Consider the following 121,896-nt stretch of genomic DNA (forward strand, 5'->3'; position numbering starts at 1 on the left):
TTCAGCAGGACAGTGATCCCAAGCACAAGGCCAAAGCAACATTGGAGTGGCTCAAGAACAAAAAGGTGAATGTCCTACAGTGGCCCAGTCAAAGTCCTGATCTCAATCCCATTGAGAATCTGTGGCACTATTTGAAAATTGTGGTTCACAAGTGTCGTCCAACCAACCTGAACAACCTGGAGCAAATCTGCCAAGAAGAATGGTTCAAAATCACTCCGACACTGTGTGCAAAGCTGGTACATACTTACCCCAAATGACTTAAAGCTGTTATTGCAGCGAAAGGTGGCTCTACCAAATATTAATGTGTGGGGGTTGAATACTTATGCAAGCAAGATATTTCAGTTTTTTTTTTTCTTAAAAATATTTCCCAACATAAAACCAATGTCACCTTACAATAATTGATTTTGAGTTTCAGTGTTTTAAAATAAAATATCAAACAGAACGAAATTTCAATGTACCATTTGTAATTCAGTAATATGAGAGAATTGGTCAGGGGTCTGAATACTTTTGCAAGGCACTGTATATATATACTGTGTATATATATATATATATATATATATATATATATATATATATATATATATATATATATATATATATATATAGGTAGTGGACAAAAAAATGGAAACACCAATGTAAAGTCACTTAATAGGGTGTTGGGCCACTATGGTATCCCGCTCTGTGGAGTTCTCGGCAGACCGTTTTTGATGAAACTGGCTGCTCACGCCCCAGGTTGAAATTTGCAGTCAATTGCTCTGCAGTTGCTCGCCTGTTTTACCTTGCACTTCGAATTAATGCACGGATCCTGGAGTATGCGCTTCCGCCCACTGTTGCCCTTTGCTGATGATGTCTTTCCCTTGGAGTTCCACGCCGTCACCTTAGACACCATTGCTCGTGAAACATCAGCAAGTTGAGCTGTCTTGGTCACTGAAGCTCCTGCCAAATGCACCCCAACAATCACCCTTCTTTCAAAGTCACTGAGGTCTCCTCTTGCAGCCATGCTAGCCATAATTATAGGCAACCAGGCCTGTCCAGCATTATTATACATGACCCTAAGCAAGCTGGGATATTATCTGCTTAATTAACGCATGAGCCACACCTGTGTGGAAGTCCTTGCTTTCAATATACTTGGTGTCCCCCATTTACCCAGGTGTTTCCATTTTTTTGTCCACTACCTTTAAAGATGTATTTTAATTTTGGAACATGACGTTACTACTGGTACTACATTAGCTTGACTTGCCTTCCTGGAGACACTGCTTTACATCCTGGGTTATTTCACCCCAGCAATGTGTTTGGAGTCAAAGCATGTCATTCATTTAGGAAAGCAAATGATTAGCCACAGGAAAGAAGGTATTGAAGCGATGGGGACAATTTCACTCTCCAGGTGCAAGACCATCTAAAAGCATGGTTTGTAAACAGAAATGTGTTTTACCTTGTGTTGCATCTGATAGCATTTCATTTGAAAATAAATGTTTTTACTAGAATTTTCTTTCAAAATTGCACATTTGAGAACAATATAGTGAAATGATGTGCATGTATGGAATCATTTTGTTAGCTACAATCACTTTAATATAGAACAATTGAAACACAAGTTTAATAGGAAAACACAGTAGAACTAGAATACAAGTACACGCAGACAAACACTTTGACGAGCTGTCTTGAAAGACATTTTAGGGCCACTGTAAATCTTGTGATAGAGTTTTTAATGTCGTGGATTAGTTACGTTTGATGGAGAAAACAACACAAGATAAACCCTCGCAGCATGGGCCTTTTTACATAATTATAATTTGATTTGATATTGTGTGTGATAATGTAATGTTCTTGTTAGGTTGTGGAGAGCTACTCCAGAGGCAGTATCACCTTATCTTCCTTTTCCTGTCAGTGATGGTGGACACTGGGGATGAGGTAGTGACCCCGTTGTCCTTTAAGACCTGTCTAAGGCATATACTTTTAATAAATGTCACTCATTAAGCCCTGCTCCACTAGATTGTTCAGATTGTTCTAGATTGTTGCTGGTACAGTTGGGCTCAGTCTATGAGTGAGAGCTTGATGAAGCATCACAATGATACTGCTCCCCATTAAGGATGGAGAAGACCTTCATTTATCTATTATTACATGCTTTTTTCCACTCTCCCTGAGACCTCCAGGTGTTTGGGGATGTAAGGAGCCTGCAGTTCAGACCTGGGTGGCTGGACAGACACCCTGATGCTGAATAACATGTCATCACCCTTATAACAGTTTACCATAGCAAAAGCATAGCAAAATGTAATAAAGGAAAGCATTGTAAAGAACAGCGAGGTATAGTAAATGCATAGTACAACCATGGGAAAACTTCAGATATACCATTCAGAAATACTGTCATGAACTTTCCCCAGCACTGGTAAAAACAAATCCTGTCTTACATTGCATTCAAAACTCTGGACTTCTAAAGAGTCAGCAGCTTCTGATGTCATTTTAATTGATTCTTTATTTTTCCTTTACTTTGTTTCTGGATTGTGCAGTTATTCTGAACAGTTCTGTCGCTCTCATACTAAGATATCTTCATGTTTCTCTATGAAGACCCATATTCAGAAACAGGATGGTAACTCAGTATTAGAGCAGAAGTCAGATGCACTCAGAATGACTGCATTCATCATAAAAAAGAAAGAGAAATGTAAAAAATGAATTAAAATGACATTTCTAAACTGCACCACTTGAGCAAATCTTTCTTCGACTGACTGTGCGCCAGAGTACTGCAAGTGAAGCCAATCTGCATAGCTGGAAGGTCGGAGAGGTGAAAATCCATCTTAATAATTAATGACAAATAAAGCATTGACCCTCTGGAGGACAACTGCTTCCCATGACCTGACTGCATATCATTGTGGTCAGCATTTGCAGGAGGAACACCACTCTAATTAATAGAGGCTTTGAAATTAATATGACTAGATGCAGTAGTTTTTATTCACACACAAGAACTACCAAAGTTTTGAAAGTGTTACCACCCAAAAAGAAAACAGGATTTGAACTTGTTGTACTCAGCTTAGGCCACCTACTTAATAAACACGCTGGTATCGCTGAATAGATAATCGTCCACACTTACATTATAATTAGTGAACCGTCTCACAAGAGAATGGTACCCCAAAATGTAAACCATTTTCAAGGAATGATGAAAAGCTAGGGGTAGGGTGCCCTTTAACCCCAATCAGACCCTTGTTTACCAAACGTCTTGGTACTGCTGACAATAACAGTCCTTCTTCAACAAAAGGCAAAGGATTTTAATATGCAACACATCCCACAAGCCAGCAATAACTCTAAACACTACGGTATGTATCTATGTATGTATGTTTGTTAGTTTTCGTTGGTAGTTAGTTGCAGACACAGTTGCCTCTCTCTCTTCTTTGGTATTAGTGAGGGGTTGGGAGTCAGGTCACTCTTTCTTGAGTGGCTGCTGCAGTCCCAGCAGAGGCAGGGGCAGTGCCTTTGCTTTCACATTATTGTTGCACCAGACCCGTTCCTGTTGATTTGAAAGTCTTTCTTTCTTTGATTTTTTTTTTCTACCAGTTTACAGTATTTTCATTTTTTTGTTGCTGTTTTTATTTATTTATTTATTTATTTTTGCAAACTGGTATCCTGAAACGTGTAGAGAAATATCCAACGTGTTTTTGGTGTTTGAGATTCATCTTTCTGTGCTGTCATGTTCATGCTCTTTGCACATTCTTTCTAGTCTAAATAGATTTTGGGAAAAGGAGAGACTGAGGGGATTGGAAACAGTGTCTGAACCCACATGAAGATATATACACTGTGCTGCCTGCCAAACTTGGGAACCGATCCCCTGCTAATTGGACCATAAAAAAACAACATTTCCAACCAGCAGGAACTGACTTGGGCTTGACCTGCAGTGCTGTTTAAAAAATTTGACCTGAAATTATTATTATTATTATTTATTTCTTAGCAAACACCCTTATCCAGGGCGACTTACAATTGTTACAAGATATCACATTATTTTTACATACAATTACATTATTTTTTTACATACAATTCCATTTATACAGTTGGGTTTTTACTGGAGCAATCTAGGTAAAGTACCTTGCTTAAGGGTACAGCAGCAGTGTCCCCCACTGGGGATTGAACCCACAACCCTCTGGTCAAGAGACCAGAGCCCTAACCACTACTCCACACTGCTGCCCTGAAATGAATCAATGCTTTTGTTTTAAAAACAAATTAACAAACGGTTTTCCCAGAGATGTCCCTGCTGCATTGAGTGCATTAGCTGAGCAGATGGGGCACGTTTTAGAGTGACTTAATGGACCCATTGGCCACACGACTACAACATTTAGCATTTTAAAGCTAACTTTCTCCACAGAAAGTGGTACAGTTTTTGTAAAAATTGGTTTAAACAATAAAATTGCACATGGAAAACATGAAAATTGTGGAAATTACAAAAAACCTCTGAATTTGCCCTTGATCATCCTATTCTCACCAAAATGTGTATGGTGGGTTGTTCAAACATGATGATTTTAATTTGATACAATTTAACCCTTTGAAGGCCTTACTCATGAGAATATTTACCCTTTTCACCCCCAAAAAGACGTAATTTTGACTATAAAATTAGCAATATGTGGCAATTGTTAGTCTTGTATTGAAGACTGTTGAAAAAAATGCTTAATTCAATGTATAAAACTAAATACACAAGTCTTTCTGATCATATGAAAGGCAAGCTGGGCATGCCACAGGCTCCAGTTAACAGCAGTGTCCCCTTTAATGTTTTATGTAACTTTTCCATTTTGTTCCCCAACATTCCACCCTTTTGAACAACAAAAATGATCTTCAAAGTTAAAGCTTTCTAACCCTGTGTTTTATATTACCATGTTATGCTTTTTACAGAAACTAAATTTAAAACTGTTAATATTGATATTAAATTATGTTTTATAATATTATGCTTATTCCTAAACCACAGAAATAGTACAAACTAAGCCTGAATACAGCAGTGAACTATTTTAACTTTTTTTCCCACCTCGATCAACATTTCTTCTGACAGGTAATATGCAATTTTATTCGGAAATACATTTTAAACAACTGAACAACTGCCATAAAAATTGGTTTAATTCAACAATATCTGTGACTCGCTACTCCTACACTGTAAGCTTCATTCAATCTCAGCAATCTGAAGTGGGATGCTCAAATGTTGCAGTGTATTATTAAAATAGTGAGGTATCTATTAATTCCTTTTAATAATTATATATTATTTTTTAAGAGACTACAGGTGAAACTATGTAATTAAGCATTGTATTTAAAAATATAAATAATACATTTTAAAAATAAGTCAATACATGTATTTAACAAAATAATAGGATGATAACACAGCAGTCTTGCTCAGAAGTATTAGGACCCCATGTTCAGTATTTGGTATGTCCACCTTTAATGGGCACGCAGTAGATAGTGAATATAGTATTATCAATATTCCATAGTAATTAATGGCATTTATTTTTTCAGTCATCCCATTAGGATCACAATGGATGTTCCTGATATATAAATGAGCCCTATAAAGCTAGCCCCCAAGACAAAAAGAAATACACTGTACTGACTTTGAGAAATGTATCATTTTTCAGAAAACTACATCAGATAAACTTACAAGAGCTACAAAACTTGGAATCAATAGCCTTCTGTGTGCTGCAAAAATCAGACAGGACAATGTTTACATGTGTCTTTATGAGGAGTTTAAGGACTTGGACACCCTAATGTCAAATGAATCTGTCTTCATTCACTACCACAGAAAGTGCATGCAGTTTTACAGTACCAAAAGAAACGTAAGTCTTTTAAATCTTTAAATCTTGTCAGTCTAGTTGAAGACACTGTCCAGTGTGCGCACCTACAGCGAAAACTACCAGGTCAACAAAACCAAACACAGATAGGACAAGCTGTGGTAACAGAAGACCCAGAAAGAAAGATACAAATCATCATGTTATACAGTCTACAGAACGAGCATCTAGCTTTCTTAAAGCAGTACAAGATTAGAATGATGAAACCATGCTTCTCCGAACTGCAGGTAAAGACCTGTTAGTACAAGAAGCTATGTACCACTCTGCTTGTATAGAAACTTACCTGAAAATCAAATCAAATCAAAGCAATAGTGGTGATACTGTGATGTGTACACAATCATACTACAAGGACACATTCCACCAACTAATACGAGAAATCCACACTGAGCTCATTGAAGGAAGTATTCTTGTTAAGCAGTCTGCAGAGCAGATCTCAAGCTCTTTAATCTGACAAGGCCGAAGCAGGATGCTACACCACAAGCAAACTTCAGAGAAGGCTTGATAATTATTATTGCACCAAAATAGTTATTGAGGCTCAGCATGGCCAGGGAAAATCCAACTTAGTCATGAGTAGCAAAAAATGTCAAAGGCATATCCTAGAGCAACAGAAGTTAGTCAAATGCCATCAGAGGAAATAGTGCCACCACTGCTCACACAATTTCTTCTGTGGCTATTAAACAAAGATGCACATAACGCAGCAAATAAAGAATGTAAGCCATCAATCAATATGAATCGGAAATTTTTTCACTGGCTGAATGCATAATATTTAACAGTCAGAAAGTCAACACACCGTTACATCTGGGACTAGCTGTACAATTACATCATGAATATGGCTCCCATTCTCTCATAGATACGCTTCATGCCTATGGATTCTGTGTCAGCTACAATGAGTTGCATCTCTTTATGACTAGTACAGCCCAAAACGAACTTGACAATATCAGGAATGGTGTGTATGTTCCCAGGGTCAGTGTTCTGTATTTACCCAGAAGCTGATTCATCTCAAAACTTTCAAGTTGGGTCTTAATGGATCCGTGGTTCAGCATCAGCAACATTACTAGTAACACATTCTAAACCCTCACCACTCCCTGTGTGAAGAAGTCTCCTACATTCTGTTTTAAGTATGTCTCCACTTATTTTCCATCTGTGTCCTGATCTCTGTGCTCACTTTAAATAATGACTTGGAATAAGTTTGGAGACAAATAGTTTTTGGTTTTTTTTGTTTAACTTTGATGAAGTCCCCTAAGACTGGAATATATTCAGTTCTCCAAGCCTATTTCAAGACATATCTTTCAGCCCTGGGATTGGTCTAGTTGCCTATTCGCTGAATTCTCTTCAGAGTCTCAACGGTGTATTATACAAACAGAGAAATTAATAACATTCAATCAGTTTACACTGTTAGAAAATGTCAACTTCTCTGTAAAGAGAAACTAGATATGCTGCTCCCATGTATTGTAACCACATAAATACACACAACCGAATCTAGATTCATTCTAAAGGATGACTTTGAAACACTCAAAATACCCTTGATGGAATTACCTACTTACTGTCTACAATTGGGCGTGCATTATTCCTAATACTATTAACTGATGCTGTACCCCCATGCTAACAAACACTCGTTACTGTCATGATAATCTGTGTATAATGTTACTTTTCATCGATGCAGGTTTTCTTTTGTTAGGAACTGAAAATATCACATTACCACAAACAGTCATTTTTGCATTGACCAAATGTCAGCACTGTGATATCTTCTGTCAATAGTGATACCAATAGCATAAATACATTATAACTGAAATATTCGTATTCCCCAACTACAGCAACAACACACTGTTGTTCCACATTCTCAAAGCCCTAGACTCTCCATTGTATGAAACAATTCAAACCTAACCTAATAATAAGCCACTATACATCACCCTCAGTTACTGAAGACAGTAACTGAATGCATTGACTCAATAAAACTCAATCTTTATAGAAGTTGAGGTCCATTCAGCATCAAATCACAATACAATCAAGTCTGGCTCTGTTGCAAAGTTTTGTTCATTTTGAATTTAAGTTTGGCAGGGAAGGGGTTAAAATCCCATCCCTGAAAAATAAGTGTGGAATGTGGCCATTCCTAAATTGGTTAATTGATTACCAATTTGGGGATGGCCACCTGTACATAAGAGGAGCTAGCCCTGTGCTTCTGGGGACCAGTTAGTTTAAAGAGAGGACAGAGAGCAGTAGGGTGTCCTTAGCTTGGGTGCATCTTGTTTTGTATTTTATTTTTTATTTGGTTGTTTAAATCTTTTATTTGTTTTTGTTGTAAAATAAAATGTGTGCAGCAAGCTCTGAACTTCTGCTATGGATATATTATTATATATTACTATTCCTGCTACTAGCCATCCTTGACCGCAACGCTGACCTATAGCAGGCTCTGTTAATCACATAAGAACATTTCCAAACGAGGGGAGGCTATTCTGCCATCTGTGTTCTTAGTTGTTTTAAATTATCCCAATGATGAGCATCATCAACATGCGCTCACAACGGAGTTGTGCCACATGATTTGAATGGAACGAGGAAGGCTGTTCGTCCCAGCAGTTAGGATTCTCCAAAAAAGCTGAAAAACAGAGTTAGAGAAAGATGATAATAACTATACAGAATTCAGAACCTCTCAAAAGGATTGCAAACACGATAAAATAGTAAGTAGCAATTAAAGTGACATTTGAAGCTACTTGCTCCAAGCTCTACGTAGCGCATCTGAAGACATTGCCCTTTGCTGTGGGTGAGATCAGTGTAAATGATGCTGCTGCTTGTTAAGTGCATGTCTTTAAAAGACCAAATTAAGAAAACCATTAAGTGTTCCATTAGCGTATTAAGAGCTTCACTGTTTGTTTAGTTGGCAAGGGGGCAAAGAGATAGTGTTCTTGAAATACAAAGCTGGTAATAATGTATTTCTCATTGATTTAAATATTGGTTATTCTATTGTGTTTGGTAATTGAATTAGTTCAATGTACCCCTTTGTAAATGATCATGTAAATTACTAGTCAAGTAAAACAATGTGAAACCTTTCCACTATTGAAACCATACCAGTATTGCAATTGCTGTGCAAGTTATGTATAAATGGATTACATTAGTTAATAGAGATATCATTTTACATTTAGTTTTTTTGTTCTGTCCTAATGAGCCATCTTAGCCAAAGCTTTTCCTAAGACTATTAGTTTAAATTCAAATTATCTTTCAATGTGTCTCTGTTTACTGTAGTTCTACTTTTTGAAATATAGATTTTTTATATTTGTATGATTATTCTGCCTTCGTACTATACTCAAACTTTACAGATGTATTTCAAAACTCTGGACACAGACTCATCGAAGAAGACACTGTATCTTTAAGTTTATTTATTTGGGGCCCTTATTTCATAAAGAAGACACGTACCAGCCTCACGCAATGTCATCGTTAGCAATGCAATGGAACAGACTGAGTGTTAACCGCCCATATTCATGAGTGGGACTAGTTAGATGGATGATAGAGCTACTGTACACCTAGCAATTCTTTGCTTAACTGTTTAGTTATAGAGCTCCTGTAATGTAATCAGATTACTCTTTGTCTAGCTGCTCAGTTGTACAGTATGATTAACTGCCTTTAGATGTCAGTTATCACTGCTATAGAATGCCTGTTTGAGTCTGAGATGTCAATAAACGGGAGCCCCATTTCCCTTTGGATTACAACTTGACTCTGTGGACTTCATTAAAAAAAAAAGTTTATCTTCAAAATAAAGGCAAGGGGGGCTCCCGAGTGGCGCATCCAGTAAAAGCACTCGCTAGAGTGCAGGATGCGCTCTATAGCCTGGACGTCGCCAGTTCGAGTCCAGGCTATTCCACAGCCGACCGTGGACAGGAGCTCCCAGGGGGCGGCGCTCAATTGGCCGAGCGTCGTCCGGGGGAGGGAGGGTTAGGTCGGCCAGGGTGTCCTCGGCTCAGTCTGGCCGGGCGCCTGCGGGCTTGCCTGTAAGCTGCCCAGAGATGCGTTGTCCTCCCACGCTGTAGCTCTGAGGCGGCTGCACGGTGAGTCTGCAGAGTTAAAAGAAGCGGGCGGCTGACGGCACACGCTTCGGAGGACAGCGTGTGTTCATCTTCGCCCCTCCCGAGTCAGCGCAGGGGTGGTAGCGGTGAGCTGAGCCTAAAAATAATTGGGCATTTCAAATTGGGGATAATAAAACTAATTGGCAATGACTAAATTTATTTTAAAAAAATAAATAAATAAATAAATAAAATGGCAAGGCTCTGACCCTTACCAAACAAACAGAACCAACAGCCAATCAGTGCCAGTGCTCCTGTCTCGCCCGGCCAGGCTCCGAGTCAAGTGTGGGCGATGCACAGCCTGTCAGCCAGTAAGTGAGTTTCCCTCAGACAGAACAACCAGCTCTCTTAATGGGAGCAGGCTATCTCCCTGCTCAGCTACACTTTCATAAAGGTACTCTGAAGAGACTTGACGGTCTTTGCAGGTGTTCCAATCTCAGTGGTGTCAAAGCAATCTGGTATATCAAATTATTATGAGGAAAAGGGACTATTTATACATTGTTTATTGTCTGTTTTTTATCCCCTGATATGTGTTCCTGATCATCATTTATTACTGGTCTGCACTAAAGGGTATTTGGCATGTGGCTCCTGACTACAATGTGGGATGTGCAGCAGTAATTTAATCTCCATTCAAATCATGTGAAGACATTTTGACAGGAAGACCCAAAGCATAACCGATGTGAAACAAAAAGAACTGGTCAAAATGGAACATGTAAATAAAAATATAAAAACAGTCTTGATTATGTTGAAAAAGACATTGCAGAAATATACATACAACAAAGCCGATAGCTAGGGAAAGTAATGTGTTAGATTTTAAACCTTACAGCTTGTTCAGTAACCCTTAAAACAATAAAGACTTGGGTGCACATTATCTCTGATTTGAAGCTAGCAATAACCTCAGTATTACAATCGCTCCATAAAGGCACTGCTTCAGAGAGAGCAGAGTGAGTCTTGTTCGATCATTGGGATCCTTTAAGACCTAAACCAAAGTTTTGAGATCAATCACCTACCAGGAACTGGATAAGCATTAATGGGCTGAATGGCTGTTATTATAAAAAGGCTTAATAAAGGAATACAGTTGCATAGTATTATCATCAAATATTAATGCTGTAGCACATCCCACAAATAACATGTTACGCATCCTGTGACATAATTCAGATTTCCTTCAGCAATCAAAGCCTCAGATGAAGTGTCTCTCCATACCCTTCCCCTTCGCTCCTTTGCCACACCGTTGTGTTTGTGTGTCTGAAGTCTGAGCTCTGGATAAACTCCTTGGAATCGGACAGCACCTCTTTTGCACTTAATGATTACCCCACACATCCCCAGGCAATATTTTCATTTTCCTGTTGAATGCCTTGCTAATTTCTTTATGGCAATGTTTAAGAAGGGCCGTGGCACTTAATGCAGTTTTGTTATCCCCTTAATTCCCATTTGATTCGCCTTTCTCAAAACCCTGAGCGGTCCTCTTGGTGTTTCATTTCATGAGGCTGTTAGGAACCGACCTACCACTCTATCAACAGCCTCTGTCATTTGTCTGTATTCAATTAGCCCCTTTTAGGCTGAGTGTCCCTTTGTTAGATGGAAAAAGCAACGTTCCCTACAGAACACAATTAATATTATTTTTATTGCCGAGCAGCCCTTAATAGCTGAGCTAAATGGTAGGGAGGTGGTATGCCTTTAAACAAGACCTTGTTGTCCAAATGAAGGTTATTTAATTGTTTCAGGAGCTGACGAGAAGGCAACCTGATCCCTCTGCCATCGGCTGGTGAGGCCATTTACAGATCTGTGATAAATCTCCAGGCGGTTGCATTGGCGGATTGCGGTCTGAGTGAGGGGGATCGTCTTTCCAGAGTTCTGTGTGCGTGCAAGATTCACAATGTCAAGCAAGAAGGGAGGGGGGTGGACTTGAATCCCAGAAAATGAAACTCTAGACTGAGGCTGCTGAGGACACCTAAGTGCTAGAGAACATTCCAAGGCCCACCAGTGCCACACCCTGTACAGATAACATAAACACGTGTTTACCAAACAAGTTATATAAATAATTTGTTATAGGTATAGAATTAAACATATAAATATTTTTTTACTTAATCTGAAACTTGCTGCAGATACTGTGCAACAATTCTGCCAAAACGTGGAGGTATCTTGGCCAAGCACACTCGCATATCATGGTCAAGGCTCATGCTAGCTCTGTACTTTGTTTCCATCAATGCCATGGCTGAGAATGTGGTTTCACATAAGTAGGTTATACTAAATGAGATTCATATTTTCAGTGCTGCAGTAGAACAGTGCAGTATTCATTAGAGCACTCATTTCACTGAACTTGGTTCTCAGGGATCTGTCTGATGAAATGTCAATGAGCTTGTCTAACAGTTTTGTTGGAATAGAAGAGGGTGTCAGTTTATCTTTGAAATTCTCACTACGGGCGGTTTAACCCACAGATGTGTTGCTGCTTGTTCTGTCGTGAGTTCAGGAAAATAAGCATTGAATTTGTTGAGTAGGCCAGACAGATGTACTGCCAAATTGATCACATCAAAGTCTATGTTGTGTTCCTGGATGAACGATTGTAAGAGCCCAAACATATTGGTAAACCCCCCACAGATACAAACTTTTCCAGAGTTTCCTTATGAATGCTTCAAGTATTTTATGCTGGGCAATGACATGACTGCTCCCACCTTGTAGAGTTTGATTCTGCAAAATCACCCTGCAGATGTACTGTTTTTAATAAGGGCCTGGCTGCTGAATATACAATGAATCTGCTTGTCTCTCTGAGGAAGATATATCACTTTCAGTGAGCACGCACATGTTCTGCCATCTCAAGAGCATATTAACCTCTTGTGAGAGCAATGGTGAAGGGTTAGACAGTCTGGTCAGCTCTTTATCAGGACAGCGGATTGCGTTTTTTCTTCTGCTAACACCTGACTGTAATAGTTAATCATCTGTTATCGACTGCTGGGTGTTATCACAGTGATGGAGTGAAACACTATGAAACTAGCCTGCTACATTGCTGTATCCAAACACCAGAAAAACAAAATCAAGGGATAGCTTACACCTCTACTGTACTGCTGTCTCTGGTGGCCTGGTCTCATGACGTGTTAAGTTTCTTTTAGTATTCCTAGAAACATTCTAGAAATTATACAAACAGAAGATGACAAGCAAATAAAATAAGCAGTCCAGGCTTGTCAATGAGGTATTCCTCAGTGTGAATGTTCGATTGCTGGCTTTCTGATTCATTTGTCATTAAATGCTTATTATGTACTTGTTGGTTTTATTTTTTTATTAGTTATTGTGGGAAACGCTTCCTGGGAGAAAGTCAAAGTCGCTCCCGCCTTGCGTAGGACAGTTTTCCCGATAAAAGATGCTATTTGTTAATTAATGAGCCAATGGCCTAATGAGTATTTGCAGATCCTGATTCGCCACAATATAAACAGCTGTTCCAGTACCTGCATCTCGGTCAAAGCCACTTTCACATTGAATTACACCTATGAAATAATGAATACTGAAATAGCAAAGCTGGCATCAAAAAGTAACATTATGTTACTGCAGGAATTACATGCCTCTGACTTCTTTCTCATGTAATATTAACAAGGTGGTAAACATCTGGGCCCTGTCAGGAAAGATTCAGCTGAACTGAGCATTTCAATATTTTTTAATGAATGCCAGGAGTGTTTAAGCCCCTCTGGGACCCTGAGGACCCTGGTGCTCGAGGTCTTTGAGCTCTTCATGTTGGCATGTCTGAGTGAATTCACCCCGGAACACAGACTGCACAGTACAGGATATTAAATGCAAATTCACTAATCCTCTTATGTTATGTTGAGAACTATTGTCCAGGCTCGCCTCAGATTGATACCCTAAAATATACAACACTTTGTTGATTACTGGTTTACATAAACCAACAAAAAACTTCAAAGAGTACACACACACGTTTATAGTGTCTATGAGGATTTTACATTGATTCCCATATTGAGCAGATTTACAATTCTAAACTCCAGAGGGGTCACAAATAATGAAAGCTAGCAATAAAGTAAATACTCCTGCAATATAAAAATATGTGTTGAAATATTATAAGGTAGATTTTGTCAGTAATAATAATGTAAGTAATATTAATTTTGTAAGTAATATTAATGGCCCACACACTAACACACATACAAAAAAAACATTCCTCAAGAACATTTTGTACAATGATTAATCTGACCTAAATTATTCAAATTATGTTTTGAATCAAAAAAAGAAGAAAAAAAAAACATTGGTTCATTTAAAATTATAGAATTTTCAACTTGAATTAAGAACTCATCAATTAATGGAGTGTACACACAATCATATGCTGATAATGACAAACTTTAGTTTTTACCTCACCCAAACAGTGATCATACATACACGTTTATTTTGCGGGTTGTACGATAACTGCCGCGGGTCTGCAGATTTTAATGTCAATTTGCGGGTCTGACCCGCTAAATGTGGGTGACTTGGGTGGTCTGAGGTACTCTAATTTAGGGTTTCACATATTTGCAAGGCCCAGTGCAGCACACCCATCTCCATAAACAGAGCTCCCCTAGTGGACAGTGACAGTGGCAGGAGACAGTGTGGTATAGTGGTTACAGCTGAGGGACTGGGATGCAAACAACACTTCCTTTCTCAGTTCAGCTATCTTGGTGATTTCTAAAAAGTAAAAACACATCTGAGAGTGTCTTTCAGGTAGTCTTGCTGATTCCAGGATTCAAATTAATTTACCTTGATGGGGAGCCAGATGAAATTGTTTAGCATTTTTTTCTCAGCAAGCATTTGTCACATTTAATAAAACTCAAAGGTAGGAAATAAATCAACCTGCAAACAGATAAAAATGTCAAGAAGATGAAATGCTGCAGTTCCTTAAAAACAAATAATCCAATAACTTATTAAAGGATGCACAAAACTCCACAATATTAATTTCCTTGCTTACTGACTGAGAGGTTCAGTCTGTGTGTCCCTTAATTCTTCTATGTTTCTGGAAAACCTCTTATCCAATTGTGATGAAACATGGTGTGGCAGGTAAATTGTGTGTGTGTGTGTGTGTGTGTGAGTGTGTGAGTGTGTGTGAGTGTGGTTTTGGTGTGACCCTTTGTTTATAGGAGGAGTTTAGAAGAAAGTGGACCATGAGTGAAGGCTAATGCCCAGCCTAATGGTAAAGCGTGTTATGTTTGGGTCTGACTGACTGGTGTCTGTTTAAACCTTTTATTTTGGCTCTTGTGCCTCTGTTTATTTGTTATTGTGTTTTATGGCGGCCATCGTGAAAGATGAGGTGGTTGGCTGAGGAATGGCTCCGCATGAAGGTCCAACCCCAGTCGCCCACCCGACAGCACGAGATGGGCCCCTCTGCCTTCCAAGCCCCTATGGGATGGTGGATTAGACACCTTCCTCGCCTGCCTCAATAACCGAGGTTGGTACCTCGCCTGTGGGGAGTTTGGGCTCTTGGTGCTATGCCCCCTCCAATATCAGGAGGAGCAGCTACCTGCCTTAACGCTCGAGAAGGAGGAACAACCTGCCCAAAAAAGGAATAAGGGGACAGGCCGGCCGTTCCCAGGCAAGCAAAGGAGGAGCTGATGCTGTCTCAAGTGCAAGCGGGAGAAGCCCCAGCAAGTCCGGTGTAGTAGGAAATAAGTTGACCAGGAATAAAGTTGATCGCGCAAGCGCAGTAAGGCAAAAATAGACAAAAGTAAGGCGGGGCTACAGTTTGATTAAAGGGGAGGTTCACTGCATGGCTTTTTATTTTTTATCTGGCCGTTCTATTTACTAGACTGTATATTGGTGCGTTTGTGTCACTGTCTTTTCGTATGAACTTTAAAATGTGTGATCGACGGTATATATTTTATACGGTAAAATGTTTTAAATCCCTGTCTTTTTATGTTTCTATAACATCGTTGTCAATCAGATGTAGTTTATGTGTGATCGCGGAGATTTATTTATATATTAAATTATTTTACACGTCAAAATGTTGTCAATCTTTAATCAAAATCAAAATGTTTCAGTAATATAATCTGATGACATGCTGCATCCACAAGGTCGTAATTTTACATTTTAATATTGGTATAGCTGTAACTTTACTACAGTTTAGACGTGGCAAAACAGCCTGTTAAAAAAAAAATGAATATACAGTACCTTGAGTTGTCTGCATGTCTTTTAAGCATTAACATTTATTGTTACACATACAATTATGTTTATTTTATAAAAGATTCTAGGTTTAGGGTTGTGGTTTTTAAATTGGGATAGGGTGAAGGAAATTAACCACAGAAATAGCCAGACGAAAGTTTTTTTTAGAAAGGAATTGTGTCGTGTACTCAGGGTGGGAATTAAAAAAAAAATATCTCGTTTTTTGCACACAATACATTAACATAAATGCCAGATTCTTCGTAAACGTGACAATTGTATTCCTTGCAGAAATATAGTATTACTAAGGGATAAGATTTGTACTATGTAAAAAAAAAGGGACCCTGTCAAATCCTCTTGATAGGACAAATACAATATGAAAAACGTATGCCATGGTAGATGATTGCTCGTTATGATTGTTGCACTACAGGAATTTATAATGAGATAGAGATATATAAAAAGACATATATAATGAGGAAGAGAGATACTATATATATACTGTATATACTGTATATATATCTACATGATTTTAAATCGTGATAATTCACTTTAATTCAATGTATCTCTTTGTCTTATTGGTTGTTGCACTAGGGATTTACCATTTTAAAATTATGCTGATGCTGATATAGAGTAGCCTACATATACTGTATGATCTCTCTCACAACACAAAATCTTGGTTGGTATTGAACTACAGGTATTTATCACGGTTTAGCAAAGACGTCAACTCTTTAGTTTTTAATTAATTATTGTTTTTAATGAATATAAAATAATAATGCTGTATAAGCAACGTTTTTCAAGTACATCGTGTGATTGATGTGCACCGTGGCCTAGTTAGTAATCGCAGCATGGAGCTTAATTTTTTCCATGACTGAAACTCATGATTTAACTTTTGGACAATCGCTCGCATACCTGCTGTCCATACTGTAGTGCTTCCCAAAACAAAAACACCTCCAGAAATGCAAAATAACGTCAATACGTAACACATTTAGCTAGTTAACGTTTGTTACACAAACAGAAATACACAATCAGAAATGTACAATCATACAATTCATTTTAAATTATTTATTTGCTGCTAATATATATTACAGCGATATTCACATACCCTTATCTAGCGTAATACTGTCGAATATAACCGATCTACATGTTAATGTAAATTATACGTACAAAAGCCATTTTAAATTATGCATTTTTGTTAGGCTAATATATCGAATCTAAAGCGATATTCACATCATCTTATCTAGCAGCATACTGCCGAATAAATCCGATCTACTAATTGATATAAATTATACATTAATTTTAAATTATTTATTGTTCATTAATATATCCGATCTACTTATTTCCTGGGCTCGATCTACATATTTCCTAGCCTAGGCTCGTTTACATTAGAAACAATGGAACCTCCCCTTTATATTCTTGAGCTTGATCAACTTTTTTCCTGGGACACCAGCACTCCGAGGAGCCCTGAGCGGAGAAGTCACTCGGGCTGAGGGGATAGAAAGGGGGTTAACGGGCAACCCCTGACAGAAGCCCAGGGGTCTTAAAAGGGGTTAAACGGGTGCCCCTGAGCGAAGACCTGGAACTAGGGGAGAAGGCAGAGGCAAGGAGACCATATATATATATATATATATATATATATATATATATATATATATATATATATATTAAAGGATGCACTATATATATATATAAAATATAAAATAGGTAATTTTCAGCATAATAGCAATTGCTTTGAAATGGTTATGCTGTTTTCCCATTATGCATTTACCATAATTTGACACTTTGGGTTGGTTCTAAACTCCAGTCAGAATCTGTGAATTAGCCTCTGTAGCTGGAGTGTAGGAAATCGTCTGTGACGTGCTGCACAGCTGTCAGATAATAGTGGGCAGTGTACAGGGGTGGAGATTGCTATCCAAAAACCCTGACTACACAAATAATAAATCTGTATCCATTTTAGAATTTAAAAAAAAGTTTCTTCCTTAAACTAGTTGATGACAAGTTTTACAACACAAATACATTCATTAAACGTCTTTAATGTCAGAGTCCTTAATGAATAACTAAAAAAAATATATAACGTGTGAGTAATACATAGATGTAAGATGTAAGACATGCAGATGGCCACGGGGATATGCACTCTCTAGTGTACTTGTAAAATTATTTACAGCAAACTTATATTCAATCATAAAAGAACATGTATTACTATTATTAGTTATTATGGCCGTGAGGGTGGTCATTATTTTGTCTGTCGGTCTGGTGCAGTGCTGGCTCACCTATCTCAGAACAAGATTTCCCCAGAGCTCCCTGGGCAAGTGCTATTAGGATCTGTGCATCGAGAGCAGCTCATCCAGCAGGCACTGTTCATTTCCACAGAGTCCCAGGGTAGGCTTATAAAGTTAGAGCTCCGAGCGAACCTGGCACAGCTGACAGGACTCAGAACAAGCTTTCTGTATATGAGCAAACTGCCTTACATTCATCATCTTCTTTACTGGGTTTCGGGGAAATTAATATTAAGTTTGAAGAAGACAAGTCTTGCTGTTTTAATATTACCAGAAACAACACTTAAAGAGTAGCGGGGCTCTGAAAAACCTACCGTTATACATCCCCATGTGTTATTACACCTGTTACATACATGTATTTTTTATTTTCATTGTTAACATCCTGACAACTTTTTACATGTATAACTTACCTATAACTCTTTTCAAAATTGACACTCTAGTGCAATGGGGTTTTACCATGGTAAATGGGAAAAGGTTAATATTTTGTTCTAAAATAAAACTGTTTGAAATGTGTATTAATTAATTCCGACAATATGTTTCTATTTAAATGTCCTCAGTACTGTGATATGTATAATGGAGAACAGACACCTCGAAACATAATGAATCATTTTACCAAGAGAAACTAAGTGATCAATACAGTGATCCTGTAAGCAAAACAATGACAAAGCCTTACAGCAATGTCAAACTAAACTGAAGAGAGAAGTTCACAATGATAATGTGCATAGGATTAACAACTTGCATCTTTGATCATTTTCATCTCATATAAGAACATAAGAACATAACAAAATTTATGAACGAAGGAGGCCATTTGGCCCATCAATACTTATTCCTAGTAGCTGATTGATCTTCAAGGACTTCAATGATTCAGCATCAAAAACATAACTAGGTAACCCATTCTATACCATAAGTGTACCTCCATGTAATTTTCAACTGTGTCCTCTGGTCCTGGTTTCTGGGTTTAAAGGATTGGTTAAAGTTAACTTTGTCAAAACCTTTAAAGATTGTAAAGACTTAAATCAAGTCCCCCAAGCAACACTAAGAAATATTCCTATAGTGTTTTTATAGGGAGTTTTACGGTAACTCTTTATGGACATGTTGAGACATCTCAGGATATCAACATTGCAAACCTTCATGTCGAGATGCAGAGATCATTTAGCTTGTGATCTTGAATTTATCTCCTGATTGAAAAAACAAATATGTATTTTTTTTTCCATATCCTCAGTTAAATGCATATTCATAAAACTTGTTAAACACACTTTTGGCTAGAGATGTGTAAAAATGAAAGATTGACATGCTTTGGTTATATTAACACCAATACAAGTGCTGTATGTATGAGTAACTCCAGCTCCACCCATGGGTGTCCGCAGGGCACTCCCCCCCCCCCCCCGGAATCCGAATTTATAAAAAAATTAGATGAATGGTAGTTGGAACCCTACTTGCACCAGGCAAGTAAATGACTCCTGAGAAGAATGTGAAGTTAATTTAACTCTCAGTTACTGACACGCAGTAGTACAGATGAGTCATCTATTCTGGTGATGAAATAACGTTTTTGAAAGCTATTGGAAAGCTGATCAAAAGAATAACAAGCTGGGGGGGCGGGGTCATATGCATCATACACATGGGAGGAGTCATACGCAAAAAACATTCATCATATAATTGACGCATCCCCCTAACTCAAAACCACACGACCATCATGACAGTAAAAATAGACATAATGAAGCGTTCTTACCTTTGTATAAGTTGGTGATCAGCAGATGTGTCTGCTGCACAAAGAGCAGAGCGTGTGGTTTTCACTAACTCTGCTGTGGAGAATGAATAATTTTATGGGTAAATATCGGGACTTTCTTCCTATGCACCGGAACTGTCCCAACCATATAGGGACTGTTGGCATGTATGCATTTTGCATCTCTTGACGTGGTCGAATTCATTCCAGTCAGATGTGCAGTTTTTGAGATTTTTTTTTTTTGGATTTATTTATTTTTTAAGAAGCCTAGTGCTGAGAAAGTTTGAGCCTGACATTTTTGGGGGTGGCCCAAAGATGGTGCTTTTTCTGGTAATACAAAACTATTAATAATGGTGTTTTAAAAAAACACTGCATTTATAGTGAATTTCTGTAAATGTAAAATGGTGAAACGTCAGGCTACTCTCAGATCTGTAGTTCTGCCGGAGTCTTAAACAATGCAAGCTCTCACAGTTCACAGCACACAGCTTTTCAGGAGGTTTGGTGTAGAAATGTCTTAGATGTCCCAGTTTATAAAGCACAGATTGTATTCTCAATGTGAAATAATTAAATGAATCTTTTAAATTTGACAGCAGATTATATATATATATAGGAACACATGTTGACCCAGACACAGAAATTGCATTTTAGCGCAGTTGGTACTTTTATTCAAACACAAATAAACAAAAACAAAAATAAACACCTAGCTCTCACGAGCACTAACTAAAACACACAGGAACACACTAAACTATAAGACAGGACAGCTAAGCTGTTTAGCTGCCAAAACAAAACAAAACACACAGTTTATAAACAAATAACACAATTCACAAACAAAAGGCTTCCACACAGTACCTTTCTCTTTATACACTTGCACACACTATCAACCAGGCTCTCCACACAGCAGCCCCAAGCAGACTGGCTGCTTCCTTTAAATACCCTGCACCTGGCTCTAATTTACATTGATCGCCAGGTGCAGGGGATAATTAATAATAAAACAATTAACAATTACATTTTAACACTCTCCCTGCCACAAACACACATTTCCCCTGCGCAGGGCTAGTTGCCCTGCCACAATATTATATACAAGAAGAATCTAGGATTTTTGTGAATACTGATGGTGTTTATCTTGAAAATCAGATTGCTCTATCTAAAGTGCATTTACAAAAACTATTATGACATCATGCATTAATAAGAGGGGCTATTTTGTACTGGTGTTAATTATACTTCTATGGGTCTGCAAGCAGCTTAAAGCATTCTTTCACAAAGGGGAACATATACAAAGGCAAATACATTTGTATTCATTTTGTACTTTCTGTACCTTTATCAAAGTTATTTTTTTATGCATTGCATTTAAATCATTTAATTTTAAATGCATTTTCTTGAAGCGGTGTATTTAATCAAATTTCTTACAATGTGAATGCCTAAATGTGATTATCTTTTTCTTCCTTTGTTTTATGTGTGATGGTGCAGACCACTTAAATGTTTTAAATTATTTTCTGTTCATAGTTATATTCTGTGGAGGCTGTGTGCTCCGGTGGTTAAAGAAAAGGTTTGGAACCAAGAGGTTCCTGGCTTTAAATCCCAGCTAAGCCACTGACTGACTGTGTGACTTACATTTGTTACAAGATATCACATGATTTTTACATACAATTACCCATTTATACAGTTGGGTTTTTTACTGGAGCAATCTAGGTAAAGTACCTTGCTTAAGGGCACAGCAGCAGTGTCCCCCACCTGGGATTGAACCCACAACCCTCTGGTCAGGAGTCCAGAGCCCTAACCATTACTCCACACTGCTACCCTTCAGTTGTGTATGTGTGTTTACGTGCTGTGTGTGTCTTGTGTCGTCCCCGTTGTTTGTGATTGTATTCCCTTCCCCAACGGTACTTCCCGAAGTTGTTTAACTCTGTTGCTGTGTGACCCTAATCTGCGCGCGGCGGCATGTTTCGTGTCTCCACTGTGATTGGCCCTTCCTGCTGTATCAGTAGTGTAGGGCGTGGTCTGTGTCTCCCCTGAGATTGGTCCCGTCTGTGATTCACTGTGTGTTCACGTGTTCAGTGTGTTCCCATTGGCCCGAACTGTGCGACTGAGGACCAATAGGGTGCGTAAGCTTTGAATAAAGGCGCGGGCTGGGGTTATAAGAGGCGCTGCGACGCCCTGTTGTTGTGTAGTGGTTGCCATGGTACTGGAGTAGGGGATGTGTGTGTGTGTGAGAGAGAGAGAGACACACACAGACACAGCCCTGCAAGCTGTATAACCTCCATCATTCCTACAGATGGGCTCCAAACAGTGCAGAAGAATACCAGAAAGCAATCAGCCATCCAAAAATCCAATCACTATTAAACACCTTTCTGGTTACACCACATACTCACAGTAAACGGGGAGTAAATCTAGCTGATCTAGCTGTAGAAAACCTGAATGAAATATTTAGACGGGCAGCTTTAAAATCCAAACTAAAAATAATTCGGAACACTCAAAAGAAAAAACTGAAAGAAGAAAATTGGTTTGATGAAGATTGTAAAAATATAAGGAAAAGACTTGGGCAATTATCAAATCAAAAACATAGACAACCAGACAACCAAGATTTACGCTTCAGCTACTGTGAAACTCTAAATTACTATAAACGCACACTAAAACAGAAAAAAAATAACCACATCAACAAGCAACTGACAGAAATCGAGGAGTCCATTAACTCAAACCGATTCTGGGAACATTGGAAAAAACTAAATAAATCAAAACCAGAAGAATTTGCCATACAAAATGGAAATATACGGAAAAACCATTTTGAAAAACTCTACCAAAACATAACATACAATGAACAACCATTAGATCAAAACAATATTTATGAAAAACTGAAAAAACTAGAATTGTCAATTAAAGACAACCAGAATCCACTGGACTCTCCAATCACTGCGCAGGAACTTAAAGAGAAACTGCAGACCCTCCAGAATAGGAAAGCCAGCGGGGTATACAGCGTCTCCAATGAGATGCTGAAGCACAGCAGCCCTAAGCTGCAGGAGGCCCTGCACAAACTGTTTAACCTGATACTAAGTGTGGGCTACTTCCCTGACATCTGGAACCAAGGGATTATATCCCGTCTTTAAGAGTGGAGACAAATTCGACCCAAATAACTACTGAGGCATCTGTGTGAGTAGTAACCTGGGGAAGGTATTCTGCAGTATCATTAACACTCGGATACTGGCCTTCCTTACCGAACACAGTGTTTTGAGTAAGAGTCAGATTGGCTTCCTTCCAAAACACCGCACTACTGATCATATTTACACCTTACACACCCTAATAGACAAACATGTAGGCCTAATAGACACAAAGGCTTTTGATTCAATCTGGCGCGAAGGATTATTTTATAAACTCCTCCAAAGTGGTGTAGGAGGTAAAACATATGACACAATTAAATCAATGTATACGGAAAATAAATGTGGTGTAAAGATTGGCAATAAAAGAACACAATTCTTCTCACGGGCGTGGAGTGAGACAGGGGTGCAGTTTGAGTCCAACACTGTTCAACATCTACATCAATGAATTGGCCACAGTGTTTGAGCAATCTGCAGCCCCTGGCCTCACTCTGCTTGATACTGAAATTAAATTCCTGCTCTACGCAGATGACCTGGTCCTGCTGTCGCCCACAGAGCAGGGGCTGCAGCAGAGCCTGTCACTGCTAGAGCAGTACTGTCAGACCTGGGCCCTGGCAGTAAACATGAAGAAAACTAAAATCATGATATTTCAGAAAAAACCCAGATATCAGGAAAGTAGATACATCTTCACACTACACAACACCACAATAGAACACTGCATGCACTACACCTACCTGGGCCTAAACATCAGCTCATCAGGTAGCTTTAACCCGGCAGTGAATGCACTAAGAGAGAAGGCCTGCAGGGCTTTCTATTCCATAAAGAAAAAGCTTTATATAAAACTCCCCATTAGAATTTGGCTCAAAATTTTTTAAAGTGTATCAAACCCATTGCCCTCTATGGCAGTGAAGTGTGGGGTCCGCTCACAGAGCAGGATTACACTAAATGGGATAAACACCCAATAGAAGCCCTGCACACAGAGTTCTGCAAAAACACCCTGCAAATACAGAGAAAAACACCAAACAACGCGTGCAGGGCAGAACTAGGTCAATATCCATTATTGATCTCAATACAAAAAAGAGCAATTAAATTTTGGCTTCATCTAAAACAAAGCAACCCAAACTCCTACCACAGTAAAGCCCTGCAGTACCAAGAACTGAGCCAAAAGAAGAGTCCCCTCAGCCAGCTGGTCCTGAAGCTCACTGCACTAACACACACTAACACCAACCAGCCTCAGGACAGCACTGCTCCAACACAGACAATTCGAGTTAACCAAATTATAACACAACACAAACAAAACTACCTCACCTATTGGGTCACACACACAAAAACACAAAGCAAATTAGAGTGCTATCGGGCCCTAAAAAGTCACTACACCCTGGCTGAATACCTGAGCAGGGTGAAAGACAACAAGCAGAGGCAGATCCTAACCAAATACAGGCTCAGTGAGCACAGCCTGGCCATAGAAACAGGCCGACACAGGCAGACCTGGCTGCCCAAAGAGGACCGGCTGTGTCTTCACTGTCAACTCCAACAAGTAGAGACAGAGATGCACTTTCTACTGCAGTGTACAAAATACACAGAAATAAGGGAAACTTTCTTCCCACAAATAAAAAATCTCTGCAAAACATTCCCAGACCTGCCAGACTCTCAAAAACTCCCAATCCTCCTCGGAGAGCAGTCCAGCTGTGTCCAACTGGCAGCCCAGTACACAGCCGCCTGTCACAGCCTGAGGGACAAACGGTGAGCACTCTACATTAGTTCAAATCTTGTTATATTTCATTGTTGTCATTGTTAAATTACTAATAACGTGGTTATTATTTATATTTGTTTACCATTATTATTATTCTCATCAGTGTTATTGTCTATTTAATGTTCAGATGATGTACTGTGTATACATTGCTTTGGCAATACTGTAAATAATGGTCATGCCAATAAAGCACCTTTGAATTTGAATTTGAATTTGAATTTGAGAGAGAGAGACTGAGACTGTGACACGGAAAATCGGTGCTGAATAAAGCTTTTGGAACGAGAAACCAACGTGTTTGTCTCTCCTGTTTTCTGGCTTCATGTGAAACGCTACAATACGTATCTGGTCCGCAGCAGGAATAAATGGAAACGGCACAGGGTGCAGTTTAAAACAGTGAAAACGGCTATTTTTATTAAAGCACTTAAATATGACCCCCCCCCCCCCCATTGGCTCACAAACAGGTAGATTTACATACACACTGTCCAATCGCTCCGTCCCGCGTAAACAGCTGGCTGGCGGAACCAAACACACATCACAGTGCAGCCAACACAGACCCCATCTACATACAGCTGCACTGTGTACGTGACACCCCAGCCAGTACTAGACACATGCTTCCACACACATTCACGCAGAGTGGGGAAGACAGGAAAGCACACACCCCCCCCACCCCCCCCCCCCCCCCGCGTCCAGTCCAAAATTGACCAGCTGTTATCGCAGGTTAAGAATTTGGAAACACAATGAAAGAGAACAGCGAAGATTCCACTTGTCATATAATTAGCGATCACATTAATTGGCTGTAATATGGTCTCGGGGAGGTTACAAGAGATTAACAGTGTTGAGAGTTTCCCCAGCTGTTACTGTATCATATTTAGTCTCACAGACATGTAAAAGGATATCAAGTGTAATAAAGCATAGTGAAAGCAAAGGGTAATACATAGCAGCAAGCTTTTAAAATACTGACAGGTATAGTATATAACGTTTTAACAAACATGGCAAACCAATAGATAGTATTACCATGGGAAAACTGCAGATTTACTGTGGTAAATTTGTACGAGGGTTGGTAATTCTAAACCACTAAACTCAGCCAACTTTCTACTAGGACCCATTTAAGCATAGGAATGACCCTGCCTTAACCTGACTGACCTCATAGTCAGCTAGCTAGGTACTGTATCTTATTTGTTGTCCAAATAGTATTCCCTCGTTCACATGACGGTCTGCTGTATGTTTTAGATCGCGAGCAGAAAGCATACAGGTGCGTTCACAGAGATCATTCTGCGCAGATCCTGTGCAGATCCTGTGCAGAACCTGACCAATTTAGCCAATGATCTTCTAAGAATGATTTACGTGAACGCACCCTAATAAGTGACCACCAGTCCAGGCCTGCGAACAAACAAAACAAATTCGGGGGGGGGGGGGGGGGGGGGTCATCATAATAATAATAAAAAAGTGTTCTTCATGAAGATTTTTATTTATAAATTAAATTAAATCTGATCAACTTTAGTTACATTATAATTACATACTAGCGACAGCAATGGTAGTTACTTGTTTATTTTAGGTTACCTGATTATGTTTTATTTAATTACGACCACCCTTTATTTACAAGAGTGCATGGTATATCCCACGCCAGCTGATATTTACGGGGTTTTTGGTATGACCCGAAAACACTTGTCCATCTGTATCTATACATTGTCAAAAACAGCGGAAACGGCTACACTCATGTAACAGGTAAGCAAATTAAATAAACAGCATGTTGGCGTGCTTTATATAGCCATGAATAATAATGATTTACTGTTTCTGTGAAGTCCCGCCCTCATGAAAGTGGACGGGTCTCACTCTAGCTGATTTTGGCAGGACTCAAAGGCCCCAAACAAGGTTTGATTATGAAATTGTTGCCATTTTGGCTCAAATACAATCAGTATATTCTATTGCACTGTAGTATACAGAGAGCCAAAATGTTGACAACATAAATGCAGTTTCATCACCTCACCACCGTAAACCATGGTCCCAAACAGACGGATCCACCTGAGCGATACCAATTTCACATAGGGGAAGTATGAATCTATGGGGCTCGAGAAAGATAAGGAACCTTCATATTTTCACACAACAAAGGCCAAATATATTACTTAGTTAATTAATTAAGGAGACATTTCAAACTTTGTTTTAACTAAGTGTGTTACTCTTTCCTGTAGTGAGTTGGACTAAATTTCTGGTTTCCCCTATTTGGTAGTTGGTGTCGCCCTCCCTCCAGCTGACCGGCCTGGATTCCCGGGTAGGATCCCCGAGCTCTCCCCGGCTGTGTTCGCCGTCGTTTAAAACTGTCTTCCCCGGCTGGGTTTACCGCGGGTGTTTGTGTCAGTGAGGCTGTCGATCCTGTTGTCTCGGTAAACGGCAGGCTTTACTGCTCAGCTGGTTTTCTTGCCTCTGTCCCACCAAGAAGCTTCCCTCAGCTGCTAGGCCGCCCCGCCATCCACGGATTTGCCTTCACAGTCTCACCGACCAGAGCCATGGGAGACACAGGCAGCGAACGCAGCAAACCGCCGGGCCTCCCGCCCCGCTGCTCTTGCGGATTCTGGGGGTAAGAAACAGTGAAATTGTTTTGGTTATTAAAATATTATTTGTAATGACACCGCTCAAAATATATCTGTGATTTTATTTATATATATATATATATATATATATATATATATATATATATATATATATATATATATATATATTTGAATGTAAACAATAACAAGTAGTTGTCATGCCGTCAAAAACCTATAAATACCTCCAATGTTTTGATTCAAACACAGGCTCCCTTGAGAAAGATATGTACAACATATCGAAACGTTGGGCAGCTGGCTCTTTTGAGCTTATATATATATATATATATATACACACAATCTCAAGCTCTCGTCTGTGTGTGTAGTTTTATTTAATTATTACCAACAATAATTGGGATCCCCTGTGAATAATACCAGCAAGTGTATCCGATAAAGCAACGCTCACAACACAGTATTATTTATACACGTGTGGTTATCTATCTATCTATCAATCATTTATATATATATATATATATATATATATATATATATATATATATATAATATATTAAAAAAAAAACTTTCATATGCCTTCAATATTGTACACTGCAGTTTATATATATTACTGAAAAAATAACCCCATTAGTTTGTTTACGAATGTTCATTGTTGAGCACTAGCCTAGCTATAACGTTATATCAATCACGATCATATTATTCGTCTGTTTCATGGACTTTCCTTAATCAAAACGTCAAACCCGAGCCAAGGCTTTCAGTTGTATAGTAATCGAACACCACAGGTTCCTAATTAAGCTACTAAAATTATCACCGATTGCATCCTATTTAACACCCGCCCACCACCTACAGTAGTTGCAGTTTACTTTTGCCTGACAGCTAGACTGAAACGTCACCTAGCTATGTTTCCATCAACAAGACGAAAACATTTCTAGCGAACTTGCAAAAGGTATCACAAAAATATACGCGAATCTTACCGTAGAAAAAACAGGTTGACATTAAACTGGATTATAGCGAACAAACAGCTTTATGTAATGACGACACGAGCTTAAAAATGGTTATCGCACAAATTATTGATTCGAAAAAAAAGTTCGATGCATTTCCATCCATTTCTTTTCTAGTCACTCTCAAGATTAGGGTATAAACTAGCGAATAACCAACCTCGCTGAGCATTCTGGTTATATAACGTGTTGCTGGACTGAAAATGGACCAATAAGGTAGGCAGGTAGATAGATAGACAGATATATAGATATCTATCTATCTATCTATCTATCTATCTATCTATCTATCTATCCTCCATATTAAAAATAATTACCATTGTGCAACTTCTCATTTTTTTTTTTAAGCTGTATTTTTTCCCTCATATGCAATCTAAGTACATAATAATAATAATAAAAATAATAATAATAATAATAATAATAATAAACAGGCAGAATGGCAGTTCAGTATCAGATACTCTCCAGAGATAGCTGCACCGAAACCTACAAGAAGATATTTCAATCCTGCTTGGGAAAATGAATATTTTGTTTTTGAACGGTCGGGTGGAATTAAAATATACAGTGGCCAAAAATCATGCCAATAAATGGTATAAAAAGATGATGCAAACATTAAACATGCCTGCAGCAGAAAATATGTTTGTAAGAGAAATGAAAGAAAACGGGAGGGTCAGGGTGTATGTCAGCATTTGTAAACTTGGACCAAAAAAATCCCCACAGAATGAGCTCTGTCTTCCCTACAGTTTGGCAAAAGATGTTACAATTTACAACAGGTAACATCTTTAAAGAAATGGCCACAAAAATGTAGTCCAATTCCTCTGTCTTCCAAGGACTGCACTGTAGTACATAAACTATTGCCAGAAACAATGAGAGATTTGGCAACTGCCTTTTCAGCTAAACCCTGAAATCAGTGGTAGGTCTACCCTGTGTGTGCAGAATGTGTGCTGAAAGCACTGTCCAAAGTGACACGAGCCAATGTATTATTTACCATCGTTTTTGAACCTAACAGAAACATCTGGAGGCTGTAATGCAGAAAATGTAACTGCAGCCATATTCATTTATTTGGAAAATTAACAAAATGATGATCCATCATAAAACCGTAAATCAGAATCCCTAAATATAATGTTATGTTAACATATTGAATTACATACTGCTTTGTAGTTTTTTTTGTTTTTTTTTTTCCTATAGGCAACTTAACTAAAATCTGACATGAAATACTACTGCTATTATGGCTTCTGGTAGACTTCTGCTATACAATTTTGTAGTTTGATTAAATGGTGTTAAATTTATATATATAATATATAATATTTTTCTTTTTTTGAATTGTCTCAATCCTAAAATGATATGCAAAACATTTGGTCATAGGTGTTGATTTGATTGACATATCAGGGTTCTCCCCAGGAATTCTGTACAGCCGGGTGGCAGAACATTATAGCCGGGAGCACTTTTAATGGAAAAATAAACTTGCCTTACCTTAAATATATAATAAGACAAATAATTTGAATAAGGTGTTGTCTTTCGTTGACTATCTGGTTGCGCTTTTTTATGTTCTACATTTTCTTTTTCATGACTGTTTTTTATTCTGGTAAATTACCGTGCTTATTTAGGCACTCTATGATTTGACTGGGGAAAGATAACATAGGGTTATTGGAGTTCACAAAAAAGGTAACTTTAACATTTTTAGTTTAATTATTGAGCTTCTTGCTTCATTTAAATTGTTTTCTTTAAGTTTTCAGGACATTTTGTTAATGCACGTCTATTTTTGTTTTGAATGCAACTGTTCATTTTAACCATTTTTTTTAACACAACAGTACTCGCACATGTTTCGTCACCATCATAACTGTTATATGAAACCGCAGTGTAATAGTCCAGCACCAGCACCTCTGCACTTAAGCGTTTGTATGACAAGTGTTCTGCTGATATCACATCATGCCTTTCTTCTTAAAGGTGTACAGCCTCTATATATGAACCCCCAATATCTCTCACAAGCACCTGGGTACATATTGTTACGATATCACAACAAAAGGAATACAATTTTTTTTTTTGGTGCATATGTATAGCTATAATGTACTACATATACAGTATAATAATACGACAAATGGACTGAATTAATACACAAATAATATTTTAATAAAGTATGCGGCGCAAATAGCATTAGGCGGTGGATTGCACCGATCGCCAGCATATTTTAACCCCCTGCATTCATTGTCACTATTTTTGCTTTGAAAATAATTGGTTATTTTTTTTAGCAGTCATTTAACATTTTAAATTCTCGAAGTGCTTGGCACTTTTCACCCAGCAACTCACAAGTGATCTAGTCTGCTAGAAGCGCATTCAATCCTTATTGTTAAAGGCACAGAGGCATCTGCAAGATGGGCAGATCGGGTTTTTTCAGTCGGGTGGCGACAGCCACTTTGCCGGCTGAAAAGGCCTGGGGAGCACCCTGCATATGATATGTGCCATTAAGTTTTAATTATGTGCCCAGACCCTGTAGAGATGTGCTGCGTTGACCATGTAAATACCACCATATGACTGAAAAAAGTATGTGCTAGCTTATAAAATTCGCTCGGAAAGTATTTCCATTGCATTTGTGCGCATCATTTATAGTACAGGATACAATTTTATCCACCCCTATCAAACATGCTTATTTTTTTTGTTCACTTGCATGAATTAACTGAATTTGTCCTGCTTCCATCACAGTGTCAAGCTTTTTTTTATACACATGAGTTTTAGTGCATAAAAAAAGTTTAATGGAAACATAGCTACTGTTTGCAGGCTCCTAAAAGCTCAGAAAGAAGCTTGGTCAGGATTCCCAATGGTTCCAAGTTTAAGAGCTTTATGTTGAATATCAAATAATGTAGCATGTTATGCATAATTTCTACAGCAGTGAAATGATAATCTTGATGGCTGTTGAAGTAAATGGGTGGAAACAAAGAAAGTAAAATGTGGCACATACATAGGTACAGATGGACTGACGGGAACCTATTTTGCTAAAGATTGTCCTAAAAGTTTAATTACACTTGGATTAGTCTCTCTTTCTATCTCTCTGTCCCCGCCACGGGATGATACTTTTTACCACTAATGCCTTATTTCCACTGCATTTTTCCAGTATAGCTGAGCTGAACGCATTGGTTGAGGTATGGTTTAAGATGGCTGTCTGCGTTGGTGTCATTTTGTCAGGTATAGCTGACCGAGGAAGTTGTAGTGAAGCTGTAATGAGGTTTCGTTATGCAATGAGAAAAGCAGTGGAAAACAGTTTGTCTCTTTAGCACACGCCTTTTGATAACGTACTATCGCCCTGCACAGTTTGCATCCGTTGGGTATGAGATACCAAACTGTGCTGTCTGAGGTGTAGCTAATGTATAGCTGAACTTCAGTTGAAACACCCTCCAGCTACACCTCAACCAGACCGTCCAGCTCGGCTATACTTGAGGAAAGGCAGTGGAAATGAGGTATTAGAGGGCATTTAAATTCATCAAATAAAAACGTATGCCTTGCTTTTATGTGTATGCGGTGGTTAGTTGTCCCAATAACTAACTACTGTAACTAGCATGATCTGTGAACTTAATTTTACTGTTTCAATCTGAATCGTATTTCTGCTACACAAGTGTTTCTGTTGCATTGTTTACTGTATTTACTGTGAAAATGGCATGGAATGAAAAAAAAAGTAATAAATAGATAAAATGCTGTAATAAAATAAATGTACCATTTATTTCAGGAATTAACAAAACAACGTTTAACTTGAACTGCTGTTTGGCATCCTTTGTTTTGTAATTAATTCACTGGGGTAAAGTAAGTCCTACACCTGGGATATTTTGAGATACATAGTGTAACGCCTTGCTGTAAAATAAAGGCACACATACAGGGGCCACACACCCCTGCCCCTGCTGCTGTGCTGTCTGCCTGTGTTCTGAGCAGTATAATGGCTTTTATTACTTTTTGAAAACGAGCAAATATCCGAACATGAAAATCCCTTGTTCATCCCAGCACTATAAGTTGTTGAATCAAACTACCCCTGATGCTCTATGGAAGGTAGCAAACCTCTTGGGGTCTGCTTTCACAATCTTATAAATATTCCCATCAACACTATTTAACCTTTTTCAACAGAATGTGTTAACTTACACCGACCTTTATTCAATATTGGATCTCATTATGTCAAATAAAGCTTCCTTAATGAATGACTTTATTGTAGATCACAACCTTGATTTTGTTGTTCATAACCAAAACCTGGCTCCGTTTTGATGATAATATTTCTCATATTGAGACCTCTCCTTCAAATGATACTTTATTTTTTTATTTTTCAGAAAGCATGACCTGTTGGGCAGGGGGATGGACTTGGTACAGTTTTTTGTGCCGATTACAATTGTAAACAAGAAAGTGTTTTTGAGTACTCTTTGAATTTTCTATGGTATCTGCTAAACACGATAAGATTATTTTACTCAGAGATTGACATACAAATACTGTGGAATTGTCAAGGCTTTTAGATTATCTTGATTTTATATTCAGCATGTTCCAGGATCTACTCAATTGTGGTTGCACCTAAGATTAAGTCATCCTTCTGGGCTTTGCTGTTCAAAATTCATCAACAGTAGATCTTGCTGTTTCTGATAATTTGTGCGTTTTTTTTGAGGCTACATTGCCTTTACCCAATAAGAGTGTGGCACGTACTATTAAAACTTGAAGAATAAATTCTTCAACCGCAATACATTTTTCTGAAATAGTGAGATGATTGCCACTCTGCTACCCACTCTGTGTCTCCTGGTGAGTTAGTTGACAGATGTAACAGCTTTTTAACAGGAATGTTTTATATTGTGGCCCCAGTTTAAAAACTTCATCATGGGTTAGCAATGCCCTCTACAACATTAAAAGGGAATGTTGCAAATTAAAGCGTAGATGGAGGGCCAATAAATTGCATGTTCACTATGATGTTTGGAAACAACATCTATTAAAGTACAATGAAGCCCTATATGAGTCTCTTTAACGTGACTTAAATGTGGTTGTTTTTGTCTTTTATTTGCTAATTTTTCTAGTTGTGTTATCCATCATTTGTAGTTTCTTGTCTTGATAATTTGTATTTATATAACTATTTTTATTTTGCCATTTTTGCTACTTGATACTGCATAGTTCTTCTTTAAGATACTGTGGTTTGAAAGGTGCTATATAAATACATAAATAAATTGATTTACCACTCATGAAGAATTTACTTTTTATAACTTCACTACACTAACTTCTATGTTTCCTCTAGGATTTGTTTTTGGTAGCCACTGTGGCTAAAGTAACTCAGTGCACCCATTTGTGACCAAAAAAGTAATTGTTGCGACCATCCATTTTGTTTTAGGCACACATGTTCACGACCTCAAAAACATCAGAAATTAAAATTCATTTGAAAAACAAAAAACAAGGTTTTCCAGATAACTTAACTCATGCAAGTGTTTTTATCACTGTGTCCCTGAGATCTGTAATCCATTGTACCATTATTTCTGTTGCTAACAAGGCACTAAAAACTGCGTATTCCACACAGCACTGCGAGCAATGGCATGTGTTTTGAACAGTGTTATGTAAGGCTAGGGCGATGACAAATTTTTCACCATAATGCATGGTTTTCCAAAAATGCTGATGCATCGACGTTCTGAAAGGGTACAAAAAAATACAGCAGTAATGCATGTGGAGTTGTGGATTAATGTGCAACATTGCTAGTAAAACCTGTAAGACTGATATAAATTGCATCAGTTTGTGCATATAGTAACAAAAAAACTGATTTGTGCCAGTTGAGGCTCAAAGCAAAACCCATTGATTTAATAATAATAATTTGTTTAAATCAAGTCGGTTTAACAACCAATCCAGAGAACAACATAACTAATTTACAGAAAGTAAACCCTGTCCACAGCAGTTCAGTACATTGTCCATGGCTTGTATTTTTATCACTGTCAGGTTTTGTTTGGAGTTTTGTAGGGTCCCATCTCATTAAATGGTCACGCAAATGAGTTGTGTTACAGGAGTATCCCAGACACTTGTCACAGGCTGCAATTTACTTTCTTGCCGTCTTCTATTTTAGAAAAGAATTGCCAAATGTCAGAAGGCATTGTATCGCAGTCAATATTTGTTAATTTGCCCCGTTGCTCGTCCTGAAGTCTCCTCCGCAAATGCGATCCCATTAGTAAAAACTCAGGGGTGGTGGATGGTAAACGGTGAGCTCCATTGCACGCACATTGAGTGAGTCAGACCTGAGGCAAGCTGGGAAACTCTGAGCTTAAATCCAATAAATGATCCTGAAAAAAAAAAAAAAAAAGCTTCCTTGCTTTAAATGATGCACAGGCTTGACTATCGATAGTGTTCAAATGATACGATGGATCGATGCATTGCCTCAGCCTCGGTGTTATGTACTCATGGTTTGCAAGACGGTTATAAAGGGTGTTAAGAACCAAATAAAAATTGTATACTACAACAAAAAATTCGATGTAGAGGTTTCTCATCCCATAGCTGGTCATGTACAGTATTGGAAGACGTAAAAATGATGATTACTAGGAATGTCTCCAGGTCACTAAATAAATGCATAATAAAAATAGTAATACGACAACATTTTCATTTATGCATTTATTCATAATACCGTAATGTATGGATGGATGAGAATACATTGCTGCACAATAATATGTCTCGAGTTGGTTTTGAGCCATAATGCATGAGTGACACAACCACCAGTGCATTACTAGTTTAAAACCAATGAGACACATTTTTGTGTGGCAGTATATTCTGACCCATATTATTATGTTATGTATTCTATGTTTCTTAAACCTGGTTGTCTTTACCTTCTTTCTTAAGCTGTTTTTGTTTGGCTGAGAGTTTCTTTTGTGAAGGGCTGCTCTGGAAAATGCTGCATTTATTATGTCTGTGCAGGTAACGGTCAACACTGCTAAGAATGCTTCGGAGAGAACTTGGTTCAAAGTTGCCCCCCCACCCCCTTTTTTTGTTGTTGTTGCTGCTGACTACAGGAATTTCAAAAAGTGTTTGTCCAATGAACGCAAATACGACATTGAGGTTTATGTCAGTAAGTGTTTTTCTTGTATTTTCATTTTCTTGCTCTGTTAGAAACTTTTGTTTAAATTCCTGTTATTGGTGTGAACCTGTTCTCTTTGTTTTGAATGTAGCCTATTGTTCTGCTTTACAGTGCATGTTGTAATTGGTAATAAATATGGTGTCTGACATTAAGCGACACATGCAGGCACTGCACACTGTAGAAGGTGATGTAGGAAGTCTAATATGAAATATTAATATTGGCCCCCCCCTGCCCTGCTGAATCCAACTAGAAACGATCAATGAGAATAGTGTGTAAAGACTGGCAGCAGTGCTACTGTAACTGGTATGAGATCCATGGTGTTCGTGGTTACGGCATCTTTTCACCATTTCAGAATTCCCTTTTGGTAGTTCAGCTGCAGGGGTGATGCTGGATCCCATGTTGAAGTTCTTCTATACAAGAGATTTTCTGAGCAAGAGGATGATGCAGTTATAAGGAGCAGGATAGTGGGTTTTTTTTTTTGTGTGTGTATTTGCAAAATGCTTACCTAAAGATCTGAGTAGGTATGAAAAATAAATGTCTTGTTTTAAAATTCTGATTTATTGTTTTAATATCTGTACACATTTATTGAGAGTGTTAGGACCTTCCAAATCCCAGCACGGCACGGGCCTGTAATAAACAAGTGTCTGAATGTCTTCAGATAATCATGATAGTAATAATAATGCTGATCAAGATGAGGCTGTGTGTTTTCATTTTTGTTGGCAGGGGTGTTTCATACCTGACACTCACTGTGACGGATGGCTTTAATCCTTCTAGGCAGCGTTGCTGTACAGCTAGCTGAAGAAACAATTTCAACTGAGCAAGACTAATATAGAGTTTAAACCGCCTGCCCGCTCACCCCAGTATCTGGGTCCTGAGGCTGGGATTTATTATAGCTGTCAGGGAGTGAGTGACGGGCTTCAGTCCTTATCCGGAAGAACGGTGGAGGTGTTTAGAGTGAAGGCAGAGCTGCAGATTAATTATCCCCACGATTTAGATGGAACCTCTTGTTACCAGGGCTGCCCTGTTTCATAGGGTGAGGAATTGAAGACCTGTGTGGTAATTAACTCAAGCAGGGCATGGACAGTTTAAACGGGCCACGGTATGACCAGGCTTTAGAAAAGTTTTAAATGAAAGATTAGTGTCAGTGTAATAACTGAGGTAAGTCAGTATAATGTTTTCAACCACTTCAGCTCCAGGGCGTGCACACTGCAGTACCATGCCGTACCTGCATACGTCAAGGTTTGTCGTCTATTCTATGGTGTTTCTTTCTGCCGGTTTGTCAGCATGAGTGCTGTAATAAGCTGTGTTGATGCCAGCCTTCTCATTTCTAGCCGACGGCCAGCTAAATTGCCATCTACTGTGCCAAATGAGCCGCCTAAAATAGTTATTTAAAAGAGAAAAAAGATGGTTTTTACAGTGCTCGTATGTTCCAGTGAATAATATTGAAAATGTTTATTTTCTTCAGGTAAAATAGCGGCAGTTACTTCTACATTACTTCTCTGAGGGCATTTTGTTTCCAGGCTTATGTTTTCCATGGACACCGTGAATCGCGATGGACCAATCAGTTCCGAGCTTACAAGCGATGTTGGTGATGATGGCCGAACTGTACAATCGTATACCATACAGCAGAGTTATGAAATTGTATAATTTTTTTTATTTTTTTAAGCAACCAACCTACGTATTCTTTGTAAGGTCGTCTTTTTTTTTTTTTTTTTTTTACTTAGTGTACGAAATACAGTGAGTATATGTTATAGCATTGTAGAATGTCTTATGCATTGACTTAGAAGATCGATCTGAAACCTAGCATATACAATTAATTCAGGAAACTATTCGCATTGTGCAATTAATGAATATAACTGTTGATTGATTATTTTATTTTTATATGCTTTGTTGTGCTGATTCAGTCTTTTATTAAACGAAAAATATCACCATGAGCTACAAGATATACCGGTCAGATCTTTTGCTGCATAATCGGTTGCTGGAAAAATGTGGTCAAGTAATAATGTTGGCAGTTTACACACAAAATGCAGATAAAAAGTACACCCAAACACACACTGATTACACCGTGTAACAAATTTTTTTTTTTTTTTTTTTTTTTGATTCCTGGGTAGTAAGTGTTATTTCCTAATTGCTTATGCCTCAAAAGTATAGAAAATGGCTATTATTCCCCACAAACTTTGCTTTTGTGACCAGGACAGTGATATTTTGAAATTTACCTATTTCCAATGAGAAAACGGGCGAATTTGTGTCTTTTCATTCACATAGTCAGAAAAAAACAACATATGAATCCAAATTAACATGTATTTATACTAAAGTAATACAAAAATGACTACAAAAGATTTAGAAGTGAGTAGTTTTTCGAGATTTACGATTATACTGTAAATCACTTTCACGAATCAGCCCCCAAATGTAGTCTCCCATCATTTCCATTTGACGTTCAAGTCAAATGGAAATGTATTTTCAAACTTATGTACAGTATGAATCTCTTCTTCCTCTTGTTCTGTTGATGTCACACTTTCCATGTCTTCCCAAAACCAGCCATATTTTCTTTATGTATAGGCAAGAGCAACAGTAGGGGGAGGGAGGGTGTTTTCATGCTAAATATAATTCTATAAAGTACTTTTTTTTTTTTTCTTTTACCTGGGAAAGGGTATAGACGCGCTGGTGTGGCACTGTCTACTGCGTGACGCGAAGCACTGGTGTTTCCAGGCCTTTAGTGTGCCAAAAGGCATGATGCAAACATAGATGCACCGTAAGAAAATGTAGGCATTAATGAATGCGTTAACTCTGCGTTTTGCTTTCACTTTAACATTTTAACTTTTTACTCCTACGCACTCCCCAGCTGTATAGTTGGCTCACTGATCTGAGCGCCTCTCTTGGCGACGCGTTCTGGCAAAATTGAGCTACAACAGTATTACATTGAAAGTCTTAAGTAGAGTGTATACAATCTATGTTAATAACTTTTACCCTTTTCCAGGGTCCTACATAAACATTAATGTGACTTCTACAGTAAGTATTCATAGTTTTAATGTAATACAAATTAAAGCTAGTTAGCCGTGTATTGCAGTGTTTTGGGGCAGACTGCAAGCACCAGCCAGAAAGGGAAGCTGCTCCAGATTTCCTATAGTAGCTCATGCTAGTCTCCTAAGAAAGTGGTATGTCGGTTTGTGCTAATCTGTATTAATAAAATGATTAAGATATATTCAAAAATTTGTGTATATAATTTGTACACCAACGTGATTTTCTGTTTCAGTATTACTCTTTTCCTTTTGAAATACTGTAGTTTCCATATTCTTCCATTTCATATACCTATCACTTGATATTTATGTACTGGACTTTTATTTTCAAGCTAGATTGTTCAAGTAAATGCCAATACATTATTTATTGTTTTGTATTTATTTATTTATCAAGCAACAGTTTATTGTTTTGTATTTATTGTATTTATCAAGCAACAGTTAACAGAATTAAAAATATATTTAAAAAACTAAGGAAAAAAAATAATACAACTTCCTGTAGAAATTGCATTAATGTTTACAGAAAATGCAACAGAAACTTCTGAAAACTGAAATCAACAGTGTTCAAAATCGCAGTTCTCGCAAGCGCATTTTTTAATGTATTTATTAATGCACTTGCGCATTGTCGGACTCTGTAGTTAATGAGAAACGTCGACATGGGAAAGTATGTATACTCAATCTTGGAAGACTAAAAATAAATGTAAGGACTGGTTGGTTCCATGAATTCCAGGAGCTGAAAGCACGTCTGGAGTTTGCCAGAAAGAGTGACCCAGCTGAAAGAAAAGTGACCCAGCTGCAATGTGGGAAAAGGTTTTGTGGTCAGATGAGACCAAGATAGAGCTTTTTGGCCAAAACTCAAAGTGCTATGTGTGGCGCAAACCTAACACTGCCCATGCCTCAAGACACACCATCCCTACAGTGAAGTATGGTGGTGGCAGCATCATGCTGTGGGGATGCTTCTCATCATCAGGGACTGGGCATCTTGTTAAAATTGAAGGAAGAATGGATGGAGCAAAATACAGGGAAATACTGCAAGAGAACCTGCTTCAGTCCGCTAAAAAACTGAAGCTTGGGAGGAAATTCACCTTTCAGCAGGACAATGATCCCAAGCACAAGGCCAAAGCAACATTGGAGTGGCTCAAGAACAAAAAGGTGAATGTCCTACAGTGGCCCAGTCAAAGTCCTGATCTCAATCCCATTGAGAATCTGTGGCACTACTTGAAAATTGCAGTCCACAAGCGTCGTCCAACCAACCTGAACAACCTGGAGCAAATCTGCCAAGAAGAATGGTTCAAAATCACTCTGACACTGTGTGCAAAGCTGGTACATACTTACCTCAAAAGACTTAAAGCTGTTATTGCAGCGAAAGGTGGCTCAACCAAATATTAATGTGTGAGGGTTGAATACTTGCGCAAGCAAGATATTTCAGTTTTTTATTTCTTAAATATTTCCCAACATACAGTGCCTTGCGAAAGTATTCGGCCCCCTTGAACTTTGCGACCTTTTGCCACATTTCAGGCTTCAAACATAAAGATATGAAACTGTAATTTTTTGTGAAGAATCAACAACAAGTGGGACACAATCATGAAGTGGAACGAAATTTATTGGATATTTCAAACTTTTTTAACAAATAAAAAACTGAAAAATTGGGCGTGCAAAATTATTCAGCCCCTTTACTTTCAGTGCAGCAAAGTCTCTCCAGAAGTTCAGTGAGGATCTCTGAATGATCCAATGTTGACCTAAATGACTAATGATGATAAATAGAATCCACCTGTGTGTAATCAAGTCTCCGTATAAATGCACCTGCACTGTGATAGTCTCAGAGGTCCGTTTAAAGCGCAGAGAGCATCATGAAGAACAAGGAACACACCAGGCAGGTCCGAGATACTGTTGTGGAGAAGTTTAAAGCCGGATTTGGATACAAAAAGATTTCCCAAGCTTTAAATATCCCAAGGAGCACTGTGCAAGCGATAATATTGAAATGGAAGGAGTATCAGACCACTGCAAATCTACCAGACCTGGCCGTCCCTCTAAACTTTCAGCTCATACAAGGAGAAGACTGATCAGAGATGCAGCCAAGAGGCCCATGATCACTCTGGATGAACTGCAGAGATCTACAGCTGAGGTGGGAGACTCTGTCCATAGGACAACAATCAGTCGTATACTGCACAAATCTGGCCTTTATGGAAGAGTGGCAAGAAGAAAGCCATTTCTTAAAGATATCCATAAAAAGTGTCGTTTACAGTTTGCCACAAGCCACCTGGGAGACACACCAAACATGTGGAAGAAGGTGCTCTGGTCAGATGAAACCAAAATCGAACTTTTTGGCAACAATGCAAAACGTTATGTTTGGCGTAAAAGCAACACAGCTCATCACCCTGAACACACCATCCCCACTGTCAAACATGGTGGTGGCAGCATCATGGTTTGGGCCTGCTTTTCTTCAGCAGGGACAGGGAAGATGGTTAAAATTGATGGGAAGATGGATGGAGCCAAATACAGGACCATTCTGGAAGAAAACCTGATGGAGTCTGCAAAAGACCTGAGACTGGGACGGAGATTTGTCTTCCAACAAGACAATGATCCAAAACATAAAGCAAAATCTACAATGGAATGGTTCACAAATAAACATATCCAGGTGTTAGAATGGCCAAGTCAAAGTCCAGACCTGAATCCAATCGAGAATCTGTGGAAAGAACTGAAAACTGCTGTTCACAAATGCTCTCCATCCAACCTCACTGAGCTCGAGCTGTTTTGCAAGGAGGAATGGGCAAAAATTTCAGTCTCTCGATGTGCAAAACTGATAGAGACATACCCCAAGCGACTTACAGCTGTAATCGCAGCAAAAGGTGGCGCTACAAAGTATTAACTTAAGGGGGCTGAATAATTTTGCACGCCCAATTTTTCCGTTTTGTATTTGTTAAAGTTTGAAATATCCAATAAATTTCGTTCCACTTCATGATTGTGTCCCACTTGTTGTTGATTCTTCACAAAAAATTACAGTTTCATATCTTTATGTTTGAAGCCTGAAATGTGGCAAAAGGTCGCAAAGTTCAAGGGGGCCGAATACTTTCGCAAGGCACTGTAAAACCAGTCACCTTACAAGAATTGATTGAGTTTCAGTGTTTTAAAATAAAATATCAAACAGAACGAAATTTCAATGTACCATTTGTAATTCAGTAATATGAGAGAATTGGTCAGGGGTCTGAATACTTTTGCAAGGCACTGTATTAAACTTGTAAAGACAGTAAGTGCCAGAAAAACTGCTGAAAAATGCGGCACTAGAAAGACGCAGAAACAGCATTTTGAAACAGAAAGAACTAAGGCTTGAAGTTTTAGGTTTTTATTTTTGTTCACGTGACCGTTTTGTAAGTCGATTCAATATCTTAATTAAACTGTTAATTATTACACAGTCACTTCTTTTTACCTTGATGTCCTGATTGACTTGCTGATTCTGTTTTACCACCTTCATTATTCTTGCAAGCAATGACATTAATCACTTCCCCCAGATGCTACTTTAACGTTCTCGCAGTAGCACTAGGTAGCTTCCAATGTGTCAGTTTCGTGTTGTGTTCTTTCCCGCTATCTTAACAGAATGTTCTCATAATTCGGATTTAGTGACTTAAGACTTAAAGGCAAAATGTTAAAAGGAAAATAAACACAGAAATATTCAAGCCATACTTAAGAGTATTAAAGCAATGTGTGCTGTAATCGAAAAAGATCTTATGCTGGCGTTGGTTTCAAGATGTAATGAATCAACACGTACCTGAAAGGCAGACACGGGCGTTGAAATTTGCAAAGGATTTAAAACATTTTGTGTCACCTGAGACGGGCAAGCATTCATTACTTTTGCAAAATAATTTGTTTTGTAAATGCATTATCTAAATGAATGTTATTAAATTATATATACTGAGCATCATAAGAAACTTATCGCTTATATTTGGATAAAATTCACTAGATGTGATCGAAAAATGACAAACTCTGTTTTAGAGCCGGTGCAGTGACTTTATATTGTGCTGATTATCAACCGACATCTGATGCTGCAAAATCTGTCAATCTTGGGCAGGTGTTGTGACTCTTGTCTCCCAGTTCGTGGCCTGCCATTGACAGAGTGTGTCTGGTTATACCGTCTCACCAGGTTTGAAATTGCTGGCTGTGAGCACCCAAGATGGCGAGCCACAGTACGCTGCCCTAGTCCAGCCTCCAACATGCCAATTTTCACGAAGGCGCTGCTGTCTTGACAGACGTGGCGTATTTGATTTTTTTCTGTGATTTTCTTTCTTGCTTTTATTCAAGCTTGCAATTCAACAGCTGAAATCACTCCATATCCAGTGTCAAATCAACTGTCTCACTAATTAGGTGATTAAGTGCATATGCTTCAGTCATAGTCACTCAAGTGTGTCATGGTCAAGGATGAATGATTGAGTGATTAAAAAGAAACCATAAACATTTTGTAAATTGTCCATTTTATATACCTTATTTTTTTCGAAAATGTGTTATAGTGATGAGTTTCTTTTGATGCTCGGTGTACTTCCTTTTGTTCATATTCCATCTTCTGGCTTTTACAGTGTATGTAAGAAATACATAATTACAGGAAAGCATGTCAGAGAAATAGAACATTCATAAGTTATGGGCCCTCTTTTAAGAGGCCACCTGTGTTAAGAGGCCAATATTAGACTGTCCCTTGAGTGTTCTCTTAATAAGGGTTTGACTCTGTGTGTGTGTGTGTATATAATTAGGGATGTCACGGTATACCAGTTTTGAAACCGCAACTAATTATTTATACCATGATTACCGAGTTCACACGGTTTTTAGTCACCGTTTGTCCATCGGTGAGCCACCGTATTCATTAGAACTAACTAATGAACACAGACATCTCAAGTTCTGAAAACTGCCATGCATGAGATTATCAGAGTAGGCTATTAAATAAGTGATGTCATATTTAATATAAACCGCCCTGCTAAACAATGATCGCTAGCAAATGTGGTTCAGTAAATCAAGCACAAATATTTGAAAATATCAGCAAGAATAAGGCACTAACTTTTCATCACTGCCTTCCTATTAATTTACCAAACCAAAGAAGTAACAGTAGCTATTATCCATCGTATCTGTCAAGAGAAACGCATTAAGCACACACCTATGCAGAATCAAAAAGTCTATATTTACTACTGTATAACTAAGTCTAAGATGCTACAGGCATTTGTATTTATTTTAAACGGTATTGTAAAGATGCTGCCGTCTCCTCGAGTTGATAGTGTTGTAGGGATTTTGGTTTTATGTATTCAGAAATTAATAGAATTGTATTCCCATTTAAAAAAAAAAAAAATGCTGCTTAACTTTGCAGCGGTGTCATACCCGCCTTTAACATTTCTTCTTTCCTTTCTTCGTTGCTGTTAACATGCAGTCAAAAAAAAACAACACAATTTGCAGGTGTCGTCTTTAAATCATTAATGTTTGCACTCTGCTGAGAGATCAGTGGGCGGGCACTGCATGTCTTAAAACGCAGTCGATTGGCTATTGCTAGGTAACACTTTGCTTCTCTTAACTCTGGGGTTTTCAACCTGTTTTTTTAAATATACCCCTTCTGTCGGGAGGTTTTAGCTAAAGTACCCTTTACAATTTTCACTCCGTGAATGGTACCACAGTTGCAATAAAAGGCAGAATAATCTGGTTAACACATTTCTTTTTTCTCCTGTTTTGTTTAATATATAATTTTACACAACAGTCTGGGACTGACAAATTGCTGAAACAGAAAACCAAACAGTAGGCTTCATTCTTAAAACTTGGATGCAAAGAATTAAAAGGTAGTATTTAGGAATATTTCGCTTTCTATTGGGAAAAGGCATTATAAATAATACAAAATAGTGTAAATGTTTGTCACGTTACTATTTACTTCCCACCTCAGTATAATTGTGTTGCGTTTTAAAATGTTTCCAATATCAAAAACATTAACCTCAAGATAAAACTATAATTACTAACTAAAATTGATCTAAAGGGACTTTTTTGTGTTTTCCTTTTGTTTTTCTATTGCAAGTAAGAAATGTATCAAACACCGAACACGCATTCAACCAGACGCTATTGCTGTTAATAAAATGCAGCCGCTTTTTTTCATTAGCCGTTCACTTTGAGCTGTTAAACAAAGATTAACTAAGTATACATCGTGGTACGACGATAACCGTGGTATATTTTTTCACAGTTACCATACCGTCAAAATTTGATACCGTGGCATTCTTAATTAATAATATATATATTGCTTGCGTTCATTTGCCCATTTTTAAAGGAGACTCAGCACACAAAACTTGGGAGTTTAGTGCTGACGAACACTTTTTTAATAATACAAAAGTAAACAAAATAAAACACCTAGCTCCTTCAGAGCACTGATTATACAGTTGAGCACCCTAACTAACACAGATAAGCTGTTTACCGGTAGACAAAAAAGCACACAGTTTTATATCCAGTACTCGCAGTTGGGATTGCTCGGAAACAGGACATACACCTTCCTGCTTCCTTCTCAGCAGTCCCGAATGATTTGGCTGTGGGGTTTATAGTCCCCACAGAAATAGATGTAGGCAGCTGACACCAATTTACAATTTGCAGAGCCAACTGCAAAAACAATTAACACAATAAGAAATTAACAATAACACACATTTGAACATGTGTTTGGCAGGGAGAACCCCTTCCTTGCCCTGTTACTATCCATCTAACTATATATATATATATATATATATATATATATATATATATAATAAAAACATTAGTGCTGTGCTTCATTCTTTTGAATGAAATATTTCCTTGGCAGAGTTTGGAAATTCTGTTTTCTCCTACTTGATAAAGAAATTCCACACAATGCTTTGCTTGGATGCCATGTTAATGTAAGACTGAAATATTTACCAGTTCGGATTTGAAGGACTGCACCTTTTTTTAAGTTTAGTTTTGGACTATTGTGTTTGCCATAGAGAGACCAGTGAACAATAAAGTTAGAACAAACGAGATGTGACAAAAAGGGATACACAGGAAAAGCACGCGAAAGAGAAGCAGCAGTAAGATTGCACTCCTTGCCTGTACTTTTTTTTTTGTGTAAACTACGCTGTGTTCCAATTGAGAAAATAAATAAAACCTCCATTAATGGAACCCTTGCATCGCCCTGAATCAATACAAGAACAACAGTAGACTATGGCCAGTAGATGTTGCAAAGAATTGAAGTGATTCCTGTAATTTCTAATTGTTCTAGTGAAAGATAAACATTTAAGTAGAGATTCAGCTTTATAATAAAACACCAAATTATTACATAACATGAGTAAAATGAAAAATAACATGCAAAAACGAATTTCATACGACAAGTATTTGGGCAATCAACATATTTCATATGAAACCCATTCTGTTGGAGGAACGTGTACTTTTAATTAGGGCTTCTGTTTTTATTTTATTTTTCGGTGCTAATTTAGCTATTTGAGTTTTATGTAAATCGTTTTTTTTTGGTTTTGTTTTTTTTGGGGGGCTTTTGTTTTTGATTATACTGTATGAAATTTAGTGTTTTTGGTTACATTCCAAAATGCTTGAGCATTTTTTTTCTGTCAAAATATGTATAGTAGTAACTCAACAGAACTTGCACACTTAAGTTGTATCTTCTTTCCTTTGCTGTCTTCCACAACTAAATCCCTATGGTCACGGGCACATTCTTCTGGGGTTTTTGTGTGTAGGCATTTTAGTACATTTTGCCACAATTTTGTTTTAAATCCTCCTTATCTTAGACTAGTCGTTCAAGCAGCCCGGTAAAATCCTCGGACTTCTGCAAAAGATTTGACACAAGAATTTAGAGAAGATGGTCAATAAATTCATGATGAACATTTCAACTATACCTTAGATTAATGTCCAAGGGCGAAAACCAAGATGCAAACCTGTGTTAAAAACAATACACAAAAGAAAGCTATTTGGAGTTTTCCATTGAATGCTTGAAGAAGCCTGATGATTTCTTCAACCAAATTTTATGTTGAGACCAATCCAAAATCTAACTTTTCACCAAGAAAGCAATAATATGTTTGGAGGAAGAGAGGAGAAGAATTTAAACAAAAATTAATCCCATTGTTAAACACAGTAGAGGTTGTGTGATGGTATGGGCTTGTTTTTCTTCCTCAGACACTGGCAAACTTTGTATTGTTGAAGGATCAATGAACCCTGCAAAATATCAAGAGATTTTGCACTTATTTGTTACCTAGTTCTAGAAGGCTTACTGGATGGAAGTTTGTATTCCAGCAGGATAATGACCCTAAGCATTCTGCGAAGTCTACAAAGGAATTTCTGAAAAAAAGGAAGATTGTTTTAGTTATGGATTGGCCATCTCAGTCCCCAGACTTGAATCCCATTGACCCTGAAGGCTACTGTTGCAAAAAGGAAAAAACAAAGTCGATCGCAGAACTCAAAGCTGTACGTGTTGAAGAATGGGGGGAAAAAGGGTGGGCACACAAAATATTAATGTAAGTGTGCCCAAATACTTTTTGTCAAAGTATGAAATTAGTTTTTTTATGTTCTGTAATAATGTTTTATTGTAAAGCTGAATCTCTACTTTTACATAATGGAATATGTTAATGTACAGCAAGTTATTTTAACAAGAAGAAAGTTTGCTAGTCAGTGTACTGTTAACAGCAACGCGACTGCATACTTATTTTATTACAGTATCTGAGTTAAACGGAACAGCAAGGTGCACATGTTGCAGATATGAAGATTTACATTTTAAATCAGCAATGTTTATTAGGCAGTCAGACACAAAACAAGTTTAAAAAAAAAAAAAAAAAAAGTGGTGAAAATGCGCTTTCTGTGTGCTAACAACCTGATTTTCAAGAGACAAAATAAAAACAAGGTTGCAAAGGGGGGTAGGGTATCTACAGTAATACAGTACAGTTTACACATGCTACGTAAAAACAGAATTTTATTTATATTTTCACAGGACATTTGGCAGCTTACTTAAATAATATACATATTAAAGTTGTGTACTTACTGTTCAGAAGCCACTTCTCTCATGCGATTTTTAAAGAATATATTCTGTGGTAGAAAGGTATAATCCTTATGTAGCTGTATTTTCTTTATGGTGCAGTAGCAATATTGTACGATCTTAGCAAACCCGAACATGCAATACAATTGTTTTGTTTAGCACTGGGACAAATTACGCAGCTTGAATTAAAACGTATTCTATACACGTCACAATTTATACATGACAGTATAGATTAGAAACTACCATGCAAATGAAAGCATTGCACTAATGAGGCATGAAATAAATAAAAACATGCATTACTATACTTTCTTCAAATTAGTGTTCACCTGCTGCTGCAGCCCTAAATGAGCTTAGCTGCGAATTATTTCATTGAAAGGTTACAAAATTAGTGAAATGGTTTCAGCCTGTGTGTACTCAAAGTGGTTTAACTTGTAGATAATTTCCCTCAGGTATATAAAGACTTTCAAGCTGCAACTCGCATAGTGATCCAACAAAGGAACCATACAAACAGACAAAGGAGGTTTCGAAACAAGTCAGGGATAAAGTGGTAGAGAGGGATGTCACTCTGAAGCCAACTGATCTGCAAAGTTCTGTGTCTGAGATGGGAGTCAGTGTTCACACATCAACAATAAGCCAGTCCCTACACAAAGTTGGCCTGTATGGAAGGGTGGCAAGAAAGAAGCCATTAGTCAAAAAGCCTCCTCTTCAAGCACCTATGGAGTTTGCGAAAAAAAGTGTGTAGATGATCCTGCAGACATGTGGAAAAAGGTTTTGTGGTCAGACGAGACAAAAATTGAACTTTTCGGTCCAAGTGTTACGTCTGGCGCAAGCCCAACACTGCACATTACCCAGTCAACACCATCCCAACTGTCAAGCATGGTGGTGGCAGCATTATGTTATGGGGATGCTTCTCTTCAGCAGGGACTGGGAAGCTTGTCAGGATAGAGGGGAGAAAGGATGGTCAAAGTACAGGCAAATCCTTGAGGAAAACCTGTTTGAGTCAGCCACAACTGGGGAGGACAGTGACCCGAAGCACAAAGCCTCACTGGAGTGGTTGAACAAGAAGAAATTTAATGTTCTTGAGTGGCCCAGTCAAAGTCCTGACTTGAATGCAATCGAAAATTTATGGTGAGACTTGAAGATTGCAGTCCATTGACGATCCCCAACAAACTTATCAGAACTGGAGCAATTTTCCTGTGAACAATGGGCAAAAATTTCACCATCCTACTGTGCAAAGCTAGTCTGTCCAAAAAGACTCCTCGCAGTAATTGCTGCAAAAGGTGCTTTTACCAAGTACTGTCTTAAGGGGCTGAATACTTCTGCAACCAATAAATTTCATTTTGTACATTTTCTTTGCAAGTTTTGCTGACATTTAACCTCCTCCTCATATAACAGTGTTCAGTTTAACCAGTACAGCTTTGAATAAAAAAAAAAAAGTGCATTTGAAAAACTGTGCATACATTATTTGTAATTCAACAAAATGTGATATTATTGGTAGGGGATGAATACTTCTGCAAACCACTATATATAGATATATGATGTTACTTAAAACGTGAGTATCGATGTTTCTTAAGAAACTGCACAGACGCCATTTCTTAATCAGTGTTAAGTTTATTACATACATGCAGGGAGTCTGGTCCCAGGTACAGGACAAACAGAATACTCGTTTTTACAATCTTTTGCATGACATTAAATACCCCTCTGTATAGATGGTCCACCTCCTCTTTCTCTGACACTCAACCAATAGAAAAGGTACAACACATTATCCTGTTAATTTAGTGTGAGTGTGTGTGTGTGTGTGTGTGTGTGTGTAGTCTAGTGTGACGACCTCTGAACTCAGTGCATTCTTCAGACCCCTGGTGCCAAAAAGGTCCATACATCTGGTTTTTGTCATCTTCCTTGTTCCTATCTCTCCGTTTTTGCCTGAGACCCTTTGATCCCAGTGGCATTATCTCTTTGGATCTCTCTGAAGTCTTAGAGCCTGGCCCCTTCTGGTCCCCCTGAAGACTAGCTTTATGACCCCCTCATAAACCAGCTGTATTTTCTAAGCAAAAACCTGTTTAACTAGTTTTATACCCCAGTGGACTCCCCGAAGGGCAAATGTCTTTCATGTCAGGGCTGGAGGTCAAAGGACTTGTTTGTACAGCCTTGTGCTGCTGGCCAGTCATTTGCTTTGACACAAAAGAATCCTTTCCAGTTGTCATAACTTCAGGGTAACTTCTCTACCATATTGCCTTCAATTTACTTCTAATGTGCGGTTGTTTAAATATAGTTAAATATACGTTAACTTGGTGTTTTTATCAGCTCTCTGCTACCATCCATTACTCAATGAAGCTGCTATTATTTCTTGCTTGCTCGGAGTCAATGCAGTGCAAGTATCTATATACCCTGAGTATATAGCCAGCCTTCATCTATTACAGCAGTGCTTGCATTTTTGGAACTAACAGTTTTTTCTATCCAATGTTAAATCACTTTTCAGAAAAATAACATGAATACAGCCGTCATTCCTCATGCGTAGCAAACTGCTATTCAATACTTGTTCCATGTTTTCCAACAATATATAAAATATATTGGTGTTTTATTTTTATTTTATATTGGTATAACTTGCTTGCTGTTGCTGCCAATGAAAAATGTTAACATATATTATAAATATATGTTTTTAGTCTGGTTTTAAAAACAGATTCCCTCACATGTGTCTCGGCTTCCCTCACATGTGTTGGTAGCTCATTCCAAAGTTTTTAACATACTTTATTTTAGGGATTACCAGCAGTCCCATATTCATGAATCTAAGGTTATGATTGGGGATATATGGGGTAAGCAGTTTTCCTAAATAGGTTGGTGCCTATTTAGGAAAGTTATTTAGGGCCTTAAAAGTTAATAACAACAGTATTTTAAAATCAACTCTTAAATTTACAGGAAGCCAATGCAAAGAAGCCAACACTGGGGTGATATTATTATTTATTTATTAGCAGATGCCCTTATCCAGGGCGACTTATAATTGTTACAAGATATCACATTATTTTTACATACAATTACCCATTTATACAGTTGGGTTTTTACTGGAGCAATCTAGGTAAAGTACCTTGCTCAAGGGTACAGCAGCAGTGTCCCCCAACTGGGATTGAACCCACGACCCTATGGTCAAGAGCCCAGAGCCCTAACCACTACTCCACACTGCTGCCCAGATATGTTCCCTTTTTCTGGTTTTAGTCAAGATTCTAGCAGCAGCATTTTGAAGCAGTTGCAATATTTCTCAAATGATAAAAAGACGAATCTTGCATATGTGTTTTCCTGTTTACAAATTGTTTATTTTATTGTTCATTGCATGTGTTGCTATTTACAATTATTTTTATTATGTTTGTGGTATTTTCAAAAACTATTTTATATATATATAAAAAAAAATGAAGTATAAAGGGTTAAAGGAAATGTAGCATTCATTTATGATTTGTTTTTTATCGTAGTATTTTATAACAATTTCTGGTAAAAACAGCTATTGAAATTATTTCTAAACCTAGTACCTGATGTGCAAATTCATTTTTACATGTGGAGTTGAAGGGGTTAAAGATTATGTACAGTACAGAGCAGGGTCTTCAGCGATGTATCATTTTGGGAGATTGTTTTTTTTTTTTGTGATTTAATTAGTTAAGTGATCAATGAACCAACAGCTTTGAAGTCATCGATACTCTACTCTGTTCCTGTGAGACAACTATTTGAGCGTGCAGAGGTCCCATTAAGAGGAGCATCAGGGCTTATTATGCATGTAAGAAATGAAATGTCACCAGATGCTGCTGTCTGCCTTTCATTATCTGGCTCATTCACTTGAAAATACTGATTGCTTAAAGTTTAATTGCGTTTTATGATGGAGCCTTTCCCATGCCACTTCTGTATTCTGGTTATCCATTGTGTATATAAGCTGGGTTACCATTGTAGAGAAGTTATAAATGAGTGTTTGACTGGTGTGTATCATTTCTGAGTCCAACAGACAATCCAAAAGCAAGCAGATAGTAGGTTCCATTGGTAGGTTTCTATCTCAGTAACACATCAAACTCTTCATTTTCTATTTTTAGGATCTGTATGCTTGTTCTGCAGCAATTCAAAACCCAGGCTTGTGGTTCCCACCTGACCAGTCAATGCATAGTTCTTCACACTTACCAGGACCTCCCTGAAAATGAGAAATTGAGGAATTTCCTGATTTTGTTAACCCACCCAGTGTTGGTAATAGTGCTCCACATTCACATACCCAGCTGAGAATCACAATATTCAATACTATCAAGATACCACCCACTATAAGCTAAATGGCTACCAAAAATGTGTTCCTGCAAGCAAGACTAAAGGCCTTTTTTTTTTTTTTTTTTCTTTTTTTCTTTTTTTCTTCCTCCATCGTTCATCCATAGTTAAAGCAAGGCGACCAGCTATCCTCACTGTCGCCTCATCGGGCAGTTTATGGTGTTGCCTGACAATCTCCCTGCTCAAAAAACTACAGTCGCTGGTAGAGTCGCTGAGAGTTCAAATACGCTGAACTTTGACCTTGTTGCTAGATGATAGAACGCTAAAAATGGATGTCGAGCTGTGCGTTGTGAAGCTGCTTCGTATAATTACTGCATATCCCTGCATATACCAGGTTATAAAGATCAGCAGAAAAAATGAGTGCTCGTAAATCCATTGCTGAACAAATACGATCAACTTGTGAGCATTAACTTCACAGCAAATGAAAGGATTCAAAAGTGTGTTTCTTGCATATCTCAATATATGTTCAAATAATAAACACCTGCAGTCCGGTACTGTTGGACAGTAAAAATGTAGCCCAATTATAAATGGAATAACGAATAAACAAGCGTTGAAATCAACCTACTACATACAGTAAATGTATTGCAAGGTTAGAAATTCTCGGTTTCTTCAACTTTTCCACCTAGAACTGTGTCGGAAGACCAGATCGGCTTTACTTGTAGCAATAGATAAGTATAGACCTTGTACACCCTAACCCAGGATACTACTTTTATTCCCCCCCCCCCCCCCCCCCACTAGAATGTCGTCAATAAAAATACCAGAATGAGAGCTACATTGCAATACACCTCAATATAGATTAAATAGGTATTCATAATGAGACGGAACACCAGAGCTCAACAAATAACAACCCCAGTCTTTTTTTTGTAATTTGTCTGGAACATGTGCATTTTATAATGCCAGAATAAATTTGCATGTAGAGCAGGGGTGGAAATAAGACACTCATTGCATAGCAGTTGTGTATTAACCTTGTATTGGCAAATTCGTTTTTTTAAGCTACATGGATGGAAATAAGACTCTTTGCATAGCAGTTTGAGCCATTTCAGGTTTTACAAGCTGTAGGCTCTTGTACAAATTGTACTGATGAAGCAGAAAATCAAATACAGTATATTTGTCTTTCTGCTATATTGGTATATTTTTACAAGAGCCTGCACCACGTAAAACCTGAAATGGCTCAAACTGCTATGCAAGGAGTCTTATTTCCATCCATGTAGCTTAGAAACATGAATTTGCCAGTACAAGGTTAATACACAAGATTCCCCCCCCCCCCCCGGATAGAAAGTAAATGTACTAGTTTTTCGGACCATAGAATACATGTTTACTTTGTGTCGATAGATAGACAGACTCCGGGCTCTCCAAAATGTTCTCCCATTGAGGGTCCAGGACTCAACAAAAAAAAACTAAAGGTCCCAGAAGTAGTAGAGTGTCTTAATGTTGTGATACACATCTCTCCTATAAATGTATTTATTATTTTCTTTCATTTCAAAGTTTTGACAATTTAACAATAACAAGCTGGTATTTTCAGTGTTCTGAAAGGTCTACTGTTCACTTTGGCCTGTGATTCAATATGGCTGGTCAATTTTTTTGTTTATTGGATAAAAGATGCATACCTCTGTTATGATACTATATACTTTTATGTAAAGAAAGTATCACGATGGATCATTACACAATGAATCATTACACCCCTACTGTGGCCGAATACAGCTGCCATTTTTTTAGGTTTCTGAATGACCGACCAGCACCACTTCCTGTTTGCTTACATTTGTTGTACAGTAAAAATGTAAATGTTTCACTACCGCATTGCTGGCCTTATGAATGACAAGCTATTCTAGCAAATTTGCCTTTGACATTGCACTGTGGCACAGAGGATGCTTTGTTTTTTTTCATCACAACACTCCCTTTGCTAGTTGTAGTTAGAAACCCTGTACAAGACGTGCATTTCTGTGCAGTTGGTTCTTCAATACCTCGCCAGTGTTAACTGCCAGACTCGTCAACCGCCAGATGGTAATCTCATTAATGCACAGCAGGCCTTATCGGTTTTGTTGCTTTGGAAACAATTCATTTGAGCGCTCTAATAATTAAGAGTTTTGAAGAAAGAGCGCAGTGTCAGTCTGCTTCTTAATTAACCACCAGAAGTTAGCTGAGTTGGTAGTTTCGGACCGTATGTTGTGTTTATGGGTATGAACTTGGATAGAATTGGTTTTGAATATAGGAAATGTGTAACTTTGTAATTGGGGACCCTGATTTGAGCTTGGGCTTTGAGCACTGCAGCCCATGGTGCTACTATGTCCTTGCTGTGTTCCAAGTAAAGGCACCCATCAGGGCAGACTCACTCTGGACAACTGATCATTTTAAAATGATGCTTTTTGAAATGCAAACTCTTTCTAATTACAGTGCTAATCAATCCCCTCCAATAATGGAAATGGTTCGGAGAGGGAGTCATTTTGTCATTAAGTTCACGGCACTGGTTTTAATGTTGCCTTCATCTAGAAAATGGGATGCCTTTGATAAAATGACATGGGCTGCTCTCATGAATCTTGTTTTTTATTTTCTTTTCTCTGTTTTTTAAACCCTCAGGTCCAGCAAGACCATGAATCTCTGTTCGAAGTGCTTTGCTGGTAAGTCACTCTTTTCTCAGTTTTGAGCCAATACATTGGAGTCCTGCAACATGCACACATTTTTCTACATTATTTCTCAAAGGTCTTGTTGCTGTGGTACTGGTTTCAATGAAGACTCAAGGAACAGTTATCAGTGGGAACTTGCTGCAGTAACCTGTGCCAAAGACAGAGGTCTGCTTTGACAACTAGATCCAACACAGGCAGTTAGCTGTGACTGCAAATGGCCTCTGACCTACTCTGCAATCCTTGCCCACTCTCCGTGTTACACCTCTAATGGCAAATCACGTCTGAGTAGAACTGCAGCTCCGTTTTCAAAATTGCAATTATTTAATCAACATGTTGGTTTCAAAGTGGCTGATTGGCAGTGTTTTTAAATAGTTTATGATGAGGAAACCCTTCTATTGTAAAATGTCACCTGGATTTATTTCAGCAAAAAAATAAAGCTAGTACGCGGGCCTACCGGCAGCTTCTCAAAAAGAACACACGCAAAGTTCTAGTTTAGTATGCTGTTTATTGTAGCCCGTTTCTATAATTCTGTGACAAAGTGGCTGAGTGGAAACAGGTGCAGGAGTGATGCAGTGCGGTAATGAACAAACCTGCTCATAATCCGGTTTGGATTTTTATTTTTGTATCCAGGTCTGGTGACCAGTAACAATAATAATAAACAATAACGGGTTTGCAGACCCAAACAATAATAATAAACCACACATATCCGCACCACAATTATACATACATGGTCACCAGTCCTGGGTGACTGCAGTAGTGCTCATGGTGGGTGATGCAGTTTATTTTTGTAACAGTAGTGCAGTGCTGTTTCCGGCTTTAGTGCTGGCCCTCGGTGATAGCTCTGGAATCGTGTTAGCCGTCTAGTGTAGTGTTACAAACAAGACGATTACACACAGGCAAACAAACAAAAAACACTCAACATACTGTTTCACAGTTCTGTACAGGGTCTTGCAGTCCTTCTCGGTTCTCTCCATACAAACCAATGCAAAGGCACAGGTTACGATTCTCCGCCCCCTTTTATGCTGTCACACATGACCCCTTGGTAAACGAGTGCAACCGCCTCTCCAATCTGCGGCTGCTGCATCGTTTCCCTTCTGGGTCAATGCGTTATTGCAACGGAGTTGTAACCCCTTCCTGACTGGCCAACTTCCCTTGAAACCTGGGAAAGAACTGTCAGAGCAGCCCATCCAAGGAACTCTGTTCTCGCTGCTTAGCACCCTCACAGGTCGGGAGGGAGATTTACAACCAAGAATCATTGTGTTTCTATCACAAATGCATATGACATAAGGCCTTAAACTTGAATTCAATCAATATGGCAGTAGAATGCAACAAAAAGTAATCGAACAAGCAAAACTAATTTCAGAATAAATGAAGTTACCAGAACTCTTCAGGACCAAGCATTTTTCAGTGGGATGCGCCCCCAGGACTAGGTGTTTTTGGCTGTAGATGACTCTTGCTATAAAGTATAATATTTTTTTTATGTATTTACATGTATAAAAACGTGTTATTCTATGACCCGATGGACCTTGCAATACTTCCTGAAAGTTTTGTTGAAAAAATACTGTTTGGGCAACTTACATGACATTGTTTCACCTGAGAGATTGCAATGACATAATACACGTTTATTCTCAGTGTCCTTATAAGCAATAATGGACACTACTGTCACTTTTTGTCCTCAAAATAAATATTTATAAATAAAATATTAGTTTATTCATTTCATTGTTATCAGTAAAAAAGAAAACATACCTTATGCATTTAGTTCATGAAATAGTATCTGCTCATATCCACTTGTTTCTTGATATTTATAAATGTTGTAAAAACATATATTAGAACACATGAGACAGAAAAAATGTTCTAATATAACTTTAGAACACGAGACATGTTCTAATATAACTATGTCATCTACATCGGATCTCAGCGTTTTTCCAAGTTTCTCTGAAGCAGGCTGTGATGTCGTTTCTTTCTGTGCTGCCAAAACTTTCTCCACCCTTTTAGACACTAAATTCCCCTCTCGGTGACGTCCACACGAGAAAAAAAAAAAATCGGGAAGTGAACGTCAGTCCCTTCCCTATCCATTGATATGTGTTTGTCATCAAAACAAAGTGCTTTTTTTTTTTTTTTTTTTTTGTATGATCGTGTTAACACAATCCCGGTCCTTAAAGGGTTAATAAATTATCACAGAGGTAGCTTTCAGGTACATGTCCGCAATATCCCTTTCGCTTGTTTTATAACTTCACCCAATTTACTACTTTTCTAGTTTCACAATGGTTTGGAACCTCGTTTTGGTCTGTTTAGCATCATTTATTTAATTCTTTCATTATTATTCATTTTTATATTCATTGTCGGTTTGGGAAAATCATAACTATAGCATCCCTACTTGAAACAGAAGAACTGGTGGGGGGGACATGCATTGGCCCTATTATCATACTTAATAAATTCCTTGGTATCGCTAATCAACTCCTCTTTTTAAATATGCAAAAGATTATGATCAAGCCATCTCGCAGGTGTAATGTTATATTGTACAATGGTGACAGCCAAGAGTGGTACAACATTCTATATGATTCTAGGCAGTCGGCATTGAGGTAAAACGAAGAACAATTGTTCCACGCAGTCATTCTGCTTTGGTAGTAAACTGATAATTGGGGTACCACTGCACATGTGGGATGGTTTTCAATTTAAATCTATTGCATGTATTTAAAGAGGAGATGATTAGCTTTTCAGGGATACCAAGATATTTAATAAGTGAGGGGAAGGAGAGGAGATAATGTCCTACCCCCAGTCATTCTGTTTCAAGGCTGGTGACTCCCATCATTTTGACTGCCAGTGTATGTCAATTTTATTTTTATTTATTAGGTTTTTTTTGTAGTGGTGATGAGTTTTCTTGCAGTTGTCTAAAAGATTACAGACCATGTAAGTAATCACATTTTGAGTTTTGTGTACCATTGCAGCTGCTGATTACACAAAACCTGGGATTATATCTGAGCAAATAGCGTGTCGGCAGATAATCTCAAGTAATTGTCAGTTTTTAGATCTGACCCTTGCTGAATAAAGTCTTTTACTGTGGCCTAACCAGTGAAAGCCTCCCAGGCTAAACCAGCTGAAGGTTAAACTGCCTGCAGAATCAGATTCAAGCATTTCCACAAAATACTGAAAAGTATAGTCGCCTTTGCTTTGACATAGAAAATGCACTATTCAGCTAGATCTGGTAGGGATGTATGTTTTTATAAATGTTTACTCTATGCAGTGTCACAGCTTTAAACCCCTTGCTCTTGCTCTCTCTGCACACACTTCATATTGCATTCTGATATATACTGACAGCCCTGCTTTATGGGAAGAAGTCCTTTGGACTTGTGCAAATAATTCAGACTTTTTTTTTTTATATATATATATATATATATATATATATATATATATATATATATATATATATATATATATAAGTAGCTTTGCTCAAATATAATAATCCATAATTAGTACAGAGGGTAAATGTTTTTAAAGGATACACAGGTTGTTATATTCAGTCAGTCACCGCATATAGGAACACCTCTAAGAGAACACTTCACCTAAGGGAACACCCTTGTGGTGAAACAGATTTTTCCCATTGTAAATGCTCCGGCTAAAGGAACAGGAACTTCACTTAAAAGAACACCTTTGTTCGCAATAAGCGACTTGTCATTGCGAGAGCGTTTTGAGGGACACTGATTTGGTTTATTAAATCTTTCCATAACTGCTGTCATATCATTCATTATTTTGTATTCTGATTTTTCACGAGTGCACCTCATCGCTACAAAATGGCATGTAAACAAATGGCAAAATGCGCTGCTGTTTCTCTTGCTAAACAAAGTTGGAAATTGTTCAAGCTCTTGAAAAAAACCTGAATCAGACAATGTCTCTGAGCAATTTGGTGTTTCCCTTTCTGGTGAGTTGCTTCACCATTCTGTTAAATAATGTGCATGTCTTGTATATTGCTGCTGCATTTTGTAACGTGTGTAGGGGTCAGGGGTGTGCAATTTTTGAAATAAATTTGTTGTCCAAGAGACAAAATGCTAGAAAAATCTACTTGTCCTTCTTAAAAATCTACTTGCCCCTTCCCCGTCGCACAAAACGCACACAACAAAGAATATAACTTGTAGAATTTTGGTTTTATTTAACAGTGAACACAATCAATCAATTAGTAACTAACAGGTTCACTAAATTCTTCACGATACACAAAAGGTTCCCTGTGACCCCACCTCACCTCAACAAATGTATAACATACTTTAAGGAAATGTTAATTTCAGTGCAGTTTGGAACACTTTTGCTGGTAAATTTAAGGAACATACTAAATATATAGCTTCTGTCTGTTTTTTCCCTATATGCTGAATTCAACTCCTGATGTAGAGGTGTTTGTTGCATCACAGATACAAAATCATTGCCAACTCTTACTGCTGCTTTGTGGAATTCTGATTTTTCTTGACGTTCTTTCAGTTTTGTAACTGCTGAACCCCAGATTTGTAAAGGACTTGTGTATAACCTCTCAAGTCTCTATAATATTTACATTAGGCTCCATCTAATTCTGCAAAGACAAAATGTTTTTCTTTTGTTTATTTCTATTATATACTTATTTTTTCTAAACAGTGTAGAACATGTTAGCTATTTTTCCAGTCCCCTAACTGGAACACTGCTGCACTCCTGCAGCGGGGTGATCCTGGTTTTATACCCTGATAGCTTTTTTTTGGGGGGGGGAGGAGGAGGTCAACATTCTTTCTCTGCACTATTCTCTCTGAAAAATACAATACAAACACATTGCCATGATATTTAAAGTCTATTTTACTTAAATATATATATATATATATATATATATATATATATATATATATATATATATATATATAATCTATTGTACATATAAGCATTTCATTTCTATCATTATAAACATGACAATCTTCATGTTTCAGTAGTTTCACAAATCGATGGATTGTGCATGTCCAATAAATAACAAGTATCGCTTCTGTACAAATCTAGTAAAAAAAAAAAAAGTCCCCTTCAACAGTAGCATTCACATTTTCAGGCAGCAATTGGTTTCCCGAGTTTATTGACAGATGCCAGCTGTAGAAAACACCTGCTCTGATGGTACTGAAGTAGCTGGTATACAGAAGCCTATTTTCTTTTTAGTTCAAGTGGTTCATAAAGATACATTGCAGTCAGTCTTTTTTGCTTTCTGTATCTGCGTTACCATATTGACCACCCAGCAGGTAAAAAAGAGCTGAAGAGGAGGCTGATAAGGGGCAGCATTATCCAATCTTGAGCGCTATCACTCAATCACGCTATCGCTTGCTCTATCACTCTCTATTGTGGAGGTAGTAGTGGATGGCAGCACCAAACAGATTTGACCCCTACAGTTTTATAATATTTAGGCAAACCTTACTGGGTTTCCTCCAGACCAAGGGTCAATTATGATTACAATCGCAGCAGAATTGTTTGCTGAAATTGAAATTACAATGTGTTTTAGTTCAATTAATTACAATTAATTGTAATTATAATCACAATTACATTAAAGTAGCATACATAGCTACACACATTAACACTAGGATTTTTTTTTTTTTTTTTTTTTCAAACAAATGGGGTCACTAAGTGGTTGAAAATATGAGAAGACTTCGCTCAATATAGAACACAACATGGAGCTGTGAAAGATTAAGCTTGGAAACATCTGCAATGGAACTATCTGATCAATTTAAGTGATGGGCTTGCTATTAGTTTACACTCCATACTGGCTATTTAATGCTAAAAAGAAAATCTCTTAAACTAGTGGGGAAAATAACAAAAGCACATCGATTAAATTAACACATTGGAGGCTAAATTAGGCGACGGCAAGAATGAAATGCGAGTTAAAAGTAGGATTGTCAATTTAGTAATTTACATTTTCAGCACTTTGAAAGGAAAATAAGAGGAAACCTCTCAAAATTCAAGGTATGAAGGTAAAAACATGTAATCATGTTTTATAATTAACAGCATTTACAGAGTTCAATTCATTAAAATACATTTGTTGAAATGTGTCCACATAACTGTTTAAATGTTAAATGTTTATCCTCTTCTTTAGAGTTAATATATCTGATATTTTCAGAACAGTATTGTGTGTTTTTATATCTTTACAGATACTTTTAGGAGTATTTCTTGATTTTGGAAAGTATTAAACAATTTAGCAGTTCTAATCCAATTATCTCAAGAATTTGATTAACCGATCAACCCCTGGTCGGAATTAGATAGTTTTATTGAAATAATAATGAGGTGAAGTCCAGGAAGATATTTACACAATATGATTCTTGCTCCCCCTTTTTTTGTATTTTAAAAAAAGTCCACAGGAGTGTTCTGAGAAAATGGTTAAGGCTTGCTCCTTTTTTGTGTTTTTTCTTTCATGGGCTCACAAAATGCTGGAACAAATCACTCCTCTTTTATAGAGTATGTATTTTACTGAGGTTCTTCACTGGAACACCATGACGCCTGTTTAAGTTGCTGTGAAATCTTTGCCTGGCCGCATTTGGTCCGCTGCAGGTCAGAAATAAAGAATAAATTGAAACTGATCCCATTGAGTAGTAAAACCCCTGCAACCCATTGCACGATTAACAGTTTTCATGATGTTTCAATAAAGAGGAGCTTTGAGGAGCATGAGAGTTATGGCCTTAAACATTTGGAAATTTATCTTTTTAGTTATTGAAATTCTGGAAAGGATACAGATGAGAAAAAGGTTGTGGTTAGGGTTAGTGGTGTGTGTGTGTTTTTTTTTTGTTTTGTTTTTTTTTAAACATTTTCTGAAGAAAAAAAACCCTTCCCATCAGCTATTGTGTACTTCTATTCAGATGGTGATTTTATTGATGTTGTGCTTCAGGGTGAAGGTTAGCCAGCAGTTTGTTCAGAAAAGTGTTCAAATGATACAGTACTGGCCATCAAATAAGCCTGTATGACGATGGTTTACTGATGTTTATGCTGAATCATTGGGATCCTTTTAGACCAAAAATGACAAAGTTTTTCATTCGTATTTAATGAGTGAATAAATGTGCTGAGCCAGTGGTCATTGTATGGAATAGTTTTGCACAGAAAACTGTTTTAGAAAATGGTCATCCTGAGATTGAGCTAATTCCACACACACACTGGTGGTAACAGAGAGCCAGCAAAACCCAATACAGTACGAACACGATGCTGTTTATTCCATGTGAGGGACCGGGATGGGTTAAAGCCTCTCACAGCAGGATAGTGTTTATTGTTGATATTCATATTAAAGGCACAGTAATGCATAGAGACAGAAATGTGATGCAAGATTAACTGCCTGTCTATTTTATCAGCATATCCTCGCCCCTCCGCAGATAACACAAACCTCCTAAAATGAATTTGAATATGCCTGTGCACATGAAGCCTGGAAGAGCTCTTTAGCCTGCAGAATAGGAAAGAGAAATTTGCTATAATGGAATGTCGGTGTTAATTTGGCAGGGTGAAGAATGGTTTAATAACAGTGGGGCGCTGGTGAGCTGCAAGCGCTGAGCTGAGCGGGGAGCCGAGGCCCCGGTGCCGATATCCTTCCTAATGTGTGCTTGGGACGAGAGGCAATCAGTTAGCATTGAGGCTATAAAGCACAACCGTGCCTCGCTCGCTAAATTAGCCAGGCAGATGACCCCAGCTGCCAAGGGGGCAGCCAAACTCGGGATTCACCATTAGGGATGACATGCCCATCTCTTCGGCACATGCACGTGTTTTCACACCGCTTTATTTCTCGTTAAGTGAGCTGCTGGCAGCAGGGAGTAAAGACTTCGCTGAAGAAAGGTAGAAAGACAGATGTCTTCCTGTGCAAATATTCAAACAAACACTTAATGTATCCTTTGTCAAAAATGACCATGGTCATATTCATTCCCATAACAAAATGTATAAATTACTGTATCAAGCAAAGGAAACCTGTGCATAAGATGTCTGAAATAAATAACACACATTCTACAGTTTCTCTGCCTTCCTTTTAATAGGTGGGGTGCTGTCAGATTTTATTTTACTTCCAATAGGTTTTTTTTACTGTGCTGTTGAATACATTATACTTTGGTTTTCAAGTTAAAACTAAAGAATATTTGAATATATTGAAAACCCATGTTTATTCCAGAAGTTTCATAGAGAGTATAGGTGAGCCAGCGTCCGGTCCCTGGTGTGAACCGTGAGTGAACGCTAACAAGATGATTTAATGGAGCGGCTCTGAGCACAGTTAGGGATTGCCGCACCTCTGTGCACGTTGGTTATTGGCACAGTGTTTCTGTTGACTCCCTAAGCTCGCAGTGCTGCCATTGCTCCCTAACTCAGTATAAATACAGTTCCCTTAATTGTCCCTGCTGCTTTCCTGCCTACCAGCCAGACTTGCGTTACATCAACAAGGCTCTTGCAGCGATGGAGGATGACATCTCGGCACAACTGACAGCTCTCCGCTGCCGCAACACGTACACTGAGCTGGCCCAGAAATAATAACCAGTCAAATCTGACACCAATACGGAACATTTCAAGATGTGTGACCCACTGACGTGAACAGTGCAAAGAATTGTATTGTTGTATAGCAGTCTACCAAATACATTTCCCATGCTGTCATTAAAGCTTATTCATTCATGTTGTATTGAAATAATATTTGTGTGTGTGTTTTTTTTTTTTTTTTATATATAGTCTCATAATGAGGTTTTATTGAATTATTGGTATGCATTGTCACCCATGCTTTGCTGGGCAATGTTGAGTATGCTGAGCAGTAGTGGGGTGGGGGTGGGGGTGGGGGGCTGTTTTGAATCAAATACTTCTACATTGAAACATATCAATATCATCATGATGCTAAAACTAAGCTGAAATGTAACAGCCTTTAAAAATAAATAAATAAATAAATGTTATATATATATATAATTATGAAATGGTTTGTAATTTTGAAAACATTAACACGATATAATTCTCTCCGTTTACAACCTTTTGCATTAAACACAGCGTATAGCACTGTACTGACTAGTTCTGTCCTCCCGTCCTCCCCCCCCCCCCAGTCACTATATATCCTCTCCCTGTATTTTTATTTTAGTTTTCTTTCCAATCTCTGCCAGCCTGCCCGCCTCACAAAATACTGTACTAAATCACTAGCCTTTTAAAGTTTGTACTGGACTAGGGTTCTTCACTGGAACACCATGAGATTTTGTCATTATACAACAGGTTTTGAGTGGGGCAGAATTAACAAGGAGAAAGCGTCCGGTATGATTGACACCTGTTTCATTTACTGTGATTTTCTTTTGCTTCAAAGTCCCTGCTCTTGCTGCATTTGGTCGGCTGCTAGTCATAAACCCAGAAATTATTGAAAATGATCAAATTAGAAGTACCAACCATTGCACAGTTTGCAGGTTTTAATAAAGGACTTGTCGGCTCAAAAATAAGTACGTTGCTCTAAAGGGTGAGTTATTCATTACGGTAATTTGTGAATCCCAGAAAAATAAACCCTGATAAAGAACCAGCCTAGTTATCAGACACAGGCTCCCACTGGGTTTTGGATTTAATTTTGGGATAATTTGATAAACTTTTTTTTTTTTTGTAATGAAAAATAAAAATTTTTCCCAAAGCAGTACAATAGATATTGTGCCTCGTTTGCTGTACAGAAGCTACCATATCTATGTATTTGTGTGTACAGTGCTTCCAGCTTCAGGATCAGCGAGCTGTGTGATGGACAGTACTGTGCATGTGTTATTACAGGCAGCCTCGCAGGAATCCTGGCCGTGAGAAGTGTGTAAATTGAGTCTAGAAGTTGAGAAAATTTGCTGAAAATTGATATCTCCTCTCTAGGGCTCTCCTATCCCAGTCCATCAGTAAGTTGTGAATGGAGATGAAATTAAGTTGTGTTAAAAGGTTGTTGGAGCGTGACACACTGGGCTCTGCCATATTACATTGATTAACTCAGCGAAGGAGCTTTCACCCTCTTACAATCTTTACAAATATTGAAGGTGAAAAAATTGAAAACAGTGATTTCAGCATGTTGCACATCCTCCTGCATTGTGAGGTTTGCTGTTGGTTTAATACTTAGTAATGAGGCAATACTGTACAGTTGTGCCTAGGACTAATTGCTGAAAGGAGGAGAAGGTAATCCAATCAATCAATCAATCAATCAATCAATCCTTTAAGCGGGTAAGTCAGTTGAGAACAAATTCTCATTTTCAATGACGACTTGACCAAGAGGATCACAAAACGTTAGCAGCTGTTACAAATATTACAAGCCTACAGGACAGATATAGGCCATTATCCAGCAATACAAACGGAGTACAGAATCGGTGCACGCTCATTTAACAATTACAAGTATCCATCAGTAATGAGTCCATGTTATGGCTAAAGTAGTTCATTTCAACCTTGATTTTTGAAGGGTATGCCAACCATTTGCGGCCAAAAAGTGAAAGTGTGTCTGACAAAATCATTTGAAACCTTTGCAGGCAGTTACTGCGTGTGACAGTTGAGCCCTGGTGTCTCGGGCCACGTCTCACCCAGTTATGTCGTTTTCATGAGTCTGGAAGTTGCGCTTTCTGGTTTATGGAAGTCTTGGATTATACCAGACTGCTAGGTATCTGCCTTTTAATTTTCCTAGAATTCCACTCGTCTTGGGAGATTTTTAATAGTCTCTAGCTTTATGTTCCCCGATGTGAATGCAGGAATACTGGTGTGACAGAAGCAGATAGAATAACCAAGTTATGACACAAGTATTTTATAAAGGTAGAGAAGCAAGCCTATTATTTTCATAGGTAAAAGGTCAGAGCCGTTGACAATCTCTGCCAATTAAATATTTGCCCTTTTGAAATGAGAGACTCCAGCTTGACTCGGTAGCGTTTGTACAGAGTGCGTTTGTAGTTTCAAGTGCTGGCAAAGGTGTGATTTTTTAAAGAGACTTGCATCGGAGCACCTGATCTGATTATGTAGTCATAATTTTTACTGTGAAACAGACAGCCTTTCCACACAAAGCCTGTGATATGTAGCACATTGTCTGCCTCTCGTCACTGGTTTTAATTTGCCATGGGAATATTTTGTGGAGGGGTGTATTAACGTTTGTCAATCATATATGTTAACTCCATTGTTAAGAAAATCAAACATCTTGCTAAGTACACGATACTAACCTTAATTGAGGGGCTGATTGGTTGCTTGGTTGGTAGGTGCTTCCAAAACTATAAAGGGGAATTTTCAAATAACTATAATTATATTTTTAGAAAGGTAACATTTTAATCTACGCTGCACAATAACTTAATACATTTAAAAAATGTTTTTGCCTTTTTTTGTACTTTCATATTTTGAATCTCATAACCGACCCCTGTCCCAGAGTTCGATTTTTAAGTTTCAGAGTGAAATGTTATACATTTAATTATTATAATGTTATGTTTTTATACAAAAATCTGAAAGTATTTAAATTGTTTAAAAAACATATGTTAAATATGAGAAAAGCTATGTCATTTTCTTTTTATACACCATTCTATGCATGTCCCAGAGTTTTGCACACAAAATCTCATAACCGACACCCACTGACTTTGTGTAGAAATGATAACATATCAATAAAGTCTTTCAAACAAGGTGAAAAGTCAAGGGTTTCTGTAGGGAAGGACTGGAGACAGAGGTAAATATGCTCTTCATTATTTTTACAATATTACCGTTTAACTCACTAGTGCAGCCTGGCACAGTTGCGTAGCTCATAACCAACACCGCTAGCAAAACATGGAAATAAAAATATTTATGAAATGTACAAGTATTTAATATAAATTCTTTATCCTCATTGTTATTACATTGAAATCGGAAAACAATGGCTGCCCTGTTTGTTGTAAATGGACAAAGAAGTGAAATTTCTCACAACCGACACCTTACAATTTTTCTCATAACTGACACTTTTCAAAAACAAGAAAAATGTTGGTTATGAGAAGTTAGTGTCTGTTATGATTTTTATATTATTTACTTGTATACTTCAAATCATTTTTTGGGGTGTCGCACATTAATAACACTAAAATCCCATTATATAGATAGTTAAGGTTATAATCAGTTTTGTATTCTCTTCCGGATCCATATTTTCTCTCAGAGCTGATAGTTAAGATATTAATAAGATGTCTTTGTATATAGCAAGGCTGAGCTGTGTATTTGTGAGAAGTTTAGAAGATACAGGAAAGAAAAAAAAATTATATTGAGAGACAAAATAAGTACCTAGGAAAGGGAAAGAAGTAAAAAGAAATACATACCAGTAAGTGAAGTGTCAGATACGGTACAGAGGTAGAAGAAAGAATTGGAAAAAGGCTTTTCATAAAAAATAGAGGACAGACCGACAACTAAAAGAACTGACCGCTGTCACTCCAAAATCAACACCACCACATCCTGTAAATCAGGGTAATAAGAGTGCAGAAAGGCCTTCTGTATCTGGAGCAGGCCAGGTCCAAACACATGAATCACCGTGCACCTCTAGAAAGTCTTGGGAAGGGAAGACAGATAGAAGAGAATACTTCCAAAGAAGAAAGACCATAAAGGCCATAGAAAAAGCAAAGTTCCTTGAGGAAAAGATAAGAAAGCTGGAAAGACAAACTGAAAAATACAAATTCTGATGTAGTCTTGCTTGTGTGTTTCGGATCATTGTCTTGCTGCATGACCCAGCTGCGCTTCAGCTCAGGGACGGATGGCCTGACATTCTCCTGTAGAATTCTCTGATACAGAGCAGAATTCATGGTTTCTTCAATAATGGCAAGGTCCTGATGCAGCCAAGCATCCCCAAACCATGTCACTACCAACACCATGCTTGACCGTTGGTATGAGGTTATTACTGTGGAATGCAGTGTTTGGTTTTCGCCAGACATAACGGGGCCCATGTCGGCCAAAAAGTTCCACTTTTGACTCATCTGTCCATAGAACATTGTTCCAGAACTTGAGGATCATCCAGGAGGTTTTTGGCAAACTTGAGATGAGCATTTATGTTCTTCTTAGTGAGCAATGGTTTCAATAACTTTTTTACACCTGAAGATTACATGTTTGAGTACCTTGCACACCAAACAAATGAAAGAAGCACCAAACTTTGGGGTCATTTTTTCTCTCAGACTCCCACTATATACTACTACAACCCACAACAAAATCTGACCAAATACAATGTGAAAAATGTGCAAAAATGCAGAAAATCAGACAGGGGGCAAATACTTTTTCACAGCACTGTATATAGTTTTTAAATGTATTTAAATAAAGGGCTCAAAGGGTACCATGTCAACTGGAATATGATATAGAAGGACTGCCTGCCTGTAACCCTTTCTTCTGATGTTTTAATGAATTGCACCCAAGGATTTAGCTATAAGATGAAGTGCTGAGAAAGAAACTCATAACCAACACAGAGCTTTCATAACCGACACCCCACACTCATAACAAACATTGTAATTAAAATTAGAATTTAAAGAAATATGAAATATACGTTTAAAAAACAAATGCTATAGCTTTCTATTTGCAAAACACTCCATCTGTCTAAGTACTGTTTGCTTAGGATTTATTTTTTCTTCAGGAAAAAAACTTGTCGGTTATGAGGTAGAAATTTTATATAATTTAAATTAAAAACAATAAGTTTTTAATTATTGGGTGAAATATACATTACAAAAAAATTACAAGTCTAGAAATACCACTTTTATAAACCTATCTAACAACAATGTTCAGTTTTAACAAGTTTTCTGTTGGGTGTAGGTTATGAGATTTTGAGGGGTTCATGACAGATAATTAAGAAAAAAATACAAAAAAATGAAAAATATTAACTGTGCCAATAGTAGGAAACAAAACTTCGAAGATTGCTGATTGAGTACAGGTTTAAAAAAACACATAACAGCAATGATTTTATATCAACTTTTTATCAGTCCAAGTTGCATAGTTATTTGAAAATTCCCCTAAAATCTCTTCATGACAGTCTAGGAACAGACAGATATTTGCTTAAACCCTGCAGGTATAAATACAGCAGTTACAAAGGTGTGCTATGAATGCATTTCGGGTATATTTTTTGTAGTAATAGAAATTGGACTTATCTGTAGCAGTTTTACTACGATATGTTTCATTTGCAATGGAAAAATGGGGGGGGGGGGGGGGACCCATAGGCATGGCTTATCTTTTGAAAGGAAAGGGTAAATAAAATGATTTGAAATCTGTGAGGGTGTCTGAACAGACAGAGGCTGGCTGGCTCACTGGCTCTGCAGTGCCAGGGCATTGCCATCGTTGGTATTCTGAGCCGCAGCCAATCGCTTGGTATTCTGGTGCTGTGAGTCGTGTTTTGTCTCTTTATTAGTGAGCCCATTGAACCGTCGCTGACAAGGTTGGTGGCATGGCCTTGCGCTGCTCTTTAGTGCAGTGTAGACCCTGCTGGAAGAGGAAGGTTGGGTTGCAGGGTGACAGCACTGGAGCTGAGCATGATGTGCTGTATTGATTTGAGGCTGCAGTGTCACTCTGTGAGCCAAATAAGTCCTGCTACAACTTGCAGCTAAGTGAGGTTATAAACAACCTCTGTTCTAGCTCAGCCAATAAAAAAAAAGAATAAAAAAGACTTTTTCACAAAACAGCCTGTTACATACAACCAAGATCCATGTTTATAATTGGAACTGCTGGTACTACTGATGCCATTACCACAGTAACTCAATTAGTTAATTTTTAGTAGAAAGTTAGATGCAACTGTTTCCCAGAATCCTATTTTAAAGAAGCTGGATCGCAGGATTTCTAAGTATTTCAGAATTACTGTAAAAATCAGTTGGCATGATAATCTGTTAGTGGCAGCTAGCACTGGCTGGTTTAAGACAAGTTTGATGAGCAACACAGAGAGGCTGGTTGTGTAGTGGTAAATGTTTTCCAAATGGCAGGATTACATCCTGGGCTGGAGTTAACACATTTCTAAAAGTATAACAAATACTTTAGTATTTGTTTATTTAGCAGACACCTTTATCCAAGGCGACTTGCAGAGACTGGGGTGTGTGAACTTTGCATCAGCTGCAGAGTCACTTACAATTACGTATCACCCGAAAGACGGAGCACAAGGAGGTTAAGTGACTTACTTAGGGTCACACAATGAGTCAGTGACTGAGGTGGGATTTGAATCGGGGACCTCCTGGTTACAAGCCCTTTTCTTTAATCACTGGACCACACAGCCTCCTTACCTCCAATACGGCATGAAATTAATTAGATGCCGTAAATGACTGTTCATTTACAAAAATGAATTTATAACTGACTATCGAATGTATCATGCCTAAAAAACAATGCAAAAATGACATATGAAATAACACCCTACTGTACAGAAGAGTTCATTATTATTATTTTATTATTATTATTTATTTCTTAGCAGACGCCCTTATCCAGGGCGACTTACAATTGTTACAAGATATCACATTATTTTTACATACAATTACCCATTTTACAGTTGGGTTTTTACTGGAGCAATCTAGGTAAAGTACCTTGCTCAAGGGTACAGCAGCAGTGACCCCTAGGTCATTTGATGGAGTACTGGGTTTATTTTACTCCAGGGAGGTTATTTCTGTTCGTTCCAGCACTAGTGGATACATAAAGAATCCTGGATGGAAATAATTATTTAAAATAAATAAATAAATAAATAATTAAAGTGTCACTGACAGTTTTTGTTTGTCACAGAGGAGCTGAGCTCAGAGTTTGTGTTGCCCATTAGACTGGCTTGGTTAGCTCTGGTCTCTGCTTCCAGAGCCTTGTTTAATAGCTTCTAGCTGTCGGCTTTCTCTCAGCACAGACGGTGGCAAAACGAGTTTTAATTGTGACAAGTCCTTGCGTGTAATCAGTGGGTTTTATCCACGGAGCTGCAGAATAGCTTTTTCATGGCAAGCAAATGGAAATGTCATCCACAATTTAGACTTGCGCTTAAAAAGAGAGCTTGGAAATTACATGTGCAGAACAGGTATGCGCGTACACACACACACAGGCGAGAGAGATTGGAACAACTCGCTGCAATACTTATGAAGATCGGTGGAAGAGACCTATGCTATATTTTCTTGACATTCAGGGCTAGTCACACTATAGCGTTTATTCGCTGCGTTTTTTCGCCCAACGTTTCGCTGCTATTTTTTGTATTCAGACTTGCTCGTCATATCACAGGCAAGATGGTGGAAAGTCTGATTTTATAGCAGTACAAAATATCTTGTTAAGCAGCACAAGAAATATCTCGATAAAGAATACAAACAGAAATTATGGGAAAATTAGGAAATCAGAAAGTAAGTACTATTGTTATGTTATAATAAACACACTGTTTTGACAACAGGCTTTCGTTAAATGTCTGGGTGTAGCTTCTAGAAAGTGCATGACATACCGCATCCCATTATTATATAAAGACTGAACAACAAAATCACGTATCTAATTATATCCAGTAGCATACGCAGGTAAGTGGTATTGTATTTACAGCAAATTAAACTGTTTAAACGGTTTTATGTCAATCATATATGTTGGTATACGTGTATTTTTTCCCCAGTAATGAAAAAACTGTCTGATGTTTGACGTTACATCTGCATTGACAGTACCATCTACCTGTGTTTATTGTGTTTTTTTTTTTAAAAAAAAATCAGGATGCATAGAAATGATTGTGTTTGGTAGTCCTGTCTGTACTTCTAATTTTGTTTAAACAATGTTTTTGTTGCCAATAATATTGTTGAGATTATTTGATGTGACTAAACATCATAGATTGATCTATCATTGCATTTTTGTATGCGGACTAGGATGCTTTTGTGTTTTTTTTTTGTGTTTTTATTTACCCCAAATTGTACATGTCTGCAAATTTTGTCCCTCCTATAGATTTTCCCTTCTGTACTTGAGAGGAAAGTCTTCTTCACTTCTACATAAAGGCAAATCCACACACGCAAATCTGTTATAGAAATGAGACTAGCTGACGTAGATAAAAGCTTTAATTAAAGCACGCAGCAGAAACCCTACTGTGTTTCACAATCAGAATGTAAATGAATCTGTGAAATATATCAGAAAATAATATCAAGTGTCTCGCTGGGGGAAGAGGGAGTTGTTCCTCAACATTTCAATTTCTTTTAAGTTTTTTCTTCTACTTTATTGTATGCACGCTACTGCTATTTATCTAGGCATACTAGTTCAATTTGGCCCCGAATCTCAAAGGACATGACTGCCAACCGGACCCGTTCCAGGGCTGGATGTTGCACATTATGAAGAGAGGCAGAGGGAACAAAACCTATTTAGCATACAACAAAGAAGGGTTAGGAAAGACTTAATCAAAGTCTTAAAATCAGCTTCAGGGAACTGGACAAGCATTGAAGGGCCCCCTTTCATTAGTAACTTATTTTATGGTGGTTTCAGGTTTTTTTGAAGATAGTCTTGTTATCTGTGTATTTTTATAGCTAGTGTAGCCTGACCTGCCGTATCTAATTTAAGATAATTTTTAATGGGGAGGGAAATTAATTCAGGCCAGTATTTTAGCCTTAAACAGCTGAATTTTGTTTAACTTTTAGAACGTAAGAAAAGTTTCGAACGAGAGGAGGCCTTTCAGACCTGCAACCTCATCTGATTCCTTGTAGCTGATTGATCTTTGTTAAGTTGGATCTTAAATATCCAAGTGATTCTGCCTCCATTAACATCACTGGATAACTCATTCCATACCCTCACAACTCTGTGTGAAGAAGTGTCTCCTTCCCTCTGTCCTAAGTTCTATCTCCACTTAATTTCCTCTAGTCTTGGTTTCTGTACTGCACTTAAAGTATTGCACCCCTAGTTGTGGATCAGAGATGCCAACAGCTACGATTTGGCTGTAGCAACTGCTATTTTGGAGGTTCTGCTACGGCGCTATGTCGAAGAGGTATAATAATACGATTTTTATTAAATAAATAAATAAATTATGAATACACCCTGAATGTTTCCCTGGGTTTTTTTTTTTTTTTTTTTTTTTAATGAATTGTTCTTAATACTGTATTTCACTGACAGTTTATTGTGGCATTTTAACTGACATACTAAAAGCGCTGAGCCAGGTTGCTTAGTAACCAGTTTAGGGGTCTGTGGCAGGATAGCCGAGTCGTGACGTCCCAGACCAGAAAGCTGACCCACACAGGTACTTCCAAGTGAAAAAGCGGTGGTGCGCCGTTTTTTTTATTGCAACAAAAATAAATGAAAAGGATATACAAAAACACTGCTTTTACTGAGAAAAATAAAAAGTTCAAATAAAAAACAAACCTTGAACACTGACCCCAAACAAATACCATGCTGGTCTGCCAGCACGAGTAGCAATTGCTTTCTTTCACTTTCATTTTTACTTTTCTTTTTCTCCTGTCTCTCTGTCTCTCCCACATACCCACCACCAAACACACACAGACATGTTTATATACACGTGGCCATCACCGAAATAACAACCAGTTAATGAATTCGGAGACGGTCACATTCTGCACAGGTTTTTTATATCTGCGTGGTCGACAGTCACTTTGTTAATCACCGACTGTGGACCACGTAGTCTCGCGAGCTGCCTGACAGAGACGAGCTGCTAACACCTCCTCTGCCAGACCACACTTAAACTAAACAACAATAACAAGCTAACACATCTTATTTTAAATAAACACAAAATACATTTCTTTTAAATAAACCCACAAACCATTCTTTTAAATTCACCCGTTCTAACAAACAATACATTTTAAATCATAACAATACATTTATTTACAAGCAGGGCTTGGCCCTGCCCCCTATTTATGTGCAGGGCTCTCTGTTGCCCTGCCACAGGATCCTTCAGAAACTTCTGCGTAAATGTTACTTTGCTATCATTATCAATTGCAGGTTTACTTGGTTGCTTATCAGTTATTAAAATAGGAATCACAAATCAAACAAAATGTCACTCCCCTCCATCTAAAAGATCGAGGTTGACTTGTCAGAAGGACAAGTGCTTCATAAATATATTTTAACATGTTGTTGTATAATGAAAGTCTTAAATATTCTGTAAGAAAGCAGACGTCTCCTGTACGTGTGTGCTGGCATCTAAGCAGTGGTAGGAGCTAAAAATTATACAGACAGAGAACGCCATTTCTGCCATGTACATAGAAACATTCCTCTTGTGTTTTACCAATCAAATTTGCGGTTTGTCAGACACGAGCAGTACTGTTTTGCTAGACAGACATCTTGGAGACCTACACCGATCCAAGAAGAGGGCATAGGAGCCTGTGTCGATTCCCTCTGATATTCCACGTACTAATCCACCAGAACACCACCAAATGGAAGACTCTACTCTTAAGTGGAAGGAGGTGGAGCAAGCCGTGAAGAAAGCAAGGGCTTCATCATCACCTGGGCCCCATGGTGTACCATACCGAGTTTACAAGAGAGCACCTGGGGTTCTAAGAAGCTTGTGGAGATTGAAGAAGGTAGTGTGGGTAAAACAGGTTGTACCATGGGCATGATGCAGAGCAGGAGAGGTCTTTATCCCCCAAAGAAAAATAATCTACCAGCAATTTCCCTGTTAAATGTGGAGGGTGATATTCTTCAGCATTTTGGCACAAAGGTTGTCAACTTATCTATTGAAGAACCATATGATCGATAATTCTTGTCCTTCGACTTTGGAGTAGAGTCTTCACATATGCCATTAAGACGGATTTGTGCTGTCTCTGAACTACCTTGTGATGTAGGTGAGCCGTCATAAAATGACAGCTCTGTGCCGGTATAGGCAATTCACACAGCCCAACATGCTGCTTTAGTGCCGGCTCTGAACTGTAATAACTAGTCTGTGTGAAAGGGGCTTTACAGTAATTAAACTTAGACTTGTAAATATGCACATTTAAATTCCCTAATTACTACTTCATAGGCATATATACTTTTAACTGCACTTTAAAATGTAACAGATTTAGAAGAACTCTGTGTTTTATTTTCTTCTTTTTCCAATGAATTTCTCAAAGAACAGTGGGCATGGGGACTGTGACATAATGCATTCATCTGCATTATTAATGGTCATTTTATAGAACAACTTTATTTGAACTTTATTTCAAAGAACTGTACAAACTTTGTCTGGCTTATGACAAAAACTGGAGCAGTTACTATGTGTGGGTCTGGAAATGGAGAGGGATGTGTTTGTTAATGCCCGCACTCTGTGGTAATGCCAATACATGAAAAATCTTTGCTTTAAACTCATTAGCTCTCAAACTGTTTAGAGTAGCTCAGAGGGGTTGTGTGAAGGACGGTAATGTATCTTTCCACTGTAATGCAGATAGTTTGAGAAACGTATTAATCAGAGTCCTAATCTGTGGACCAGTATCCCTCATCTGGGTACATGGACACAAACTAACCTCTTAACCATTGTCAAATTCATGTGAAATAGGTCAGCTGAAGTGTTCTTATGATGTCTGTCTGTACATGCATATATGCATGCATCAAAATGTAATTTTTTACATACAAACTACATCCTGGTACTGCTGGCCAGTTTTGTATTGAGAGATGCCCTTATTGGGGTTAAGGGATTGTAGTCTGTTTATCACAGTTAAAGCCAGTTATCCTGTGACCCTGAAAATCTTTCTTCTCTTTTTCAGATGTTCAGAAGAAGCAACCAGATGAAGACTCCTCCCCTGGCCATGCCCCCAGCACTAGTAGCAACCAATCGGACGGGTTCACGAGTGACATGAACAGTAGCAGCAGTTCCTCCCCTTCCTTTTCATCGCAGACTGTTAGCAACCCCCAGCCACTCCCCAGCGAAACAACAAATGTAGCTTCCTTACCCAGCCAAGAGGAATGTGAGTAATGTCTTCTTTCCAACTCCCTCCGTTAATCTCCCATGCTTGGCATCCTTTCAGTGGATTCCAGCACAATAGAATTGATTTTAAAGTTATGATTTGAACCTACAAGGCTATCAAGGTCCAAGTCCCTTCATACATTTCCGACACAATGCTACCCTACCAGTCTTCTCAATCTCTTTTGCCCCTCGAATCTGGGTTTGATCTGTGAATCTAAGACCAAGAGATGTATGCAGAGCACTAGATCTTTTAGCTGCTATGCTCCTAGACTGGAATACCTTGCCAAAACTGATTAGGTATTTGGAGACTGGGACATTCTCCTAATGTTCCCTCAAGACTTATTTGTTTTGCTTGGCTTTAATCTAATCAAATATTGTAAAGCACTATGGGATTGTCTTGGTAGCTAGCTAGCTGTCTGTCTAGCACAATAGTGCTGCTGGCGGCTGACAAACTGCTATGAAAGTGAAATGTTGCTGTTGCCTACCCTGCATCAGAGCATGTGGGCGGAGCACGGAGTGGAGTGGGACCATTTTGCTAGGAACATGGAGATGAGTGGGTAAAGTGCCTGAGCGCAAAAAGCCTGTGGCACCGCTCCTGCGCCAAAAGATGTTTTGCAAAGGAAAAATATTTAACACTGTAAACGAAGCAGCTTTTGTGATACTTCGGCAATACTATGCAGTCTATGAAATCTGCCTGTATAATTCAAGTTAACAAAATTACCTATAATATCGAATTTGCACAGTAAGAGTTTTATTACAACAGTGAAAGCCATTTGTGTGCTTGTATATGAACCATGTTAATTGCAATTAACATGGTTCATATACAATTAAAAAAAAATCTTTATCCACATGGTATATGCAAAAGGGTCAGTGTATGTTAGGATCCCAAGCCGAAATACGACCCCATCGGCTTGTGGTTAAATTACTTTTTTAGATAGCTGAAATCGTGTCGTGTTCGGCTTGGGGTTGTCTTGAGAATGATCCCATCGAGGTGCAGAAGATTCACTTTACACAGTAATAAATCTTTTGCAGACATTTTTTTTTTTTTCCCCCCCAAAGTGTGAACGTGTCAATTTTAATGTTTTGATCAGTTTTACTAAAAACATAATGGTACTCACTGGAACCGGAGCCCTGATATTTGTATCCGGTTTGTCGGTACCAAAGCAGGAGCCGGGTACCCGTTTCAAAGGAAACGATTTACAGTAGCAGTGGAGCACTGCATGAGTGGAGCGGGCTGCAGAATTAGCAGCACCGGAGCGCGAGCTGAGCGGACTGGGGAAATAAAAGCCTTAGAGCGAGCGGTTTCAAAGAGGAAGAGAGCGAGGTTGGTGTTTATTTTGTCACAGAAATCGTGAATTTGAATAAAGTCAGTGAAATCTTGGAAATGGATGTAAAAACACATTTAGTTAGGCACTTCCTTTATTTCCTTTAAAAGTGCAGCATGTCATGCACTGAAAATACAAATCTGCGAGTATCTGTAAACTGTTTGGTTGTGTATGCACACAGCATTTACGTGTAGCTATGTAGGTCAGCGAATGAGATAGCTAAGCAAGCATGTAAATGGGTGATGGCTAAAATACAAAATTGTGAGTGAGCTGTTTTCTGTAGACAGAAGAACAAATGCATTGGAAAACAGAAGTTCACCAAATTTACAGAGGCTTTCTTTACAACATGCTGTTTTAGAATCGTGGAAAACTGTAAAGCCTGGTTCATACTTCTCTCGCAGATGAATGCGATATGTCAGACGCAGACAGCTAAAAGCTGTGCCACTTCACTATTTACTGTAAGAAGTTTTTTGGCAAACAGCTTCACTGTTGAGAGGAACACAGTTGTCATCACCCGAGACCGCACAGAGAGCAATTCAGCGCTTCGGTGACGGGGTAGCCAGGGGTGGCAAGATCCCAGACCAGGAAATCAACCCCCCCACCGGCAATCCACCAATTGCAATGGCAACCAGCAGCCTAGATTTCGGCCTGTGAGGACGTTCCTCCCTGCGCTGAAGGCATTGGCTTTTACTGCTACGCATGGGACCTTTTTGTTCAATTTTAATAGCTTATATTCCACACAGTTTAATAAAAGCTAAACGCTGGTGAATTGAAAAAACAATCGTATTTTTATCATGAGATTTAAAAAAATAATAAAACACCAGTACAATATAGAAAAGTATTTCCTACCATCATTTTTCTTAAATTACAGAGTGACCAATTATTATTTTATTATTTATTTTCCCCCAATTTGAAATGTCCAATTATGTTTTTTCTCCTCACCGCAGTTAGTCCCCACACAGCACAGACGTTCTGAGGGTGTGTGAGCATCCTCCGATCTCACAAGCCTAAAGCCAGAATCACTTTTACACTGAGCAATCCAGAACAGAGGTGGATGGGCTACCGATCCCGGAAGACAGAGATCAGCCCTGCTTCTTATCCACTCTGAATGTGCTCAGTCTCTGGCCAGTAGGGTTCGCTGTTGTGCGATGAGGAGAATAAGTCCCTGCCGGTTTCCCATCTCCACCCCTGGGAGCGTCTGTGAATAGACATATTTTGATGGGCATTGCAACAATTGAGAAGGGCACCCACAGCAATTGCCACATGACCGTCGTTAATTGAGCCCTGCAGTTTGCACTGCATTCTAGCAGACTCCCTCTCGTCTGTATTGAGTTATAGAGAACACGAGTCGTGCCCAGTATTTCTGGAGATACTGAAACCTCCAAGCAGCGACAGAAACCTTTTAAATCCACAAAGTTAATATTAGATTATTGCTCCTCTGTGCCTTGCATCACAAAAGGAGGGAGCTTTGCCAGGAGGTTTTATGTGGTATTTTATAAAGAAAGATTGCAAGCACTCAGACAGTTATTTCATCTTGCTGCTGGTTCCAGAAATCCCAACCACACACTTTTAAAAGGCTTTCCATAGCTTGTTGGTTTTATTAGCTGCGGGTATTAAGTACAAAATGAGTGTATTTGTGTGTTCATTTATACAGGGGAAAGAACCCTCGAGGCTGAAACCTCTGGGATCAACAGCTGCAGGTATACATCACTGAACACACAAAGCATTGACAATCAAATGATAAAAATATTGTCGTTCATTCACTCTGGGGTCAGAAACTATTTATACTCCTTTGAATAAATGTAATCTTGGTCAGTAATAATAGTAATATTTCAGCAAATTAACGGACAGATTATTATAAATCAATGTTACATCTTCCATTGGACAACTATAAAATATAAATAAATGTTTTCATTAAGTAATATATCATATTAAATACGGTCCACACCTCTGTGTTACAGGAAGCCTTATAAATAATGTAGTACAGAGTACAAGTTAAATCATTGAATGTCATTAACTAAAAGTCAAGTTAAAACAACAGAATGTGTTGATTTAACCTTTCCCTTTAACAGTGCTAATAGGCAATGTATCTTCTGCGATCATTTCAACCATTAGGTTTGTTATTCTCTCCTTTTGTGGAGTGCATTTGGTGGGGCAAGCTGTAATGGTTTGTTGTGATTTACTGGTAATTCTGCTGCTTATGCAATGCATACGCTCAGTCTCGCAGTGAACAGAGCCCGAGGCTTGCAACTGGGCCTCTCTCTGCAGGTAGTTGGATACATGATTGTATCATGTGGTTATTACTGTCCCTATGCTGTTCATGTAGATTAGACTATATATATATATATATATATATATATTCATTTAGATCTTTTTTTTTAACATCTTTGTAATCAAAGAAACTACAAAATTATAGCACAAAAGTCTACTGGAAGCAATAATAGCAGTACAGTATTTCATGTTAGATTTCGAAATGTCACATTTTTCAATTTGTCAGTTTTTTCGTTAAGTATATGGAAAACTACAAAGCGGTATGTAATTCAATATGATAACGTTATTCAGCAGGTTTCATTTGACTTTATGAAGCAACATTAGTTAATAATTAGTATTAACTACAGCTGTTTTAAGTATAAATAATTATACCATGGCCACTGACAGTACCCCATTGTATGATATCTCTTTTTTTGTAACCTATTGTATTAAATTGAATAATTAAATATAGTTTTGCATTCCCACCACCTCCATTGTGTAATTCATTTAGAGCCATAGAAAGAAATATTGATTTATTTATACAAATACATTGTGCTGCAGCAGCAGGCTTAGCATGGGTCTGTTCAGACCATTTATATTTGTTGCAATACAAGATAGATGATACGATTTAATAATTTTCTAAAAGATTAATAATTTTCTAATCGATTACTCGAATAAATGATCACATGTGCCCATCCCAAGTTATGATAGGACGTGTCATGATTAGTGCTGCATGAAGCGATTTATTAATCTTGTCTATAAATTGATAAAAATAAATTGATTTTATTGCTTTGATTATTCCGGTAATTAAGAAAACATCACTCAACAGCAAGTTTAACAATTTTGTTTTTGGTATATTATGAAACAAAAAATATGCACACAAAACCCGCTCTGGGACTAGTTCTTTTCATCCACAAAGTTGGTTTCTTTGGAGATCTGTATTATACTGTAGAACAGGCTGCATGCAGACTTATTACATGGTGGTCAGGAGGTTAAGCCAGCCCTACTCTGTGCTAATGGAGTTACTACAACTTCTGCCTCTTAAACATGCATATCAACAGATGCTGGGGCAGACATGGTGGAGCCCACATACCCCTGTCTGCGATGTTCAGCCCCTTTTGAAACCAGGAAACCTTTTGTAGAACCAGTACAGTATAAACCTTATGGTGTTGTTTTAAAGTGCAAAGTTACTAGAAAAAGTACACTTTTTGGTTTAGTAATATTAACAAACCTTTTTCCTTTCAGAAAATACAACTATTGTAAATTGAAAAAAACAGGACAAATATTCTAAGTTTTATTTTTTTTATTTATTTATTTATTTTTTTCAAATCAGTAATATTTTTGAGAAACATTGGCATAGCACACATTGCAGGTATCAAAATAACTGCTTATTCAGTTGTGATGAAACTTGTGAAGGACAAGATATGGTGACTTTCTGTAATATATGTAAAAGCTGCACTGGTTTCAGTCGCCCCAGGGGTAAGGCAGCTTGATAAAGGGGTGTCAGTAGGGACTCGGTTGGCAGATTTCAGTTACTGATGTTCCATGAGCAGCAGTCTCGAAAGAGAGACTTGGAGAACAAGCCATGCTACAGAACCACTGCACTTGAAAATAGATGCTGAAACTTTTGTATGTGTGTAATCTTGACAATTCACATACACGATTGCGTGGAGCTTCAGTGTTATAAATGGGGTGCCTGAGAACTTGTGTTCTGCGTTACAGAAAAGGTCATGTCTATTCGGATCCGAGCATGTGGCTGTCAGTGGGCTGTCTGTAGATGATGTCTAAGATGACATAACACACGTTTCCGGAGCACCTTTTAACTGCGCTGGTGACATTGAAAAATGCCACTGTGCAGACAGGTTGTGACAGCTACAGTGCTCATGGTCTTTAAACTGAACAACTGATCTACCTCGCCAGTGTGGCTACTGCCAGTACAACAACAAACTTTTCACTACTGATGCTGCCCAGGAAAGCAGGCTTGTGTGTTTGTGCAAGCCTGCAGGAAAGAAAACACTGTCAACGTAGTTAAATGGTTCAGAGAGCAGCAGTACAACTGGAACTGCAGTTAGAATCAGATCTAAAAGGTTGTTAAGTATTATACAGGGTTCACACATGTCCTGGAAAACCTGGAAAAAGGTCTGTCTTAATTTTCAGGCCTGGAAAAAAATTAATGTCATGGAAAATGATGAGACAATTTATATTAGCAGAATGAGTAAAGTACACACCGGCTAGGGGGCTGTGTACAAGGCTGGTCTAAGCCGTCTGTCTAGTGCTACGTCACAGTTATCGTGATTGTGTTGCTGGATAATTGGCGGGCGGCCAATTGCTAGTACAGTATTGCTGTGAGGGAAATTTCGGTTCATTGGTGTGCGGAAAGATCATTCGATTGTTAAATATGGCAGATAATGTATTCATGTTCTACCAAACGTGATTTTTTTCATTAATCATAATTTGGATTATGTCTAACAACATAGTTGCATTTAATTAAAAGAGCAGATTTAACAGTGTGGTTTTCCCGCCATGGTATTAACTATTGAAAGTTATATTTAACCGTAATGAGTTATTTTGGATTATGTGCTCAATGTTTGGTTAGAAATGTGTACCGCTGTGTTAAAATTAGCAACTGATACTAAGTCTAAGGTTAATCATTTCACTTATTCGTAAACTTTAAAAAAAAATCGTTGTTGCCAAAAGCCTTGTCTTCACTCCAGCATATTTTTTTTTTTACAAAATTAAATCAAATCTAAAAAATGTAACGATTTAAACTTTTAGAAATGTATAAAGTTTGTATATTATCTACAACACAAGAAAAACTTGGTTTGACATTATGCAGTGAATTAATGTTTTTCAAGGTTTAGCATTTAGCTAATTTATGATAAGGGAGATGAAGCTACACCAAAGGCAAGTACAGGTACACTTTAGCATTGATAAAAACAAAATATGTAAAAAAAAGTTCTTCCCCTTCCGTGCCACTACACTCAGTACTTGGAACAGAAGTGAGGTGCTCCAACACGTAGCCTACATATTTGAATTTATAAACCCAATTTATATCAAGTGTTTAAGAAATTTCATTGGTGGTTTTGTGGTACAGCAAAATAAAAAGTGCATTGCTTCATATATGTTATTAAAGTGTTTGACTCGATCACATCAATAGCAGGGAATACAAAACCTGGATCTGCAGCTGTTCTGTGAGCTGCATACAGATTGGACAGAGATATGTAAATACTAGTTTATTAAATACCTTTTCAGAACAGACTGTTAAGTATGCAAGGTATAACAATATTAAAAAAATGTGTTACTTATAGAAAGAACAAAATATGTAGGGAACTATTTTTGTAAATAGATTGTTTGCAGCTAAAATGCTAACAAAGGCAGACCCATGTTCACTCAGAACATGAGGCAGACCTATGTTCACTTACATGTCTACTGTATACATTTATTTTTTTTAATGTCTAAACATCGGCAATTTTGAGGTGGGATGATGTAAATGAACGGTCCGGATAACAATGAACAAGCATATTTTGTAGTGTCTGATTTAGCTACATAACAAGAGTTGACTGTAGTGCTTGTTGTAAAATAGAGACAAAATTAAACATTTAAAAGTTTTTATTTACAGTTTAATGCTAAAGTTTTGATTTTGTATACTGTTTAAAAAAATGACACACATGGTAGTTTTTTGTTGCTGCTGCTGCAGGTGCTGTATGATATTATAGGCTCAATGTGCAGATTTATTTAATAGTATTATAACCCTTCTGCATTAGTGCTTTTTAAAGAAAATCAAAACAGACGTGCATTCTCTGTAAAATGTAGTGTTCTTTAATTTTGTAAGTAATGCATATCATTAAAGTATAGCTAAATTTATAATTTATAAATACCAAACTACTTTGTACTGTACTCTACCTTTTGGCAATTATGTGTACAAGTTTATAATGTTCTATTTTATATTTATCTATCTATCTATCTATCTATCTATCTATCTATCTATCTCTCTATCTATCTAATACATGCACACGCTTTCTGGTTTTCATTTTTATTTTCCATCTTCCCTGTAAAAATGACACCTAATTATCTGACACCTAGTAAACTAATTATCATATGTGTTGCTTTTGAAATTAGTTTAATTTATTTCCTGCTATGTGTAATTCATTAGGTTACACAAAATATGCAATTAACACTTTTTTGTATTGTGATGTGGTTAATTTAAAATAAAAAAAAAAACTGAAAAGGCGTGAGGATGGGGTAGATATAAGGGGTGATGCAAGGCTAAAGTGTCATGGAAAACAGCTGAAAAGTCCTGGAAAATTATTCTTAACCAAGGGTGGGAACCCTGACTGTAGTAGTTTTTGTGTCTCTCTTTAAAGTAGGACAACATTTGAAATGATCAATGTATTTGTGTAAAGACAGGGGATAGAAGACACTACTACACAGAGTGATGAGGCTATGGAATAGGTTACTAGCCGTATTGTTGGTGCTGCATATTTGGGATCCTTTAAGACCCGACTTGACAAAGGTTTTAAGGTTAATTCGTATAATCGCCGCCCTCGTTTAAGGGCTGCAGTCATTTTGATCAATTTAAAATAAACGCCGCGGCACCAAATTGAAGTAATACGGTATATATGACTGTATCAAAAAGACATCATGAAAAGGCAACCGAAGCATAAATGAGAGCCGAAATAAATAACATGCATTAAACTTCACAGAAGAACATTTCTCTCCCTTCTTTAGCAGGCCATATGGGTCTCCTCGCACCCCCCCTGACTCTGTCTCCACGCGCCCCCCTAACTCTGACTCTGTCTCTTCTGTGTTTCAGGTGTTCCCTGCACAGATACAGCCCACGGCACATTAGCAACACCCACAAAACGGCCATGCGAATCAGGTAGGTCTACTGCCAAATGCCCCTTCTAGTCGAGTGAGTGAGCCCTGCTTTTCCTTTTCCCATATCTTCAGAGTGCACTCCTGGTAGAGCCTATGTTAGCTGGCAGTCCTGTGTGAGCACTCCAGATTTGGTTCACCAAAGGTGTTTAACATCATAGCAGTATAAAGTGCCTGCTCTGAATCAAACAGGCAGCCATCCAGTTTCCTCAAACTATCACATTTTGTTCTTCAGGTTTGAGGCTGTTTTTTTAATCTTTCTAATTTGTGTGTTCGGTATTAAAAAAAAAAAAAAAAAAAAAAAAAATTTTAAATAAGTGTTCAACTCTTGTGACAGGTCTGCTGGCAAGCATTGTATTGAATATAGTAAAGTCTGTGCTGGTGTCCTGTATCATACTTAGTTTTACCAAGTCAAAAACTAGGCTCCCTACAGCATTCATTATATTGATGGTCTGTCTTCCCCGCCCCCCTCCCCCCCCCCCGCTACCTTTGACACTTTAAAAGCGCACTCTATTATTATTTTTTTTTTTTTTTTTACTATACTAAAAATATTTTCTGGTTTCTGTCCTAGCTGTTTATATCAGGTTTATTTATGTGATGATTTTCATTCTTGTGCCTGTTCCTCGGTGGCCTGGAAGTTTTATTATTTAATCTTCCCATCTTCACTCCTGTGCTCCCCTGTGAGGTACAGGGAGGCGTTTGCAGTATTTCTGCCGTGGAGCCCAGAGCAGGGTCTGCACTTAATTGATGTTTTTAGGGGAAATAAAACCACTGAATTCTTTAATTAGAGGGTACTTGGCTCCTGCTTTTTCCATTGCTTCTCATTTTTCATTGCTGACATCTCACCCACAGCCCTGCTGCTCTAATGGCTCGCTTTACTGCAGTACAGAGGCAGCCTGTAATGCAGGACTCCATTGCATAGCAGTTTTGATTAGGCTCACACTAAATGCTAGAGGTAGCTTTAGGTGTGCAACGATTCATCATGTATCGATATATTACATTATGTAATGAAACAAGACCAAAAGCACAACATAGCTCATTGTAGATCACCAGCTGGTTCTACAATGAAGAATAACTGTTTTATAGTTGGTATGCAGGCCGACCGAGAGGGCGGGGAGGACGGGGACATTTCCCCGGAGCCCAACGCCCCGAAGGGGGGCCCTGATGAAGGGGGAACTTTTTTTTTTTTTAATATATATAAAATATTTTAAAACAACTAGCCCTGCACAAGACCTTTTGCGTTCCCACCACCACATTAAAAAGAAAAACTCCAGTACTGCACACGAGCCAATGTGCTTCTGTTGTGTAATGATTGTGTATCCAGGCGCTGTCAAACACTTCCTTTCACACAATGATTTGAACTTTTGCATTTCATATTTTACTACATCAAAAAGCTGAAAAAAAGGCATAGCAATTTTATGTATTTTTTTTAAGACTTTTAAAAACTTTAAAAGAACCCTAAAGTTGCACAATATATACCACAGTATGAATTATTCTATTATTAAGATCTGTAATTTGCTCAAAACAACGCGGTGCAGCAGTTTGTTAGAAAAATGGTATCATAGAAAATAAATAAAGTACTTTCTTCAGCTGGTGGTAAACACAATTAGAGAATGATCGGTATTGCTTAAAATACAAATATATTTACCAATACAGACTATAAGTTAAGAGCAGAGATGAGTGGTTTATCTTTGGCACGGGATAAATAAAATAGTGTATAGCAACACCATTAAAATGTAGTTTATGCTAAAAACGTATGTTATTTGATGTTAAGTAAGTTTCCGATTTAATGACTATTACACGTGGAGTTTGTACAAAAAAATATTCATTCACTTAGCTAAAAATAAAAGTTTGAATACTGTAAATAACTTAAACATAACTACTTTGAGAGAGTAAACTATCCTGCTGCAGATTTTAATTGAGATATTGAAACTTCTAGGCGTCGTTGACAGTTTCCTTCAAACCCATTATCAAAATACTGTATCGGCTGAATGATCTTCCTCAGACACTTCTAAGATTGCAAGTATCATTGCTTGGTTTAGAAGCTTTGTTTAGACTACAGTATACTACAAAGTCTGATGAATGTAGTACCATTGGTATGGATACATACACTCCCTATCTCATTACAGTTTTTGTCTTTCATCGATCATTTAAATGACCAATTGATCTTATTATGCATGTATCGTGAGATTTAGTGTATTGTTACATCCCCAGGTAAAATATAATTGAAGTTCACAAGAAAATGGAGCTATGCAATGAAAGTTTGAAATATTTCTGTACAGGGACCAGGATACCTGGTTCTCTAAGAGTTAGAGATACAGACCATCCAACACTCACCTTTTCAGTGGAGGTGGTTTTAACTGCACCAAGGGTTGTAAGACTTTAAGTGTATAAATATAATCATATATAAGTCAAAAATCATCCCTTCATCATCCCAATAGATGTCTCAAGTTGGTTGTGGGCATTATTAGACTACAATCTACAAGGTTAACTAAGAGCAGTAGCAGGATTTGAGTTGGTGGGGATGCAGCTTGTATCAGTAAACATGGGCCGTTCGGAAAGGAGCTATGGCCCCTGTTTTCCACTGTGCTGCAATAATAAGACGTCATTTATTTTATTTAGTAAGGGGAAAAAACATGGGGCTATTATCACTTGTGCAATTGTGCTTGCTTCACACTTTTTTTTAGTGATACCAGATTAAATTACATTTGTTTTCAATATTGCACATGCCTTAAACTGGGTTATTAAACTTAAATGAATGAGCACGTTCAACACGGCTTAATAAAGTCCAGCCCTCTGTGTGTAATCAATTTTTAAAAAGTCAAGCATACGTTAAATGAAAATTATGCAGCCTGGAGCTTGGTTATGCAAACAGACAGGGGAGGCACGATAAACCAACATGAGCTCAAAACTGTGTGTGTATTAACCACTTCAACTCCAGATGTAAAAATGAAACCTCTTCCCAGGTACCAGATTTTGAAAATAATAATAATAATGTTTTCAAACCTGAAATTGCTATAAAATGTAAACATATGATAAATAAAACACAAATAAATTACCTAAACTGTGTTTTTCATTAACCCTTCATGCTCCTGTGTACTACATACCCATGTTCAATATAGAGATAAAAACACATGTTTTTGAACAATGAAAACAAAAAGGCTGCTAATAGCAATAATAATCAGTAAACAGTAATTATCAAATAAAAATCAAACAACATAAAAACGTGTGCCATTATCGACTTGCTCTGTGCTATTTATTGAAATGTTCAATACAACAGAACCCGGGGTTGCCTTCACAACCACTACACATTTTTCTTGTGTCCTTTTGTTTCCATTTTTGTAGCAGACCCTGCACCTTTTTATGGTCTCTGCTTCCCTTGTGTTGGAGGGATAGTCACAAATGTGTGTACAGGGCTGCTTTATTGCCTTGTACCCAGTACTGTATTTTGATAGTATTTCGTCACAGTACTGCCATTTCAAAACAAACAGCTTCCTGTTTGCAGCTGGCTTACCTGTAAAGTAGCTGCATGCTTTTTTGTTTGTACAGTCACAAAGGTAAGTGATTTGACAACTCCCGTTGTCGCTCTCCACGTACGTTGCCATTATTATTATTATTATTATTATTATTATTATTATTTATTTCTTAGCAGACGTCCTTATCCAGGGCGACTTAAAATTGTTACAAGATATCACATTATTTTTACATACAGTTACCCATTTATACAGTTGGGTTTTTATTGGAGCAATCTAGGTAAAGTACCTTGCTCAAGGGTACAGCAGCAGTGTCCCCCACCTGGGATTGAACCCATGACCGGTCAAGAGTCCAGAGCCCTAACCACTACTTCACACTGCTGACCATGTTTAGCTTTTGCTAGAAACTATATAAACTACAACTAAACAAGTAAAACTAATAATAAAACAAAAAATAATAATTTTGAAACACACACTGCCTTAGAGAATGAAACCTGAAACGCTACACTGAGAAACCACTCAGAATAGAATGGGAAACTTGACGTACACACCTACGGCATGGTACTGTAAGTGGGTTTTCATTTGACGTATGTGCGTACGTCATGGTGTTGAAGTGGTTAAAAATGGTGCTGCATTTTGGAATAAAGTCGTTAGTGGGTAGTACCTGTATATGTCTGTGTAGTACTCAACACCCAGATTTCAGAATAATCCAGTATATCTTATTTTGTCGTAAGCATTGCACAGTAGACTGTAGATTGCCGAACATTCAGAAGACCATGAGTATGTGTTTCCTTTTTAATAAAATAAAAATTTTAAAAAAAACATGATTTTATAATAATCATATATGAACAGCTGACCCTGTCTTGTGCATGGCTGTAACTAGCTATGCTGATGCTCATGTTAAAATTCTGATAAAGTACACGACTCCTTAATTTTCTCTGTTGGTTTGCTGTGTAACATAGATTTGGAGGTTGAACAGTAAATGTCAAGCAGTCATATACATACTGCCAGCTATAGCTTGAAACCTAAGTTTGACCTCGGTAGAATGTCAGCTCTGGTTACAACACTGGTCTCGTGGTATACAAGCGTTTCATTTTGCACTTTGCCCACCCAAAGTGCTAACGAGAAGACGCTCTTATGCCATAATATACAGGGATAGCTGTACATATTTCTAAATTTATTAAATGACTGTGCAATCTGCATCTGCTCCTGGGAAAGGATCAGGGAATAGCTGTAGTAAACTAAACCGAGGACCTGGCTACATTTTAAATAAGGCAAAGTTTAAGCTGAGAGCTTGCAGTTAGAACCCTGTATTGTGAGTTTGCTGCACTAGAAGTGAGGAATGGTAGAGGGTGAGTCGGAGAGCAAGTGTCTGTCAGCATGTGCGTGCGTGCGTGTGTGTGTGTGTGTGTGTGTGTGTGTGTGTGTGTGTGTGTACCACTCTTGCAAGGTGCTAGAACTGAGAAACACTTCCAAGATCAAACTGCTAAACTATTATTGAGCAGAGCCTTGCACACACAGATGGTGCTAACATATAAATACATGCATTAAACATGCTGCTTTTCTTTTTAGAGACTAAAAGTACATTGTTACTAAACTCCTGGAGCAGCCTTTGTCTTGTTGACACTGAGGATATTCCAGGGAAACAGCAAATTTTAATCTAGTAAGAATTCAGCGCCTTCTCATTGTCAGACTGGCACACAGCTCCTCAGCATTCACAGGGATTTTACATCATTCTGCTACACACACACACACACATACACACAATACAATTATTTCTTTGTCATTTTGATAGTATTCAGTGTTAATAAAACAAAATGAAAATCCTGCTTACAGATCTTCTTTCACTTGATGATGGGAAAGATTTGATAGCTGTGGGTTATTGTTGTCTTGAATGACATAGTGCTAGAGTAAAAAGATACCCTGTCAAATATTGTCTTGGCCTTAACTCTAACTGTAGTGCAGGTTACAGCAATCCAAGTACAGGTCCTGCTTTTAATGGAATTGATTTTTTATATCTTCTGCTTTTAATAATTCATACCTGACCTCCTGTGTAAGTTAAGGTGACCAGATGTCCCGTTTTGGACGGGACAGTCCCACTTTTGGAACACTGGTCCCAGTGTCCCCAGAACCTTTCTTGGGACGCTCATTTTGTCCCATTTTTTCCCTGGAGCAATCGTCTCGCTGGTAACAGAAATTACAGAATATTGTATTTTCATGCAGGCTACTGTGTTTCTACCATATCTAATGTATTACAGTACAACACTTGATGTGACTAAAGAAGGTTGAATGACCAGTAGCATTAAAAAGCTGCTGTACAGCGCCGTGCAAATCTAGAATTACTGAACAGTCAACGTTCATATTTGCAACCAATCACAGAGAATTGTGGGTGGGTTTATCCACTGACTGCTGCTGAAACGAACTGGTGGCTATCCTCGTCTGAATCCTCACTTTCGCTGTGTGAAGAGGTTAGACTACTGTAGTCTAACAATAACAGCTCATATAGGTACTATTGTATTGTGTTGGAATTATTCTCTTCATCCATGATATTTGTATATCTGTGTGCTTCATGTGTAGCTGTAGGCGTCAATTGCGGAAATCAGTGCTGTCATGTCACATTACCTTGATGTACAACATAGTGCACTGAAGCTTGTTGTGGTTTGAACATGTTGTGCATTAAAATAGCCCATCACAACAATAGGAGGGGCTGTAAAATGTGACAAGTATTTGGAAACATTTTCTATTGAAGTACGTCTATTTATGTTATGTTGTTTTTAGCAATAATGAAATACAATAGTTTCAGGTCTCCTGGTGCCAACTTAATTTCTTTAAAAAAATATTTACATTGATAGTTGAGTTGGAGAGACCAGGGATAGTTGTAACTTTCTTTACCTTTCTCTTCATTATGCACTGATGGTTTGAGCTAGTTTGACCAGACTTTGATAAAAACAACTTACGTCTGTCCTCTACCAATCCCCATAGTTATCCTCCTTTAAGCGCTGATATACATATGGCAAGAGGGCTTGAAGTTTAAGGTGTCCAATGTTACAATTGACCCCATGGCCAGGGTCAGTTGTAACATTCTGTGAAGAATAATTAAATAAATAACAACACATTTCATTTAACTCAAGAGTTGAATGTTTTATTGAATAAGGTCAATTTTCATTGAAGCAAATATGTTTGTTTTTATTTAACTCAAAAACGGAATATCTTTATTGAAAAATAAAAACGGTCACATAAGGGAATTTTGTCCTACTTTTAAAACTTTAACATCCCTAAAATTATAGGCCTTATCAAGCAAGAATATGTCACCGAGTCACAATTGTGATATATGAACATTTTGTTTCATTCAGTGCAAGATTCAGGTGCCCAAATGTAGTTTAGCTAATGGTGTATGGGGTCAATTGTAACACGTGTTACAACTGGCCCCAACCCAGGGAGCCATTACCAAACCTGTTCCAGCAAGAAACAATAAAGCTAAGAGCAATCAATTGTGTCAATTATAAGTACAGAGATCAGGGATGAGAATGCTAAAAGCCTAGATCCATAAACTGGATAACACAGGTATATATCACAAAAAGAAAATTAGGGAAAAAACGTACTCTACTAGGTCAAAAATCGATTATTGTAGATAAAAACTCAGGGCTTTGGCACAGACAGCTCCTCATCCACAGGCAGACAGAGACTTGAACTGAGCATGTGCGAGTGAGTGATGGCACTCTAGCTTGTTTCTGATTGGAGAAATTCAAGGTGTTGCAACCATCCTGTCCGCGGTTTCCCCTACTGTATTATTATTATTATTATTATTATTATTATTATTATTATTATTTATTTCTTAGCAGACGCCCTTATCCAGGACGACTTACAATCGTAAGCAAATACATTTCAAGTGTTACAATACAAGTAATACAATAAGAGCAAGAAAACAATAACTGTATATGATACAAATAGTTTAAAACAATTGCATAAAAAGAAGCAGCCTGAGAGGCATCACTTTTAAATTTGGTGACCCCTTATTTATATTTGTGTTAAATGTATTATAGAAGTATATTTTATAGTGCAAAGTTTAAGAAGAAAAGAGCCAATGGAGTACTCATATTTGATTAATGTTATCTGTTGCATAGGTGTGATAACTCTAAGGTATCTATCAAAGTATTTTACTTTCACAGCTTTTCGTTTTAATAGAAGAAAAACAACAAGAGAGGCAGATGTCAGGCCTTGAATTACTGGGGATCCCTTTAAGTTTCTCCAAATTTTGTTTTATTTCCAAATTTCCTTTTTAACATGTTTTATTATATCTATTGTGGGAAAACTATAAAATAAATAAATAATCATTTGCACACGCTTTATTTTTGTGACCTTTTTAGAGGTGTGTGGTTTTTTTTCTCGTTGAACTGTTGACTTAATTGAGACCGTAGGTGCCTAACCAGTGGGGCACAGGGGAGGCAAACTATTTTGCACCGCTACTTTTTTTTGCTCATTGTATAGACATTCTTATTCTATGTTTTACTATGATTTTACCTTTTAAAAGATTTAAAATGTAATAAAAAAGTCATTCAGAAGACACCAGATGTCCAACATTGATAAAAGAAAAAAAAAGCACACCCTACATGAACATTGGCTTGACCCATAGTCCGCAATGCACTATTTAAGTTCAACACCAACTCTAAATAAAATGTTGTTACTGTTATTAAGCACTAGTAATAATCTGAAGCAGTGGTATTTCAAAATACCAGAAGCCTGTTTTTACTTTAGTGAAGTAGGCTAGAATGTGTGTTTTTTTTTGGGGGGGGGGGGTTGTGTTTTTTTTTAAATTAAGTACTTTTGAAGCTTGTTGTGATGACTCATTCAATCAAACCAAGTAAGAATTTGCTTACATCGTTTAAGATGTTTTTCAAGTCAAGTAAGCTTATTTGTGTATCAAAAACAGCAATAGTCGCAGTCCTTCTTTCGCAGCCAGCGTCATCTTTAAAAGCATGTACCTGAAATTGTAAGGTAATTAAAGTATTTTTGCTTATATTACTCTCCCCGTCGTTCTGCGCACTGTCAGCCCTTGTTAAAGATAAAAAAAACAATGTACCCGATCCAAATCAAGTGCAAAACTTGTCCCAGTATTTAAAGTTAACAATAATTATTTTAAAACTAGGAAGAGATGACTAGCAGCAGTTACATTGTTGTTTTAAGTTATATTATTATGGGCAAACTTTTGTCCTAACATAATGGACCATATTTAGAAGCAAGCACAAAGGCAGAGACACAATTTCTTAGAGGAATATGACCATTTTAATGGTATAAAACAAACAACTCTTGACTGTTTGAAATTGTTTTATTCAGCAGAATGAAGTCCATTTTTTATATAGTAAACCAGTGCTTCTGACATGGCAAGTATTTTCAGCTGCCTTAATTAGGGAATACTTGCCTGCAAAACAACAGTGCTGTACTTGCTTTTCTTTGTTTGTTTAACACTTTCTTTTAATAAACTACACGTGGAAATTCTAGGTGCAGCACTGTGCAGAGATGCCATTGGTACTGGTTTTGCCATTTGGTGCAACTTGCATGCATTTGTAATTAAAACATGCTCAGTAAGTACATATTGAACATTTTATGCTGAAACACCTGCCCAATTTTGTCGGCTTTCAATTACTAAAACCGTGACTTCACAACAGCAAGGTTTGCTTGGTTTCTTAGAGCTTCTTAATTGTAAAATCATAATAATAATAATAAATGCGCCTCTCTGGATTCGGCAGTTAGTCCTTTCGTTTGCCCCCCACCTTTTAACAAAGTTTAGGCGCCTATGCTTGAGACACAAAATTATTGGACTATTGCTTCTGACATTTGATTAAAACACTGAATTGTTGTACTGCTTTTGGAATGAAAAAAGTGAGTATAATTTAGATGTATTTTATTATACAGTTAAATAAACTATTGATGCAAAAGCTTTATTTTTATTTATATTTTAAGTAGAGATTGTATATTATATTTGCAGCTGAGGTTTTATGAAATGAATACTTGAAATGGGCATACATGCGAGTAACATTTCAAAAACAGTGTTTGTTAACTAGCCTCATCTGTGATTTATCAGGTTGATACATCTGGTAAAATGACAAGTTGTAAGAAGCAATTTCTGAATTTATTTTTCTACAAAGTTAAATTCAGATTAGCTTCTGAAAGTGGTCTAAAATGGCACAGAATGCACCTGAGAGCTTGTACAACCCCAGAGCTTTGGGGGGCCTAGGTGGCCCCCATACCAGTGGCCAAATATTGGTTTTGACCCAGGAGTTTGTCAAAATGCTCATTGGTCACTTTCACCTGTGAAATCTCTCTGAATCACTAATCTGCTTTTAACAGTGTCCTGAAATATCTGATGAACAGGCAGGTTCTCTGTGCCAGATGCAATGTCACCTTATGTAACCTCATGTATTTGGATTGAATAAGTGGTTCTGAATGGATTGCACTCATCTGCTGTGTTTCCGGTGGCAGGGTCCGTGTCCGAGGGCGAGGAGTCACCAGGGAAACGGGCGCGGCTGCAGGATGACGTTGCTGAAGAAAGCCGTGGAGGCACCAAGCAGAGGAGTCGCCGACGCTGCTACCGCTGCCAAACCAAACTGGAGCTGGTGCAGCAAGAGCTGGGCTCCTGCCGCTGCGGTGAGTCCGGGGGGGAAAGAGAGAGATGACACTGACAGAGAGCTGTGTGTGTGTGTGTGTGAGATACACTGCACCAAAACTACGTGTGAGAGATGACACTGAACTGTGTGAGAGAGACACTGCACCAAAACTGCATGTGAGAGAGATGACACTGAACTGTGAGAGAGACTGCAGCAAAACTGCGTGCGAGAGAGATGACACTGAACTGTGTGAGAGATACTGCAGCAAAACTGCGTGTGCAAAGATGCCATTTTACTTTTTCTGCACTGCAAATAGTGGTGACGATCTGCAATACCATGTGCGATCTTCTGACCAGAAGGCTAGTGGGAACGACTTGGCCTCCAAATGACTGGATTAAAAATGTACTCATGTCTAAGGAGTCTTATGTGCGTCTGTCATTTACTGAAACCTTTCCGAGAGTGCCAAAACACACAGATGAGACGTTCGTTATTAGTGGAAAAACGAGTTGTGGCTGCAGTGTGGCGTCTGGGGACACACATTTGTCCCATATTGTTTTATTTAAGTTATAAAACCAAAAATACATTTTTTTTTTCTTTCTTCCAACAGAGAATATTATACAACTGTACTTTGATTAAATAAAAAAAAGTATGTTATATGTATGCACTATTTACTATTGTTATGAATTTACTATTCATCAATATTACAAAATCAACTTGGCTCATCAGGCACCTATATTTTTTTTTCACCATGTTTAACAGACGGAAATGTCTGATAAACGATGACATCATTACTTGCGCAGAAATCCACCGAGCAACTACTACGATTGTTTTAGTGCAGTTTTAATTAGTGCAGAGACAAATATCAGAATATTCGAATGAGTAGTTTTTGACATGTATTCGGATACAAAATCAGATGTTTGTGTTCGCTAGAAATGACAAAAATACCTTGCACTTATTTACCGTCTCACCAGAATTTACAGGACAGTTTCATAAAATGGCAAATGAAAAAGAGCTCTGTGTGATATGCGAGATTTAATATATATTTAAACAAAAAAAACACAGAATCAACACAGCAGCTCTCGAGCCTCTATTTAAAAGTTTTAGACAGCAAAAAGTAAACAAAACAGATTATGCGCGCGCACAAATAGTGATTTCTGTGGAATGCCATCTGGGACAAAAATGCATTGTGCTGCTTTAGTGCGAGCCAGAATCTCATGGGAAAGAAAAAAAGCAAGCATGTCATTCTGAAATGCCACGCTTAAACAGTACACAACTTTCTGAAAATGTTGTGTAGTGTTTTTTTTTTTATGTAGACTGTGTGTGTGTGTGTGTGTCTATATATATATATATATATATATATATATATATATATATATATATATATATATATAATATATATATATATATATATATAATATATATATTTAAAATTTGGAATGTAATAATCAAGAACCAAAACAGTGCGTTTTTTCACCATTTCCACACTGTTTTATTTGAAGTGTTTAAAGTTAAATTTCAGTTTTCATTTGCTTGTTCAGTTACAAAAAGGTACAAGTAAACCTCATGATATTAATTTATGAAAACATGTCGATGGCCATTGTTTACTGTGAAGAAATGTCAAGGAATGAAAAAAAAATACAAATAAAATGCATTGTCAACTTTATGTACTATTTATTCCGGGACTAAACAAAAGAATGTTTAACTTGAGCTTTTATTTGGCATCCTTTATTTTGTAGTTAATTCACTGGGGTAAAGTAAGTCCTACACAACTTATTCTTTACTCCTGGGATATTTCTCTATTTTAATGTTTTACATATTGTAAGGTCTTGCTGTAAAATAAAGGCACACACACAGGGACCACGGCCACGCCCCCTGACCCTGCTGCTATGCTGTCTCTGCCTGCATTCAGAGCAATGTAATGGCTTTTATTACTTTTTGGAAAAACGAATGAATATTTAAATTGAGTGAATATCCGATAAAAAAGTGTGAAAGTCCTGTGTTCGTCCCAGCACTAGTTTTAATACACACACACACACACACACACACACAGTTGTTGTGCATTAAGTAACCAAACTGAATTAATAACAGAACTCGCTACTTGTTCCGAACAGGATTAACTAGTGCGGTTGTCGCTGCCTTTTGCAACCAAACTGTGTGTGTACTTGAACTGTATTAAGAGCAAAAGGTGAACTCGCAACTGCATTTAGGCTGTGTGTGTGTGTATGAGGCCTGAGAGACCACAGCAAAACTGTGCATCGGAGAAGAGAATACGTGGAATGATCTCATGGCTGATTTTATGCTGTGATATTAAAACTTTTTAAATGCTCATACCTCAAAACAGATTATTTCTACTAGCTGCAAGCCAGTTATTTGACCTGTGTTAACGCTTCCTGTTGGTTTTTTGTGGTGTCTGTGTGTGACAAGCAGGCTGTAGTGGTGACGATGAAACACACAGTACTGCAAGGTGAAATGTTTATTGCGCGGTTTAATAAGAACAAATTAAAACAAAAACAGCACACGGCACTTGAGGCCAAAATAAATAGACAAGCAAAATGGATTAACACTAGACAAACAAACATGGTGAGTCAAAATAAACAAGTATCGTGCTGGTCCTACCAGCACGCAATAGCAATTGTTATGAATTATTTATAATTACTTTCTCCTTCTCCACACCCGTTCTCCACTCACCAAACACACAACCCTGAGTGAGTAAAACGTGCATCTGTTGTGCCGGGATTCAATTACTAATTAATTATTCACTTGAATCCCAGCACGTGAACTAATTTGTGCAATCCCATGCTCACATACAAATACCCCTTTTAATCTGCACGTGAAGTGATTGTGCCATCCTCGTGTATAAATACAATTATATATTTTAAATCACTCGTGTTACACAGAGCCATTTATATCCCGTGCATCAATACCTATACACCAACATTAACACACCACACGCAACATTAAACACAAAATACACACGGGCGGGGAACACTGCCACACTGTGACATGGACTGCAGGGGACCCACCTAATCGCTGTTCCAATGTGAGTGAATGAAGTGACTGAGTGGCTCAGCACGTTCGGAGGATTTATAAAACCTGTGTGCACCCAGAAGAGGGAACACAGGAACCTGTGAGGAATGTCACTGACGATGATGACAGAAAAAAAAACCTAAGGAAAGGGCATTGAACAGAGAAGTGGCAGAAACAGATTCATAGCACAGGCAGCTCAAATCGAATAACTCCAGTACACCCCATCAACCAGTTAATTACAGTAGCGACTGATCAAGCTAGAAGATTAGTTAATATAGAAGAAATTAATATAGCTGCTACATCTCTGGTCGTGATTTTTACTTTTCTTGTTGTCCGTGTATGGTTAGATGTGAGGCGCAGGGTTGACTCATGCCTGTGTTGTAAAGGGATTTTGTTACACGGTGGTAAGGGTATGGAATTATCTAGGGGTTATCTAACTAAGCTGATGTGAAACCACTGGGATGCTCAAAGACCCGACCTGACAAAGTTTTGAGCTCAATCAGCTACTGTATTAGCTCTATTGCAGTCAGTTTTAATGCATGTGGAGTTCTGTTATCATTAGACTTTCATTTTTGACAGGCAGTTAAGTGTGATCGCTTTTAATTAAACCTTGTGCGCGTGTCACTTGCAGCTTATAATCAGCGCTCATTAAAGTTGTGAATATTATCTGCATTATTTATTCAATTTGGAGGTATAATTAGTATTTATCAGTCTAATGTGTAATCAGTGTTGAGCAAGAGTTGTTAAATGTTAATTGAGCACAGAAAACATTCCGCAAGAGATCATGTTTAAAAGCTCAAAACACTGATTTATTTTTGAAAGACCGCTGTAAGAATATTTCCTCAATTAAAGTCGAGAGTGTGTTCAGTTCATAACACAATCGATCAAGAGCCCCCCCCCAAGCTGATGTCTCCTCAGTGTTTTATTTGCTTTTCTGTCTCTTTCCACATCCCCAGCCAGAGAATGACCTCCCCTGCAACACCTATTGATGTCTCTTCTTGACTGGGGTTCACTTTGGGGAAATAAACAGGTTTCAATGGGTCTGCGTGTGATTAAAAAAAAATAAAAAAAATCCTGATTTAGTTTGCAGTGCCAGTGGTATATTAATATATTTTTTTGTATTCAGAAGTTACTGTAAGCATTTTGGTGCAGTATTCTGCAGTGTCATTCCCCATTTTGCTGTGCCAAAAGGGATGCCTTGTTTTTGCTCCAGAAAGGCTAACCATCTCTCCACCTCTGCAGGATACGTGTTCTGCATGCTGCATCGTCTCCCGGAGCAGCACGACTGCCTGTTTGATCACCTGGGCCGTGGCCGAGAGGAGGCTATCCTGAAGATGGTGAAGCTGGACCGCAAGGTGGGGCGGTCGTGCCAGCGCATTGGGGAGGAGTGCTCCTGAGTTTGTTTGTTTGTTTGTTTGTTTGTTTGTTTGTTTGTTTATTTCTGTGTCTCTCTCTCTCTCTCTCTCTCTCTCGTTCTCTCTCTCTCTCTCTCTCTCTCTCTCTCGTTCTCTCTCTCTCGTTCTCTCTCGTTCTCTCTCGTTCTCTCTCTCTCTCGTTCTCTCTCTCTCTCTCTCTCTCTCTCTCTCTCTCTCTCTCTTTCTCTCTCTCTCTCTCTCTCTCTCTCTCTCCCCCCCCCAAAAACACGTGCACAAGCCTTATCCAGAAACGCCCAACCCTCGACCTCCCTCTCTCTTACCTGAGCTAGCCAATACACAGACCTTGCGCATTGGACTTTAGCCATTGATTGTATTTCAGATTAGGGGTGTAACGATATACTAATGTCACAATACATGGAATGTAAAACACACTTCTGCATTCGAGAACCATTTGGTGAACTAAAATGAGCTATGTTGTGCTTTTGGTCTTGTATCACAATACAAATGATACATACCTCCCATTACGAAGCTGTACGGTATGTCATGTAAATACAGTATCAGGATTCATCAATACACAATGAATTGTTACACCCCTACTTAAGATCCATATATTGTACTTTTTAGGATTGTGTGAAACATGATCCTGATATGCTTTTTGGCTGGTCAGTTGATTACTGAGTGTCCAGTTTTTTCTTTTCTCCCGAGAGCCTAAATCTATCCCTGCACTGCTTTCCAGTGCACAGAATACAAGTCGTCTGCAGGCAATGTCTAAAATTCAGCTCTGTGGTAAATATTCTGCTTGCTTCAGACTTCTATTTTATAGAATCTGGAGGTAATGAAAACCTGGCCTGTCCAACACAATGCTGTAGCACGCCTGTTGCTGTTCTCCAGTATTGCAGAGGGTAGCAATGCCTGTTCATGGGGGCCAATCCATTCCATGTTCATTGATGTAATATAAAGTAGTATAGGACCTGGTCAGATTTAATTGGTTGATCTTAATAATTAAGTGCATGATTGGGACAGACTAGGCAGTTTTTATCTGAGGAACTTGTAGGTAGTGTTTGGAGCTGGGGGCAGGGAGGCAGTGTGCCCTAGTATAGTACTTGGAAGCAGTGGTCAGAATTGCCAGTCTGGCAGGCCATGTAACTTTGGGGTTTAAGAGCTGACACACTGGAAGGTACGTGGATCTTACTGGTTGTAATTCATGGACAGGGAGACAGCATTTTGAAGTCCTGACTCTTACAGTTAGTATTTTAAACTGTGAAGGAAAATGAGAATGTTAACATGAAGAAGAATCCCGGTAATCTATAAAGTCAAGGTACTGCTAAGCTTTTTCTTATCACTGCACTCTGGTATATTGTACATGCAGGCCTTGCTCAATAGAAGCAGTTAAGGGGTCAGGAATCACAGGTAGTGCTGGCTGGTCTAAAAGCATCAGAATCTCATTGACAAACACACACACATACCCCTGCACATCCAGAATACCAATGATGTCTCCTATTGGCTAGTTCCAGGTACCTTGGGTTACAAATACAATGAGAACAAATAAGGCTTCTTCTGGTGACCACAGTTGAACTTGGACAGACAGACATCATACTCCAGGACTGGCAATGTCTTTATTTGTGTGTGTGTTGTGTTGGGGGGGGGGGGGCTAAGGGGACTCCAAGTGCTTCCTGGGGCTCACCCCTGCTGGTTTGTTAGAAACTGCAACATCAAACCAAACTATTAAAGTATCTTTAGTCACATATTTTAGAAGCATATATCTCCAAATCACAGAATAGTGACCTCCTCCTTTTACATTTGTGCTCTTCAATTGATTATTATTATTATTATTATTATTATTATTATTATTATTATTATTATTATTATGTCTACAATAGAGGCCAGTGTTGTGGGAAATTAAAACACGGGTAATTGTGGATTTGGAAAATCTTTTTGAAATACAATATGAATGAGAAAATAAACATACATTTCAGCTAAAAATTTTAAATAGTGATTTATGTTTGAAACATTTCCAGAAACACAGGCCCCTAGTTAGAACTCAACATGCAAAATTGCTGTGCCTCGGGGTATGCAGCCCTCACTGGTTAGATTGAGCGGAGAGCACTATGAGGGACGCTGCAGCTGCTTGCTCTCCTCCCTTGCCTGCCCTCTCCTTCCAACTCCCTCTCACCCTTTCACTCTGCACCTATCCACCCTTCTCCTTTGCCCTTGCCTGCCTTCTCCTTCCACATCTCCACCCTTTTCCCTCCCCTACCCTAGCCCTTTCACGGTTACTAAACGGTAAGGAAAAGGTATTATCATGGCTTCATATTGCTCTCTCTCGCTCTGTGTCCCGTCCGTCCACCCCCCCCCCCCTTTTTAAATCACAGCAAAAACACCCATCAGCAGTCTCTACCAGCGTGGAGGACTTGAGGTTTTGCAGATTGATGTGTATCATCGCTGTTTGATTTTGGGACATCTACTCTTATTAAAATGGCTGGAGGTTAAGGGGGGGGGGGGGGGGGGTATAAATTGTTTTATTTACCTTTACTTCTAAAGGGATTTTAACTTTATGGTACCACCTGGTGGCGAAGGCTTGTAGGTTTCTTGTTGGTTAGCTGAGATACTGTTGGCTGCTTCTCCATCCCTGTCCCAGAGCATGAACCAGTGGGGGCTAAGGGGGAGGAGAGGGTGCATTAATGTCATGGGTGCATTTATTGTAAAAGATTTGTTCTCTATCTGGTTTAAAGTGAAGAAAAAGAAAAGAAAAATCTTGTATCTTAAATAAAACCTTATTTAACTGTTTTTTGTGTTTTCAGTTTTACTTACACACCTAGCATAGAGCTTAATTTTTTGTTAAACATTGTTAAAAAAAAATAAATAAATAAAAAAATTTGAAGATATCAATAGAAATATGTAACTTCTTTTTTTCCCTACTGCTGAAAAGAATAAAACCAATTAGATGAAAATTTAATCTGACTTCTGTTTTTATTTCTGCTTGAAGTGGGTCAACTGGAAAGCATTCTATATTGGCGCTATTGGCCATCCTGTCTCTGTGTGTGTGGGGAGGGGGGAAGGAATATAAGGCAGGAAGAAGCAACACTGAATGCAGGAAATAAGATACATTTCTGGTTTTACTTTTGAGTTTTTAATAAGACACACCTGAGCTAGTTAAGCTCATATTAAAACATCGAATGGGTGACTTATTTTATATAAACCTGAAATGTTTAGATTAGTTTACCAGGCGATATATCTACTAAAACAGGACATACCGAGTTTAATAATATAGACCAGTTTGACCATTGTTAGTAATTGTCAAATTGTATTATAATATACATGTATTGGCACGTTTGGATTGCCTGTATGTAATTGTTAATTGTATAGCTGTTCTAATTGTTCGTTCTGTATTTGGTTGTGCATTTCAAATGTGTGAGTGATCTGCTGCCCTGGCTGTAAATTGTATTAGAACTTTATGGTAGCGCTTTGCTTTGTGATGGCTGTGGTGCTGCTATAAATTGGATTTCATCCAGGCCCCTCTCTGCCTTTTGATCTGTCCGGGACTCGCCTCTATATAATTAGGTGATGTGGGCAGCAGTGTGGAGTACTGGTTAGGGCTCTGGGCTCTTAACCGGAGGGTTGTGGGTTCATTCCCAGGTGGAGGACACTACTGCTGTACCCTTGAGCAAGTTACTTTACATAGATTGCTCCAGTTAAAACCCAATTGTATAAATGGGTAATTGTATGTAAAAATAATGTGATATCTTGTAACAATTGTAAGTTGCCCTGGATAAGGGCGTCTGCTAAGAAATTAATAATAATAATAGTAATAATAATAATAATAATAATAATTAATGCATCTCCTAGGTTTGTGTGATAGCCCTGCCAGAACTACCCAACTGTTCAGAACAGCACCGATGCGCTCGCAGGATTGCTGTTGCACTTCATGTGCTCTGCCCTGGAATTTGAGCCAGTGAAAGAAAGCACTTGAAACCACAAATGCTAAAGTCTCTCTAATCCCACCTAGGACAATGGATTTCAACAGCGAGGTACAAAGTGCTTTTTAAAGCTGCATATCCACAGTTTTCTTGCACATTGGTTCATTAAAAGCAGGGCTGGTGAAAGCGGTGCTATGAAACGATTGCATGACTGGTATTGCGGCACTACATGCAATCGAGCAGCCAGTCATTAGGACTGTATTGAGTCAGTGAGTTGGCTTACAACGTTTTTAGCATCTAATCAAAGCACATATTTCATTTAGTAATGCTGAGTACCTGCGCCACTACAATGTTTGACCGATTTTAAATGCTGGGTGTATTTGAAACGGCCATGATGTTCTCTGCCTATTCTTAAATTATATATGTATTGTTTACTTGAGCTGACCTGCTTTTCCTATGTAATCCTCTTCATGATATTGCCACATCGTATTGCAGGTTAACTGCAGTGACCTATTTTCTGGTTCCTTGGTTTAACAGGTTACAGATTATCTTGTCACTCTCTCCTCCTTTTAATGGGAGCTTGTGAACAGCTCAATGGAATGGAAGGTATGTTTTACAAATGCTGGCCCAGAACATTGGGCAGTTGAGTTGACGGAGAGTTGGTGCAGTGCTTTGCCATGTGTGTTCCTGTTGGTTCTCTGGAAGAACAAGCAGCTTAGTTGCCTGTCTGCCTGTTGAAGCCTCCTGCTCTGTGCTGCAGATAGGGTTCAAATAACACTGATAAAGTTTATTTTCGTATTTCTAAAATGTAACACTTTTGGGTTTTAGTAATTATGGAGGCTTGTGACAGAGAAAGAATGAGTCTTGGTTATAAATCCCCCTCCCAACCTGTGAGGGTGCTGTGTAAAGGGAACAGAGTGCCCAGGACTGGATGGTCTGACAATTAATTCCAGGGAAAGGTGGAAGTCAGCCATCTAGAAAGGGGGTGGAGCTACGGTACACCAAGTCATCACCCCAGAAGGGGGCATGGCTAAGCAATCTGTTCCTTTATTATGGTTGCGAGCAAACCAGTAAAGCAGAACTATAATTGCACCGTGAGTGTTTAGTGTTTGTTTTGTCATGTCTAATTATACTTGTTTGTTTATTAGACAGCTAACACATACCGGGAGCTGTTGCTTAAGGCCAGCACCAATCCGAACAACACTTCAGAACTGTACACAAATAAATTGTATTTCACCACTTGCCCGTTAGCACTGCTTAACATTGCTGTGTATTGCCTAGGAGTATTCTTTGCAGTCGCCAGACCGGGATTACAAAAATAAACGTCTGTTTGGATCGTGAACTTTTCGTAATCACATCACCTCTACACCTGCGCACTGCAAACCACTTTGCCACAAGGCTTCATTAAATGCTATAGAAAGGGACTGGGCCAACAGATGACACAAGGCAATAGAGTGACTGAAAACCTGTGTAAATGTTTTAAATCAAAATTATTGTTCATTGAAGCTGTGATGTATTTTTGTAGTACAGTAATTGGTTGTAATTACAAAAATAGTTTTTATACACAGAAAAAATCTATCAGTGTTTTGATTAATGGGGTTTTTATTTTAAAATACAACTTGAAAACAAAAACCTGAATTTTATTATAAAAATAATCCCAATGCTCTGTAATGCAGACCACTCAGGATAATATCCAGTGTCTCTGTCAACTGTCTCCTGCTTTAAAGTGTGAACCATCCTTGGTCTATTAGACTCATTTCTAATTATCTCATGAAGTTATTCAATGAATTTTATATTGGCCACAAGTTTCTAATGTGTTCCAACAGATTTCCATTGGATTACATTTTTTAAAAGCACAATTGCTGCCACTCAGAGACCGGATGCCACGTGATGTATTTTGTAGGGCGACACTGCACACCAGACGTGACTGGTGAAATGTTGCTTGTAACTATTTTTGATGATAAACTGTATTGCATTGCACTTAAAGCACATAAGTAGATTTGATTTATATATATATATATATATATATATATTATATTTAAATATTCAAGCACTTGATGTGAAGACACAGCTATATAATAAAACTAATAACTTAAAAGAAAATGTGATGTTTCCTATTTGTAAACACAAAAGTGATCACTTGTACAGACACGTACCACTACCCTCCACTTATCTGAATTTACATACAGTACCAGGCATCTTCACCACCCAGCAGATTCAATGTATATTTCAATCCACCTCCAGTGACAATGCACTCCCTCATGTTCTCCTTCAGCATTCTGTAATTTTGTAATCCACTTAATCAACCACAATCATAGTACAAAAAAAGAAACTTAATACAAACTAATGTCCTTGTAATTAACAGCCTTTGTCATTAAATGAAATTATTCTGGCATTTCATTATTATTTAACTTCATTTTTAGATTCTGTTAATCCCTGGTAGAACACATACCTTGGTTGAGACCCCAATCTGTGACACATTTGCTAACGTAGGATTTAATGTCTCCACTGTCCCCTGTTATGTTGCCTGGGGTGTGAAAGGTTCTTATCAGAAGTTTGAGCTCTATTATTTTTGTTTCATCACATCTAGTGTGTAGCAGTCTAATCCTGTATTTTAATAATAATGAAGTATTATAAAAAGAATTAGGAATATCTGCCTTTGTTAAAGTGATTGTACTACACCTGCTGTATGATTTCATTTGTTAAATAGGTCTTGATGTACACTTTTGAAGAAACATACATTTTTATTATAAAGCATGATGTCTGTTACTATAGTTATTTACATAAATCTCTCTTTACAAGCCATGCTTTCAGTTAGACTTGTGCCTGGAAGGTGACATTTTCCGCACCCCTTCAACAGTTTCTTTATTGCTTCCCCAATTGACTGACATTCTTTCAACCAGTCACATGCTTCGAGCCATAAGAAGTGGAACAGGAAGTGCATCCTGTTTTTTTTTATTTATTTTTTATTAATATATTTAGAATCTGCAATTATGTTTTTATTTGGAATGCCAATTATTATTATTTTTCTCCTTCAATGCAGCGATTCCCCACAACGCTCAGTGACCCGAGGCTCAGTGGGCGTCCTCCGATCCCACAAGCCAATCAGCATCTTTTTATATCCAGGAACTCGACAGCGGATGTCTGCAGGCTACCGGCCTCTAGAGGACAAAGACCAGCCCAGCAAATCTGTGGCCCCAAGCTCACTCAGCACCTGGCCTGTAGGGGTTACTGCAGAGCGGTGTGAGAAACAGTCTAAGCCGGATCCCACCTATATTATATTTGAACATCACTAGAAGTACACTGGGTTCTTCGAGGAGCGGACTCTATTCATTACCTGAGCTCGATCTGAATCAACTCACTGAAACTGACCTTAGCAATACAATCTTCCACTATTAACTTGATGTTACAGTAAACTGATCTGGTATTCCACTTAACCTTCCTCGTACATCCTGATGTTCTCAAGACAGTGACTAGAATCCTAACAGGGAGGCTGTTTCAACATGTTAGTATGACTCCGCTTTAAATGTTTAGGGTCTTATATTTTGGTACTGTATTCCTGGCTTTGATTTACCATGCAATTGTTTCTCTCAATTCAATTCAGTTCAATTCAATGGTGCTTTATTGGCATGACTTACAATAGCAGGTGTTGCCAAAGCAATTATACAATACATACATGTATATATGTATATATACAATGCATCATATATATATTGTCTTGTGGTCTGGATCAGCACGCCTTGTTCACCTGGTAGAGTTAACAGTGCCATGGGAGGATGCTGTAGATGAGGCGTATGAGAGGAAGAAACTGCGGTATGCTCAACTAGCCACTGAAGCGGAACAGCGAGGATGGAGAGTTCGGGTTTACCCAGTGGAAGTGGGTTGTCGAGGATTTGTGGCACACTCTACAACTCGGTTTCTCAGAGACGTCGGATTCAGTGGCCAAGAGTTGCGTCGCACAGTGAAGAACTTATCTGAAGCAGCAGAGAGGAGCAGCAACTGGCTGTGGTTGAGACGGAAAGATTCTGGCTGGGGACAGGTAAGTAAGCTGGGCTGAGTTGAGTGGGGGACGGAGGGGGGTGATGCTGGGACGCCAGAATCACCGTCGAGCCCTCTTGAGGTGTCGTGGGCTAGTCGACGAAACACTGAGGATGGAAGGTGCCCACTTGAAAACCCCAGAGATGTACCCTACTTAGCTCAATCCAGACGGTTGTCATGCTGATGCGCTGGGGAGGCCGCACTTTGGTTGATCCCCGGAGCCAGCATCGCAGCCGTTGTGTGTGCTGATGCGCCAGGGAGGCAAAATAAGCTGATCCCTGGAGCCAGCATTACACTTCAGCCATTAACACCAGACAGAAGGATATCTACATCATCATATGGAAGGAAACGTAAATGGATGGAGACACATATGGATCACATTAGTTTACTGTAAAGCTACGTCTTAGTTGGTGCTTATCTTGGCGAGAGCCGAGTTCAAATCAGCATGAAGTTTTAACATCTACTCTCGTGTAATGGAAATCATGAAGATCTGGATACGTCCAGTGACTGCTGTGAATAGTGCAGCTGGCAACAAGGGAAAGACCTTGTGACAGCCTGGAGAGACAGCTGACAGGAGGAAAGAGACCCCATTGGGGCTGGTAAGGGTTAGCTACCCTTGTCGGCAGTATCCAGCTCTGTGTTTACAGGATGCTGGAGACACCCGCCCAAGGCTTCTAAGAAATTAAAGAGAAAAATACCCCTAGAGTCTGCGAGAGCGGGGGCGGAAGATGACTCAACGTTGGACAACACGGTTAACGACTTAGGAACGGAAACGGATATGAGTATGGAGAGTACTTCACAAAAGACTAGTTCAAGATCTGCAGTTAACAAAGACATGGAACTCCAGGTTTGTGTCTGCGGCTGGAGCAAGGCGACAACGGTCAGGGGTTTGAAGATTCATCAAGGGAGAATGAAATGCTTGAGGGAGAAGGGACAAGGGCCTCGCATTGATCAGTACTTCTTACGAAGTCAGTCAAGTCAGTCGAATGAAATCCAGCGACAGGAAGCAAACCACAGTTCGCAGGATATCAGCACCCCTGTCATAGATGTGAGGAGGACTTGCATGGACACAGTTAGTGATGAACCTAATGATCCTTGTGAACCCGGTCAGACAAACCAGCATAAGAGAGAAAAGAACCTCAACGGGCACAAGCCTGGAGTTAAATGGCCAAGAGCTTGTGAGAAAACTGCATGGGACACAGTAAACACAGATCTCTGCGTTGCATTGGAAAGATTAAGTGGAACAGTTGAAAAGAAGCTGGATAAATTTGGGGACATCATCTACGCATATGGAAGTGAGAGGTTTGGAGTTGAAAAAAGGAAGGAAAAAGTACAAACTATTCCTGGAAAGTCTAGACGGCAGCAGGAGATTGAACGCTTAGTTAGAGAAAGGAGACAGCTGAGGAACCAATGGAGAAGAGCAGAACAAAGTCAGAAGGAGGGACTCAATCTCTTACAAAAGGTCATAAAAGATAAGCTTGCAACATTGCGCAGAGCTGAGCGCCTACGGAAACGCTACAAAAAGAAGGAGCGTGCGAGAGCTAACTTTTATAAAGACCCATTCAAATTTGTAAAGAAGTTATTCACCAGTGAGAAGAATGGCACACTAAAAGCATCTAAGGTTGAGCTGGAGAGATATTTGGAGGAAACACATACAGATTCAAAAAGGCAGGAGCCTATGTCAATTCCGTCAGACATCCCACCTATCAATCCACCAGAATACCAAATGGAGGACTGTGCACCTAAGTGGAAAGAAATAGAGCAAGCTGTGAAAAAAGCAAGGGCTTCATCATCTCCAGGGCCTAATGGAGTTCCGTACAGAGTGTACAAGAGTGCTTCAGGAGTTCTACGAATTCTGTGGAAATTGATGAAAGTGGCATGGGAAAAACAGGTTGTACCAAGAGCATGGCGCCGAGCAGGTGGAGTCTTTATACCTAAAGAAAAAGATTCTACAAGCATCAGTCAGTTTCGTCCCATTTCCCTATTAAACGTAGAAGGCAAGATTTTCTTCAGCATTATTGCTCAGAGATTGTCAGCTTACCTATTAAAGAACTGCTTCATTGACACTTCAATACAAAAAGCGGGCATTCCAGGTTTCCCAGGTTGCTTAGAACACATCAATGTGATCTGGCAACAAATTCAATCAGCTAAAAAGGAGAGGAAGGAGCTCCATGTGACATTCCTGGATTTGGCTAATGCATATGGTTCAGTGCCACATGAACTACTTTGGGCAGCATTTGATTTTTTCAGTGTACCGATGACAATAACAAATTTAGTGAAAGCCTATTTTGGAGATTTGCAATTCAGTTTTTCAACTTCAGAATTCAGCACTACATGGCAATGCCTAGAGGTTGGAATAATGGCAGGATGCACCATTTCTCCACTGGCTTTTACCATGGCAATGGAAATAATCATTAGGGCATCAAAATGGGTAGTAGGAGGAGAGCGCTTGGCTTCTGGAATGCGACTACCACCAATTCGAGCATACATGGATGACATGACAACCATGACTACAACAGTAGCCTGCACTAATCGGTTATTGGGCAAATTAACCAATAACATTGAATGGGCACGAATGCAATTCAAGCCCACTAAATCAAGGAGCATCTCTATAATTAAAGGCAAAGTAGTAGATAAAACATTCTTCATTAATGATGAGGCAATACCAACAGTGTCTGAGAAGCCAGTGAAGAGTCTTGGGAGATGGTACGACGGGGATCTAAAGGACACAGTTCGTGTGGGAGAAGTTAGACAACAAGCAGTGGAAGGGTTGAAGAGCATAGACAGCTGCGCTCTACCAGGTAAACTAAAACTCTGGTGCTTTCAGTTTGGTCTACTGCCGAGGTTGCTGTGGCCACTGACTGTGTACGAGGTTTCTTTGACAACAGTAGAGAAGCTGGAAGCTTTAATCAGTTCATACATCAGGAAATGGTTGGGAGTTCCACGCTGCCTCAGCAGAGTGGGACTTTATGGTAAAGGAATACTGCAGCTACCAGTCTCTGCTCTAACTGAGGAGTTTAAGTGCGCCAAGGTCAGACTGGAAATGACATTAGTAGAGCCACGCGATAAATGCGTAAGGGAGGCAGCACCTGTGTTGAAAACTGGAAGAAAGTGGGCGGCAAAGAAAGCTGTGGAAGATGCAAAGGCTGCCCTTCGAATTGGTGATATCATGGGGCAAGTTCAGCATGGAAGAGGGGGTCTTGGTTTCAGTTCAACTCCTCCTACATGGCACAAGGCGGCCCCAGCTCAAAGGAGGAAGCTGGTAGTCAACGAGGTGCAAAAGCAGGAGGAGAGGATGAGGTGTATAAAGGCCATTTCCCAGGCCAAACAGGGAGAATGGATGAGATGGGAGAGTGTGGAACAACGCAAGATTGGCTGGCAAGACCTATGGTCAATGGAACAGAGCAGGATCAGTTTCCTCATCAGGTCAACATATGATGTTCTCCCATCACCACAGAACCTAAACCTCTGGGTAGGAGAGGATCCCTCATGTCCTTTGTGTTCATCACCTGCAACATTAAGGCACATTTTGACAGGATGTAAGGTGGCTCTTAGCCAAGGACGGTTTACTTGGCGCCATGACCAGGTGCTGCGATGTTTGGCCTTAGCATTGGAAGACAAGCGTAACATGACCAATAAGTTGCCACCTGTTCCATCAAAACATTACACACAAAAGACAACATTCCTCCGCCCAGGAGAGCAACCACCAAGAAAAGGTGTTAAAACCAATCCTCGCCCAGGACAACTGGAAGCTGCTAGAGACTGGAATATGCTGGCAGATGTTGGTCAACGGCTTATTTTTCCACCTGAGATTGCCACCACTAACCTTCGACCAGATATTGTCTTGTGGTCTGGATCAGCACGCCTTGTTCACCTGGTAGAGTTAACAGTGCCATGGGAGGATGCTGTAGATGAGGCGTATGAGAGGAAGAAACTGCGGTATGCTCAACTAGCCACTGAAGCGGAACAGCGAGGATGGAGAGTTCGGGTTTACCCAGTGGAAGTGGGTTGTCGAGGATTTGTGGCACACTCTACAACTCGGTTTCTCAGAGACGTCGGATTCAGTGGCCAAGAGTTGCGTCGCACAGTGAAGAACTTATCTGAAGCAGCAGAGAGGAGCAGCAACTGGCTGTGGTTGAGACGGAAAGATTCTGGCTGGGGACAGGTAAGTAAGCTGGGCTGAGTTGAGTGGGGGACGGAGGGGGGTGATGCTGGGACGCCAGAATCACCGTCGAGCCCTCTTGAGGTGTCGTGGGCTAGTCGACGAAACACTGAGGATGGAAGGTGCCCACTTGAAAACCCCAGAGATGTACCCTACTTAGCTCAATCCAGACGGTTGTCATGCTGATGCGCTGGGGAGGCCGCACTTTGGTTGATCCCCGGAGCCAGCATCGCAGCCGTTGTGTGTGCTGATGCGCCAGGGAGGCAAAATAAGCTGATCCCTGGAGCCAGCATTACACTTCAGCCATTAACACCAGACAGAAGGATATCTACATCATCATATGGAAGGAAACGTAAATGGATGGAGACACATATGGATCACATTAGTTTACTGTAAAGCTACGTCTTAGTTGGTGCTTATCTTGGCGAGAGCCGAGTTCAAATCAGCATGAAGTTTTAACATCTACTCTCGTGTAATGGAAATCATAAAAACAAACTGATTTATAAAGTACAGTAAAAAAGTGATAAAATTGATGGGAAAATAGTATTGTTAATGATAAAATAAATAATAAAGAAAATAATTAAAATAAATAATTATATATATATATATATATATATATATATATATATATATATATATATATATAATACAGTGGCTACAAGTAATGCATTTCCTCTCCTCCCAAGTTGAGCTCCTCATGCAGAGTGTCACTGCGTGCCCCTTTGGTTGTGGCAGGCGGCTACGTATTGGGCAGCCAGGGGGGCTGTGTGTCCCTCCCCCAGGAGTACAGACAGTTTTTCTGGGTCTGCCATGTTTGGAAAAAGTGGATGGGCATTTACTATTTTATTAAAGAATACTTCCCTTGTTTGGGAGTATTTCTCACAGTGTAGGAGAAAGTGCATCTCTGTCTCGAACTCTCCTGTCTCACAGTGACCACACAGCCTGTTCTCTCTGGGTAGCCAGGTCTGCCTATGTTGGCCTTTTTCTATGGCCAGGTTGTGGTCACTGAGCCTGTACTTGGTCAGGATCTGTCTCTGCTTTGTATCTCTGACAGTGGAGAGATGCTCTGCGAGGGTATAGTTTCTTTTTAGGGACCGATAACAATCCAGTTTATTTGGGGATTTTGTTTCTATGTCCCAATGTTTCAGATAGGAGTTTTTGGTTTGTTTTATAATTTGGTTTACTCTGATTGGGGGCTGGTAAGCAGTGTTGACCTGAAGCTGGTTTGTGTTAGCATTAGTGGGGATCAGTGCAGTGAGCTTCAAGGCCAGCTGACTTAGGGGACTCTTTTCAGGGCTGAGCTTTTGGTTTTGGAGGGCCTTATATTGGAGTGAGTCTGACTCACTTTTCTTTAGATGCATCCAAAATTTGAGTGCTCTTTTCTTAATATTTATAAGTGTCGGGTAGCGGCCTAATTCTGCTCTGCATGCGTGATTTGGTGTTTTTCTTTGCACCTGTAGTATGTTTTTGTAGAGTTCAGCATGCAGGGTTTTGACTGGGTGTTTGTCCCATTTAGTGTAATCCTGTTGACTGAGTGGACCCCATACCTCACTGCCATACAGCGCAATGGGCTGGATGACGCTGTCAATTAATTTTAGCCATATTTTGACAAGTATATTAATTTTATAGAATCTTTCTCCTTTAGTGCATTTACTGCCAGGTTAAAGCTCCCTGACGCGCTGATAGTCAGGCCCAGGTAAGTGTAGTTTGTGGTGTGTTCTAGGGTGGTGTTGCCTAGGGTGAAGTGGTATCGGTTTCCCTGAGATCTGGCCTTTTTTTGAAAAATCATTATATTGGCCTTTTTAAGGTTTACTGCCAAGGCCCAGGACTGACAGTACTGCTCCAGCAGTGCCAGGCTCTGCTGCAGCCCCTGCTCTGTGGGCGACAACAGGACCAGATCATCTGCATAGAGCAGGAATTTGACTTCTGTGTCATGAAGAGGCCAGGAGCTGCAGACTGTTCCAGCATCATTGCTAACTCATTGATGTAAATATTGAACAGTGTTGGACTCAGACTGCAGCCCTGTCTCACCTCACGCCCCTGAGTGAAGAATTCTGTCCTTTTGTTGCCAATTTTAACTACGCACTTGTTTTCTGTGTACATTGATTTTATTATATCATAGACTTTACCCCCTACACCACTCTGAAGAATTCTATAATATAAACCCTCATGCCAAATGGAATCAAATGCTTTTTTAAAGTCAATGAAACAGGCAAAGATTTTGCCTTTACTTTTTTGGTGTACATGTTTGTCAATTAGGGTGTGTAGGGTGTAAATATGATCAGAGGTGTGGTGATTTGGTAGGAAGCCAATTTGACTCTTACTCAAGACACTGTGTTCGGTAAGGAAGGCTATTATGCGGGCATTGATTATACTACAGAATACCTTCCCCAGATTACTGCTCACACAGATGCCTCGGTAGTTATTGGGGTCGAATTTGTCTCCACTCTTGTGAATTGGGGATATAAGCCCTTGGTTCCAGATGTCAGGGAAGTAACCAGTACTTAGTACCATGTTGAATAATTTAAGCATTACCTCTTGTAACTCTTGTAACCTCTTGTAAGGGCTGCTGTGTTTGAGCATCTCAGTACTGATGCTGTCAGGGCCGCAGGCTTTTCTGGGTTTAAGTGCCTGGAGCTTCTCAGTTAACTCTTGTAGGGTGATTGGAGCATCAATTGTATTTTGGTTATCTTTAATTGATTGTTCTAGTAATTTCAGTTTTTCTCTAGTTAAATTTTGTTTATTTGTTAGATCGTTTTGTTGTATATCTTTATAAAGGGTTTCAAAATAATTTTTCTAAATTGTTCCATTTTGTATTGTTAATTCTTGTTGTTGTGTTGAGTTTAAATTATTCCACATTTCCCAGAACTGGTTTTGGTCGATAGATTTTTCTATGTCTGTGAGGGTTTTGTTTGTGTGTGTTTGTTTTTTCTGTTTGAGGGTGTGTTTGTAGTGTTTTAGGGTCTCACAGTACCTCAGACGTAAATCTGAGTTTTGTGGTTGATGGTGTTTTTGATTAGATTTGTTTGTATGGATTTACATTCATCATCAAACCATTTTTGTGTGAGTTTTTGTTTCTGGTTTATTTTCTTTTCGTTTTTTTTTTAGATTTGCCATTATGGCTGCATTTTCAAATATGTTATTGATGTGTTTAACTGCCAGATTTAGTTCTGTCACATTTGGTTGGTACTGTGTTGAGGAAAGTGTTAATGAGGTTAGTCATTTCCATAGAACTGATTGCTTTGTTAAATTCCTCTGGCTGTTTGGAGCCCATCTGTATGTTTGATTCAAATTGTACAGCTTACTGGGCTGTGTGTGTGTGTTGCTGGGCTGACCTCTTCTTTTCAGGAACACAGTGATTTGATTGAGGTCCAACAGGGGGGTTTGTTGCCTGACAGTGAATGCGTTGATAAAGGAGGGGCCCATGTCAGTGATGGCATAGTCGACTACACTTGTCCCAGGAGTTGAGCAGTAAGTGAACCTCCCTAAAGAGTCCCCTCTGATCCTGCCATTAATGATGTACAGACCCAGGGCTTGACAGAGATGCACTAATTCTCTCCCATTTTTGTTCACGGCACGGTCAGGGTTGTTTCTCTGGATTGTGGTGGGTGTGAGGTACAGAGGGGTCTGTCGAAATACATGGCTGTTTCCCTGAGTGTTTATACAGTCAGGCTCTGAGCCTGTCCTGGCAATGAACTCCCCACAGAGCAGCACATTTCCCTGGGCCTGAAAATGGCTGATCTCTGTGTGGAGGGTGTTAAAATACTCCTCATTATAATAGGGGGATTCAGAAGGGGGGGGGGGGTATGCTGCACACAGGTATGTATCATTTTCACACTGGGTTCCACCCCGCTACAGACAGGTGTTTACATCCCCATTTTGATACCAAGCAGGTCTTGTTGGGTCTTGAACAGCCCCGTTGCTGTCGTTGTTCGCAGCGGACAAGATGCTGCAGCGATCTCACTGCGCGCAGGAATCCACGAAGGAGCTGGTGCACTTGCTTCCAAAAAAAGCGACCACCCCCAGTGTGCAAACCAGCAGCAAACTGCCGCTCCTGGCCCCAGCAGCCTCAGGGACCTGCTGCCAGAGGTGGTATTCAGAACCGGACCACGGCTGTTTGCCACGGAGGCTGTAATAAATTGCAGCGCCGAGGCAAAAGCATCATTTACTTGGTCTTCCCAGGAGCTCACTACCTGGCAGGCAGTTTTTGAAACAAGCTTGGCAGCTTTGACCACCTATGAAGGATATTGTTCCTCACTGGAGGCTTAACGTGGTGTTTGAAGCACTCATGAGACCTCCATTTGAGCCCTTACATTCAGCTGAGCTGACATTTTTATCACTTAAAGAGGCTTTCTTGCTTGCAATCACCTCCGCAAAGCAGATGAATGAGATGCAGGCATTCTCAATTGTGAAAGCATGCTTCATTTTTGCAGAGGCCAGGACAAAGGTTACACTCTGTACCAATCCTGCATTTTTGCCAATCTCGGCATTTCATGTCAACCAGTCCATGGAACTGGAGGCTTTCCATCCACCTCCTTTCCAGTCTGACAGAGAGTGGCAGCTCCATATGCTCTGTCCTGTGCGGGCACTAGTATGTTATGTTGAGAGGACGAAATGTTGGAGGCAGTCCGAACTATTTTTTGTCTGCTATGGGGCGAAGACCCATGGTCAAGCTCTGTCTAAACAGAGGCTATCCAAATGGATAGCAGATACATGACTGCCTATGAGCTGACCAACTTGCCCTCTCCAGAAAAGCTCATTGCCCATTCCACCAGGGGCATGGCAACTTGGGCTTTATTCCAGGGTGCATCTGTCAAGTACATTTGCAGTGCAGCAGTGTGGGGTACTCCCTAGGTTCTACAGACTTAATGTCATGGATCCTCAAAACCATGGTTCTCAGTCGACCCTTACAACACAGGCATAGAGGTGAGTTTCTCCCTCAATTTTTTTAGCTCTAGTTACAGGTTACTAGGGTTACACATGGTAACGCACAAGGCAGCCTCGGCTTAGCCTTGTAGCATTCCGGTCGTGCTGCAATCTTGCCCTTGCAACAGCTTGGGTATACTGACCCATTTGGTAATGGCTACATTTCATACTTAATAATAATAATAATAATAATAATAATAATAATAAATTTATTATAGCGCCTTTCACACCTAGATGTCTCAAGGCACTGTACAAAACAAAATAATCATCATAAAAGTACAGTATATTATAATAAACAGTGCAGACTGCAGTAGAGTCAAAGAGTTAAAAAAAAATACAGTGGTGAATAAGTGTGTCTTAAGGGTATTTTTAGATTTGGCTGCTGTTGTGGATTCTCTAATGAAAGTTGATAGTCAGTTCCAAAGAAAAGGAGCAACAGCTAAAACTACGCCCTCCGAGCGGAACGGGTTTTGAAATCATGCAAGGGAACGTGAGCAGCTTTGTTATATCTTTTTCAGGTTTCAGGTTTTTTAAAGAGGTTAATACCCATTCGGTAATGGTTACATTTCTATTTCAGGTGAACCAGGGTTGTGATAACGTTAGCTTGTTTCTTGAAGTTACAGATGTTAAAACCATATTGGAAAACAACAATAAAGCACATCAACCTAGAGAAACAATGTAACCACTGCATTTCCAGTACAGCGTGAAAATAGTGTCTAACATGCACAGACCAGCACAGACCAGCACAGTGCTAAACAGTTAAATAGTGCATGAAGCCACAGAGACCAAAAATGGTAGAGAGAAGTGCATTTTAAAATGAACCTGGAGATTTTACCTGGAACAGGAGAAAGCTTCTCTTCACCCTTGTATGTTTCTTAAACAGATTTAATTATAGGCTCTTCCCAGGCAGCTGGTGAATGACCGGCTCCTAATGAATAATACAAGTTAATACTGATGGAGCTGCAATTACCGGTGCTGCCTGTTTACAAAGCTTGGGATCAATCTGATGGTGTTTAGAGGGCTTTATTAAATGTAATTGTTTTAAAAGCATCAAAGAACATCATTTGGCCTAACTTGTTGAAATCCCAGGGCTGTGCTAAAGAGACAGACAGAGAGAGAGAGCTCTTTCTTGCTGTTGATGTGTTCTGATTTGTTTCGTTTTGGGGTAATTGAGACGCAATATTTCGGAAGTATTTGTAGACCCAGTTCAGGAGAGTTCTAGTAAAAACAGGAACATTATGATCTGTGCCAGGGAGTCTGGAGCCCAGCCAGGACTTTAGGCATGTTAAATGTGTTATTAAGTACTGTGCTGTTTTTAGCTTTATAATGCACGGATTTAGGTTTTTACTATTAAATAAGAAATGCCTGTTATTACTAGAGCTCCTGGCACAGTGCCCTGTAGCTCCTGCATGAAAGAGAATCTCAGTTTAGTCGCTCATGTCAGTATCTAGACAGTGAAAGAAATGTTACATTGACATGTGTAATGATCCTTTACTAACTGGTTACTGTACCTTTAACGTATATAGTTAATTTGCAGCACCAACTGGGTTGTACACTGTGGAATATCTTAGTAATGAGCAGGAAGGAGAGCTGTGTAGACGTGCCTTGGATGTATCCAGCGTAACATGGGTTAACTAGCAGGCTGAGTAATAGGAGTACCCAGCTCTGTGACGTGTGTTATAGAATGGAACTGTGAAACTAGGCTATGCATGGTCTGAAGCATTTGACTACTAAAATAAATGTGCTCTGTTCTTGTACCCACAATCCACAGTCTGGACTCTATGCTGCCTCCTGGCCTAGATTAACATCAAACCAGCCTGATTGTCGTTACGCATGCATAAGCAAAAATCATTTTGAACACTTTACCTTGCTTTTCTCATAGGTCCTTTTTTATGCTTCTCTTTTTATTTATTTAATTGAAGACATTGTAGTTGAAAGTGAAGCCCTACACAGACACAGGGGGCAATTAATATGAGCAACCAATCACTAGGGTGAAATTGCTGGTGTATTTGCCACCTGACTGTGCCTCAGTCGTAGTGTCTGTCACTCGGGACACCAGCCGGCAATTCAAGGCTCTCTGCAAGGAGCCTTTCTAATTCTGAGCTTTCTGAGCCTGGAGGACCATGGAACAGCACTGCACATTACAATAACACCATCCAATTGGAGAGTAAATGGCAAGATAAAACAGTGTTTAGACAAGTCTAATCTTCATATGCCAAGGTTGTCAGTTTCATTGTCTGCTGGCTGAGCAGTACTTCTCTGTTAAGATCATTGGATATTAGCTGGTATACAGGATACATTCAGAGCAGAGTCGTTTTTGAACATCTAAAAATGCTGCAAGTCGGGAGAAAATTGCTCCTCAGCTTAAATGAAGCAGATAAATATGTCACTCACTACCAGCAGCCTTCTATTCAGTGAGGGGAATGACAATATTTTAAACTGAAAGATTATGATGTGGGTTTTTCCAATTTGACAGTTTTGACTACAGTCAAAATGAGATCACCCATGGCTTTGAGATTTTCAGAAATAAAACTGAAGTTGTTATTAAGAAGCAACAGTATTTATTCATGGGCCTTTGTGTTCTGTCTCTCTTTTTTGTTGTTCTTTAATATTTGGTTATACACCTCATCTACTCTGACTGCTGTATACTTTTGTAAAAGCATAGCGCAAGTACTGTAATCATTCCATTGCAATGGGAGGGAATTCTGGTGATGTTTTTCTTCCATTTGTGGTTGCTGATGATACAGAATTCACTTGTAGTGGAGAAAGGGGTTCAAGGGTCTGATTTTGAAGGATTTTGACTTTGTTGGAGATGACCAAGCATAATACAGTACTTAACAACATAAGAAAAATGTGCCAATCTAAGCTTATCTGGTATCTCGTAGCTAATTGATCTCAGAACTATGTCAAGTCAGGTCTTAAAAATATCCTCAGACTCAACAACATGATTAGGAATCCCATTCCATACCTTCACCAGTCTCATGTCCGCTTACCTAATACTTTGAAGCTTTAGTCTCTTTTGTTTGTTTGTATATAAAAGGTATACTGAGTGATTGTTTGTGGTACACGTTTTGTATTCGCCGCAGGAGGATGTCCCAGAAAATCACGAGCCCCGAAGTTTATGTAAAGATATCCCCCTAAGGCAAATAAAAATAACTTATACCACGAACGATCAGTCAGTATTCTGTTTATACCACAAGTATATTTTTTTAAATAAATAGCAATAACATTTTAGTATTTTTTTATATCAAAATCAATTAATTCAGGGATTATTTTACCAGGCAGATCTTTGTTATTATTGTCAACAGAACATGCTTCGTTGCAGATTCATTTCAAACCCTGTTAATGACTCTTTGCAACCATTATTTTAGGTAAGTAAGACACAGGCAGATCGGTAACTGGCATTTCTTGACTAAACTCGTTCTCGTTCTGTGTACAGATGTCAGCCCAGGCTTGGAACAGATGGCACAATTTGGCAGAGTTTGATCTTCATTTTTGTGATTTAAAAAAAGTTTGTGAAGGGTGTCATTTTGCACAGTGAATGACTTTGCTTTGCTTCACAGTTCTCTCGATTCAAACTGCCCAAGACGACAGTTCATAGAACAAGAAGAGGCAACCCCTGCACACAACACATGGACTTTTAACATTGATGTCACACATCTTCGGTCAGAATAGCCCATTACATTTTGCTAAAGTCTGTGTTAACTAGTTTTCTTGAAATAGTTTCAGTGTATTACAGTGCACAAGAGCCGCACAAGACTGGCCTTTGTCCTCCAGAGGCTGGTATCTCGCAATCATCTGCTCTCGAGCTCCTGGGTGTTGAGGCAATTGGCTGGGCAGCGCTCCTGAGAAGGTTTTGGTTCATTGAGTAATTTACTCTCCAATGTAGACACTTTTTGAGTAAAATGCAACATTACCTTGAAGTCCTGAGTACTTTCAATAAATACTGTACATACTTTAATGCTAATTTAGGGGGTACACATACATTTTAACTGCAGTGTTACTTTAAACTACTGTACTAAAACTTGGTCTTACAAAAACAAGAATTCACCAGTCACAAACACGCAGTGCAATGAGTAGATTCAATCATACTTATTATTATTTTATTTTTATGAAAACCCGAACTTGGTCATGTGCAGCCAATTCCCAGGCAGGCCCAGATGCCCAGAACCAACAAAGTACAAGAAGCTTTAGAACAAAATTCCTTAGTGTATTCTTTACGTAATTCCTCTTTTTTCAAGGCATGATACACCCAGTACGCAACTTACCTGCTGCGCTGTGTTTGGGGATCAGAGGATACACACTTTCAGATCTCCTGAGCTGTTGTGGGGTATTGCTGCAGTGAGGGAGTGTAATTAGACATTCTCAATTGGGGAGAAAATCAGGGGTAAAAATAAATAAATGAATAAAAACAAAATCTATAACAAAATAAAAATCATCAAGTAATTTAAAAGATGCACGTTTTTATCGAGTCCTTGCTTATGTGCTTGTGTAAAATGTGTTACTAGACAAGATATAAAAATCCCAACTGCTTGAACCCCAAGTGTTAAATGCCTGCTGTCTCCTGCAGAAATTGAGCAGGAGCCAACTCAATGGGCAGCTCACGAAATAAATAAGCATGGCTCATTTCTACTGGGATACATCCCATAGAGAAGCCTCGCAACTCACAGCCCTGCCAAAGAGCAGACACCACCCCCTCACACCCTCCTGCTCACAATACTTACAATTACTCCAGCTTCAGTTAATCACCAATCCCCCACTTTGCAAGGGTCATTAACTAAAACCATGTGCAGCTTGTTTTTTCAATATATTTCCCAGATATGCCTAATTACAGCAGTATGCTGTTCCATCAGGGCTAACTGGACACAACCCGCCTGCCTGTCCCACTTCCAACATAAACAAACCGAGCCAAGCTGGTACAGCCTGGTGAAGCAGTCAGCAAGTGCGTTGTTATCTCCTCTGAATTGGGCAACACACTTCTGATATTGTGGGTCTGAACCCCTTCCAAGCCTGAGAATGTATTACAATAACTCCATGTATTACAATAACTTCATGAATTACAATAACTCCCTGTATTACAATAACTCCATGCATTACAATAACTCCCTGTATTACAATAACTCCATGAATTACAATAACTTCATGAATTACAGTAACTCCATGTATTACAGTAACTTCATGAATTACAATAACTCCATGTATTACAGTAACTTCATGAATTACAATAACTCCATGCATTACAATAACTCCATGAATTACAATAACTTCATGAATTACAATAACTCCATGAATTTCACCGGCAGTGGTTTGTCACACACTAGATTCTATCACAGGATGTACATGCCGTTGTTTTAAAGAAACATGTCACTGGGCACGTGCTATTGGATTTACAACAATCGAAGAATAATATTTTGTTTCATAATGTGTAAAAAGCAAGTTTTAAAATGTCAAACATGGGGTGTATTGGTAAATGACTTTGAATGGCAGGATACATTATACATATATTTTCTCCAATTATTAATCACTCTTCCCTTCCTTTTTTTTAAAATCAAAATCAAGCTTTTTCCATTCCTTTCCAAACTCTACTCAACTGGATTATATCTAATCTTCATTTCTTTCCCTTTTCCAGAGTTTATTTTTATGCACAAACCCCTTAATTAAAGGTTAATTTACCGGTTTTCTGGAATTTCACAACAGCACGTTTCTGGGGTTTGAATGTGTTGACGCATCGTGATAACTGCTGAAAACAAACAGCAGTGCAGATGGGAATTACAGAGCTCAATAAAACACATTGTGTGCACCATGAGTGCCAGTGGGGTCAAGTGAAAATAAGTACTGTAGAGGTCTCTGGTGTTCTTTCAGTGCTTCTCTGGGGTAATATATCAGTGTTTATTGCTAACAATCTGAGAAACTAATATACAAGCCTTCTTGAGAGGAGTTTGAATATTTCTTGTAAACACCGTCCATTTTGACCCGTTTTGGAGCGAGGTGTGGGTCAGTGTGATGTTGACTTTGATGTTGTTTTCCTAATTAGTTTAACACTCCTGCACTGCATTGTAATCCTTGTTTCACAGATGAGTGGGAATGTGGTTTACTTAAACAAATTCAGCACCTTCATTCTTTTAACAGTTCTCGTGAGCACATTTGTCATTAATTGGCATTTTAACTGCTCCAGACTTTCGCTAATTGCGCAAGCAGTAATTAATCACATTCTGTTTGTTTAAGGCATGGTTTCAGTTGCACGCTCCAGTGAAAATGTTCTATCCCATACATAGAATTTACATTTTCTGCTTCCCAAAAAAGAAAAATGAAGCTGGGCAAAGAGTAAAATAAATGTCTAATTGTTCTCTTCCATTTTCGTTTGCTCACATTTAGTTTCCTGGAAGGTGGCAGCTTGTATTTAATGCCTCATTTGAGCTGGTGTAGAAACAGCCTTGTTATTCCTTATCTCATGAACTTTCCATGAAGGACGAGTTTGTGCAATGCAAATGGGATTCTTCTTCGATATTAATTCACCAAGTCAAAGGGAGTCGATCCAACTGACTTATCGTACCAGACTTCCATCAAACCTCTCAGTGCACCCCCCCTAAGTCGAACCACGTTAAGGAAAGCGGGAAGCTGCAGCGAAGTTCAGAATATGCAGCTGGGGTTTGGGAGTGGAAAACTGATCTGGACTTTTTTCTTAAAACCACTTTCCCTATCCCCACTGGAAAAACTGAGATTGCTAAATTCCCCCTAAAGACATACTCCCCTGCCCCCAAAATATTTCAATATTTCATGGGATTTTTTGATTTGCAAGTCAAAGAGCGAAATAGAGGCTGCACTGTGTATGCATCTGGAAACATTCTGTATACAATTCCTGTGTGTGTTCCAAAGCATATTTGTGTTTTCATATTTCAATGGCCAGTTTATA

The 121,896-nt window shown here is 38.6% G+C and overlaps 1 protein-coding gene across 3 annotated transcripts; it reads left to right on the plus strand.

Moving 5' to 3' along the window:
* The first annotated feature begins 26,416 nt into the window (after positions 1–26,416).
* On the plus strand, positions 26,417–100,727 carry zfand3 (zinc finger, AN1-type domain 3). Of its 3 annotated transcripts, XM_059024533.1 has the most exons (8): positions 26,417–26,530; positions 27,033–27,380; positions 35,232–35,382; positions 54,256–54,296; positions 74,810–75,010; positions 83,398–83,463; positions 93,413–93,577; positions 97,807–100,727. In XM_059024533.1, exons 4-8 carry the CDS (start codon positions 54,269–54,271, stop codon positions 97,959–97,961), a joined length of 615 nt encoding a protein of 204 aa, XP_058880516.1. In that variant the 5' UTR covers positions 26,417–26,530; positions 27,033–27,380; positions 35,232–35,382; positions 54,256–54,268; the 3' UTR covers positions 97,962–100,727. The 3 variants fall into 3 exon arrangements, with proteins under 3 accessions (XP_058880516.1, XP_033859962.2, XP_058880515.1); XM_034004071.3 differs by lacking the exon at positions 35,232–35,382; XM_059024532.1 differs by lacking the exons at positions 35,232–35,382; positions 83,398–83,463.
* The last annotated feature ends 21,169 nt before the right edge of the window (positions 100,728–121,896 follow it).

The sequence above is a fragment of the Acipenser ruthenus genome, chromosome 5 (genome assembly GCF_902713425.1).
Source record: "Acipenser ruthenus chromosome 5, fAciRut3.2 maternal haplotype, whole genome shotgun sequence".
NCBI classification, from domain to species: Eukaryota; Metazoa; Chordata; class Actinopteri; order Acipenseriformes; family Acipenseridae; genus Acipenser; species Acipenser ruthenus.

Coding starts and splice junctions, on each gene's coding strand:
- zfand3 (XM_034004071.3), top strand. CDS start 27,310: ATGGGAGACACAGGCAGCGAACGCAGCAAACCGCCGGGCCTCCCGCCC. Junction 27,381..54,255: donor TGCTCTTGCGGATTCTGGGG/GTAAGAAACAGT, acceptor TTAAACCCTCAG/GTCCAGCAAGACCATGAATC. Junction 75,011..83,397: donor CTTACCCAGCCAAGAGGAAT/GTGAGTAATGTC, acceptor TCTGTGTTTCAG/GTGTTCCCTGCACAGATACA.